This window comes from Tamandua tetradactyla, chromosome 7 (genome assembly GCF_023851605.1).
Source record: "Tamandua tetradactyla isolate mTamTet1 chromosome 7, mTamTet1.pri, whole genome shotgun sequence".
Lineage (NCBI taxonomy): Eukaryota > Metazoa > Chordata > Mammalia > Pilosa > Myrmecophagidae > Tamandua > Tamandua tetradactyla.
The window spans coordinates 107,536,451-107,658,346 of NC_135333.1; the positions used below are offsets into that span (position 1 = coordinate 107,536,451).

At 38.4% G+C, this 121,896-nt stretch overlaps 1 protein-coding gene across 1 annotated transcript; it reads right to left on the minus strand.

Annotated features, from left to right (window-relative positions):
- Positions 1-57,735: 57,735 nt before the first annotated feature.
- On the minus strand, positions 57,736-120,649 carry RPAP3 (RNA polymerase II associated protein 3). Its single transcript, XM_077170674.1, has 17 exons — positions 120,527-120,649; positions 117,666-117,849; positions 116,414-116,554; positions 112,918-113,040; positions 111,960-112,087; positions 99,804-99,925; positions 99,041-99,111; positions 97,914-98,039; positions 96,717-96,844; positions 90,451-90,572; positions 82,915-82,985; positions 82,413-82,514; positions 67,275-67,510; positions 66,052-66,235; positions 61,741-61,838; positions 61,158-61,258; positions 57,736-57,925 (listed from the first exon to the last, which is right to left on the minus strand). The coding sequence occupies exons 2-17, from the start codon at positions 117,816-117,818 to the stop codon at positions 57,840-57,842; spliced, it is 1,992 nt and encodes a 663-aa protein (XP_077026789.1). The 5' UTR covers positions 117,819-117,849; positions 120,527-120,649; the 3' UTR covers positions 57,736-57,839.
- Positions 120,650-121,896: the final 1,247 nt, after the last annotated feature.

Genomic DNA, 121,896 nt, shown 5'->3' on the forward strand with positions numbered 1-121,896 from the left:
GTGCTCATAGTAAATGACCAGATTTTTAAAATTGAATTCATTGTACTGATTTAAAAGGAATGCAGGAATGTGGATTCTTTATAATTGGTTGTGCATTTTTGCTAATTTTAAATTTATTTCATGCAGTTTTTATGATATTTTCTCACAATAGTGGCCAAATTCTGATTTGCTTACATGACCGGGCCCAGTTGGGTCCTCTGGGAACTGGCTAGGGACCAAGAGGAGCTTCCTGGGACCTAGATATTTTTATTAAAGTACACCTCCTTCTGGGGGGATAGCCAGTCCTCCCAGCTAGAGTGTACATTTTAACTATTTTTTGCCAAGGTCATATGATAGCAATATCAGTTGCATGTAATGGCAACATCAGGTGAACAAAAAAGACTCCACAAGTATATTTTTTCCTTGCATTCAACCCTCAAATCTGATCTGCTTCCAATACAAGCCATGGTTATTTTAGGATAAATTTAGCTTATACATATGTAGTTTATAAAAGATTGGACAAAGCCTTAAGATATTTTGGCTTAAAGGAATATAGGTTTTTATATGATTTGAATATGATTCAGCTAGTAATAGATTCATTTATAGTAATAGTACTTAGATTAATAGATTAAGCCACCTGGTTTAGGGCAAGAAAAGAGGCACTTTTTGCCAGTATAATGATACCCAGGAGAAAATCAGTATTTTTTATACAGATAACAACATGATAAAAGTTAACATAAATTATTTTGATAAAACACAGACTCTTTGCTTTTTAACTAATTATTTAGAATCTTTTTATATCTTTTCATTAGAACAAGCTAAAAGTTCAAGAAAACATTGTCATTTTAGACTCATTAAATCTTTCTTGATTTTAACCATAATTTCTATTTTTACAAACCGTCAGCACTTATTATATTAGTTTAGACTTTATTCCATATTTTATTATTCAAAATTAATGCGTAGGGGGCAATTTTTTGAATAATGACCCGATTTGTTACAATTAAAACAGATCTTTCCCGACTGCAAGGAGTTTCCCTGATTATCCCATCTAGATCTACACTCACTACTCCAATGATTTCCCTTCTTACAGCGCGGGCACAGCCCTGGCGCCTGTCCTTCCCTGATTTTTTGTTGTCCTCCCCTAATTTGGCCCTTGTCAGGGCAATCCCTTCTGACGTGTCCCATTTGTCCACACTGAAAACAGCCTTTGGAGCAAGCGCCTATCCCTGGTCCGGAGGCTTGTAAGCCCCGAGCAATGGCCGCTGCCATGACCTGTCCCTGAATATGATTGCCATCAATGTCCTTACAAATCCTAATCATTTCATTAAGACTTTTATTCTTATGAGCCCTAAGCGCTTTCTTGCAGTATTTGTTAGCATTTTCAAAAGCCAATTGTTTTACTAGGGGCATGGCCTGGGTGGCGGACAGCTGCAAAAGCTTAGAGGCAAATTCTGCGTAAGGCTCAGAGGGTCCCTGAATAATCTGGGAAACCTGCTGTTCTCCTCCCTTTGTTGGGAGGGTTTTCCAGGCCTTAGTGGCCGCAGTGGCGATTTGTGTGTAGGTGCTGCGGACTATCTCAGCACAACGTTCCTGGAATTCACCTCGCCACAAAAGGAAATCTCCCCCACTCAAGGCGGCCCTGCACAATTGCTGCCAGTCACTAGGTGTTAGCCAAGTTTCTTGATACGATTCCACAATGGCCACCGTGAAGGGAGCCTGTGAACCATAATTGGTAACTGCCTCTTTTAATTGTTTCATCTCTTTGAACGTAAGTGGATCATGCTGTCTCGCAGGTGGGCCCTGACCTTGGGCAGGAGGGACCTCTCGAACTAAGTAGGTCATTGGACTCAGAGGCACGACCCCGCAGCCGCGCGGGGTTTCGTCAGCCTCATCTCTCCGAGACATATATTCATAGTTGTATGGGGGCGGCGGTGGTGCTGAAGGGAAACTATTCTTCGTCTCGGGATTCCTGATGCTAATTGAAGGGTCTATCACTTTTCCCAAATCTAGAGACCTCAACCTCTTTTCTAATTTTTGATATCCTTTTTTAGTTCTTTAGATCCGAAATCATCCTCCGAACCACTTTCATTTTCAGACTCAGAGGCGGAGGATGTCACGGACTCCTTCCTCCCTCGCCCCCTTTTAATTTGGACCTCCTCTATTTCACTAAGATTATCCCCCTGGAGGGATCTATTTGTCTCTTCCTCTTGTATTTCTCCAAAAGTTTTAACTGTTCTTTAATTATAACATAACTTGTGAGGAGAGCATCTTTCACAAGCCTCCAAAGGGAGAAGGTTGCGATGGGGACTTCGTTGGGACCTCGCTCCCTGAGAGCCTTTTGTAATTCAATTTTAATCTGTTCCCAATCTGTGATGTTAAAATTTTTCCCTGTCAGGAACCAGGGACTAACATCTCCTATGATTTTAATAAAATCGAGTGCGGTACTTGACTTAATTGCAGTTCCCTGTTTTCTTAATGTTTCCTTCAGTTCCTTCAGTTCCTTCAGTTCGGAAGCCAGCAGAACTCGTGAGCCCATTATTTTTATTTAACTTCCTTTAACTTCCTTTTGAGACTATCAGGCGCGCCTACCCGGGACTCTTTCCCGATCCTCCCCCGGTCCTTACCGTGGAGCCTCGTCCGATGACCCCTCGTTCCCGATCTCGGTGGGACCTCTAGTTGCCGCGTCCGGCTCTTGAAGCCGAGTCAGGAGAGGGGCGTCGAGGTTGATTTAAGAAATCAGCACTCAGGAGACAAGTATGGTTCCATCACTCAGGGCTCCCTGCTTCTTGGGAGTGAGCTCTCTTTATTATTTCTTTCTTAGTAGTTCCCCATCTTAGTAGTAGTAGTCTTATGTTTTCTTGCCTCCCTATTATATCCTCAGAACTTCCCTTATAGGAGGGAGTTCCCGCCGGCGGGAAGGTCCCGGTGGGAACCTTGTAGTACTATCTCTAGCGGGTCATCTCCCCCAGGTCACACCTGCTTCTTCTCTACCCCCCTTACAGGGGGCATTGTTTTCAGAAACTTCTGCATGCAATGATCCAGGAAGTTCTACTCCCTCGGACCGAGGGTAAATAATTGTAAATCAACTGGGACATCTGTTAGCTGCTTGCTCAACAGAGCTTGTAAAAGAGCTTGCCCAATATTAACCTCATAAATGCCTGCAACTTCTCACTGATAGGGGAAATAGGGGAATTACTTTATTCCCAGGCACAGATGTCCCTCTGGCCAGGAGGCAACACTGGGTCACCAGAGAATCCCAATAAATGTGTTAGCTATATACATAAAGTACTTACTTTAGTTACCAATAATGGGAAATACACAAATAAACTACTTAAGAGGCTCATTCTAATTTCACTTGAAGAAAGAGAATTTAATGATGGTGTCAAAATGACTTCCTCACATTTGCAAGGCAGGGGAAGACATTTCTGCATGTCATTTTCTTTGAGAATTGCTAATATATTACACAGCTAGTTGAGAAAAGATGGGTCTTGTTTTTGTTTGTTTTCCCCAAAGCAGAGAGTGCTTAGGAAATAATTCTGCTGTCTTCTGAGACTCTAAATTCCCTGGGGCAGAAGGGAGTTGAAAGACCTTGCACTTTTCAACACATGTGACATTCCAAGAAATTTTACAATGGAAGAGGAAGCAATTAATCCATAAAAAAGATATTTCACCAACAGTAAAGTACTTTTTCTTTTCTCAGGGAAAGAAAAATAAGATGTCAGATTCAACATTAAGTGCTCTGGGGTGAGTACGCGGGAGCAGGGTGGAAGAGGAAGTGTGGGGGACTGTGGGCAGGAGTGAGAGGAGGGTGCTGAGGCCCTGAAGGAAGAGCCTGAGAGAGCACAGCTGCAGCCAATCCCACGTCCCTCCGGGAAGGAACTGAGTGATGATAACGTCAATAAACAGAATACCTCCCAGGTGTAGCATTTCAGCAGTGCCCTTCGGAGATAACGACTGATGACAGAACTTTAGGCCAGAGAGCAAAAGAGATATTGAGGGGAGAAGAGGGGCTGTGGTCCCTCCAGCCTTCTACTCAAATGCGGCGATGAGAAGAAACAAAATTTAGACAGAATTCAAATTGAGAATACGATCAGATGGCTTTTGATACAATAGGTTCTTTAGGACACCTCAGGAGAGAATCAGGCTATGGCGTGAACCCCTCCGAGAAGAGGCGCCTGCACAGTGCCTCCTGGACCAAGGAGCTGACTCTGAAAACTCCAGAGCCAAAGCCAAACCCAACTGCTTCATTCCATTTTAAGTTGACAGCTTTTATTCAAAATCCAGCCCAAGACTGGCAACATGATACACTTTTATTTTTCCTTCAGAAAGCAAATAAATGTAAGGCTTTGCACAGGACCCCAAAAAGGAAAAGAAAAAAGGGCCAAATGTAGCTATTATTAGTCATTAAAATTAAAGTGTCAAGCTCCACCTCTAGCCCAGCTCCAGTAAGGCGCTCAGAGCAGTAACTGCAGAACATGGAGGGACTAGAGAAAGGCAGTGATGGAGAGAAAGGGAACGATGATACGATTACGTGTGCCCCCATCTATCGCTGCTATTTACAGTCTTGCTGTGGGGAATTTGAGCTGCTGCATGAGTTTCTATCACATGCCTTAAGTCCTACTTGCCATCTTTCAGCCTCAGCTGCTGCCTCCGGAAAGATGGGGCAGTCCTCCTGGCACTGCAGCAGCTGCCAGCCTGGCAGCTCCAAGACCTTCTGTAACATTCCAGACTCATCGCCACTAATAACAACAGAATGCATTATCTCATTTAATCCTCATTCCAACCCAATGGAAGGGTACTATTTTTTTTAATGTAGTTCATTGTCATAAGATATATATATAGCATACAAATAATTTTGGCCATTTTAAGAGACTAATTTTTTGACATTAAGTACATTGACAATATTGGGTAACTTTCACCCAAACCAAAACTCGTACTCATTTAGCAATAATGTGCCTCCCCCCGAATTCCTTAGTAACTGTTATTCTGATTTCTGTCTCAATGAATTGGCTTAGTCTCTTTTACTCCTTATTTTACACATGAGGAGATTAAGAAACTTCAAAGAGATTAATACTAATAGGTGGGAAGAATACTAATAGGGTGAAGTCATGGGACAGGATGCCTCCTATCTTGGGGTTCGGGTGAGAGGTGAAACGCCCCCTTGTAAAAAGTTTCCTATTTGCCCATGAGTAAAATGCAGAGGGCAGGTATGTTGGAACTAATCCAGGAGGGAATGGATTAGGAGGCGCAGTGGCTCACAGTAGGCGCTAGGTCAGGGTGGGTATCCCCATTAATTCTCGCAGCCTCCCTGGGAGAAAGTCGTTCTCTTCCCCCCATTTTGCACGTAAAGATGCTGAGGCTTCAGCCAGAGGAGATGTGCCCCAGGCCATCTGGCTGGGCAGTGGAATTGCAGGAAGGGGAATTTGATTATCTCCCAGACCAGAGCCTTAGCTTCTCACCTCACCTGCTCCCCAAACTTCCTGCACTGCTGCAGTGCACCCCACACTACACTGAGTGGTTACGATTTTATTTAATGCACATAGCAGCCTGGTGAAGATGGTAAGATGGCATTATACATTCAGCACTCCCTAATAATAGAGCTTTAGGACTCCCAAATGAAATACAGGTGTCTTGACTGTTCAACGCTCATGTCGTTACCAAGACTTGGGCTCTCTGGGAACAGTTAGGCAGAGAACATTTTGTCCATTTTTACGATATTTCAGCTCTGAGTCTGGAAAGACCTAAATTAGAGAAAGAAAAAAATATACAAAACGGTAGAAGATTAAAAGTTCCCTGAGTGTTATGTTTTGCTTTGTTTTTTTTTTTAAAGAAGGGGGAAAGCTATTTCTCATATGATTCAACCAGCCCAGGTGACAAGCAGTGCTTCAGGCCACCCCCAGGCCACTTTTCACATCCTATAAGGTAATGGAGACTCTACAGGCTGTCTCTCAGGACCCTAACTTTATTCATTTGAGGTTGACACTGAGGTTATTTTAAGTAATGTTTTAATTTCTTCATCCCACCAAGATAGAATTATATGTCTGACGTTCCTTTATGACATTATATGCTCTGTGAATCAGAAATGAAACTGCCCCAAAGCCAGACCATTTATTTGATTACATAAAAGGAAAATTGCATTGCTAATACTGCAAATGCCATGCTAAAAAGCAAATGCCAGGCCAACTCAATTTAGTAATACTTTAAGAATGACAACCTTTTGAACCAAGGAAAGAAGGGGGAAAAAATCTCACTTTGGAGAGGGTGGACTATATACTCAGAAGAATTTTAAGGGCAGAGTTCTAAACTTTGTCAATGATATCACAACAGCATTCTACAAGGCATACGAGTCTGCAGAGTGGTTCCTCATGGTGGGAGAAGGGGGATGTGATTGGGAGGGGCTCGTGGAAGAGTCCCTGCAGACTGACAGGGTCCTGATAAAGAAAAGGGTTCCCAGGGGCCGGAGTGGGGGCCACAGGGAAGTGCCCTCGAACAAGTCATTAAACCGTCCATCTGCTCTATGTGGCTTTCTGTATTTGTGTTACACTTAGCAGTATTTTTAAGTGTGTTTGTTTTTTAAGAGGCCTACTATGGGCAAGACAGGATGCCAAGCCCCATGGGTTTAAGATCTCTTGAGGACAGAGATTTTGTATCTATTTTGCTCCCTGTTGAATCCTCAACACCTAGAAAAATACTTGGCACATAGCAGACACCCAATAAATGTTTGTTGAATAAGATTACACAGATGAGAAATACATTATTTCATTTGCTCATTCATTGCAAAGCATTTATTGGGAATTGATTGTGTGCGAGGCAACGCTTACACATTGGATTACAAGAGCGATTTAGCTAGATACAAACACCATGCTCTTAGAACTCACATTCTAGGTGATGAAACAAACTTTGGACAACTCATTGTGCCATTAATTATTGTAATTGTGGTAAGTGCTTTAAATAAGTACAGTTGCTATGAGAGCATGTATTTGGGCCACCTGGACTTCAGCCTTCCTTAAGTAAGGGATAAATAGAATTTAATTCAATCAAAAGGGCCGGGGTGGGGTCAGGAGGAGAGCATGCCAGGCAGAGAAAACAGGAGGAGGGGAAGAGGGATTCAAGAATGGTGTGCAGACAGTGCAAGAAGGAATGAGAGTATGTTTAAGGGTTATTCCACCACATGCCATTTCCTACTCTCAAGTTCAAGCAAGATTTCAGTACTACAGGCATACCTCGGAGATTCAGGTTTGTTCCACCTCCATGAAGCAAATAGCATGGTAAAGCAAGTCACATGAATTTTTTGGTTTCCTAGTGCATAGAAAAGTTATGCTCACACTATACTATAGTCTATTGTGTCTAAAAATCATTGTATCTAAAAAAATATGATGTACCTACCCTGATTTAAAAATATATTACTTCTAAAAAATGCCAGCCATCATCTGAACCTTCAACACTTTGCAGTCTCTTTGCTGGTGGAGTGCCTTGCCTCAATGTTGATGGCTGCTGATTGTTCAGGGTGGTAGTTGCTGAAGTTTTTGCGGTGGCTATGGCAATTTCTTAAAACAAGACAACAATGAAGTTTGCTGCATCCATTGACCCTTCCTTTCACGAAAGATTTCTCTGTAGTATATAGTACTGTTTGATTACATTTTACCTGTAGAAAAACCTCTTTCAAAATTGAAGCCAATCCTCTCAAACCCTTTAGCAGCTAAGTTGATGTAATATTCTAAATCCTTTGTTGTCATTTCAACAATGTTCAGAGCATCTTCACCAGGAATAGATTCCACCTCAAGAAACCACTTTCTTTGCTCTTCAGTAAGAAGCAACTCCTCATCTGTTCAAATTTTAACATGAGATTGTGAATTCAGTCTCAACTTCAGGCTCCAATTCTAATTCTAGCTCTCTTGCTATCTCCACCCCATCTGCAGTTACTTTATCTACTGAAATCTTGAACCCCTCAAAGTCATCGTGTAGGGTTGGAGTCAACTTCTTCCAAACTCCTTTTCATGTTGGCATTTTGACCTCCTCCCATGAATCATGAATGTTCTTAATGGCATCTGGAATGGTGATTCCTTTCCAGAAGGTTTTCAATTGGATCTCATCAGAGGACTCACTATCTATGGCAAGTATAGCCATAGGAAATATATTTCTTCAATAATAAGAATTGAAAGTTGAATTGACTCCTTAATCCATGAGCTGCAGGATGGAGTTTGCAGGCATAAAAACAACATGACTCTCATTGTGTATCTCCCCCAGAGCTCTTCAGTGGTCAGGTACATTGTCAGTGAGGAGTTATATTTTGAAAGAAATCTTTTTTTCCCTTGGACTTAAAATATTTAGTTGTAAAAAGATGTGCTGTCAACCTGGCTCTGTTGTTCCATTTATAGAGCATGGGCAGAGTAGATTTAGCATAATTCATAAGGGCGCTATGATTTTAAGGATAGTAAGTGAACATTGGCTTTAACAACACTTAAAGACATCAGCTGCATTAGGCCTTTATAAAAAGAATCAGCCTACTCTGGAAGTTGCTCTTACGCAAACTTCTGGTAGACCTTGCTACCTGTCATAACCTGCCAACCCCCAACTAGGACTCTTCCAGCCAATCCTAAAGAACACCGAGAGCAATATATGAGTCCACAAGGGTTCCAGGCACTAGAGTAACTTTCCAGAAACCTACAACCTCTAGATGGGTCCCTGGTCCAGATAAGTCCTGAAACCTAGATGGCCCAGCCTCTCCAGAACATCAGATAGCTCCATCTCCCTACCCCATATCAGTGACAGACCCTTCCAATATGAAAAATTTAGAATGGCCATAGCCCAAACAACCTTAAAGAAAGGTACGGAAAAATCAAAGGTGATGGTGAAATTATACATAGAAGATAGGCCTTAACAAATGAATATAAATGCTGAATCATTAAATCAATAACTCTTTTAGTCTCCAGTATTTTAGAGCAACTAGAAGTAAAAGCTAAAATTGGGAAATTGTATCCCATGTCAAGTCTGAAATATGTTCTATAACTAATTGTGGTGCTGTGCTTTGAAATTTATAGCTTTTTTGTATATATGTTATCGTTCACAAAAAAAAGAAGGAAAAAAGTCAATTGTGATGATAAAAAAAGTAGTTGAGCCCTCTAGCTTCCTATATGCTGGAGCAGCTAGAAGCAAAAGTATGAGAAGATCATATGGTAGCCCATGACAAACTCTGGGATCTGTCCTGTAACCACTGCTGAAGAGTGCTTTGAAAACTATTGCTTTTTTTATTTCTTTACTTTGTATATATGTTATACCATACAGTAAAAAAAGTTTAAAAAAAAAAAAAAGAATGAGGCTGTTCTTTGAAACTTTAAAGCTCTGCATTGACTCTTCCTCTCTAGCTATGAAAGTCCTAGGTGGTACCTTCTTCCACCATAACGCTGCCTTGTCTACATTAAAAATAAGTTGTTTGACATAACTACCATCATCAGCGATCTTAGCCTGAGCTTCTGGATAACTTGCTGCAGCTTCCACATCAACACTTGCTGCCTCAGCCTGTACTTTTATGGTATGCAGATGGCTTCTTTCTTTAAACCTCATGAACCAAACTCTGCTCTCTTCAGACTTTTCTTCTGTTGCTTCCTCACTTCTCTCAGCCCTCTTAGAATTGAAGAGAGTTATGGCCTTGCTCTATGCTAGGCTTTGGCTTGAGGAAATGTGGCTGCTTTAGTTTGCTATCCAGACCAGTAAAAATTTCTCCATATTAGTAATAAGGTTGTTTCACATATTTGTCATGTGTTTACTGGAGTAGCACTTTTAATTTCCTTCAAGAACATTCCTTTGCATTCACAATCTCGCTAAATGATTGGCACAAGAGGCCTAGCTTTCAGCTTATCTTGGCTTTCAACATGCTTTCCTCACTAAGCTTAATCATTTCTAGCTTTTGATTTAAAGTTAGAAACATGTATCTCTTCCATTCATTTGGACACTTAAAAGCAAGCCATTGTGGGGTTATTAATTGGCCTGATTTCACTATTGTTGTGTCTCAGGGAAGAGAGAGGCCGGAGGACAGGGAGAGAGATGGGGAACAGAATACTCAGAACTGAATCGATACAATATTATCGATTAAGTTTACCATCTTATATGGGAAAAATTTGTGATGCCACAGAAGTAGTACAATAGTAACATCAAAGGTTGCTGATTACAGATCACAGTAACAGATATAATAATAATGAAACAGTTTGAAATATTGATGGAGTTGCCAAATGTGATATGGAGACACAAAATGAGCACGTGCTTCTGGGAAAGCGGTGCCAACAGATTTGCTCCACACAGGGTTGCCACAAACCTTCAATTTCTAAAAACTGCAACATCTGGAAAACGCAATAAAGCAAAGTCAGTAAAACAAGATATGGGTCACGGTGGCTCAGCAGGCAAGAATGCTTGCCTGCCATTCCAGAGGACCCGGGTCCGTTTCCTGGTGCCTGCCCATGTAAAAAAAAAAAAAAGATTAAAAAAAATAATAATAAAACAAGATATGCCTATATATAAGTATTTTAAATCTTGGTTAGAAATTTTCTGGAATAGCATTTGACATGTTTCTCCCTTTCTTTCTCCTAAATGTCCTTTTAAGCTTCCTGGTAAATATATCTACTTGAGAAAGTCTTTTATTTATTTGTTTAGGTTTTTTCTCATTTAACACCCAAAAATTCTTATTAAATTCGTTATTTAAATTATTATTTTGGACCCATTTGCTTGAAGGTCACCTTTAATATGCCCAGAATTGCCCTTTGTATAGTGAAGACTATATGTGACCCTAACCAATTTTCTTAAGTATCATTCTGAAGATTTATATACTAGCAGTCTTATATGGGACTATATTCAAAATGTCCTTTGCACTGGAGATAAAGGTTCCAACCTGATTTCATGATTCAATCTTTCATTCAAATACTTCGCATGTTCCTACAATGCATTATGTAATTATATTCTAAGTTCTAGAGATACACTGCTGAATAAGACAGGTTCTTGCCTTCATCATATTTATATTCCATTGGGGACAGAAAATGGGTATGTAAATAAATGAAGAAATAAGTTGGTGTCAGTGATTCCCAAAGGCCAAGTCCATGAACTGGTTTGAGGAATAGGTAAGCTCTGCAAGAAAAGTAAAACAGGGTAATGAAACAAAGAGGAATTGGAGGTTTGGGGTGGGGTGGGGGAGAGGATAGGGTGGCCAAGAAAGGCCTCTGAGAAGGGAACTTCTGACTAGAGACCTAAAAAGCGAGAGGAAGGCAATCATGTGGATTTTTGAGGGAAGATGCCCCAGGCAGAAAGATTCTAAAATGAGAATTAGCTTGCATTTAAAGGATTAGAAAAAAAAGTTGTGTGTCTGTAGCATAATGAATAAGGGGAAACATGGTACAAAATGAGGTCCAGAAAGAAGGCTGACCCGGATTATGGGGAGTCTTTTAAGTGATATTATAATTACTAAGTAAAAAGAGGAAGAAAGGAACAATAAAAGTAAAGAGGTAAGGAGTCTCACCAAAAAATGGTGCCATGGAGTTTATGAAAGTTATTACTTAATATTTCAAATTATAAAAATTTCATGAAGGAATGGCCCCCACTACTAATAAAAAAGCAAGAACTACAGGAGCTCAGGAGGTGAATGTAAGTGAGCAAAGCTCAGCAAAGAAGTAGAAGGAAGGAAAAAAAATTATTGCAGAAAGCCAAGTGGGAACAGATACTGCTGAAAACATAGTGAGGGCATAGAAGACAGAAATGAGAAAAAAACAAAATGGAAATGAAACAAATAAAATGAAAAGAAAATAAACTTTTTAAATTAAGAAGTATTCATAGATATAGAAGACAAGCAGATGAAATGCATAATGAGGTGAGACAATTAACATGCAAAGATACCATTCAAGAAAATATTCGAAGAATAAAAGAAAACTTGAATCTTCTAGTTGAAAGAGTACACCATGCCTCAGGCAAAAGTGACCCATTATGATCAATACTGAGAATAAATTAGTAAAATTACTTGACTTTAAAGAAAATTTTGGATCATACAAGATGTCAAATCATCGTATGGTTTGAGTTACATCACTGAGAATATAAGTAATTTGTGTTCAGTAGAGACATTAAAATGAGAACATAAACTTCTCTGAAAAAGGAAACAATATCATTTCATGAGAGTGAGGCAGTACACGTTGCAGAATGCAATCCTTTTTTCCTTTAATTTCCATAAGAACATTTCTCTTCTTCCATTCCACTAATTTTTTAATCACCCCTTAACCCTTGGTTTCTCTCCCCCTAGGTCTGCTACTTCCATGATTTTTATTCAATAGATCACCAAGACCTATTCTTTCTCTGCAAATCCCTTCATTTCCATTTGTACTTCTTTCTTATCACCTTAGCAGGCAGCACCATGCTCATGATGCAGGAAGCAGTTCACAGTACAACTTTGTGGTGGTTAGATTCAGGTGTCACTTGGCTAAGTGCAGGTGCTTAGTTCTATTGTTGTGGACATGAGCCAATGGTATGTGAACCTCATCTGTTGCTGATTACATCTGCTGTCGGCTAGGAGGCGTGCCTGCTGCAATCAATGATGTTTGATTTAATTGGCTGGTGCTTAAATGAGAGACTCAACATAGCACAGCCAAAGCAGCTCAGCATACCTCATCTCAGCACTCTCAGCTCAGCCCAGGCCTTTGGAGATGCAGAAAGAAATCACCTCGGGGAAAGTTTTAGGAACCCAGAGACTTGGAGAGAATGCCAACAGAGACCATTCTGTGCCTTCCCACATAACAAAGAACCTGAGATGAAAGTTAGCTGCCTTTCCTCTGGAGAACTAATGAAATAAATCCCCTTTTATTAAAAGCCAATCTGTCTCTGGTGTGTTGCATTCCGGCATCTAGCAAACTAGAACAAAACGTCATCCATCGCATTAAATTAATATTGTTAATCTGAAATGCATGAAAGAACCTTAGTAAACCTTTGCTGCATAATCTGGAAGAGTGGATGATGAATTATATTCTGCTAAAACAAATTACACAATCACTGCCAGTCCTTTGAATGACACGAATCACATCAAAGTATAAGCATGAGCCACTTTAGAGGAGACTTGGAATGTTGCATTTATTTCTGGAAACTACACTGCAGAGAAGAAGGGTATGGGCGAATTGGTGAGCATTTGGAACGCATACCTGCATATCAGGTAGGGAATGGGGAATTCATCTGGGAATGCTTCCTGGGCATGGACCATTCTCTCCCAGAACTCGTCATGGCTTAACTCCCAGATCCTTCAGGACTTTCCTCAAGTGTCACCTTCTCATTCTAATTTTATTTTGCATTTAATGTATTTTAATAGCAAACTGACAGGAAAAGCACAGAAGCCAGACAACATTAAAAACGTGTACTTGCACATAGGACAACTCAGTTGGAAAAGCATAGTGAACGGATGGAATCTACTGTATGGTAAAAATGCTACAAGCGCCATTTAGTTGCCATCAATAAGAAATTTATTTGTTTTAAAAAAAATCCAAATGCTGCTGTTCTCTAGAAAAATTTAACAGGTTTATTTATAATTTATAAAGTTGAACTGTTGAAACTTGTTCACTGAAACATATTGACTTACATAAATGTTTTATGTCCCTGCATTTATATTAAAAACACACACAAATGAAAATGGAAAAATTGCTAATAGCGGATTTCTGTCCCTTATTTTTCCATTCACAGTCATATACTTAGGTGCCTTTTGACCCCACGGAAAAAAATATCTAATGTTCAGACCTACCAATAGCAGAAAGAAGAGGGGGGAAAAGAAAAACCTTTTTTTTTTTTTTGAGAATGAAATGTTTTCTGTCAACGTGCTTTTTTTTTTTTTTTAACATGGGAAGGCACCGGGAATTGAACCGGGGCCCTCTGGCATGGCAGGAAACCATTCTTGCCTGCTGAGCCACTGTGGCCCACCCGTCAATGTGAATTCTTGAGCATGTTCTCCACGGATTCGGCGTGCTAGCTGGATGTCTTTGGGCGCAGTTGTAACCTGTATGGCACGGATAGCACACAAGTTGGCGTCTTCATAAAGGCCAGCCAGATAGGCCTCATTTGCTTCCTATAAAGCACCAGTAGTTGCACTTTGAAAGTGCAGATCTGTTTTGAAGTCCTGAGCAATTTCTCATACCAGACACTGCAAGTGACGTTTGCCAATCAGAAGTTCAGTGGACTTCTTCTAATAACCTAATTTCAACGAGCGCTCAGTACTGAGCCTGTAACGATGAGGTTTCTTCATCCCCCCAGTAGAGGGCGCACTCTTGCAAGTGGCTTTTGTAGCCCGTTGCTTCCAGTGGGTTTGCAGGCATTCTGCTTTGTACCAGCTGTTGTATAGAGACCTCCTTACTCGAGCCCCCTCTCCTTGGGCTGGATCTCCCCGAGCTAGAGGCAGGGCTGGCGTTGGAGAGCCAAGCCAGGTGGCGGAGGTTACGAATACAATTTCAATTTAATTTTTATCCTCTACTTCCCAGCAGTGCCTTACCCATCCTTTCTTTTTATTGTCCATCGTCGTTTTTGTCCACTTATATATTATTAGAATATATAAGCTCCATAAAAGCAGGTGCTGTTGTCTTCTTTGTTCACTGCTGCACCCCCAATGCCTAGAAAACAGGTCTAACCCATAATAAGTTGAATGATACAAATACATATTTGCTGAATGAGTCCTAGAAAAAAAAAAAAAAGAATTGGGAAAAGGAGGAAACCTGACATGGGACCTTTCTTCGTAAATTTATGATCTACCATGAGGGTCAGAATGAAATTCTCTTTGTTCTGCATGTTGATGTAGAGACAAATTTCACCTCAGTGTAAAGAAGTAGTTTCCACGTTAGAGGTATCCAAGGCCAAATGTTCTATCTTAGAATGCAGTATATTACCTAAAATAAGAACTATACAAGCAAATACTACATGATCACTTGGAAGTTACATTTAGTGGAATTTGAGAACAAATGGCCATCACAGACTACTTTAATCATCATTATTACTGACAAAGAACAGAGTGCTGGGGCCACAGAAAATGGCCAAATTCTGATATTCATCTATGCATGGGTAGACACACTTGTACTTTGCTTCAGGGCAAGATTAATCTTGGGAAAAAAAGGAAATTCTTAGAATTAGGTGTTCTATATAATTCCAAATGAGAGAATCTGTACAGGAAAAATTTCAAGATTCTGAGAAACTCTTTCTATATTTAGGAAAGTACGCACCAAAGTATGTGCGTAACCAGTTCACAAAGAAAAGACATAAACAATAAGCCACCCTAGGAAAAATGGTCAACTTGCACTAATAATGAAGCAACACAAACTATAAGAATCATGAAATTACAAAAACAAACAAAAGCAATAAATCCCATAGTAGCTAAGTCTCCAAAGTCAACTCTCGGTGACCCACACTCCTTGGTCGGTATTCAGGGCTTTGAGGACGTGAGTTGGCTCTGTGACTTGCTTTAACCAGTAGAATATGGTGAAAGTGACACCATGTGGAAGTTTGAGGTCTGAACTTTGAGGAAGCTTGGCAGCTTCTGCTTCTGAGCTTTTCTGGAGCCCTGAGTCAAATGTTAAGAAGTCTGACTACCTACTGGATAGACTCTGCTTATCTGTGTTAACCATCTGTGGGTTCATCATTCACCATCTGTGGGCCTCAGTTTTCTTATCAGCAAAATGAGGAGACTGAACTAGAAAATCTCTAAGTTCCATACAGCAGATATCTATTATCCTTAAGGAATTCGGCAATGCCACTTCTAACATGATAATACCAGAAGCAACAAATGGAAACAGTTAAGCCAATGAACTGAAATGCATAAAGTAATATTAAGGTAAAATAACATGTTGTACATACTACTTAACAGTAAAAAGATGCAAAGTAGAATTTTAGGGTTTTTTAGATCTTTTTTCTGTGAAGTTGTATAAATAAACAACACTTTCTTTTTTTAATAAAAGTGTACACAGAATAAAATAATTGGACTCAACTCAAGGAAACACACAACACCCATTTTCTGCCAGAAACCTGAGGCTGGGGCTTATCCTTGCCCTCTCTTTCCCTTATCTTTGGGAGGTGCTGCCTAGACCTGTACGTTGTAACTCCTTCATCTCTCTCCATTCCATCCCCTCTTCCACAACGCCTCATCATTTCATACTTAAATTATTTCAACAGCCTTATCATTGGTGTTCCTGTAGCCACTCCCACACCTCTTAAATTGACACAGGCCAGGGGCCTTTCTAAAGCTGCGCCCATATCCTTCTCCTGAAGCAGCTCAATGAGTGAAAAGGTCTTTTCCAGCCGGCTTCTGCTACCTTTTCTAGTTTCATCATTTCTCACTTCCTCCACCTCCACTCCCAACGTTCACCCTTTGCTTCCAGCTTACTTAAAGACATGTAGTTTCATCATATACAATATGCTAATTGTTTTTCTTTTGTTGAAGCTGTATAATTTATTCACTTGCTTTTAGTGGTCTGTTTCTCCTGATTAGAATATAGGCAATGAGAGTAGGAAGCTTCTCTGTCTTATATATACAGTGGTATTCCCAGCATTTAAAATGGTTCCTGGTACCTGAAAAGCACTTCTGTTTTGTTGAGCCAATGAAAGAAAACCCCAGTACCTTTGCACATGCTATTCCCTCTATTTAAAGTGCCATTTTGGGTGGGCCACGGTGGCTCAGCAAGCAGAGTTCTCACCTGCCATGCCAGAGACCCAGGTTTGTTCCCAGTGCCTGCCCATGCAAAAATAAATAAATAAAAATAAATAAAGTGCCCTTTTCACTGCCATTTATCACTCAACTACTATTTCTCCTCTAAAACTCACTTTAAATAATCTTCTGGGAAGTTTTTTTTTAAATTTTTTTATTAATTTATCAATTTTTTTAAAAATTACAGGAAAGAAACACAAACATTCTTAATATGTGATCATTCCATTCTACATATATAATCAGTAATTCACAACGTCATCACAAAGTTGCATATTCATCATCATGATCATTTCTTAGAACATTTGCATCAATTCAGAAAAAGAAATAAAAAGACAACAGAAAAATAAAATGAAAACAGAAGAAAAAATTATACATACTGTGGTAGTTAGATTCAGTTGTCAACCTGGCCAGGTGAGGGCACCTAGTTCTGTTGCTGTGGCCATGAGCCAATGGTACGTGAACCTCATCTGTTTACATCTGCAGTCGGCTAGGAGGCATGCCTGCTGCAATGAAGGACGTTTGACTTAATTGGCTGGTGCTTAAATGAGAGACTGCAACATAGCACAGCCCAAGCAGCTCAGCATTCCTCATCTCAGCACTCACAGCTCAGCCCAGGCCTTTGGAGATGCAGAAAGAAATCACCCAGGGGAAAGTTGTTGGAACCCAGAGGCCTGGAGAGAAGGCCAGAAGAGATCACCCTGTGCCTTCCCACGTAAGAAAGAACTTTCTTTTCTTTCCTCTGAAGAACTAACAAAATAAATCCCCTTTTATTAAAAGCCAATCCATCTCTGGTGTGTTGCATTCCAGCAGCTAGCAAACTAGAACACATACCATACCCCTTACCCCTCCCTTTCATTGATCACTAGCATTCCAAACTAAATTTATTTTAACATTTGTTCCCCCTATTATTTATTTTTATTCCATATGTTCTACTCATCTGTTGACAAGGTAGATAAAAGGAACATCAGACACAAGGTTTTCACAATCACACAGTCACATTGTGAAAGCTATATCATTATACAATCATCATCAAGAAACATGACTACTGAAACACAGCTTACATTTTCAGGCAGTTCCCTCCAGCCTCTCCATTTCCTCTTGGATAACAAGGTGATATTTACTTAATGCATAAGAATAACCTCCAGGATAACCTCTCGACTCTGTTTGGAATCTCTCAGCCATTGACACTTTGTCTCATTTCACTCTTCCCCCTTTTGGTTGAGAGGGTTTTCTCAATCCCTTGATATTGGGTCTCAGCTCATTCTAGGGTTTTTCTCAATCCCTTGATGCTGAGTCTCAGCTCATTCTAGGATTTCTGTCCCACATTGCCAGGAAGTTCCACACCCCTGGGAGTCATGTTCCACGTAGACAGGGGGAGGGTGGTGAGTTTGCTTGTTGTGTTGGCTGGAGAGAGAACCACACCTGAGCAACAAAAGAGGTTCTCTTGGGGGTGACTCTTAGGCCTAATTTTAAGTAGGCTTGACCTATCCTTTGTGGGATTAAGTTTCATATGACAAACCCCAAGACCGAGGCCTCAGCCTATAGCTTTGGTTGTCCACACTGCTTATGAGAATATCAAGAATTCAACTTGGGGAGGTTGAATTTTCCCCCGTTCTCACCATTCCCCAAAGGGGTCTTTGCAAATACTTTTCCGCTCACTGATCAGATCACTCTGGGATTCATTGGAGCATCACTCTGGACAAACCAACAAAATCTCATGTCCTACCCAAGGTTCCATGTACTTATGTTGTTCAACCAAGCTATCTACATAAGTTATATTAGGAAACGCACTAGTCAAAATATAAATTTGGTATCAAATAAACATTTTTTGCTTTAGTCTCACACATAAGTTGAAATTTCAAAATATTAATTACCATCTATTTTCAGCACCCTGCAGTAAAGACATTCCTTTGTTCTTCCTCATGCAAAAACATTTTTTAAATCTGTACATTTAGTCACTGTCATTATACACTCTAGGCAATCCTAGATTATACCATCTCAATCTTTATCATCTATCTTTCTTTCTGATTTCATTTGTGCCCCCAGCCCTCCTCCCTCTATCATTCTCACATTTAGCTTCATTCAGTGTTTTAACATAATTGTATTCCAGTTAGGTAGTATTGTGCTGTCCATTTCTGAGTTTTTGCAATCAGTCCTGTTGCACAATCTGTATCCCTTCAGCTCCAATTACCCAATATCTTACCCTATTTCTATCTCCTGATGGTCTTTGTTACCAAGAAAGTTGTCCAAGTTTATTCACTAATGTCAGTTCATATCAGTGAGACCATACAGTATTTGTCCTTTTGTTTCTGGCTAATCTCACTCGGCATAATGTCCTTAAGGTCCATCCATGTTGTTACATACTTCATAACTTTATTCTATCTTACAGCTGCATAATATTCCATCGTATGTATATACCACAGGTTGGTTAGCCACCCATCTGTTGATGGACATTTTGGCTGTTTCCATCTCTTGGTAATTGTAAATAATGCTGCTATAAACACTGGTGTGCAAATGTCCATTTGTGTACTTGCCCTCATGTCCTTTGAGTAGAGACAGCATAGAGATGGGTCCCATTCCCTAATCCATTCTGCCAGTCCATGTCCCCTGATTGGAAGCTTAATTCATCAACATTCAGTGTTATTACTGCACGGACAGTACCCTCCTCTACCATTTTGCCTTTTGGCTTTTTTATGTCCTTCTAATTTTCCTTCTTTTTACCTTTACTCATAGTCTTCCTTTCTACATTTTCCTCCATACCTCTCTCTTCTGCCTTCGTATCTGTCTCTAGTGCTCCCTTTAGTATTTCTTGTAGAGCTTGTCTCTTGGTCACAAATTCTCTCAGTGATTTTTTGTCTGAAAATGTTTTAATTTCTCCCTCATTTTTGAAGGACAATTTTGCTGGATACAGAATTCTTGGTTGGCAGCTTTTCTCTTTTAGTAATTTAAATATATCATCCCACTGTCTTCTTGCCTACATGGTTTCTGCTGAGAAATCTATACATAGTCTTATTGGGCGTCCCTTGTATGTGATGGATTGCTTTTCTCTTGTTGCTTTCAAGATTCTCTCTTTCTCTTTGACCTCTGACATTCTGATTAGTAAATGTCTTGGTGTACGTCTATTTGGATCTATTCTCTTTGGGGTACGCTGCACTTCTTGGATCTATAATTTTAAGTCTTTCATAAGAGTTGGGAAATTTTCAGTGATAATTTCCTTCATTAGTTTTTCTCCTCCTTTTCCCTTCTTTTCTCCTTCTGGGACACCCACAACACGTATATTCGTGTGCTTCATATTGTCCTTCAATTCCCTGAGTCCCTGCTCATATTTTTCCATTTTTTCCCTATATTTTCTTTTTCTTGTCAGATTTCAGATGTTCCATCCTCCAGTTCACTAATCCTATCTTCTGCCTCTTGAAATCTACCACTGTAGGTTTCCATTGTTTTTTTCATCTCTTTTACTGTGCCTTTCATTCCCATAAGTTCTGTAATTTGTTTTTCAGACTTTCGATTTCTTCTTTTTGTTCATTCCTTGCCTTCTTTATATCCTCCTTCAATTCATTGATTTGGTTTTTGATGAGGTTTTCCATGTCTGTTCATATATTCTGAATTAATTGTTTCAGGCCCTGTATCTCATTTGAATTGTTGGTTTGTTCCTTTAACTGGGCCATATCTTCAATTTTCCTAGTGTGATTTGTTATTTTTTTGCTGGCATCTAGGCATTTAATTACCTTAATTAGTTTATTCTGGAGATTGCGTTCACTTCTTTTACTTAGGGTTTTCTTGCTGGATGAATTCATTGTCTCTCTGTTCTTTGACATTCAGTTCAGCTTTTTCTGGACCTCTAGTTTAGGTTTTGTTTAACAGAGGAGAATTTTTCAGTTCTCGTTTTCTTGTTTCTTGCCTGACTTGTATGGTGCCTTTCTCCCTCTACCCTTAGGAGGGTCTATGTAGGTATTATAGACCCCAGCCGGATTTTCCCAGACCAAACTGGCCTCCTATCAGAGCTTGTTTCTGCCTATGCCTGGGGCAGTTGCAGCCTGAGAAGCCCTGCCACAGTATCCAAAGGCAGTCAAGCCTTTGTAGACACAGCCACAAAAACCTCTGCTTCCTTTTTTTTTTTTTCTTTTTCTGTCAGCCCTGCCCCCTTGGTGCTGGTGCAAAGATGAGCGACCCCTGCTTTGACCAGGTGCACCTGAGCTGGGGGCCTATTTTTGGTAGTCAGAATTTGTTAACTAATTCCACAATTGGCATTTGGTTGGGCTCAGCCCCTGCTGCTGGTAAAGTCTCTTTCCTTTCCCCTCTGGGAAGCAGCCTGGGGGGGAGCAGTGCTGGCCACCACGGCTTGGGGACCTCACGATTCTGGGGGCGCTTGCAGCTGGTCCAGACTGGGGTACGCTGTGTGTCTGGTCACTGATGTGGCTCCAGGAGCTGTTCTGTATTGTTTCTGGTTCTGGGAAGTTTTCGCCATTATTTCCCATCCCTGCCCCACTACACCACCAGTGGAAATGCGTACACACACACACACACACACACACACACACACGACTGAGTTTCTCTCCCCTGAGCTCTCCTTTCCCCTGTCCCATGCATCAGCAGCAGAGATAGCCAGCTCTTCACTAAAGAGTAATGCTCTCCTTCCAGTGTAGAATGTTTTCCCAGCTGGGCTTGTGCCTATGTGGGGTTATGTGACTGAGGCCTGGCATAAAGCATGCAGGCCCTACTTCCAACACCTCCCCCCCCAAATCCTCCCATGGTAGACTCCAGTTTCCCTTTTCCTCCGTCTGCAGGTGGGATACGGAGGAACCAGAAGAGAACTCGCAGGCTATGGAGATTGTTGGAGCCCCAAGATGGAAGAAGCCGCGGTCCCTAAATCCCTCTGTGAGGACTGCCTGCCAAACACTCACACTGCTCTGAAATAAGCATCTATTACGTTACGTCATGGGGTTCGGGGGGGCTGTTCGTTGCAGCGGTTAGCCTACTTGAACTTATACAGCGTCCTTTCCCACAGCTCCTGGTACTGTTACTATCTGTGTTTCTGTCTCCTTCCCAGGGCCTGCTGCAGGCCTGGCTCATCACCGTGTACAGTAGATATGTCTTGCCACTGGCTCATGACCTTGGGAAAAAAAATAGATACAGCCGATCACTGGTTTCCTCCCTAACGAGTTTTTTCCCTCGCACATCTCTCAGCTATTTCCACTATAGGAAATTTCTCAGATATGAAGTTTTTCTGTAAGCATGATTTGGCCCTCCTCCTCTCTTGCAAGAGGCCTTGCACATCTTCCCCAGGCCTCTGCCCTGTGGGTTTTCCTACCAGGCATTTAGCTCTCAACCTCTACCCAAGGCGCCCATTGAGAATTACTTCTGAAAAATTAGGCTTTACCTCGGATTCATTCTACCCTTCCCTGGAATGTTTTGTTTCATTCGTTTGTTTGTTTTTGTTGTCAATAGGGTTTTCTTCCTCCTGTTAAACTTGAAATCGACTGTGCCTAATTTCTCTTCTTTCCAACCTAAGCTGATCATTACTGTTTCTGAGTTAGGTGAATTTATTCTGGTGAGTCCTACATTTAATTGAGACCCAGAAAAACCTGGGTGGGAGTGCATTCCATTTCCAAAACAAAACATAAAACCTAAAGAGATTCTGAAATGTAAAACTGAAATGGGCCTTTCCAGTCTAAGCTCACGTGTCAGACTCAAGGCATCCAGTGAAACACTGAGATCAGCTGTGAGCATAATTTCAGATCATTAGTAATAATAACAAAAGGTGTCATCTTGAGCATCTGTGTATAGACACTATGCTGGACACACAAAATGCCACCCTCACAGCAGCAGCGGGAGGTGGGAGCTATCATCTTTGTTCTTAGGGTCACCATATAATCTACTGGGGGCACTTGACCCAGTGAGAGGAGGTGCTGTTAATAAGGATGCCAGGACACAAAGCATCAACCGGGACTGGCCCAGGCACGGCAGGACAGATGACCACCCAGTTCTTTTTCAGTTAAGGAAAGCCTGGCCTAGAGTGCTGGGTCCTTCCCAGGGTCACACGGCTCATGAAGTGGCAGAATTCGAACACAGGTCTGACTCCAAATGTCACGTTCTTTCTACTGCTTGGTCTAAAATACTGGAGGTGGCAGGGCAGGGGGGTGAGGGCAGGAGTGATTGGGTGGGGGGTGTGGTGAAGGTGGGGGCAGGAATGATGGGTAAGGGGTGAGGGAGCTGGAGGGGGGCGCCTGGGAGTGTGACCGATCGGGTTCCATCGACCACCCACTCATCGTCAGTCCCGGTTGCTCGGGCTTGGCTTCCACGCCCGGTTAGCACATCCCCAAACTCCAGACCCCGCAGAGCCGATGGCATCACCCGGGAGCTGTGGGCTGTTACGGTAATTCAGCTCAATATTAACTAATAATGAATTCCCCAACATAATTTTTCTGCGAGAGAAAAAAAAAAGGAGAAAAGGACTAATTCAAAGAGAATTTGAAACAGAAAGAGCAATCTAAAGAGGCTCATTGGACAAACCTAACAAATTAATGCAACCCGCCCCCCCACCCACCCCCCACACACAGAAGTACAGTGGTAGTTCGAGTCCCGGCTCATGCACCCCAAAATTAAAACAAACAAACAAACAAAACAGAAAAGGCTGGATTTTGAGCTAAAGGAACCATAAGTAAGAAAGGAGGAAAATGTGTTTTTTTAGCTGAAAGCATAATTTCTTTTTCAACAGATCGAACTATTTCATAAGCCAACCGATGGTAACAAAGGGTTGTTTACCATTGCGTATGCAGATGGGAGTACATACTAAGGCGTCTACAGTAGTGAATGTTTGTCACAGATTAAGGAAATATATCTGATTTCTGTGGGTGGCATCAATGCAGTTGCTTTTTAAAGAAATGTTTTGATTCATGCATTTTAAATTCACCAACATGCCCTAATTGCATCTGAAGAAATATGAAAGGAAAGGTAATGACAGGCTCTTCAACAGAAAAAAAGAAAACAAAATCTACCACTCCCAAAGGCCATCCTTCACGTTGGTTCAGACTACGCAGCTTGATTGATGTAAATCTGTTTATCGCCTTACAAGTGCTATAAGCAGATACTCGCTTCTCTACTCCACTCCACTGTCACATTAGCTCAGGGAAAGGCATAATTATTTCAGCAATTAAACCTACCAAATATTAAAGTGACTTACAAGGCAGCAATATGAAAATTGGATTTTGAAAGCTGTAGGAAGGAAACACTTGGTAAAGAAAATGCCAAAGAGAAAGATGGAAAGAGAGAAAGGGAAAAAAAAAGGGAGCAACATAAAGAAATTTGCAACCTAGTCGAGGTAGGTGCCAGCAGTTGGGTACAGGGACCAGAGTGATGGGGTGGAGGGGGAGCGGCGGTGTGTGGAGAAGTCTTGGTTTTCTGTCTGTCTGATGGCTGGAGGGTCCAATGGTTTCTTCACTTGCTTATTCACTTTTTAAAAAATTTTTTATTGTACAGTATAACATATATACAAAGCAAAGAAATAAGAAAGCAACAGTTTTCAAAGCACTCTTTAGCAAGTGGTTACAGGACAGATCCCAGAGTTTGTCATGGCTACCATACTATCCTCTCATATTTTTCCTTCTAGCTGCTCCAGCATATAGGAAGCTAGAGGGCTTAAATACATTTTTTTTTGTGTGCGTGGGCAGGCACCAGGGATCAAACCTCGGTCTTGGGAATGGTAGGCGAGAACTCTACTTGCTGAGCCACTGTGGCCCGCCTGGTTTAAATCCTTTTTATCATCACAATCGATTTTTTTTACTTCTGTTTTTTTTTTGTGAACAATAACATATATACAAAAAAAAAAGCTATGAATTTCAAAGCACAGCACCACAATTAGTTATAAAATATATTTCAGACTTTAACATGGGTTACAATTTCCCACTTTTAGGTTTTACTTCTAGATGCTCTAAAATACTGGAGACTAAAAGAGATTTCAATTTAATGATTCGGCATTCATATTCATTTGTTAAGTCCTATCTTCTATGTATAATTCCACCATCACCTTTGATCTTTCCATACCTCTCTTTGGGGTTGTTTGGGCTATGGCCATTCTAAATTTTTTATATTGGAAGGGTCTGTCACTAATATGGGGTAGGGAAATGGAACTAACTGATGTTCTGGAGAGGCTGGGCTAGGTTTCAGGTCTTACTTGGACCAGGGACCCAACTGGAGGTTGTAGGTTTCGGGAAAGTTACTCTAGTGCCTGGAACCCTTGTAGAATCTTATATATTGCCCTAGGATTGGCTGGAAGGGTCCTGGTTGGGGGTTGGCAGGTTATGATAGGTAGCAAGGTCTACCTGAAGTTTGTGTAAAAACAACCTCCAGAATAGCCTCTCGACTCTATTTGATCTCTCTCTGCCACTGATACTTTATTAATTATACTTCTTTTCCACCTGTTGGTCAGAATGGAATTGTTGATCCCACGGTGCCAGGTCTGGATTCATCCCTGGGAGTCATCTCCCATGTCACCAGGGAGACATTCACCCCTGGATGCCATGTCCCACTTAGGGGAGAGGGCAATGATTTCACTTGCAGAGCTGGGCTTAGAGAGACTGAGAGCACATCTGAGCAACAACAGAGGTCCTCCAGAAGTAATTTTTAGGCATGCCAATAGGTAGTCTAAGCTTCTATGCTACCTACATAAGCTTCACAAGAGTAAGTCTCATGATCGAAGGCATGGCCTATTGATTTGGGTGTCCCTAAAGTTTGACACAGTATCAGGGGATTCCCTGATGGTAGGGTTTAATAGTTCCATAGTCTTTCTCCTCTCCCTCAGGGGACTTTGCCAATACTTTTTTATTATCTGCTTAATATACTCTAGAATGTTTCCAGGCATTACAATAATCTATACAGGATTTAAGGACCTCTTTCTTATTCTGTGCTTCCTGTGTTTCAGTTGTTCAAATGAGCTATACAGATAGGTTGAATTAGATTATGCACTACAGAAAATGTCAATTCCAGATCAAATAAACCTTTCTTCTATTGGTCTCAAAGAGCATTTGTGGTTCTAAAATATAGACAGTGTCTTCCGTACCCCTATGTTCTGAATTACTTTATCCCCGACATATTTGCCTTTGTTTTTATCTCTAAATATCAGGTTATATGTATAAAACAGTCTCTCAAAATCCAGAAATAATAACCCCCACTCCGGACTTAATGTGTCTGCTCTAAAAACTTACAATCTAGTCCCCTGTTTTCCTATAAGCATTTTCTAAAGGTGACCATACCATTGTTTTTTTGCTTCTAGCTTATTCTGTCTCACCAAATGTCCCACATGTTCATTCATATCATTGCATGCCTCACGACTTTGTTCCTTTTTGTAGCAGCACAACCTTAGTTCATAAGTATACACCATTGTTCACCAATCTACTTCTCTGTCAGTGCATCCTTCAGCCACCTGCATTCATCAGGCATCATGTAAAGGGCCCAAAGTCCACAGTCCATCAATATTCTCAACTTTAGATAATTTCATTGTTCCCAAAAGACAGAAAACCAATAAACACACCCTCACCACATAGGAAATTTAAACCTCCTCTTAGCTCTTGTCCCTCACCCTGTTATCAACTCTGCTGTTGCTGTGGTCGTGCTGGTGGTTTCCTTTTGAACACAGCTCATAGCATGCAGTTTTCCCCCTGTACCCTAGGCTTAAACACTCTTTATACAAGAATCATACCTTTGAAGTAATTCTTGCAAGAACTCATTCCTTTTTCTAGTGTGAGTCAGTGGGACATGTAGTTCTATACAACTCCTTTCAATCTTGTTCATCTTCAATATGGAAATATTTCTTCTAGACCCAATAGAGAATCACCTTCACGTCTATCTACTCCCTTACATTGGAGTTCAACCTCATTAGCTAACGGCTCACCCATCTCTAGCTTCTGTGTATCTCTAAGTGCCCTATATTCTGTATTATAAGTTTCTGATTATACCTTTATGCTGATCATAAAAGTGGAATCATACAGAATCTATCCTTTTGTGTCTGGCTAATTTTGCTCATCATTATGTCCTCAAGGGTCATCCATCTTGTCATGTGCTTCAGGACGTCATTTTGTCTTACTGCTGCATAATATTCCATCATATATATATACCACATGTTGTTGATCCACTCGTCTGTTGATGGGCAATCTATTTGTATCCTTGTGTCTAAAATGAGTCTCTTGTAAGCAGCATATAGCTAGATTATGTTTCTTAATCCATTCTGCCAATCTGTATCTTTTAATTGGTAAATTTAGTCCATTAACATTCAAAGTTATTACTGAAAAGTCATTTCTTGATTGTACCACTTATCTTTTTAATTTTATTTGTCAGATCTATATATTCTTTTCCCACTTTCTCTTTGTATTATTTAAATTACCCTTAGTGGTACTCTTCAGTTCTGTGCCCTCCTCCAGACCTCCCTCTCCTGTCTTTTTTTTTCAGCCGGCAGAACTTCTTTTAGTATTTCTTATAGGACCAGTCTCTTGTTGACAAATTCTTTCAGGACTTCTTTGGCTGTGAAAACTTTACTCTCTCCCTCAATTTTGAAGGACAATTTGTCTGGGTACAGAATTCTTGGCTGGAAGTCTTTCTCTTTCAGAATCTTCAATGTATCATACCACTGCCTTCTCGCCTCCAGGGTGCTAGTTGAGTTGTCTGAATTCAGTCTTATTTGATTTCCCTTGTATGTAGTAGATTGTTTTTCTCTTGCTGCTTTCAGGATTTTCTGCTTCTCTTCAACATTTGACAGACTGATTAGTATGTGCCTTGGGGAAGGCCTATTTGAATTTATTCTGGTTGGAGTTCTTTGGCTTCTTTGACTTGTATATTTATGTCCTTTATAAGGGTTGGGAAGTTTTCCCTCTTATATACTCAACTACTCTTCCTTTACTCCTCTCTTCTCCTTCTGGGACAACAATGATTCTTATATTTGTGTGCTTTGTTTTGTCTATCATTTCCCTGAGGTCCCATTCAATTTTTTCCATGTTTTTTGCCATTTGCTCTTTTGGGTCTTTGAAGACAATTATCGTGCCTCTATATTATTCTGTCTTCTATCTCTTCAAATCTGGTACTGTGTGCCTCTAGTATTTTTTTTTTTTAATTTGGTCAACAGAGTCTTTAATCTGTGATTTCTGTTATTTTTCTATTTATTCTTTCAAATTCCTCTTTGTGCTCTTCTACTGTCTTCTTGATCTTCTTTCTGTCATTTGCTGTCCTACTTATTTTATTAAGTAGAGTTGTATGAGCATCTTTAACTAATTGTTCTAATGTCTGTCTTCTCTGGTGTTTTAATTTGGTCATTAGACAAGGCTATATCTGTCTGCATTGTGACATGCTTAGGGACCTTCTGCTGTCTTCGTCACATGTAAATATCTTGATTGATTTACATTGGGAGTTGATTTCTTTCAGTAGTCTAAGGTCTTGTGTTTGCAGGATGGTTGTACAGTAGGGAGCAGGGCACAGGGTGGAGAACTCAGTATGGTGATTTGTTTCAGGGCAGGTATGGGCACAGGTTGGAGATGTTATGCTGATGCTTGTGAATGTGGGCGCCTAGTGACCAGGGAGGATGTAGCTGTGTGGGTGCACCAGTCTGGGGGGCATAACCCTGGTATGCGCTGCTCTAAGGCATGGGGCTCTTTGTGCGCATAAGTAGAGTTGTGGCAGCAGGTTGGTGTTACACCTTTGTGAATTGAGGGCAGATGTGACCATGTGACCTGGCTGTGCAGGTCAGCACTTTCTCAGAGCTGGGAAGTGAGGCTGAGGGCTGTGTGCATGCACAGTTCTAGGACTGCTGTAAAATGCGGTTCTTAGAGCTGAATGATGTGATTGGGGGCTATGTGCATGCGTGGGCCTGGGAGTGCCATAAATGGATGCACTGAGCTCAGGGAGGGCAGGGTGAGGTTGTGAAACACTATGGGTGGAGGGTGAGGGTAGTCTAGATATGGAGGTTAGTGCCCGCAACCTTTATGGGCTGACAACAGCCTTCAGGGAACAGGGAGGGGGAGATAGTGCTCAGTAGGGGTGCAGGAGAGGTGGATTGGGCTGCATTTCAGGCGGGGGTGTAGGGTAGGTACGTGCACTGGGGCCTGGTGGGTGGTGGCACCTGAAGTGTGGGGAATGGGAGCTGGTGACGGGTTCAGGTGCATGGAGAGTGAGGTGAGTCACCAGTCATGGGGCTGCACTGGTGAGGGTAGTAAGCCCAAGGAACACGGTCTGGCTTACTTCCTAGTCCTGTGCTCCCGTCTGTGCACTCCCGCGGGCTCCCGGCCTCTGTGCCAGGCTCCAGCTTTCTGCCTCTCAGTTCCTCAGCCTCTGCAACCAGGGCTGCCGCATGTGATGCAGAAGGCTTTCCCAGGTCAGTCGCACTCCTGAATTGCCGCCTCAGTCACCCTCCTGTCCCTTCTCTAACTTTTCCATGAAGTAGGGCTAATCTTGAGCTACTCTAGTCAGCCATCTTCCCAGAAGTCACTTATTCACTTTTCAATAAGTTTTTGTGGTCCCTGAAAAGTCAAGACTGAGTGTACGTGAGATGCAGTTAAACAAATAATCATATTTTTGAAATAGGCTCTAAAGTTGTATAAAATTGAGGCTGCCACCACTAATATCTAGCCTTTATTTGTACCTTTCTGTGTGGTTACAGCTTAATGGTTTCCTATTTTAAATGTCTCAGAGCCTTCCTATAACTCCCCTGACAGGCTATGCTTGATTAATTCTATTTTTCTCCCTCTGTGCTTGGGAACTCTGGCAAGGCCAGTTTACCATTTGCTAATGCTGTGACCCAGATTGGATGTGTTTTATTTAATAAACAGGAAGAGTCTTAGCCTTGGGCTATCAATACATCTAAGGCTGCAGTGGACCTCCAGCTGGTTTATGAGAGATGTGTCTGCCTGGGGTAAAATGTAGGCATCAGCTGGTGATTTCTTTTGAGTTTGTAGAATGGGCTGAGATTCAAACAAAAATTTTAAAGACTGTTTTCAAAAATGCGCGTGAATGGGATCTCTCTGTCCCTTAGCAAACCCAGGAAAATTTGTGAATTTCTTCCCCACATAAGAATATTCGGCCTATTTTATGGAAGAGGAAACAGGATTACAAGGCTAAGTAATTTGCCCAAGAATACACATCTACTAAGTAGAATTAAAACCGAAGTTGACTCCCTCCACGCAGACTTAATTATTACAAAAGTATTATAAGACTGCATGGGACTACGGGTTCTAAGTCATTTTAGCCACTGCCATCTCATTTGATCTTAAGCACAGCACTGTAAAGTGAGTATCGTTATGTCTGTGTTTCAGATGAGGAAATTTAGGCTCCAAGAATTTAAATGACTCACCCAAAGTAGGGTTACCAGATTTATTAAAAAAAAAAAAAGAAATTTTTTTTCAGGACACCCAGCTAAATTTGAATTTCAAGTAACAAATAATTTTTCAATATATGTCCCAAATATTACATTTGTTGTTTACCTGAAATTCAAATGTAACTGGGCATCCTTATTTAAATTTTAATTGGCAACTTTAGCTCAATTACACTATAGTGTGAGGCAACCTGGGGACTGCAAGATAGCTCTTCTCCTCCAAGCCCCAGGCTCTTTCCACTGCACTCCCTGCCTGTGTCTGCAAATGGGCATCATAGAAAACTGCCTCTAATCAGACACTCAAACAACCATGTTAACTAATATTTTTCTCAGGTATGACTCTCAGTCCATACATGCTTTTGTGTCAAAAACTATATCTTTATTTTCTGTAACTCTGCTTAGCTTCTATGGTAAATCCTCCATCTTCTGGAATAGTGGAAAAATTTAATTCAGGGTTTTCAGGAGACTACTCCTGACCCCCTCCCTGGGATGTTCTATTATTCTGGAATCCTACCTGGTGCCAGAAGCTGTGGGGACGGGATCCCTCTACTCATCATGTCATCTGCCCAGGTGGGTTGCTGCCCACGAAGCTCTTCCAGACCCGTGACCCTCACATTGGCCCCAGGCCTTTGGGGAGCTGCTGAAGATCCCATCTTCCTCACGCAGAGCCTTGGGGGGCTTGCTGCCTCTTTGGGGCTCTGACCGGGAAGCCGGGTACAGATTCTCTCTGCTCTCATGACCTCTCATTCCCTCCCCAACCCTGGAACAAGACAGATTTATTTTTTCCTAGTCTTTGAGAAATCACACTTGCCTTCAGTACCTGCTCAGGATCTTTTATCTATTCTACAGAATCTTTTCCATGTTTCATGGATTTTGGGCTTTTGAAAAGAAAATCCAGCAAGATACACAGGTATCTTCTCTGAGGCAGGGGACACAGGACCAGCCAGCTAGCTACTTGAATAGGGGAAGAGAAAGAATGAAATTCAGGGAAGAAAAAAATCCATTCGTATCTTAAAATATTCTCTTGGAACAACTAAATGTAAGAGCAGTGATTCTGTAAATAAAATATTTATGTTATGGTTTCTCCATTTAAAATACCACTGTCTACACTCTGCAATTAAAAGTAATACAATCCTCCTACATGTTGCAGCCAGACCAATTTCCTAAAGGCAGTTTCATCAGATTACTTCTTAGCTCAAATCTCTCTAAAGGTTCCCCCTTGTCTCCAGAATATAGATCAGCCTTCTCAGCCTTGACATTTGAGAATATCCACAATCTGTCCCACGCTGGGTTTCCCAGTCCACCTTCCAGAACTCCTTGGCATGGATAGTCATAGCTCCAAACATCGCCCTGACTGCAGAGCCCCTCTGCCTCTCCACAGCACCAGACCTAACTGCTGAGTTCACGTCCACCCTTCCCACAATTATGTGGGTCTATATTAACCTGTGTCATGTCACACTAACCAACACCTCACCCAGCCACCTTGGTGGGTGCTCCTCAGACTTCTAAGGAGGCCACGTTGCTATTTTAAACATTAAAAAAGGCACATTTCCCACTGGCAGGACCACATAAATAAACTAACATGTCCAAGTTTCTTTGCTTTGCACCAGAATTGTACCTCAGTGTAGTAGTAACACTGGCTATACCATGATGATGAATGGCTGACCAGGTCCTGGGCCAAGAAAAAGTGAGAAAATGCTTTCTTAAATGATGTTTGTCTGGTAGAAAAATAAGAGGCTTGATGAAGAAAAGATATACAAGTTATATCTTTTCACTTTAAGAGTGAAAAAGTGGAAACCACCCAGTCCGTACATCCCCATTTTATAGTTGAGGAAACGCCACACTGTACTTCTCTCCAGAAAGGAAATGTTCCTCTTGCCTCAACGAGAGATGATACTATTCACACTCTAGTCAGTGTCAAAAAACTACTGGCTGAGATGTATAAAAGCTTACAGGCAGAGTCAGTGACAGTCAGTAAGTGCATTAAATGTTATGTGACGAATGATACAAAAAAGAGAGTCTCTGAGAAAAGTATTGAAGAAGAGAGAAAGGTTTCCAGACAATGTCTTTTTAGGGCTTCACTGTTTAAATTTACTACACTGGAGCACTGTCCATCCATGAATTCCTCTGTAAAATTGCAAGTGGGTGGTTCTTGAAGGGACGTTCTAATTCATTATTTCCTCTTGGATGTGTTGAGAACAAAACTGCTTTCTCCAAGTAGAAAAAGGGGTCTCACCTGCAATGCACCATTTTCTTAGATATATGGGAAGAGATGCATCTTCAGACCAGAACTGTGAACTGAATGGAAAGTCCTGAGATGAGAGGGTGAATTCATATTTTTCCTTGCCCTTCAGCTTGAAGAACTGAAAGTGTCAGGGAAACCAGGTCAGGACATTTGGGAAACTAGATTCTGGCATCTGGGAAGAAAGAGGCCTCCATGTGGAAGCAAGAGAGAAGTGTCCACCTGGAGGCAATCTAGGAACCAAGAGGAGGGGACCCAGGAGTACCCGGCAGAAGGGTGCAGGCCTGGGAATCCTGGAGAGAGCTACCCAGACTGGGATAAGAGACCTGGACTGTGTAAACTGAACTTTCTATGACTCTAATAGCTTCTTCATTTATAGTCTACACTGGCTCTTAGAATTTGGTAAAGTCCTCTTGAAAATGTCAGCTTGTCCAAACTCTGCTGAGGAAAACCAAAACAAGGGGTTTGGTTTTTACTCGTGAGCCTGAGTTTTCAAAGTTTAACTGCCCTATCCTGGAAGCCAGGATGTTTAGGGGGATCAGAGTTCCAAGGGAGAACCACGGCACAGCCCCTTGGCTCTATCATGCTTCCCCATCTGGAGAATCCTTTCAGCCATACAAGAGCTCTCCACATACTTGGCCCACAGGAGGGTCATCTGTCCTGGTCCCCCCCACCCCCACCCCTCCTTGCCCACCCCCAGTTCTCCCAGCAGTGTTTTGCTGTTACTGAAATTAGCAGCAGGGGTCATGACTGCTAACAGCTGGCCTTTCACAACATTCTCAATCAAGTACATGAATCTAAGCTTCCAGGTTCACTTCTTCCCCCTTGCAGATCTTTAGCTTACTGTTCCATGTCATTCTTTGTTGAGAGCCTATCAACCCATCCTCAAGAAAGAATTTGACAAGCGTGAAAGGCAGAACCTCCACTCTGTCCTTGGGATTCTAGCTTCAGAGCCTGCAGTGGGTGGGTGGGTGGATGGGTGTGCATCCTGGTTTTATGGGTAGAACAAGGGCTTGGCTTCAAGGCTCCCCTGGCGGTGCCCTGTTCTTGGCTGAACAATTTCCCACTGGCAGAAACAAGTAGAAACACTAATGCTCAGAGCCACTGAGGTCTGGCGGAGTGGGCAGGGCAGGCAGAGTCTCAGGGAGCCAACGCAGCAGAATCCCTGGGGCCTCCTTTTCTGGAGGTCGAAGTCTTGACAACTATTCCAAAAATAGGAACTAAAAGCCAGAAGGCTCCCAAGCAGAGAGGAGATTTAATTTAGATAGAACGTGCAGGAGGAAGCGTGAAATCTGAATGGACAGCAGATAAAGGGCTAGTATGTTTCCTCCTGGCTGTGACAGACTTTAAATGAGAAAATTGATCTCTACCACATCAGACTATTAAAGCCACTCATCGGCAGCCCTAACCACAATGTGCTTCGTTGTGAGGAAGAGCCTGATTCCCGGGAGGTAGGTAAGTGGAGAAGAGTTACTAGGGTGCAAGCGGGTGTGATCCTTCAGGTATGACGATGCCAACAAGGGAGGGCCCTCGCTGCTGATGGCCCTCCTTGAAATGGGTTTCTTGGTTTCTGTCATAGGTGCAGCTGGATGCATATGGGGCCTTAACGAAACGTCTCTGCCTAAATCACCTTAGATGTCACTTCATTTGGGGCGGCCTGCATTCCACTTCTCTCATTCCACTATTGCATTTTATTGCAATTACCTGTACTCTTATTAGTTTCTCCCAGTCATCATAATAGATTATCTAAAGTGGCAAGCACTTTAGATAGCCTATTTCATTTAATCTTCACATCATTCTTGGAGGTAGGTGCTATCATTATCACCTCTTTGGAGACTCAGTGATTAGCCCCAGAGCTGGATTCAAGCCCCTCGTTACTTGGTCCCACGTTCCGATGCCATGCCGCCTCTCTAGACTGGAAGCACAAGGCAGGAACTGTATTGTTCCCTCATACATTCAACAAATATTTATTGAGCAACTGCTACAGGTATACTCTAAGCTATTCTAGGTTCAAGAAGTACAATAAATAGGCAGGGTTCTTATTTGCAAGAAGCTAACATACTAGAGATGGGAAAATAGACAAGAAACAAGTAGCCCAATAAATTAAAAAATAAAGTCAGATAGTGTTGCAAGCTAAGACTGCGATATAACAAGGGGCTGTGCAGCCTAGATATTGATGTGGTGCAGGTGTGTGGCTGGGAGGGCGAGTGTAACTTCAGTCTGAGTGATTGAGTTAGAGGTAACATTTGACCTGAGACCTGCAAGACTTGAAGGAGGGAATACATGAAGATGCCTGGTAAGAGTGTCCCAGGTAAAGGCTGTAACTCATGTGTTTGAGAAATAGAAAAGAAACTAGCGTGGCTGGAGCTACATGAACAACAAGAAGGCTTCTACCTCGTGCTGGTGGTGAATTTTATTTTCAGTGCAATAGTGTGCCAAGGTTGTCTCTTCTACCCGTGAATCTACAGCACTTTGTGATGTGCTCAAGGTACATGTAGGAATCACTGAAGTCCTTGTTGCATAAGGAACTAAAGAGTGAACAACACCCAGCTTCCAGCTCTAAGAAAGGAAAAGGATACAGAACTGTGTAACCTCTAGTGAACTGAGACCCTGTGGAACACCTGATATTGAGTCCAAGACTACAGAGTGGGTCCTAACTTCCACCTCCACTGCACACTGTGAGAGCCTGACTGGGGGGCCAGGAACCCCAGAGAGGATGCGGAACTGAGACCTGCAAACCAAAGGCCTTTCTCATTTTGTTGAGCGCTTACAACAAATAGAGCAGGAGATGGGCATGCTGGGGTTGTGTGTGTGTGTGTGTGTGTGGTGCCCTGGTCCTAATCTGTACAGTAGCTTCCTGGCTTAGTGAGGGAATGACCCTCTTCAATCTTGGAGGACAAATCCCCTATCACTCAACTGGCAGAAGTCGCTTTCCCCGTGGACTGTAATCCTCATTCTGGAGTGACAGATGTTGATGATCCATGCTGCTGCTTCCGAGGGACCCATGTACAGGCAATAAGGAAACTTGACAAAAAATCCCACCAGCCTTCCCTAGCATGGAGGAAGATGGGCGTGAGCCAGTCTGTGTCTGACACTGTTTGCCTGAATCACGTTTCCTCCTTCATGCTGATTTTTCTCTTCTGTGATAGACCATCTGACAAAAAAAAAATAAGATTTTCTGAATATCCCCAAGCCACAGAGTCACCTTTGGAAGCAAGCACACAGGCCAATTTACCAGCAACCTGGCATATTCTTATTTTGCCAAGAATTGTGTCAGCCTACCTAGATAATGCTTTTGCCCATCTATGATAACATAGGTCAAAGAGTCACATGTGCCCATGTGACTGTGAACTGGGTAAGCTTTGACCTTTATGCCTATGTCTTCTCTGTTTTTTTCCCTACCGTGCTACCACCACCCCCATCACCCCCAAGTGGTGCAAGAGACAGGTATAGACAGGCAGTGTGGCTTTGGAAGCAGATCTAGGTTTGAATTCCAGTTTTACTACCAAAGCAAGCAAACCAAGACTACCCAAGAGCATACTATGCCCTTCACTGCTTCTACAGGGGCTCCCATAATTCATTCAAATAGAATGAGCTAATTGAGGAAAGACTGCACAAAGTTTTGGAAGTGATCATCTTAGGCAAAGCAAGCGTTTATTGACTCTGGAGCTAAGTAAAAAAAATGCATTAACTCAGATAAGAATGAAAGTTTATTCATGCAGTTCTTCAGGCCAGATCCACTTGAATGCCTATTTTAATGAGCACTGGGCACGTCCAGCCTGTGCTCAAACAGCTGTCTAGCTGGGATGCAGGCTCTTTCATCCCTCTGTGCTTTCATATGCCCTCTTGTCTCCACTGCAAAGCTCTTATCACTCCTTCTGCACCTGGCAAAATCCTGTTCATCTTTGGAGGCCTTGTTCAAATGTCATCTCCTCTGTATAGCTTTTTAAAATCTTCACCCAACCATCTAGCAAAATTAGTCACAGTTAGCATTTTATTTTTTTTCCTTTGGAGTAGAGCTTACCACAGTTCCTTCATGCATCACAATGCATTGCCATCAGCTTTCTCTGCTCTGTCCCCCTCACTAGACTATGGGCAATTGGAGGGCAAGATCTCTGCTGTACTAGTGTTTGTATTCCTGAGATTCTGCTCTGTGCCTGGCACATAGTGTACTCAGTAAAATGTTGATGAGATTGAACTGATTAACTTTGAGAAAGGTACTGAATCTGCCCAAGCCTCCGTTTCCTCCTCTATAAAAGGTGGTAAAGAGTCCTTTTCACCCCCTCCTACCAAGGTAGCTATATGACTGCTGTGTAGTTTCTTTATGGCTTACCTTTTTTATAACTCTTTCATTCTGTCAACCATGGAAACCTTTTCGTGACTCCTCAGAGGATGTTGAAAGTCCTACCTTTTCATTCTGCTGAACCCATCCCCACTTACCACCCATGTTTTCAAATTTGATAACATTTACATTCCATTCTAGAACCACAATTAAATCTTCCATGCTTTGGCTATAGATTTATTCTAAAATTTTAAAATCATTGAATAGTATTTACTTATTACAACTATGTAAATATTCCCTGCAGAGTGTAGTAGTATATTTTGATTACATCTTTCTTATTCAGCCTTTTGTTTTTTCCTGGAGTTTTGAACTGCCCTTTTCCCTTTTATTAGTTGCCTTCCTCATAGCCTCAATTTGTTTTCACCTTTTCCATCACATCATTCATTCTATTGAATTCTCTTTTTTCCTGGAAGTATTTCTCATGTAACCAGCAGCTCCACTCCACTTGCTCTATAGCTTATTCAGAAATGTCTTCTTGGGACTTCCTCCATTGCCTCTTGGATTGAATACAGTGCTTTCCAGATCCTATTCATTTTTACCTGCATCTCATAGGACATAGTAATAATAACTGCTTTAAAGTCTTTGTCTGATCTGTCCGATATCAGGGTCATCGTGGGGTAGGTATCTGTGATTTTTTTTTTCCCTTAAAAATTGGTCATGTTTTCCTAGTATTTTATGTCAAATAATTTTGGATTTTGTCCTGGACATATTGAATTTCATGTTGTGAAACTCTCAATTCTGTTAAAATTCTCTGGAGAATGTTGATTTGATTTGTTTTATTTGTTTTAGCAGGCAATCACCCCAGGCGGGTTCAGACCACAAGGTCTGTCCCACCTTATGTGGGTCGTGGTTTCATTATCAGTTCCATTATTCAAAGCCTTTGTTATTTTGTTTGGGTCTGCCCCATGCCTGCACCACTCAGAGGTTAGTCTGGGACTTGGGTGACGGTTTAAATGGTATTCAGTTAAAAGCCTTTACTAAAGTTTTTTGGGTCTTTTCCACACATGTGCAGCTTGTGGAACCTGAGACCTGTGTCAATTCATAAACAAAAATTCGTAAACAAAATTAGGACAACCCCTATTCCACCTCCCTCCTCTCTTGGATTTCTCCATACTTTCCAGTTCCCTGTGGCTCTTTCCCCAGTTCCACTAGCCAAAAAGATGAGTGTCTCTTAGACTGTTCGTCTTCCATTTTGTGGCACAGTCCTACACACCTGGGACTGGCCTCAGGGTGAAGTAGCAAGAGAAAAGAAAGAAAGAACAGAATCCTCCCCCTATACTCTTCTGCCCACAGGGTCCATTCTCCTGGTTCCTTGGACCAAAGCCACAGGTTTTCTTTGGGAGCTTTAGGTGGCCACAACCCCACTGCCACTGCAGGAGCTGTGCAGCTCCATAGATGAAACTGGCCATAGGGCAGGGCTGGAAAAGGAAAAAGGAGAAAAACACAGTTTCTGGCTCATAGGAAGGCCTTGGCCAGAAGAAGGGGTTTTTCTTGAAATTTGCTCCTGTGCACACTGAGCAGGTCTGCAACTTTCCACCAAAGACAAAAAACAAAACAAAATAAAAAACAGGAAAGTACACTGCCAGGGTACTTCTTTTCCTGACTTCTCTTCCCTAGCTGCCTTCTATGATTTACTTTTCAGTCCTCAGGCAGCTGCTTTTGCATTCTGTCCAGGATTGTAATCAGTGGGAGAAATAGGTTGTGATGGGCTTACTCCATCTTGGCAAACAAATTCTACTACTTTTTTCCCACCCATTTATCAGCATTCTCTTTAGGAACTCTTACTCGTCAGATGTTCAATTTCCTGGAAGTCTCCTCCAAGTCCTTTATCTTTTCTGTCCTATGTTCCTTTTTGTCTTTTTTTCTTATTTTCTAATAGGTTGTCTTGACATAATTTTCCCACTGTTGTTGCAATTTTGTTTTTTACCATTACATATTTTATTTCAAAATGCATATCTCTTATCTCTGACTGTTTTTCAGAGTATCCTCTTCTTAGATTGTGGATACAATAATCTCTCAAATCTCTCTGAGGCCAACAATTAGAAGGCTTATGTTTTTTGTTTGTTTGGTTTTTAATTATTTTCCCTTATATCTCTGTTGCTTCTGAAATCATTTTTTACCCAAATGATTGGGTCTGAAGATCCTTGATAATCCATAATTTTTTCCAAGTGTCTGTGGGTCCTTGGTTGTCCATTCATAATATGAGCTAATTAAAATTCATGATAGGGCTCCCTGCTCCTCCCCATGTAACAGACACCTGCATTTTTCCTACTGTGCCAGCTGCACCCCTGAAACGCAATGGTGAAGATCAGAATAAATGATTTGGCTGTATTGGGTGCCTGGACCCCAGGGCTTCTATGAACTCCATCAAGTGCCAGTTGTTGCCCTCAATGACCCCTTCATTGACTTCAACCACACGGTCTACACGTTCCAATGTGATTCCACGCATGCCAATTTCAAAGGCCACGTCAAGGCTGAGAATGGAAAACTTGTCATCAGTGGGAATCCCATCATTATCTTCCAGATTCCACCAGCATCAAATGGGATGATACTAGTGCTAAGTATGTGGTGGAGTCCACTCATGCCTTCATTACCCTGGAGAAGCCTGGGACTCACTTGAAGAGTGGCATCAAGAGATTCATCATCTCTGCCACTTCCACTGATGCTCCCATGTTTGTGATGGGCATGAACCATAGAATTATGAAACTTCCTGAAGATGGTCAGCAATGCTTCCTGCACCACCAACTGTCTGGCCCCCTGCCCAAAGACATTCATGACAACTTGGCATCGTGGAAGGACTCATGACCACAGTCCACTCCATGACTGCCATCCAGAAGACTGTGGATGGCCCTTCCAGGAAAATGTGGCATGATGGCCTTGGGGCTGTTCAGAACATCATCCCTGCATTTACCAGTGCTGCCAAGGTAGTGGGCAAGGTCATCCCAGAGCTAAATGGGAAGGTACCGGCATGGCCTTCTATGACCATACCCCGAAAGTGTCCTTTGTGAATCTGACCTGCCACTTGGAAAAAGCAGCCAAATACTGTAACATCAAAAAGGTGGTGAAGGAGGTGTCAGAAGGCCACCTAAAGGGCAGCCTGGGCTACACTGAGGATTAGATTGTCTCCTGCAATTTTAGCAGTGACACACACTCTTCCACTTTCAATGCTGGGGCTGGCATTGCCCTCAACAACCACTTTGTCAAGCTCATTTCCTCATATGCAAATGAGTTTGGCTACAGTGACAGAGCAGTGGACCTTATGGTCTACATGTCATCCAATAAGCAAAAGCCCCAGAACCACCAGATCCAACAACAGCAGGAAACGAAGAGAGGCCATCAGCTGCTGAGGAGTCCTGGCCCCAACCTGATCCCCCAACACTAAGAATTACCCATCCTCCATAGCTTCGTCCAGATCCCCTGACAAAGGAGAGGGGCTCAGAGCTCTATCTTGTCATGTCCCATCAGCAAAGGACACTGTACCTTGCCAAAAAACAAACCCAAAAGCTCTTGATGGAATTTGCTGGCTACTTTTAGAAGTAGTGAATAGGGTGTCAGCTATTACACTTTGCAACCTTTAAATACCAGAATATAAGAATCTTGCTTTTGATGGACAGCACAATAAAAAAAAAAAAAAAAGAATCTTGCTTTTGGATGCCAATGCCAACATGTATAGTCCTATTTCTTCCCAGATAACTTGTTTAGGTTCTTCAGAGAAAAGTTTCCATGGTTTATTTTTTGGTTGTTTTCCTGATTATAATGCCAGTCAGGCAAGTACTCTTCACCTGGGGAGGATGAGGGTGGTAAGCTGAACTCTACATAAACTTTCACCTAATCACCCTGCTCTCAGCCCCACATTTCACTCCTGCCTTCGGCTGTACCTGGTGTTCCCTAATCTGGAGCTTCTCAAGGGTCCTGGAATGGAGAGTATCTTCCTCAGTCCTCCACGCAAATTCCTTCAACAGCTTCCTCCCCCTTCATCTTTCCAAAGCTATTGCTAGCTCTCATTTTCTAATGTCCTGCTCCCTCACTCTTTGATGTTTATGATTTATTCATTTGTAATCCTTTACTATTATTTTAGTAGGAACCAAGGAGAGAGGGAGAAAAATGAATGTGCTTAATCCACCATCTTTATCCAGAAACCCCTACCCCTCCTTTTCAATGCCACCTCCCTCCAAGAAGTCCTCTTGCAAATCTCAGACACAGAAATTTCACCTTCTTCTAACCTCTAATTCATTTAACACATCTTTGTCCTCTATTTCATTTCTATTAGTTTTGGGAGTCCACATCTAGTCTCAGCTTTAAACTTCTTAAAGCAATGATGGATTTTTATATTCTTGTTCTACCCCTTGAATATCTAGTTCTAAGTGCTTACTATTTGATTGAAAAACTGGTAGATTAAAAATAAGTAGATTAATGTTATAAATTTATAATATGACCCCAATTCCTATAATTCAGATTCAAATTTTCATTAATGTTTTTAATGCAGGGGATCAGCGAGCACATTACATAATTAGTTTCAAAATGCACCGCGCTTTTATAACATGATGGCTTATGATGTGGCGGTCGGGCAGGAGGGACTGTTAAATTTCATTTGGGACTGTTGAAGTCCCAAAATGAAAAACACAATGTCATCTCCTGGATCAAAACTAGTAAAACAGCTCTTAAAAACACCAGTAATACAGCTCCAAGTTAAATAAAAAACCAGTTTCAGATCTATGGATGGTAATTTGACATTAAAATGAGACTCATTGCTTTCTTTCTCTGATTGGTAAGGGCAGTGTGATATGTAATTAAAATCAACATCAAGCCCTTATGGTGGTGAAAAATCTCAATCCCAAATTCAAACATTTACAATCAGTTAAGTTGACCCATTAATAGGTTCCTCCAAGTTTATCTAAGGAGGCTCATTCCCTTGAGGATGTTTCTCTGTTTCTGAATTTCCACCAGGCCTGAATAATACGGGCTCTTTATCTCAAAATTCCCTGTTGGGTTAATGTTGTCATGTGGCTGGTTGGTGATAACACCTTTGTTCTGCTTTGCTTCCTCAACAGCAATGACAAATCAAGTGAGATGTAAGAGTAGATGGTGAACATGCAGGGCAGACTGCATGTTTTTGTAACATTTCAGACACAGGTTCTGAAGTTGACTCAACAGACTACACTTCCAGTTTGACCGTTTTGTCTAACTTACTCTTTTTGTCCAAATCAGGCTTTTTTAGATGGAAGGGAAGGTGATAGGGTGAGTGAAAAGGTCAAAAACAAATCCCAGGCACCCTATTAATAGAGACCTTCTATTAAAAAATAAAGAACTTTCTAAAGTTTTGGGGGAATCTGTGTGTTTGGTAGATTTTCTTTTTCCTTTGGGAGGATTTTTCCCTTGTTCTGAGAAACAATTTGTGAGCCCTCTTGATCAAGCAGATCTAAGGTACATGCCTACTCACACAGGAAAGTCCTCCAAGTAGGGAGGAATACAAGTGCAAATGCTTCGTTTTGAGGTGCTGAGCCTTCCCACGTAAAACCTGGCTCCACCGAGAGCAGAGGGAACTTCTGCAGGGACCGTGACAGGATGTTAAGTAGTTGGTGCTTCATCTGGCCCCTGCCAGCTAGCCGAGGATTCTGGACTTGAGGAGGGGTCCCCGTGCAAAGAAACCCAACCCCTGGACTCCAGGAGCAACGATGCTGGTGTTAAAGTTATCTGTTATAATGCCCTGTAATGCTCCGATGGCATCTCAAGTCTTCAATAGTTTGGTTAAACTCTGCCTTCTAGGATGAGCTGTGTGGGGGAGATTAGCAAGGGGACCTGTCCATGTTGGGCACTAAGCAGGCTTGGGAAGGAACAGAAGGCTGGAGAAGAGGCTACAGGATGACCGCAGCAGGGAAGCCTAGGGCAGTTATTTGGAGAAGAGCTGAAAAGGAACACCCTGGGGTGGCTGGCATCCCTCCCCCCCAAAACACTGATGTCTTCCAGTGACATGAGAAGGAGGCTCAGGCTATGTTTGAGGGCACCAAAGGGAAAGGATGACCCCCCTAAAGCTGGGTCTTTGAGGATATACTGGTTACAATTATTTCAGTCCATTTGAATCCCACACTTTCTCTGGATTCTGCTTCTGCCTTTCCAGTGTATTGGGGGCTTCAGGTGGCCCTGCTATTTCTCTGGCAGTAGGGACTGGAAGACTGCTGGGGACTGCCTCACAGCTTCCTATTAATCCTTATCCTCAACTAACCTCATTCTAGTCATTACTGAGTCAACAGTAACTGGTGCTATCAGTTATAAGTATCTAGGACTGAACCAACCCATCCTGGAGACCCACAGATCTCTATGTCAAGGATATGATTAAGGTCTGGAGACCTCGGTCTCTCCAGAGCCCACTCAGGCAAAACCCAACAAACTTTAAGACAGGCAGGCTGTGTCTACCTTCCTCTCCTCCTTCTCCATTTCCCCAGTTAAATTACTGTGTCAGTTTGCAAGCCGTTGGAATGTGATATATCAGAACTGAAATGACTTTTAAAAGGGGAATGTAATAAATTACAAATTTACAGTTCTAAGCCTATACAAATGTCCAGGATTAAAACATGGCTTTTCTGGGGTACATAATACATTCAAATTGGCACAATCACCTTTTTCACTTCTGTAATAATCTAAAGTTCACCTGGCCTTTGGTCTCCCAGGTCCTGCCCGCTCACAGCCAACCCATTACCTGATCTTTCTCTGGCTCCTCCTTTCCGATGAAACTTAACTGTCTGGGTCCCCTTCCACCAGAATCCTCCTCTTCAAGGAATGAGCATGGTATGGGTTTTAATTAGAAAATATATTCTCTGCTAATGGCCCGATTAGCTAATATGCTGCGCCTTTCAAATTAGAATAGTACCCAGGATCAGTTTTAAAAGTTTGTGTCTACAGGAGATCTAGAAGAGGATTTTCAGGCAGGTTGGTGGGGACCTGCATCTGGCAAGGGGCCCACTGGCACTTCCTAAAGGCTGCCTAACTCAGGGACAGACTAACCACATGATCAAGCCTACAACCAAGCAGAGCTTCCACCACTGCCAGATTCCAGGGATCACACTGTCTTGGGTCTTGAATTTCAGGCAATTAAGGTTAAAATATGGTCAGTAGCAACCTTAGCAAGCTTCCTCTTGGGCTAGAGAAACAGAATGGTCCCTCGGTCATCTCTGGGTTGCTTGGCTGAATTGTGAATTGTGAATCCTTTCCTTTGGTTCTTTTACCACCCTAATAAGCTAATAGCTGCCCAGCGAGCAGTAACTGATCACAGAGAATTCAAGGATATTTGGCACTCACCAAAGGCTTGGACCAAAGAGCAGGAAAAAGAGGATTGAACATGATTTAATCTTTGGGAAATCAGTACTACATTAACAAACCAATGACCACAAAACTATAATTTCTTGGTCTCTACGTGGTTTTTCACCAATGCTAATGTACTACTTTGCCATAATTCAGGTTCTGCCTTGACTTAATAGTTAATTCTAGTTTTTGCTCCAATACTACAGAGCATGCATATTCAATTAGCCCAGTAAGAATAAATATCAAAATCTGCCATATTTTATGACTTAAACAGACCCCATAAAGTAAGCATCAAAACAATTAATCAATGTTGGGAACTGAGAAGCATGGGACTTAGAGGAGAAACACATATCTCTGTAAACTTGAAGCTTAAAACAGACAGACGGACAGACAGACAGACAGACAGACACACACACACACACACACACCTCCCCTCTCTGTACTAAGGAAAACGGCCCTTTCTCTACCCTCTTTTCTGACTGCATATTCACACAACTTTTCCTCTTCAAATACTGGTCTGGTATTTATTCTAAATCCAATTTCCGTACCTAAACCACTGAGGGAAGGAAAAATGCCCCAGATATGATTCACTCCCCCCTAACCCCCACCATCCTTCAAATCCCAAGAGACTCCTGGTGCTGCATTAGGAAAGGGGGCTTCCCTTGGTTTAGGAAGATGAAGCTACAGACCCATCCTTGGTGAAGCACTCCCTTGGAGGCCTGCTGCCCATTTGGACACTGAAGCAACCACCTCACAGCCCTCTATGCAATAGTGGCCAAGGGATGTTGGGTTACTATGGCCATATCAGAGTGACTCCAATGTCCTATTACAAGGCCCAAATCAACATTGATATCCTTACTTGCAGCTGTCTTCCCAAGACAACCACCTTAGAGATTTGTACAGATGAGGTCTCCAGGACCTGTCTGTTGATTGAATGAATGGACTAAAGAACTAGTGAACAACCAGCCTTATACAAACTTTGTCTGCCACAATCCCTTTTCTATCACATCCTCCTTCCAGGTACTGGACAACCTCTCAGGTACTGGACAACATAAATCAAAGATTAGTCTTGGCATCACCTGACTGGGGCCCACTGGAAGATCTAAGTTTGAATCTCAGCCTCCACTTGGGCTGTGTGTGTGTGTAGTGAGGAGACCAGGATAGGGAAGGTCCCAACACAGCCCTCCTTTCCTCATCTGAACCACAGGTATCATGAGAGATGCAACGAGATAAGAGTAAAACACTCCACCTGAAGTGAGGGTGGGGAGGGAGGAGGCAGCTGCCCACACAGGTCTTGCTGTTTGCCTTGAAAGCAAAGAAGATCAGGAGGTCCCTGAGGCCCACTGTCTGTCGGAGCAGTAGGATGCCCAGCAACCACGGCTGCCTGCAGCTTCCTGGCCCCTGATCCTTCCAGTGGTCAGCCATGGGCACAGGAAAATAGTGGTAAAAGAGGTGGCTTTTGTTTCTCCAGCTAGCTTTGTGGACTTGGGCCTTTTGGGGCCAGTGTGGAACCTGCGAGATTCCAATGGGAAGGAAGATGGGAGCACTGAGGACACCTAGCTGGAGTTCCTGGCCCTCCTCTGCATGTTATTGAGGATGACAACTGCAATTATTGAGTGCCTACTGCACGCCAGTCATGCATTCATCATGACCTGAAGTGGCAGAGGCCATCATTAGCCCCAACCAGGGAAACTTAAGCTGTGAGCTTGAATGGTAGACTGTGGGCAAGGCCTGGTTATAACTCAGGCTTTGTGTTAGGGGTCTTGTGTTGGGTTTTGTGTTGTGGTGACCCAGCACCCCTTCTCCCAACGAGGGCCATGGGGAGTCACTGGGAGCCATAGGGTGCCACCGGGAGCCATGGGGTCAGGAAGAAAGGGATATGAGCCTGCTTGGGTGAGGCCAAGTGGCACAGGCTGCAGACCCTCTTTCGTCCATGAGGGGCTGCTCCAGCCCACAAATGAGGTTGCCCAGTTCCCCTGGTCCTGAGGGAGAGGGGAGACTCTTACTTTCAGAATCTGCTCCTGTGACTTCAGTATGCCAAGTAAACCTTCTGAGCCTTGTTTTCGCCATCGGTAAAGTGGGGCGATCACTGGGAGGGGCCAGTAAGGAGATGCAAGTAAAGTGCTTCGATCTCTAATAGGTACTCAATGGATTTGCCAATCACCTGCCCAGCCTGTGGCCCTGAGATGAATGAAGCTGAGACAGGGCCACAGGGCAAGGAGCATGTTTTGGAAAAAGATATTCAGGTCCATTTGGGACACACTGAACCAAAAGTGCCCGGGGACATCCAGGGGAGTAAGGGCTGATGACTCAGGCCACACTGCCCTCCTATCAAGGTGGTTAAGGGAACCAGGGCTTCCCGTGGAAAACTGGCCCAATTTTATGCTCCTGTCTGCCTGGTAAGATGGACTGTAGGAGTGAGCTTCCCATGGCCAGGGACATGCAAGCAGACAAGGGCTTTTCAACAATGGCCTGGCCAGAGTATCTCTGAGGATGCAGCATGGTGGGTCAGCCACCTGAAAATGGGTTTCCCCAGACAAGTTCCAAGAGCCTATAGGAAAGTCGCTTCCTCCTGGTGAAACATAAATTGGTCCTGGCCCTGTGGGCTGTGTGTTTTTTCCAGTGGCTTCTTTAGCCACCACCCAACTACCACCCAGATTCCATAGGGTCATCCATTTCTGAGTGTTTGTGTTTGGCTGGGTCAGAAGATGGGTGGGGGCCAAGGCCAAGGGCTAAGTCTTCCCCAAAAGCCTGGTGAAGCACCCCCAAGTGCCCAGTGAGTATCCCTCTTCTTACAAGTCTCCCATTAAAGCCACTCAATGACCAAATAGCAAGGAATGGGATGATCTTGCTGAAAAAGCCCAGGGGGAGCTTGTGTGTTCCACGAGGGGTCCCTCCCCACCAGGACCTCAGATGTAAAAGACATGACCCTTTGGCAAAGGTGACTTATTGGTGCTGCAAAGTCTGACCTTCAAACTGTAGGTTCAATGTGGGACCAGGACAGCAGCCACAGTTATGGGTCAGAGGTCAGGGTAGTATGCAGACAGTACTGCATCCCTGTGGGACCCGTGCTGGCAACTTGCTTCTCTCACCCCCAGTTTCCCCATCGGCAGAAGGGGGATAATAATAGAACCTGCCTTAAAGGGCTGTTGAAACACATCCAACCTAACACACAGACTTCAGGTTTTCTGTCCTCCTTGGCCTCACTCACCTTGCCCTAATCCTAGCCTTACTCAAACTCTGTCTTAATTTAATTTTTTTTCCCTATTTTTCTCATTGTAGGGTTATTTTTTTTCTTAGCCTTTTTACAATGTTTTTTTTTAAGTAGACTTTATTTTTTAGAGCAGTTTTAGGTTTACAGATAGAATGAGCAGAAAGTGCAGAGTTCCCATTTATCCCCCAGCCCACCACCTCACAGCTTCCTCTGTAATTGCCATCTTGCATTAGTGTGGTACGTTTGTTACAGTGGCTGAACCAATTCTGTTACATTATATTTACTGGAGTGTATGGTTTACATGATCATGTATGCCATTTATACAGAGTCAATTATGTATTAAACAGTTCTGAGTTTTGACAAACGTGTCTGTTACGTGTACACCAGTACAGTGTCACATAAAATACTTTCAATGTCTTAAAAATCCCGAGTGCACCACCTATTCATCCTTCCGCTCCTCTCCCTGAACCCTAGCAACCACTGATCTCTTACCTGTCTATAGTTTTGCCTTTTCCAGAATGTCATATAGTTGGAATCATACAGGTTGCAGTTTTTAAGTCTGGCTTCTTTCACTTAGCAATATTCATTCAATGTTTTTCCCATCTTTCCATAGCTCAGTAGTTCATTTCTTTTTCTTGTTGAATAATAATTAGTCCCTTCTATAGATGTGTCCATTTAGTTATCCATTCACCTATTGAGGGGCATCTTGACTGCTTACAATTGGAGGCAATTATGAATAAACCTGCTATAAACAAAAAGAGATTAGTCTTTATTTTTTTGCTATATGCACTGGAAGGAGACTTCTGCAGATACTGAAGAACCAACCCCTTGCTAAGAACTCAAAATTTACTTTCATTTTCTGATTCCTTTCAGATTGCCATGTACATGCTGCTATATTCTGAAGATCCAGGAGGTGGCAGTAACACCAAAGAAATGCCAGCTACTATCCAGCCTTCTCCACTGTTCCCTGGTGCTTTTGTGTTGTGAAGGTTATTCAGTGGTCACTGTAGCATAAAGGGAAGAGCTTGAGTGTCTGAGTCAGACAACCTCTGCTTGTTCCTCAGCTTCACTGGATAATCCATCTCCCTGAGTCTGTTTCTAGGACTAAGTGAGAGAATATATGCAAAGCCCTTGTTGCAATGCCCAGCACTCAGTAAGGTACACATAATTGTAAATAGCATTATCATTAAGTCCATTTGAGCTTCTATGACCAGTAAGAGAGGGCTGCACACGGGAAACTGAACATAGAAGAACACTATTTCTTTCCACGTTCATTCAATAGTCAAAAAATACTTGGGGGCAGGAGCACTCTGAACTCAATTCTATTAAACAGAATTAAAGTAATCCACCCCATTGATGACAGAAACGTTTATTGTTTAGGCAAGTGCTTTCAGCCAAACTTAAGAGGCTCTTTGTCTGGTTACATCATTCTCATCCCATAGTGCTTGGATTCATTTATTCAGCAAATATTTATTATTCATGTTCTGTGCCAAGTACTGTGCTTTGGAACACATCTCTTAAAAAGACAATGCATGTTCAAAATTCACTGACATGCAGACAAATTTTGGTTTTCACTAAAAGGTGATGCCGCAAAGTTGTCCACATCATTACTGGAGGATACTTCCATGAGAAGGTATCTGATAGAGGTTTATAGAACCAGCTCAGAGTGCTGAATTACTTCACTGTTTGGGACGACTTTCAACAAGTAATTTAACCTTCCCAGATCTCCGATTTTCAATCAGAGTAATATCTACCCTTAATATCCCTCTAGTTACAAGAATCAAATAAGATAAACTAAGTGAAAGTTTTTTTCTTAGTTCCCCTTTTTGAAAATCAAATTAATTTAGAATCACTTTTGCTTGGTTGGAGCATACACAACATCTCCAGCTTTAGTCATGGTTCATTCATGTGAATATTTACCTAGCTCTGTGCTCTGCCTTTTGCAAATCACTACCTCATCCAGAGGTAGGAAGGAATTGCAGTGAGGAGTTCATGATGGAAAGAAACTCAGACCTAGGGTCAGAAGAGCATTTGATACATTTCAATAACTTATTAGTGGCTGTCCGTCTCAGGAGTAAGGAAGTCTATGCCTTCCTTACTAAGCTTAATCATTTCCAGCTTTGATTTAAAATGAGAGGCATCTTCCTTTTACTTGGACACTTAGAAGCCATTTTAGGGTTATTAGTTGGTCTAATTTCAATATTGTTGTGGCTTACGAGAAAGAAAGAAACTGAAACAGAACACACACATTTGTGGATTAAGTTTGCCATCTTATATAGGCATGGATCGTGGCACCCCAAAACAAAACAGAAACATGGAAAGATCACCATAGCAGATATAAATAATAATTAAAAAATTAGAAGTATTGTGAAAATTACCAAAATGTGACACAGAGACAAAAAGTGAGCACGTGTTGGAAAAATGGTACTCATAAACTTGCTTAAGGCAGAATTGCCACAAACCTTCAATTTGTAAAACATGCACATACCGTGAAGCACAATAAAGTGAATCACAGTAAAACGAGGTATGTCTGTATGCTCTATTAGTAACTATGCTTTTCTTTCTTATCAATTGTCACAGTTATAATTGAATAATTGTTTAATAGATTGCTTGATATTTGTTGCTTCCATAAACCTTCATTACCTTGCTCACTGTTGTATCTACAGCAAGCTTTGTATACAGTAGGTACTCACTAAATATTTATTCAAAGTGTCAATGAGTTTGTTTTACTGGGCCTTTGTTTCTCGAAATCAAACATGTTCTGGCGTTTGTTTTCCCTTTCTCTTCAAACGGCTCCTGTTTAGTTTGCTAAGCTGCTCAAAGCAGATACATTGAAATGTGTTAGTTTTAACGGGAATTTATTGGCTTATGAGCTTACAGGGTTTTTTTTTTTAACTTTTTTTATTAATTAAAAAAATTAACAAACAAAACATTTAGATATCATTCCATTCTACATATACAATCAGTAATTCTTAATATCATCACATAGTTGCATATTCATCATTTCTTAGTACATTTGCATCGATTTAGAAAAAGAAATAAAAAGACAACAGAAAAAGAAATAAAATGATAATAGAGAAAAAAAAAAAAGACTATACATACCATACCCCTTACCCCTCGCTTTCATTTACCACTAGCATTTCAAACTGAATTTATTTTAACATTTGTTCCCCCTATTATTTATTTTTATTCCATATGTTCTACTCTTCTGTTGATACAGTAGCTAAAAGGAGTATCAGACATAAGGTTTTCACATTCACAGAGTCTCATTGTGAGAGCTATATCATTGTTCAATCATCATCAAGAAACATGGCTACTGGAACACAGCACTACATTTTCAGGCAATTCCCTCCAGCCTTTCCACTACATCTTGAACAACAAGGTGATATCTACTTAATGCGTAAGAATAACCTCCAGGATAACCTCTCGACTCTGTTTGGAATCTCTCAGCCATTGACACTTTGTCTCATTTTACTCTTCCCCCTTTTGGTGGAGAAGGTTCTCTCAATCCCTTGCTGTTAATTCTCAGCTCATTCTAGGGTTTTCCCCAGTCCCTTGATGCTGAGACTCAGCTCATTCCAGGATCTCTGTCCCACGTTGCCAGGAAGGTCCACACCCCTGGGAGTCATGTCCCACGCAGAGAGGGGGAGGGTGGTGAGACTGCTCGTCGTGTTGGCTGGAGAGAAGGGCCACATCTGAGTGAGCTTACAGTTTTGAAGCTGAGAAAATGACCAAATCAAGGCATCATCAGGCAATGCCTTCTTCCTGAAGACCGGCTGCCAGTGATGCTGGACTCCTTTGCCACTGGCAGCATCTGCTTGTCCTCCTGGGTTTCCTTACTTTCAGCTTCTTGCTTCAGTGGCTTTCTCTCTTTGTCTGAGTTTCATTCTCTTATAAAGGATTCCAATAAGTGGATTAAGACACATCCTGAATAAGGTGGTTCATACCTTAACAGAAGTAGTCTTATCAAAAGAGCCTACTTACATGGGTGCACACCCAGAGAAATGGATAACTTTAAAAACATGCTTTTCTGGGGTACATACAGTTACAAACTACCACATAACCAAGAAATTAAGAATTAACAAATAATTATGATTACTGAATCATTAGATAGATGCTTTTATTCCTTTCTAGTAAATTAGAATAGCTAGAAGGAAGTACCTAAAATTACTGAACTGTATGTAATCCAGCTGCCTCGATCTTTGATAATGCGTGTATATAGCCTTTATCGTGTGATCATAAAAACCTTGTGACTGGCCCCATTTGGACCCCCTTATCCTATTGTTCAACTATAGTTTTGGACTCAAAAGACAGCTCCTAATGTTTGTTAATAAAAGAACTTAAGTCAGCACAGAACTAACCCACCTCAGTTCCTAAACTATCTTACTAGATGAAGTTGTATCTAACCAAAATTGGCCTGCTTGACATGCACAGCAACTTAAACTTTAACCTAAATTACTCATGACTCATAATGCTAAAAATCATGCCCATCATATTAAGACCACCATTTTCTTACATACATTCTGTTACTAAGCACGTAATCAATCTGTACACGCACAATAATTAGTTCTCTCACTTCATTATCTTTAGCCATTGGACTTATTATCCTAAAACCTGCCCATCTTTTTGATACCATAAAACTGTCAGATTATTGCACTTCAGTGAGAAAGACTTTTAGGCCAGCTGATCTCCTACTTGACACCTAGCAATAAACTCTCTCTCTCTCTTTGGAACCGTTTGTCTCAGGAATGGGTTATGTGAGTACATTATGCAGAGGCTCTTCCACCTTGGTAACAATCACACTCCACCCCCTCTAGATGCCCAAAAAGCATGTTCTTTCCATATGCAAAATATAATCATTCCATAACAATATCCCAAAACCCTTAAATCATTTCAGTAACAATTTTAAGTACAAAGTCTCATCAAAATCAGTTATAGGTGGGGGGTACAAGGGAATTTCAGTGGTAGAATTCTTGCCTGCCATGTTGGAGACCAGGTTCGATTCCCGGTCCATGCACTTCCCAAAAAACAAACAAGCAAAACAAACAAATAAAGATTCAACAAATGGTGTCACAAGAATGGAATACTCACATGGAAAAATTATGAAATGTAACCCCGCCATACAGCATACAAGAAAAAAATTGGTTATAGGTGTTCTGCTCTGGGGCACAATTCCTCTCACTCTGTAGAGTTGTGAAACCTAGAGAACAAGTTATGTGCTTCCAATATACAACAGAGGGACAGTCATAGGATAAACATACCCATTCCCACAGGGAGAAATTAGGAGGGAAATAGGGGTAACAGGGCCCAAACAATTCCAAAACCCAGCAGGGCATACTAAATTAGATTTCAAGGTCCGAGAGTCATCTATGGAATGATGTTTCCTCCTCCAGGCCTGATGGAGTGGCAGCTCTACCCTTTGCAAGTGCTCTCCCAGTGGCCATGCTCTCTCCAAATACTCGGGTGAAGGCTCCAACCTCTTCTAGCATTGGGATGGTGGCTATCCTCAGAGAATAGAGTTCATCCTCCCAGAACACTGGGGTGATGTCTAGACTCTCTGCAATGTCCAGGGCATAGGCTCCACCCTCTGAGAAAACTGGAGTGGTGGCCAGATCTGCCAGGAAATATGCTCAACCCTCTCTGAAGGCTGGGGCAGTAGCACTCTTTCTGAACAACTCTTCAAGTGCCAGGGCATACTTTCCATACACTTGGCTGGGCTCACTCTTTTGGCCCAAAAGATGTCTTTGGTCCAGACCTCAGCTTTCATGGTTCTGCCTTTGAAGTCATTTTTCCTTCAACTCCACTATTTTTTTACCCTTCTAGTTCAGGTTACAGGGGTTCCTTTCACAAAACCTCAAAAAACTTGGTTTCATGTGTATTATATGTCCCAACCATCAAACAAAAGAACTTCCCATAAATCCACCCTGTTTTCCAATCCTGGCTTGCACTGACATGGCTGGCTGGTTCTGTGTTTTGTTAAACCCTTACAAGGAACACTATTCTCTGGGGACTCATTTTCTAGAAGCTCAGAATTTTCCAAGCCAACAATTTCTGGTTTCGTTGTGTTCAGAAGTTTAGTTCTTAGTTTATCACTTTCCTCTCACATTGTACTATAAACTGCAAGGAGAAACCAGGCAGTACTTTCTACATTTAGTTTGGAAATCTCAGCTAAATATCCAAGCTCATCACTTTCCATCTGACATCAGGGCTCAATTTTGTCAAGTTCTCTACCACTTTAAAACAAGGGTCACCTTTATTCCAGTTTGCAATAACATATTCATCATTATGTCTAAGTCCTCATAAGAAGTATCTTTAGCATCCATATTTCTACCAACAGTCTCTTCAAAGCAATCTACGTCTTTTCTACCAAGCACCTCACAATTCTTCCCACCTCTACTCGTTACTCAATTACAAAGCCCTTTTAACATTTTTGGTATTTGCAATAGCAGCACCCTGCTCCTGGTACCAGGATTTATTTTAGTTTGCTAAGCTGCTCAAAGCAGATATCATGAAATGTTGACTTTAACAATGGGAATTTATTAGCTTATAAGCTTACAGTTTTGAGGCTAAGAAAAATGTCCAAATCAAGGCATCATCATGCAATGCTTTCTTCCTGAAGACAGGCTGCCAGCAATCTGTCATATGGCAAAGCACATGGCATCTGCTTGTCTCTCCCTTAGCTTCAGATTTCTTTACTTTCAGCTTCTTGCTTCCAGTGGTTTTCTGCGTCTGAATTTCACTCTCATGAAAGACTCCAGTAAAAGGATTAAAGCCCCATCCAGAATGAGGTGGGTCACACCTTAACTGAAGTAGCCTTATCAAAAGATCCTACTTAAAATGGGACCACACCCACAGGAATGGATTAACTTTAAGAACATGCTGTTCTGGTGTACATATAGTTCAAATCACCACAGCTTCAAAACCGACAAATTTTAAAGCTTCAATTCTCTAAGGAGTTCTATACTTACCTGCTTACCAGGAAACAAAGGCTAGGATGCACTTAATTACAAGACATGGATTTACCTAACTGGTTGGATATACAAGTACAAGCATAGACACAAGCAAATAAATGTTTGCACATGATTAAAAAGGATCTAATTTGTTTTCATATATTGTATTTTAGTCTGTGCCAAAGCTGCCAGAATGCAACACACCAGAGACGGATTGGTTTTTAATAAAAGAGGATTTATTTAGTTAAAAATGTTCAGTTCTTCAGAGGAAGGCAGCTAACTTTCAACTGAGGTTCTTTCTTACACAGGAACACACAGGGCGATCTCTGCTCACCTTCTCTCCAGGCCTCTGGGTTCCAATGTTCCCTGGGGTGATACCCCTCTGCATCTCCAAAGGCCTGGGCTGAGCTGCGAGTGCTGAGATGAGGTATGCTGAGCTGCTTGGGCTGTGCCATGTTGAGCTGTCATTTAAGCATCCAGTCAATTAAATCAAACAACATTCATTGCATCAGGCATGCCTCCTAGCCAACTGCAGATGTAATTAGCGACAGATGAGGTTCACATGCCATTGGCTCATGTCCACAGCAACAGAACTAGGCACGTTCACCTGGCCAAGTTGACTCCTGACTTTAGGCTATTGCATTTCCATCTCAATTCAGCTCTTAATTTTGGTCTTCTCTCTCCTTTTATTTCCATCCTCTTAATTTTCCATGCAACGTTTACACATATGCATCTATTCAGATCACTGGACTCAAATAGAAAGTGATTTGCCTTATGAAAAGATTCACTTGTAGAGCATGCCTCTTTCTGTACATTTAATGATTTTATTGACAAAGACTTAGAACTTCTCAAAAAGAGATGTTTCATTGTCAGGTACATCTTCCAAGTGAAGTAGTTTATCATTTTGATTTTTAAATTAACCAGTTTCAAAGAACATGGTGTTAACAATACAGGACTGATTTTTTCAGAGCACAGAATTGAATGCCAGAAAATGGAAACTTAATCTCCATTCACTTTGCTTGAAGCTTGGATTTTTTCCCCCTAGTTGTTATGACATTTAAAATAATGGAACCTTTTAGGAATGTCAGAAAATGTCTCAAAAATCCATTAAGGCAGTGCTGTTAAAACCACCAAGTGTGATCTATTAATGGATCACAAAATTAGTTTAAGTGGGTGTAAGCAGTACTTTTTTAAAAAATGAAAGAAACGGAAAATATCCAGAGTTCACCTGGCATATTTCCTTAATTTTTCCTTTCAGGAATGTGTGTAACTGAGATAGTAAAAACTAACAAATGATTATGATTACTGAATCATTATATAGATGTTTTTCTTTCTATATTGTGGAATAGGCAGAAGTTAATACATGGTAATTACTGAAACAAATAGTCTCACCCTGTTTAGTTACCTCACCCTTGTTTATATTTACTATTATAATGGTCATTCTAGCCTAGTCTCAGCCCTGTGTGTACTTACTACTGCAATGGTAACAACTCTATCCTCCCTTATTTGAATCCATAAAGACACTGAATTCCTTAGACTGAGGGAAGACAGATTTTTGGGCTGATAGGTCATCTGATTTCCTGCTTGGCACATAAGTATTAAACTCTTTCTCTCTTTGAAATACTGGTGTCATGGACTGGCTATTATGCACATACAGCAGAGAACCAACTGCTTTTGTTCGGTAACATATATGTGGGGGAGTGTTGATCATACTGTGAAATTAATTTCTTGCTGTGCACCACAGTTAAAAATCTGAAAGCCACTGACACAAAAGGCTGATGTCCGTGTCCTGCTATGAGCCAGGAAATACCCTGGGTGTGTGTGGGGGGGGGGGGGGGGGGGGGGGGGGGGGGGGGGGGGGGGGGGGGGGGGGGGGGGGGGGGGGGGGGGGGGGGGGGGGGGGGGGGGGGGGGGGGGGGGGGGGGGGGGGGGGGGGGGGGGGGAGCATTCTACTGGTTCACAGCTCCTGTAAGTGTCCACCTGGAAATGAAGAGACAAGAGGGTTGGGTGCAAGGAGAGAGTAGACTTGAGGGTTTCTCTTCTTAGAAATTCCCCAAACACAATTTGGGGATTGATTGAATCATGTGCCTCACAAAAGACATGTTCAAGCCTTAATCTGCATTCCTATGGGGATGAGCCCATTTGTAAATAGGACTTCTGAAGATGTTACTATTAGTTAAGGTGTGGCCAAACTGTATCAGGATAAGCCTCAATCCACATGAATGGAGGTTTATAAAGAGGAAATTCAGACACAATCAGCAGATGTCAGAAGTCAAAAGAAGCCAGAAAGAAGACAGAGATCACCCTGTGAGGGAGAGGGTGATCATCACTAGAATGCTGCCTACTCTGGGACAAAGAATGGCCTTGCCAACATCTTGATTTTGGACTTCTAGCCTCCAAACTGTAAGCTGACAAATTTTTGTTGTTCAAACCAACCAACCATGTGGTATTTATCATTGCAATACTGGAAGACTATAAGTTACACACCTTCCACAGCAGATACTAAAGATAAAAGTAATCCCCCCACCCCCACCTGCTGTGAACAACCCCAATCGGTGATGACAGACCCTTTCACAGCAGTTGTCCAAATTTTTGAGAGTTGTATTACTACTAAAGGAATGACAAACTATCCTAAGTATACTATAAAAGACTGACAGCCACAGCAATTGTGATCTCAATAATAATCTTATCCAAAACATGCATACTACGAACTGGGAAATTATGTAAGCAGATTATGATTATTCTTCAAGCAATTTGTAAGCATAGTAATATGTGTTATGGCAATAAAAATTACCAATATATAAACAAGGTCTTAAATTTGACTGTCTTAATGATACTGAGAACAGCTATGTGACCTCAATTTTAGAACTATCAAGCTAACACTTACAGGATACCTACAATTTGCTAGGTTGCTACTCTGAGCATTTACTCAATGATTCCTGCTGTCAAATTCAATTAAATTTTGTAAATATCAATTATTCACCTATGTGCAAAGGACTATGTAAATATACTATGTAAAATACAAAGATGGGTAGGATTTTCTGTTTTCAAAAAGCTAGAGGAAGGTACCACACTCACATACAATACATACACACAAGCCATATGCTAATTGCTACTTGTGAACATTTCTAATACTTTATATTTACACTTTGTTTTAGGTTATCTACCTTGTTGACATATAATGTGGATATCACGAGGAAAAAACCCTGCAGTGTTAAAATTTAAGGAAGCTATCACTCTCAATTGACCTATTAAAGAGTTTAATTCAAGGTCTATTCAACACAAGTGCTAAAAGTACATATCCTGAAACTAAATAATTTTATGTTGGTGAACCGGTACAATGATATTAAAAAATGTCACAAAGAAACAATTTGATTATGTTCTTAACATCTCTCCATAAAAATAACCTTTTCATATGTTAGTGAAGGAGCTTTTTCAGGAGATTACAAAAACTCATGAAAATATAAAAATAATATTACGTGCAAGGTGCAATGAAGAACATATATAAATTTTAACATTTAAAATTACATGTAAAATAAAATGCTGATCCTTACAAATAAACCTCATTTCTATTTTTATTTTCACAAAAAGCTTTATAAATATTTTACTTGAACACACTTCTCACTCATTAATCAGAATTCATCATGTAGTTATGTACAAAGATAGTCTTTTCCTGTATTTTATTTTTAAAGCAAAACAAAACACTTTATTTCCAGTAGAAAAATTTAAATATAAAAGTCAAAAACCACAATTTCAGTAAAAATGGAAATCAACCACCATATCTTTTCTTGAGCTCTTCAAGAGAATTATCCTTCCATCCTGATTTGTCTATGTGATTGAATAATACATGTGCAACTGAAAAAGAAAACAAAAACAATTCTTGATTTTAATCTCCAATTTTTAAGCTTAAGTTTAAATTAAAGGGAGTATATGATCTGCCAAATAAAAATGTCTTAAATTTTAAAGCAATAATCATTATTTAAAACTCTCTTCAAATATTTATAATGCCAACACTAGAATAGAATAATACACAGCAATCCAATATTTCCTCTCAGAATATCTTGCTTTGACAACATAAAATTTCCCCTACATCCTTAATAATATTAATTTTGAACTCATCTTGTACTATCTGCAAATTTTTTTACCTATCTGTGTAACAAGTATACTTATTTACTGAACCTTTTTTATTTCAAGTAACCATGTTTTAAGCTTTTATCATTTTATTTTGAAAGAATATTTGTATCATTATTAGAAGTGAAAATGAGTAACACTATCTACGAAGTAATATTTGATGGCCTAGTTTATATACTTTTATAATATGTAGTACAATAAAAAAAGTAAAGTTAAAAAAGATATATCTATGAATCATGTAAAATCATCTTTCATACCACCAAATGGTCCACATTCACTTTGGAAAACCCTGTCATAGTTCATGTTTCTCAACATTAAAACTAGCTAAGAATTTTTAATAACAACGTAAGTAATAAAAGATAACAATAGTTAATATATATCGAATGCTTAGTTACATGCCAGGAAACCATTCAAAGTGCTTTCCATATTTACCATACTTGACAGTGGTGATCCAACCAAAAAAGTACTATTGGGTAGGCCAGTGTGAAAAACCAACTCATTATTTTAGTATACTCTGAGCTTATCACGATATGGCAGGAAGAAAGAGCTTATTAGATACAAAGCACCGTTCTAAGCTTGAGGACATGCAAGTGAACAAAATGGTTCCTGCTCTCATGGTGCTGGCACTCTATTAGGGAGAGAGAAATGCATGAAACTTTGTCAACTAGTTAAGTGCTGTGAAGAAAAATAAAGCAGGATAAGAAAACAGGATGACCCGGGACAGGAGGCAGCTATTTTAACGAGAGTGATAAGAAAGACTTCTGAGGTGACCGACCATTAAGTGAAACAGAAAGAAGGAAGCAAGCAAAGTGAAGGTATGTGGAAAGAAATTATGGACTGAGGAATAATAAATGCAAAACCCCTGAAGCCAAAGTAGTTTGGCATATTAAAAAAAAATGGAGGGCGAGCCAGGTGGCTCAGCAGGGAGAGTTCACACCTGCCATGCCAGAGACCCGGTTTGATTTCCAATGCCTGCCCATACGAAAAAAAAAAAAGCAAAAAAATGGAGACCAATGTGGTAGGTCAGAGTGACCAAAAAAAGTGGCAGAAGAGTAATAAAAAAATAGTAATTTTTTTAGGGAATTGCAAAGAATGTTCTTGGTTAACTAACATAAAGCAGAAATGTGTTTAGGTTTAAACACTATTAAATAAATCTCTAAGGAAACTGTAGAGCTGTGTTCCAGTAGCCATGTTTCTTGAAGATGAAAGTGTAATGATATAGCTTTTGCAATGTGACTGTGTGATTGTGAAACCTTGTGCCTGATGTTCCTTTTGTCTACGGTATGGACAGATAAGTTAAAAATACGGATTAAAAATAAATAATAGGGAGAACAAATGTTAAAACAAATTGAGTAGACTGAAATACTAGTGATCAATGAAAGAGTGTGGTTAAGGCGTATAGAAAAATAGGGGGAACAAAGGTTAAAATATATTGGGCAAAAAATAAAAAATATATTAAATACTAGCAGTCAAAGAGAGGGAGGGATAAGGAGTATGGTATATATGAGTTGTTTCTTTTTGTTTTTCTGGAGTGATGCAAATGTTCTAAAAAATGATCATGGTAATGAATACACTACCATGTGATGATATTCTGAGCCACTGATTGTACACCATGTATGGAATGTTTGTACGTTAAGAATGTTTGTGTTTTTTATGTTGTTTTTTTATTTGTCAATTAAAAAAAAAATATCTCTAAGGGGTGCATGAGTAGTTCAGTGGTAGAATTCTTGCTTGGTATGTGGGAGATCCAGGATCCATTCCTGACCCATGCACTCTAAAAAATAAAATAATTCAACAAACGGTGCTGTGGTAATGGGATATTCACAGAGAAAAGAATGAAAAGTGACCATCACCCAGCAGCATATCAAAAATTTTTTAAAAAATTCTCTCCAAATTATATGTCCACTTTCTCAAGTACAATGTAAAGAGAATTATTAATGACTCAGAATCATCAGTGTCATTGCTTAAAACATAGATAACAAAGAAATAAGAAAAGGAGTTCAAAGTATGTTTATCTCAGGAGGTATATGAAAATGGTGCACTGAGTTTTACTGTTTTTAAAGCTAAAAAGCTGGTTCTATTTAATTGATTTTTTTGGGGGGTCAGGGGGTGCATAATCCAGGAATCAAACCTGGGTCTCCACATGAAAGGCAAGCATTCTACCAAAGAACCACCTGTGTACCCCATTAGTTGATCTTTTAATGATTTTCTCTAAACTACAGTACATATTCCAAGACTGAGTAATCGAAGTTTTCGCATAGTTTGGCTTTGCTTAAATTAGGATTTTCCAAAGTGACTCTTTGTTCCAAAGACTAAAATGAGGAAATAAAAATTTTCTTCAGCTCATCAGCTGTCACTCCTTCCTCCCAAACTCTACAACCCAGCCACAGTGCACGTCTTTTAATTTATGAACTCTATTTGCTCACAACTGTGGCACAAGTCACACCCTAAATTTCAAACACTCTTTCCCACCCCTTCATCTAAATAATTGCTGCTCTTCTTTGAGGTTTAGCTCAAATCAAATTAATTTGAGGAAATGAACTCTGATCTCTCAGAATGGGTTAGACCTCCCCCACAATCCTGCCCTGTTACTTGTTCCCGTGGCAGGGACCCATTATATGTTGTATTACATGTTCCAACATATCCGTTAAGCTATTATTGCATCTCCAATTAGAAGATCCCAAGCTATGGAGCTGGATAGCCTGGGCTCAAATCCCAGGTCTGACCTGCTAACTATATGATATTAGGGAAGTTAAAGTTAAAAAGCTTTTCTGCGCCTTAGTCTCCTCATATGTAAAACTGGAATGATAATGCTATTGTTGAGATTAAAAAAAAATAATTTTAATTAGAACAGCTTATACATAGTAAACATTCAATAAAACTTTTGAATTTATTGACTGAATAAAGGAATGCAAGAATAAAAAGATTTGGAAAGGTTTTCTTTCTTAGAACTTACTCTTTTTTTCAGGTTCTGACATAAACATCACTGCCATATCAAACCTCTTTAGTTCAGAAAGTCTTTGTAAGATTTCAAAAATGAGTGATGGTTTTTCTTTCCTGAAATAATCCAAATATAAAAAAAAATCACCAACTAAAAGTCACTCATTTAATTCTGTTTACCAACAGAATATTAAATAATATTTCTAAGTACATATAATGTTTTCATCTATCTTTTTTCCTCTTATAATGTCCATATTTTAACTGTCCAAATGAAGAGACCCATTATATCAAGTTAACAAAGAAAGTATGTTTTTGAACGAGAGTTTAGCAAAGAAGCTATTAATCTGTTAAAACACTTGTCATTTCCATGCCCACCTTTCCTTACAAAAAATTTGTCTTTTTGTCTCCTACTTAAACATTTCTCTTTTTGTTATTTGCATGTATTATTTTTTTGCAATTTCTACAACAAAACTGACTTGAAAGCTAAGTTTATTACATACAAGATAATATATTAAAGGAAAAGAATTTCCCAAATTACTGGAAATAGCATAGCATTACAATATAGGAGCAGAGTGTATAATCTGTAATATTCAACTTACTCAATGTAAAAGTCATGTAGAATTTTAATAATTTGGTTGAACACATCTGGATCTAGATTTTTCTGAAACAACTTAGGATACAAGGATGGCTCAATTTGCTTGGAAAAAATACAAAGAGTAAGGAAATCAAATTATGGCAACATTCATAGGTAACAAATTAATCATATACTCTAGCAATTGCTTAAGTAAAAACAGTGAAGAATAACTATTATGCATTAGTAGTTATGAGTAATATGGAGTCACATTAAGATGTAAGCATGCAAGTATAGAATTGCCATATGATCTACCAATCTCTTTACTAGGTATATATTTACAGGACTTGAGGGCAAGGACACAAATGGACATTTGCCACCAATGTTTACAGCAGCATTATTTACCATTGCCAAGAGATGAAAACAGTTCAAATGTCCATCAACAGATGTGTGGCTAAAAAAGCTATGGTATATATATATATATATATATATATATATATATATATATATATATATATATGATATTCCATCATATATAGATGATGGAATATTACGCAGCTTTATTGTGTAAGACACAATAAAGTTATGAAGCATGTAACAACATGGATGAACCTTAAGGACATAATGCTGAGTGAACTTAGCCAGAAACAAAGGGACAAATGTATGGTTTAACTAGTGTGAACTAATATTAATGACCGAACTGTGAGAATTAAAGTTAAGAACACTGATTAACAGGAGATAGAAATAGGGTATAGATTGGGCAACTGGTACTGAAGGAATGCAGATTTTGCAACAGGAGTGACTGTAAAAATACAGAAATGAATAGAACAATACTACCAGATTACAGCACAATAATATAAGTACACTGAATGAAGGTGAATGTGAGTAGGAAGGAGAAGGGCTGGGGCATGTAAGAAACCAGAAGGAAAGATATAGGATAATTTAGGAATGACTAGAGGACAATGATGGTGATTAAATATCCAAATAAAAAACCATCTTTGCATGAGGCAGAACAAATGAACATCAATATTGCAGTACACTGAAAATAGAAGGTATACCGGGAAAAGCACAATCAATGTTAGCTAGGATCTGTAGTCAACAGCAACATTGTAATATGCCTCCACTGAATATAACAAAGGCATATGCCAAAACTAAATGGCAATGGGGGTGGGGTGGGGAGGAGGGATATGGATTCTTTGTGGGAAAAAAAGGAAATGTCTTCATATAGATTATGGTGGCAAAGGCATGTCTATACACTTAGGATGGATTTTATGATATGTGAATAAAACTGCTTAAAAATGAATAGAGAGAAACAAGTGCTAGAGAAAGAGATGTACCTATTCACTGTCAGGAGGGAAACTGAGAGGTGCAGCCCCTTGGAGGGCAGTGTGGTGGTTCCACAGGAGGCTAGAGGTGGAGTTGTCATATGATCCTGCAACCCCATTGCTCAGTATATATACCTGGAGGAACTGAGTGTGGGGACTCTAATGAACATTTGCAGACTGGTGTATACGGCTTATGGCAGCAATCCACAATGGATGGAGGTGGCCTAAGGAATGGAAGGGGGAACTGTGATGTATACATACAATAGACTACTAAGCAGTAGCAAGAAGGAATGAAGTTGTGAGGCATGCAGCTAGATGTATGAACCTTAAGGACTTTATGTTGAATGAAGTGTCAGGAACAAAAAAATAAATATTATCATGCCTCAATCATTTGGACTAACCATTATATAAAAACTCAGTGAACTGAAGTCAAGAACATGGGTTATCAGACCCTGGGTTAAGGACCCTATTGTAAAGGGTCCTAGACTGTAAGCTTTTACAGCAGTTACATATATTCAGGAGGTGTAGCCGTTACTTCTAAATTCTGAGATACTGAGCTCTATGTTTATAATCTGGTTGTTTCCAGAAACTTTGGGTATTTATGTGACATCTAAGACTCAAAGTCAGAGCACTGAAGCTATGAAAGTCAACAGTACCCCACACAGGAACTGTTTAAAATGTTGAAAAAACGATCAGATTCTGAGTAGAGATATGAATGAAGCTGCTCTGGATAGGACTAAGGTTTGTCAGAAGGCTGGGTAAAGGGTGATATCCGTATTTTAAAACTTCAACTTCTATGTGAGACCAAAGGAAGAAATATTTGGTGCAAAATTTATATTTTGGGCAGTGCATTTCTTAGTTTAATTCGTTTGGTCAGTTTAGTTGAATACCATAAGTGCATGGAATCCCAAATAGGGTGTGAGATTTTGTTGGTTTGTCCAGGTTAATGTGATGTCCCAATATATCCTAGAGTGATTTGGGCAGTGAATAAAGAAGTATTTACAAAGTCCCCCTGGGGCAATATGAAGAAAGGAGGAAATATTTAACTTCCCCATTTGGAGATTTCTGATATTCTCTCAAGTAGTGGGGACAACCAAATCAATAGGCCAAGCCCTTGACCTTAGGCTTCATCCCTATGAAACTTATTCCTGCAAAGGATAGCCCAAACCTACTTAAAACTAGGCCCAAGAGTCATTCCCAAAGAACCTCTTTTATTGCTCAGATGTGGCCTCTCTCTCTAAGCCAACTCAGCAGATGAACTCACTGCCCTCCCTCTAACATGGGACATGATGTCCAGGGGTGTAAATTTCCCTGGCAGCATGGGACAGAAATTCCAGCATCAAGGGACTAAGAAACTCTTCTTGACCAAAAAGGGGAAGAGAGAAATGAGACAAAGTTTCAGTGGCTGAAAGATTTCAAACAGAGTTGAGAGGTTGTCCTGGAGGTTATTTTTATGCATTATATAAATATCCCTTTTTAGTTTATGGTGTATTTGGAATGGGTGGAGGGAAATACAAGGATACTGTGTTCCAGTAGCCTTGATTCTTGAAGATGACTGTATAATGACATTGCTTTAACAATGTGACTGTGTGATTGTGAAAACCTTGTCTGGTGTTCCTTTTATCCAGGCTATGAACAGATGAGTAAAAATGTATGGATAAAAAAATAAACAAACAGGGGGGACAAAGGGTAAAATAAATTGGGCAGATGGAAATACTAGTGGTCAATGAGGGAGGGGTAAGGTATATGGTATGTATGAGTTTTTTCTTTTTTTTTTAAATTTCTTTCTTTGGAGTAATGCAAATGTTCTAAATTATCATGGTGATGAATACACAACTATGAGATGATATCGTGAGCCACTGATTGTATACCACATATAGAATATGGGTGAAGATTTCTCAATAAAAAAAAAATTCATGAACAGAAGAGATGTACCTACACCACCCTAGGAGACAGAACACTCGAGAAAGCACCAAGCAGCAAAAAAAACTAAAGAATTAACAGTATACTGCATAACTACAAGAGAACTTACTATTGTTATATTATAACACTGCTAATCCATTATTTACTAAATTTCATATGATTTGATTTTCTTCTTAGAGCAAATAAAATATTTTCAGAATGATTACCTCAATATTGTAAGAACTGCTTGGCACATAGAAAGCACTCAATATATTTTAACTTCTTCCAACTTCAGGGATGAAGGATTAAAGTTATATTAGGATATGTCAAGTTAGGGTAAATTATTTTAGACACAATTTAACATAGAATATATTCCCAAAGGAGACCATTAAGTCCTTGGTTACAGATATTTAAAAATGGTCTGGCCATTTCAAACAGAATTGAGAGGTTATCTTGGAGGTTATTCTTACACATTATATAGATATCCCTTTTTTAGTTTACGGTGTAATGGAGTGGCTACAGGGAAATACCTGAATCTATAGAGCTGTGTTCTAATAGCTATGTTTCTTGAAGATGATTGTATAACGATACAGCTTTTGCAATGTGACTGTGTGATTGTGAAAACCTTGTGTCTGATGCTTTTTTAATCTACAGTATGTACAGATGAGTAAAAAATATGGATAAGAAATAAATAAAAAATGGGGGGAACCGAAGTTAAAATAAATTGAGTAGACTGAAATACTACTGGTCAGTGAGAGAGAGGGGTAAGGGGTATGGCATGTACGAGTTTTTCTTTTTTAAGTCTTCTGCTGGAGTGATGCAAATGTTCAAACAAATGATCATGGTGATGAATATACAACTACGTGATGATATTGTGAGCCACTGATCGTAACCATGTCAAGAATGTTTGTATGTTTGTTTGTTGCTCACAATAAAAATAAAAATTAAAAAAAAAAGGTCTGGCCAGAGTGATGTAAGTATCAGACAAGGGATTAAAAACATTTCTATAAGCATATTATATAAGAGCAAATATAGCACTATTATTACATAGTGACAAAAGAAGTTCATTGATATTTTATTTATAATAGGCCTACTAGCTTCCTCTCTATTACCTTTAAATACCGATACAACATGTCTGGAGAACTTTTCAGTTGTCTGAAATCAGATTCAAGCTGAAATGAGTTTGCAGGAACTGAAGGAAGAGCAGTTGTGATAAACTGAGCTGGTTTTTCTATTTCTATGGAAATCTTCTCATTGAAAGACTGACAAACATCCTGTTTCAAACTGCCTTGAGGTCTGAAAATATTTCAGAGACATTATCAGTCAACAATTAAAAAAGAACCACAAATAGTCAAAACTCATAAAAGGAAACATCAGTAGAGATTTTAAAACTTCTAATTTTATTAATATTGTGATAACTATTTATATTCTACAAGTAGTAAATTTTTTCAGCTAATAATATATCTATACTTTTGGCAAAACAAATTGAACACTTGCAGATTTTCACATGCTGGGGATGTACTGATTATCATTATCTCCTGGGCTCCTTGGCCAATTTTGGAGCATATCATTTCTATAAACTCCAATACCACAACATATACACTCACAACTTAGCCTTTCAGAAATGTGAACTATTTGTTTCAAAAAAGTCATTCCAAGAAAGAAGAAATGTTTCTCCCTTCAAACAACTTTCTATTTAGCGTTTTCCCACAATCCATATTATTACTTTAATTTGAACTACTAATAAAGTTCAAAGTTAAAAAAAAGAAACTTTAATGGATTTTACTTAATTGCAAGGCACAATTAATAGGTGTGTTGAGAAGCAATACAAGGAAATACAGTGTCAACACTCCAAACTAAACCTAATTCATCTATATTCTCATCAACTAAGGAAACACATGTGACTACTTAAAAAAATTCCAAACAAAATGCAAAAGCCCACAAATAATTTTAAATATCAATGACTGGAATAATAAAACGTTTAAATTTTACATTTGATGAAATTTCCTTTTAAAAATTAAAAAAAACTTGCTGAATTAAAAAATGAAACATATTATTTAACTTCTAGAAAAGAAAAGCAAAACAATGTGCTGAGGATACATTCCTATAATTTCTAAATACTCTACTATTATAAAGGAATAGATAGGTCCGATCTATCCTTAAGCAAAATCTTTTACAGCACTTCAAATAAAAAATAATATCTAAAACCTGAACTTGGGCAGTTTTTTAAAAACAGTATGGTGATGCACACTAACCAGAATTATTAATATCAATTTTCTAATGGAATTATCACCATTCTAGATAATTATCAAATCATAAGAGTATTTCTACTCACGGCAAGGCTGAATTATTACTGATTTCTTCTATTTTCAACACTTTTGCTCTTGGGATATCATTTGTGGGCAAAAGGTCATCTTGGCTTGAATTCTTCTTACTTGTAGTGCTGGTTGCTATTACATTTGCTAGATTAATAGGACTATTCTCTGGAACAGTAGCAGTAGGGATATCTGGCACATCAATAGTCTGTATCAAGTTACCAGTTTCTTCAATAATAACCTTCTTCAGTGGTTTCTAAAAGAATCAAAATCAATTCTTTAACTCAATATTTTAAAGGTTTCCTATTTTAGGGTCACAAGTTGAAAGGCTGTGGTGTTTTTATACCAATAGCACAGTTACAAGCAAACTTTATTTGGTGACTAGAGAGACTGAGGCATCATACTTTGTCTGAGTATACAAAGAATAAAAACCCGTCAAGAACCTAGATGGGCAAGAGATATGTATATATAATTACAAGGCAATGGGATATATACTATAGAACATAAAAGCACAAAATGCTAAGAGAGCACAGAGAAAGGAAGATAAACAATGGTATCAGGGAAGCTGTCGCAAAAAATTACAAAGGAATGACAAACACTGAAAGGTACAGCATAGATAGCAGATAGGTGAGAAGTCCAATGGGGCTGGCGCAAAGGGAAGAGTGGTGGGAGACGAAGCCTGAGAGACTACTTAAAGACAGATTATAAAGGTTTTGCATGCCATGTCAAGGAGTTTGGACTTTTATCATAGAGATAATAAAACAGAGAAAAAAATATAACCAAATTAACAGTAGTAGGAGGGGCCAACTGGAGGCAAACAGAACAAGCCTAGGCAATAAACTGCCTTGATATGACATAGACTACCTAAGCACATTCTCTAAATATGTAGCAGATGGATAAAGCCAGCCCAGGATTACAGATTTGTCAAATAAAAAATCTGCAAGATTGGAAAACGATAACCATGATGTTTTTCAAGTTAATAAAATAAATGGCAGTCACTATGGTGTGGCTCAGAGCGATGTACCCCAGGAAAACATCCTCTTAATCTTCCACTCCTGTGGATATGAACCCTTGATAGGACCTTTTGATGAAATTACTTCAATTAAGGTGTGGCCCAGCTGAATCAGGATGGGTCTTAATTCTATTAAAACCTTATAGGGAAGGCCACCGACAGAAAGCCACAGCCAGTAGCCAGAAGCTGGAAGTTAAGGGAACCCAGAACAACCAGGAGGGGCTGCCATGCGCATTGCCATGTGATGGAAAAGCTAAAGACCTAGGATCATCAGCACTCAGCCCCAGAACACCACAGTCTCCTAGGAGAAAGTATCGCTTGATAATGTTTGATTTTAGGCTTCTCCTAGCCTCAAAACAGTGGGCCAATAAATCCCTATTGTTTAAGCCAACCCACTGCATGATATTTGTTTTAATATCAATATCAATATTTAATATCAGCCAGACTACTGAAACACTGTTTATTTCAATCATTACAACTGTCAAATGTTTTCAAATACCTCATTAAGTTTATATACAGTACTCTTTTTTAAAAGTGTAATTTTTCACTATATTATTACACCAGACAAAAAGAAATTGTTCTAGTTTGCTAGCTGCCGGAATGCAACACACCAGAGATGGATTGGCTTTTAATAAAAGGGGATTTATTTTGTTGGTTCTTCAGAGGAAAGGCAGCTAACTTTCCACTGAGGTTCTTTCTTACGTGGAAGGCACAGGATGGTCCTCTGCTGGTCTTCTCTCCAGGCCCCTGGGTTCTGACAACTTTCCCCGGGGTGACTTCTTTCTGCATCTCCAAAGGCCTGGACAGAGCTGCAAGTGCTGAGATGAGGAATGCCGAGCTGCTAGGCTGTGCTACATTGCGTTCTCTCATTTAAGCACCAGCCAATTAAGTCAAACGTCACTCATGACAGCAGACACGCCTCCTAGCTGACTGCAGATGTAATTGGCAACAGATGAGGTTCACGTACCGCTGGCTTATGTCCGCAGCAACAAGACTAGGTATGCTCACCTGGCCAAGTTGACAACTGAATCTAACTAACACAGAAATATACACAGAAAGTATATTCACTGAGCTTCATGGCAGAAATGGTGGGAAAGTGTGCTGGTTTGAGTGTTATACACTCTAGAAAAGCCTTTTTTTTTTTTAATTCTAATCCAATCTGCGAGGAAAGCCATGTTTGTTTAATCTTGATCCAATATTGTAGGGTGACATCTCTTGATTAGGTTAATTTCCATGGAGATGTGACCCACCCAATTATGGCTGTGACCTTAGATTGTATGGAGATGTGGAACTTCACCCATCCAAGATGGGTCTTAATTAATTTACTGGAGTCTGTAAGAGAGCTCATGGAGAGAGAAACTGTTCAGAGCTGACTCAGACGCAGACATTTGGAGATTGAGACAGAAGTGCTAGGCAAGGATTCACAAAAATAGCCAGAACCTGAAGAGGAATCTCCAGTTCTAGGAGATGCTAAGCTAAGAGATGAAACCCAGACTTTTGTCCCAGAGCGGCTAGTGAAGGTGATAGATGCTTAGAGAAGAAGCCACTGGAATCAGAAGCTAGAAACAATGTACAGGGAACAAGAACCAGAAGATGCCAACACATGCCTTTTCATGTGACAAATATTGGCCTTTCTTCAGAATCAAGGTATCTTTCTCTGGATGCCTTAATTTGGATACTTTTAAGGCCTTAGAACTGTAAACATGTAGTTTAATAAATCCCTTTTATAAAAGCTGATCCATTTTGGTATATTGCATTCTGACAGCTTTAGCAAACTGAAACAGAGGGGTATGCAGGTAACCAAAGTAAAATACAAAAGATAGCATCACTAAAAAATGATTTAAGAAAATAAAAAAGATTCAATTCACCCCCTTTTTAAAATTAAGACTTAGAAGCATAGAATATTGTGTAGCTTCATATATAGCCATTTCAAAAGAAAAAGAGAACAATTATATTAAACAAAAATGAAGAGAGAAAAGGAGAGCAACCAAGTAGAATGAAGTTTTAACGTGGGGAGACATTAAAATAAACAAAATAATAAAACAAAACAAGGAAAAATTTTCATTTACCACCATCCCATCCAAGAATTCCAGACCCCATTCAACCTGTATCTCTACTCTTATATCTCCACCAAATAACTCTGTATAGAGGCTTGCCTAAAGTATCCCCAGGATGCCATCTCCTGAAAGACAAACTACAGTCTAGCCTCACACTTGAATAAAGTAACCCTAAACTTCTCTACCCACTTCCTGTGGCCTTTCTTTCTTTCCTGGCGAAACATTTTCCCCAGTGAGCAGAAGGTCTCAAAAAATGTGACTGGGACTTCGGGAGAAGATGGCGGCTTAGTAAGACACGCGAATCTTAGTTCCTCCTCCAGAACAGCTACTAGGGAAGTAGAAACGATACAGAACAGCTCCTGGAGCCACGACAGAAATCAAAAAGACAGCACACCCCATCCTGGAACAGCTGACTGGCTGAGAGAACCTGCTCCGGTGAGATCGCCGAGGGGTGTGGGCTTCCCGGGCGGGGCAGCAAGCGGCTGGAGTCCCTCCCTTCCTCCTTCCCGGGCCAGCTGGCAGAATTGGGCAGGAGGTCCCCTCAAGCCACGGCGGCTGGCACCCGCACCATGCATGGCCCCCCGGACCAACTGAGAGAATTGGATCGGAAATCCCCAGGCCATGGAGAACGGTGACCGGGGGAGTCCCTTCCAAACACGTGACTCCCCGGTCCGGCTGGGAATGGTGCACTTTCCCAGGCCGCAACGGCTGGTGCCCTCCCGCCACGCTTGGCGCCCCGGGCCGACTAGGAAATTCGGACGGGCGCTCTCATGGGCTGCAGCGGCCGGCGACCCTCCCCGCGTTCGGACCCCCGGGCCGGCTGGCCCCCTTCCAAGCCTCTTCGGCTGGCGAACCTGCCCCACGCAAGAGTTTTCGAAAGTTAAAGGACCCACAGCACCTTTACTGGTGGGACTCGCAGACAAATGTGTGCCACGAGCACCACCTACTGGGCAGGATAAGAAAAACAGAACCCAGAGATTTCACAGAAAAATCTTCAACCTGTTGGGTCCAACACCCAGGGAAATCTGACTAAATGCACTGACACCAGCAGAAGATAACGGATCACGCTCAGAAAATTGAAAATATGGCCCAGTCAAAGGAACAAATCAATAGTTCCAATGAGATACAGGAGCTGAGACAACTAATGCTGAATATACGAACAGAAATGGAAAACCTCTTCAAAAAACGAAATCGATAAATTGAAGAGGACATGAAGAAGACATGGGGTGAACAAAAATAAGAAGTAGAAAAACTAAAAAAAACAAATCACAGAACTTATGGAAGTGAAGGATAAAGTAGAAAAGATGGAAAAAACAATGGATACCTACAATGATAGATTTAAAGAGACAGAAGATAGAATTAGTGATTTGGAGGATGGAACATCTGAATTCCAAAAAGAAACAGAAACTATCGGGGAAAGAATGGAAAAATTTGAACAGGGTATCAGGGAACTCAAGACAACATGAACCGCACAAATATACGTGTTGTGGGTGTCCCAGAAGGAGAAGAGAAGGGAAAAGGAGGAGAAAAACTAATGGAAGAAATTATCACTGAAAATTTCCCAACTCTTATGAAAGACCTAAAATTACAGATCCAAGAAGTGCAGCGCACCCCAAAGAGATTAGACCCAAATAGGCGCTCTCCAAGACACTTACTAGTTAGAATGTCAGAGGTCAAAGAGAAAGAGAGGATCTTGAAAGCAGCAAGAGAAAAACAATCCATCACATACAAGGGAAACCCAATAAGACTATGTGTAGATTTCTCAGCAGAAACCATGGAAGCTAGAAGACAGTGGGATGATATATTTAAATTACTAAAAGAGAAAAACTGCCAACCAAGACTCCTATATCCAGCAAAATTTATCCTTCAAAAATGAGGGAGAAATTAAAACATTCTCAGACAAAAAGTCACTGAGAGAATTTGTGACCAAGAGACCAGCTCTGCAAGAAATACTAAAGGGAGCACTAGAGTCAGATACGAAAAGACAGAAGAGAGAGGTATGGAGAAGAGTGTAGAAAGAAGGAAAGTCAGATATGATATATATAATACAAAGGCAAAATGTTAGAGGAAAATATTATCCAAACAGTAACAACACTAAATGTTTATGGACTGAATTCCCCAATCAAAAGACATAGACTGGCAGAATGGATTAAAAAACAGGATCCTTCCATATGCTGTCTACAGGAAACACATCTTAGACCCAAAGATAAACATAGGTTGAAAGTGAAAGGTTGGGAAAAGATATTCATGCAAATAACAACCAGAAAAGAGCAGGAGCGGCTATACTAATATCCAACAAATTAGACTTCAAATGTAAAACAGTTAAAAGAGACAAAGAAGGACACTATCTACTAATAAAAGGAACAATTAAACAAGAAGATATAACAATCATAAATATTTACGCACCGAACCAGAATGCCCCAAAATACGTGAGGAATACACTGCAAACACTGAAAAGGGAAATAAACACATGTTCCATAATAGTTGGAGACTTCAATTCCCCACTCTCATCAATGGACAGAACATCTAGACAGAGGATCAATAAAGAAATAGAGAATCTGAATATTACTATAAATGAGCTAGACTTAACAGACATTTATAGGACATTACATCCCACAACAGCAGGATACACCTTTTTCTCAAGTGCTCATGGATCATTCTCAAAGATAGACCATATGCTGGGTCACAAAGCAAGTCTTAACACATTTAAAAAGATTGAAATCATACACAACACTTTCTCGGATCATAAAGGAATGAAGTTGGAAATCAATAATAGGCAGAGTGCCAGAAAATTCACAAATACCTGGAGGCTCAACAACACACTCTTAAACAACGAGTGGGTCAAGGAAGAAATTGCAAGAGAAATTAGTAAATATCTCAAGGCGAAGGAAAATGAAAACACAAATATCAAAACTTATGGGACGCAGCAAAGGCAGTGCTAAGAGGGAAATTTATTGCCCTAAATGCCTTTATCAGAAAAGAAGAAAAGGCAAAAATGCAGGAATTAACTGTCCACTTGGAAGAACTGGAGAAAGAACAGCAAACGAATCCCAAAGCAAGCAAAAGGAAAGAAATAACAAAGATTAGAGCAGAAATAAATGAAATTGAAAACATGAAAACAATAGAGAAAATCAATAAGACCAGAAGTTGGTTCTATGAGAAAATCAATAAGATTGATGGGTCCTTATCAAGATTGACAAAAAGAAGAAGAGAGAGGATGCAAATAAATAAGATCAGAAATGGAAGAGGAGACATGACTACTGACCTCACAGAAATAAAGGAGGTAACAGGATACTATGAACAACTTTATGCTAATAAATACAACAATTTAGATGAAATGGACGGGTTCCTGGAAAGACATGAACAACCAACTTTGACTCAAGAAGAAATAGATGACCTCACAAACCAATCACAAGTAAAGAAATTGAATTAGTTATTCAAAAGCTTCCTAAAAAGAAAAGTCCAGGATCAGACGGCTTCACATGTGAATTCTATCAAACATTCCAGAAAGAATTAGTACCAACTCTCCTCAAACTCTTCAAAAAATTGAAGTGGAGGGAAAACTACCTAATTCATTCTATGAAGCCAACATCACCCTCACACCAAAACCAGGCAAAGATATTACAAAAAAAGAAAACTACAGACCAATCTCTCTAATGAATATAGATGCAAAATCCTCAATAAAATTCTAGCAATTCATATCCAACAACACATTAAAAGAATTATACATCATGACCAAGTAGGATTTATCCCAGGTATGCAAGGATGGTTCAACATAAGAAAATCAATTAATGTAATACACCGTATCAACAAATCAAAGCAGAAAAATCACATGATCATCAATTGATGCAGAGAAGGCATTTGACAAGATTCAACATCCTTTCCTGTTGAAAACACTCCAAAAGATAGGAATACAAGGGAACTTCCTTAAAATGATAGAGGGAATATATGAAAAACCCACAGCTAATATCATCCTCAATGGGGAAAAATTGAAAACTTTCCCCCTAAGATCAGGAACAAGACAAGGATGCTCATTATCACCACTATTATTCAACATTGTGTTGGAGGTTCTAGCCAGAGCAATTAGACAAGAAAAAGAAATACAAGGCATCAAAATTGGAAAGGAAGAATTAAAACTATCACTGTTTGCAGACGATATGATACTATATGTCAATAACCCGGAAAAATCCACAACAAAACTACTAGAGCTAATAAATGAGTACAGCAAAGTAGCAGGTTACAAGATCAACATTCAAAAATCTGTAGCATTTCTATACACTAGTAATGAACAAGCTGAGGGGGAAATCAAGAAACGAATCCTATTTACAATTGCAACTAAAAGAATAAAATACCTAGGAATAAATTTAACTAAAGAGACAAAAAACCTATATAAAGAAAACTACAAAAAACTGTTAAAAGAAATCACAGAAGACCTAAATAGATGGAAGGGCATACCGTGTTCATGGATTGGAAGACTAAATACAGTTAAGATGTCAATCCTACCTAAATTGATTTACAGATTCAATGCAATACCAATCAAAATCCCCAAAACTTATTTTTCAGAAATAGAAAAACCAATAAGCAAATTTATCTGAAAGGGCAGGGTACCCCGAATTGCTAAAAACATCTGGAGGAAAAAAAACGAAGCTGGAGGTCTCGCGCTGCCTGACTTTAAGGCATATTATGAAGCCACAGTGGTCAAAACAGCATGGTATTGGCATAAAGATAGATATATCGACCAATGGAATCAAATAGAGTGCTCAGATATAGACCCTCTCATCTATAGACATTTGATCTTTGATAAGGCAATCAAGCCAACTCACCAGATATAGACCCTCTCATCTATAGACATTTGATCTTTGATAAGGCAATCAAGCCAACTCACCTGGGACAGAACAGTCTCAATAAATGGTGCCTAGAGAACTGGATATCCATATGCAAAAGAATGAAAGAAGACCCATATCTCACACCCTATACAAAAGTTAACTCAAAATGGATCAAAGATCTAAACATTAGGTCTAAGACCATAAAACAGTTAGAGGAAAATGTTGGGAGATATCTTATGAAACTTACAATTGGAGGCGGTTTTATGGACCTTAAACCTAAAGCAAGAGCACTGAAGAAGGAAATAAATAAATGGGAGCTCCTCAAAATTAAACACTTTTGTGCATCAAAGAACTTCATCAAGAAAGTAGAAAGACAGCCTTCACAATGGGAGACAATATTTGGAAATGACATATCAGATAAAGGTCTAGTATCCAGAATTTATAAAGAGATTGTCCAACTCAACAACAAAAAGACAGCCAACCCAATTACAAAATGGGAAAAAGACTTGAACAGACACCTATCAGAAGAGGAAATACAAATGGCCAAAAGGCACACAAAGAGATGCTCAATGTCCCTGGCCATTAGAGAAATGCAAATCAAAACCACAATGAGATATCATCTCACACCCACCAGAATGGCCATTATCAACAAAACAGAAAATGACAAGTGCTGGAGAGGATGCGGAGAAAGAGGCACACTTATCCACTGTTGGTGGGAATGTCAAAGGGTGCAACCACTGTGGAAGGCATTTTGGCGGTTCCTCAAAAAGCTGAATATAGAATTGCCATACGACCCAGCAATACCATTGCTGGGTATCTACTCAAAGGACTTAAGGGCAAAGACACAAACGGACATTTGCACACCAATGTTTATAGCAGCGTTATTTACAATTGCAAAGAGATGGAAACAGCCAAAATGTCCATCAACAGACGAGTGGCTAAACAAACTGTGGTATATACATACGATGGAATATTATGCAGCTTTAAGACAGAATAAACTTATGAAGCATGTAATAACATGGATGGACCTAGAGAACATTATGCTGAGTGAGTCTAGCCAAAAGCTAAAAGACAAATAGTGTATGGTCCCACTGATGTGAATCGACATTCGAGAATAAACTTGGAATATGTCATTGGTAACAGAGTCCAGCAGGAGTTAGAAACAGGGTAAGATAATGGGTAATTGGAGCTGAAGGGATACAGACTGTGCAACAGGACTAGATACAAAAACTCAAAAATGGACAGCACAATAATATCTAATTGTAAAGTAATCATGTTAAAACACTGAATGAAGCTGCATCCGAGCTATAGGTTATTGTTTTGTTTTGTTTTGTTTTTACTATTATTACTTTTATTTTTTTCTCTATATTAACATTCTATATCTTTTTTGGTTGTGTTGCTAGTTCTTCTAAACCGATGCAAATGTACTAAGAAACGATGATCATGCATCTATGTGATGATGTTAAGAATTACTGATTGCATATGTAGAATGGTATGATTTCTAAATGTTGGGTTAATTTCTTTTTTTCCGTTAATTAATTAAAAAAAAGAGAAAACCTTCTCAACTGAAAGAGGGAAGAGAGAAATGAGACAAAATAAAGTGTCAGTGGCTGAAAGATTTCAAACAGAGTCAAGAGGTTATCCTGGAGATTATTCTTACGCATTATATAGATATTCCCTTTTTAGTTTAAGGCATGTCAGAGAGGCCAGAGGGAAGTACCTGAAACTTTAGAGCTGTGTTCTAGTAGCCATGTTTCTTGAAGATGGTTGTATAATGATATAGCTTTTGCAATGTGACTGTGTGACTGTGAAAACCTTGTGTCTGATGCTCCTTTTATCTACGGTATGGACAGATGAGTAAGACATATGGATTAAAACCAAAAAATAGGGGGAACAAATGTTAAATTGAGTAGCTTGAAATACTAGTGACAGATAAAAGAGAGTGGTAAGGGGTATAGGAAAAAAACAGGGGGAACAAAGGTTAAAATAGATTGGGTAGAGGGAAACAGCAGTCAATGAAAGGGAGATATAAGGGGTATGGTATGTATGAGTTTTTTGTTCTTTTTTACTTCTTTTTCTGGAGTGATGCAAATGTTCTAAGAAATGATCATGGTGATGAATATGCAACTATGTAATGATATTGTGAGTCACTGATTATATACCAAGAATGGAATGCTTATATGTTAAGAATGTTCGTGCTTGTATGTTGTTATATTTTGACAATGAAAATATTTTTTAAATTTTTAATAAAAGAAAGAAAAAGGGGTGAAAAAATTGGGAAGATTGCAATACTAGTGGTCATTCAGAGAGGGGTAATGGGTATGAGAGGTATGAGTTTTTTCTTTTTTCTTGTTATTTCTTTTTCTGGAGTGGTGCAGATGTTTTAAAAACGATCATGGTGATGAATACACAACTATGTGATGATATCGTGAAACTATTTTGTGAGCCATTGATTGTACACTTTGGATGGGCTATATGTGCATGAAAACATCTCAATAAAAATATATTTTTTAAAGTAGCTGCTTGTATGAATTAGGTATATTTAGCTACGTGTAACAGAATTCACAAACAACCATTGCTAACACAATAAAAACAGTTTTAGTTTTCTCAAAAAACACACTGCTTGTGATTGTGAAAACCTTGTGCCTGATGCTCCTTTTATCTACCATATCAACAGACAAGTAGAACATATGTAATAAAAATAAGGAATGGGGGATCAAATGTTAAAATAAATTTAGTTTGAAATGCTAGTGATACAGGAAAGTGAGGGGTAAGGGGTATGGTATGTATAATCTTTTTTTTCTGTTATTGTTTTATTTCTTTCTCGGTTGTCTTTTTATTTCTTTTTCTAAATTGATGCAAATGTTCTAAGAAATGCTGAATTTGCAACTATGTGATGATATTGAGAATTGCTGATTATATACGTAGAATGGAATGATACATTAATGTTTTTGTTTGTTCTTAATTTTTAAATTAATAAATAAATTAAAAAGAAAAAAAAGGACTTAAGGGCAAAGACACAAACGGACATTTGCACACCAATGTTTATAGCAGCGTTATTTACAATTGCAAAGAGATGGAAACAGCCAAAATGTCCATCAACAGATGAGTGGCTAAACAAACTGTGGTATATATATACGATGGAATATTATGCAGCTTTAAGACAGGATAAACTTATGAAGCATGTAATAACATGGATGGACCTAGAAAACATTATGCTGAGTGAGTCTAGCCAAAAACTAAAGGACAAATACTGTATGGTCCTACTGATGTGAACCGACATTCGAGAATAAACTTGGAATATGTCATTGGTAACAGAGTCCAGCAGGAGTTAGAAACAGGGTAAGATAATGGGTAATTGGAGCTGAAGGGATACAGACTGTGCAACAGGACTAGATACAAAAACTCAAAAATGGACAGCACAATAATACCTAATTTTAAAGTAACCATGTTAAAACACTGAATGAAGCTGCATCTGAGCTATAGGTTTTTTTGTTTGTTTGTTTGTTTGTTTTTTACTATTATTATTACTTTTATTTCTTTTCTCTATATTAACATTCTATATTTTTTTCTGTTGTGTTGCTAGTTCTTCTAAACCGATGCAAATGTACTAAGAAACGATAATCATGCATCTATGTGATGATGTTAAGAATTACTGATTGCATATGTAGAATGGTACGATTTCTAAATGTTGGGTTAATTTCTTTTTTTCCGTTAATTAATAAAAAAAAAAAAGTGACTGGTCAGAAAACTAGCATTTGTTTCATTTGAACTGCTTTAGCACTTACGAACATTACTTCCTTTGATCCAAACCAACCTGCGAGTTATTCTCCACTTAAACAGAAAAGGTGAGGATCACATGGGAGTTAGGTAACTTGCCCAAGATTTTAAAGCTTATAAAATGGCAGAGATGGGACTCAAATCAAGTCTCTAAAGTAGTCTACCAAACTGCCTACCTTCCTTTTTTAAAATAACGTTCACATATTTTCAAGGAGACAGCAGTTTTGACTTTTCCCCTTCATACTAGGATACTGATTTTATTTATATTGGATCATATTACAGAATGGTTATTCCCAGATAAGTGCTCCCATTTTATAAAGGTGTTATGTTTTGAGATACTACCACAAGAGATTTAAATTCATGCCACATTTCACAACTATTAATTTAAATTGCTTTTTAAAGTGAGGGAAAAGAAAACCCAACAAACTTAATAAAAGCTGCATAGGGTACATTTACAGATACTTGATTTACGATATGGCAATGTCTTTATAATTACAGAAAACAGAATTTAACAAAGGTTTTTTTTTAATTTTTGAATTAATTTTTGTGAAAAAGTCTTTAAAAGATATAAACATTTAAACCACATTTAACTAAATCACTTTATTGAAAAGAACAGAATAAATAGTAACTGAATGCAATGTATGAAAATGAGTACAATGTATGGAAAGCAACTAGAATTATGCCTGGCACATGAAACCAATATTGTTCCAGAAAATGCAAGAATAAGGTCACAATGAGAACACCTGTCTAATTATTAAATCAGACAAGAAAACAGAATCCTACCTACTACTTAGTGCCAACATCAACTTTGCAAAACACAAGCTTTATTTGCCTCCCTTTCGCCCTTTGTAAAAGGATAAAAATACCTGCTCTGAATTCCTTATAGTTATTTCTATCAAAGTAGCATACAAGCATACAAACCAGCTCAAGGGGGTAGGGAGAGAGTCAAAATCAATGAGAGGCACACAGGGATATTTGAAGAGAATGATATTCAATTTTCTGAATTAACTGGTGGTTTCAGAGGTATCTGCTTTATAATATTTCTTTACAAACATTAAAAATTACAGTTATACTATAACTATAGTAGACATATATAAGGCATTCATATATATACATTCATTTATATTCCTTAAATGTATTCAAATGTAAAGGTACAGCAAAAGACAAATGGTTCAGTAACAACATGGATGGACCTAGAGAACATTATGCTGAGTGAGACTAGCCAAAAACTAAAGGACAAATACTGTATGGTCTCACTGATATGAACCGACATTAGTGAATAAACTTGGAATATGTTGTTGGCAACAGAGACCATCAGGAGATAGAAACAGGGTAAGATAGTGGGTAATTGGAGCTGAAGGGATACAGATTGTGCAACAGGACTGGACACAAAAACTCAGAAATGGACAGCACAATACTACCTAACTGTAATGTAACTATGTTAAAATACTGAATGAAGCTGCATGTGAGAATGATAGAGGGAGGAGGGCTGGGGACATAAATAAAATCAGAAAGAAAGATAGATGTTAAAGATCGAGATGGTATAATCTAGGAATGCCTAGAGTATATAATAATAGTGAAATGTACAACGTACAAATTTTAAAAATGTTTTGGCATGAGGAAGAACAAAGGAATGTCATTGCAGGATGCTGGAAATAGATGATAATCAATACTTTAAAATGTCACCCTTGTGTGAGACTAAAGCAAAAAAATGTATTATAAAATTTAGATTTTGACTAGAGCATTTCCTAATATAACTCATGTAGATAGTTTGATTGACTGTCATAAGTACTTGGAATCTCATGAGATTTTGTTGGTTTGTCCAGAGTGATCCCCCAATGAATCCCAGAATGATTTGATCAGTGACTGGAAAAGTATTTGCAAGCCCCCTTCGGGGAGTGGTGGGAGTGGGGAGAAATTCAACTTCCCCAAGTTGAATTCTTGATATTCTCACAAGCAGTGTGGACAACCAAAGCTATAGGCTGAGCCCCCAGTCTTGGGGTTTGTTCACATGAAACTTAACCCCACTAAGGATAGGTCAAGTCTACTTAAAATTTAGGCCTAAGAGTCACCCCCAAGAGAGCCTCTTTTGTTGCTCAGATGTGGGCTCTCTCTCCAGCCAACATGACGAGCTGTCTCACCACCCTCCCCCTCTCTGCGTGGGACATGACTCCCAGGGGTGTGGACCTTCCTGGCAACGTGGGACAAAGATCCTGGAATGAGCTGAGACTCAGCATCAAAGAACTGAGGAAAACCCTAGAATGAGCTGAGAATTAACATCAAGGGATTGAGAGAACCTTCTCGACCAAAAGGGGGAAGAGTAAAATGAGACAAAGTGTTAATGGCTGAGAGATTCCAAACGCAGTCGAGAGGTTATCCTGGAGGTTATTCTTACACATTAAGTAGATACCACCTTGTTGTTCAAGATGTAGCAGAGAGGTTGGAGGGAATTGCCTGAAAATGTAGTGCTGTGTTCCAGTAGCCATGTTTCTTGATGATGATTGAACAATGACATAGCTTTCACAATGAGACTCTGTGAATGTGAAAACCTTATGTCTGATGCTCCTTTTAGCTACTATATCAACAGAAGAGTAGAACATATGGAATAAAAATAAATAATAGGGGGGACAAATGTTAAAATAAATTCAGTCTGAAATGTTAGTGGTAAATGAAAGCAAGGGGTAAGGGGTATGGTACATAGTTTTTTTTTCTCTATTATCATTTTATTTCTTTTTCTGTTGTCCTTTTATTTCTTTTTCTAAATCGGTGCAAATGTACTAAGAAATGATGAATATGCAACTATGTGTGATGATATTAACAATTACTGATTGTATATGTAGAATGGAATGATATCTAAATGTTTTGTTTGTTAATTTTTTTTCTTAATTAATAAAAAAAAAGTTTAAAAAAAAAAAAAAAGACAAATGGTTCAGACCATGTCAACTATTCTTTCTTTTCCTATTTGGCTTTGTGGAACTTAATAAGAAATAATACAGTATACCCAAAATAATGTGCACAGCATATTTTTAAGAGTAATCTTGCCTATATTAGATTTTTGACCAAGTGCTTATTTTAAATCTAACTCCTCACAAAATGCAAGGCTATTATAATAAAAACCCAAACTCAGAAAAGAATGGTAATAATGGTAATAAAGACTTAAATACTTAAAGTATTACAAAATGTAAAAAATGCTTCAAATTCTTTAGTATCAGAAAAATATGCAGAAACTTTTAAATTTATACTGTTAAACTAAAACAGTCCCTTAAAATGCTACCCCAGAATTCTTAAATCAGCTGAATCTTTCCCTATGTTATTATTTCAATAATCTTAGGAACTACTTTTAAAGATTCTAAAAATGGCCCCAGAAAGAGCTTTCAACTTTCCTTTTAAAAATTTATTAATTCAACAGTTTGTCCCATATCTTATTAATACAACACTGATATTTAAATGGGAGGAAAAATGAAAGAACAGTGCTATACTTACAGTTGATCCAAGATGAGGTGGCTTATCAATAGGTTTTATAGCATTCTGCCTTTGTGTAGAATCAAGAAAGACATCATCCCAGTAGCCTTTCTCAATTAATTCCTTGAAAGTAAAGTATTTGTATTCATAACTATCAAAATAATCTCAAGTTAATGAAAATATTCTAAAATTGGTCATGGGATATATGCACAACTATGTGATATGGTGAACCACTGAGGGTATACTTCAGATGGTTTACATGGTGTGTGAATATATATCATTAAAATTCCATTAAAAATAATAAGGGTAGGCAACAGTGGCTCAGTGGCAGAGTTCTTGCCTGCCACGCCGGAGATCTGGGTTCAATTCCTGGTGCCTGCCCATGTAAAAAATAAACAAATAAATAAATAAATAAATAAAAATAAACTCTCAAGTTAATTATGTAACATAAATGTGCTTATATTTCAGAAAATAAGACAATATTTTGTGAAAAGAATATATTACCTTTTTTTTAATACATTACCTTTTTAATTTTGGAAAGTTCAGTTACTGCTTGCTTATTTCCAGGCTCCAGAAGTAAAACAGTTTCAAAATCTAAAGGGAATTTTGAAAAAAATATAATAAAATAGTAAAAATACTTTACAGAGTTCAAGATATGATATATTCAGTTAGAAACCCCATGTTTATTTCAAGAAGTTTTATTCAAGATGCTCAGAAACAAGTGAGCAATAATGAAAACTAACATTTATTGAGTGCTTACTATTCTAGCTGTTCTATATGAATTCACATGTAACCCTTGCTACAACTCCACTTTATAGACAATTCAACTGAGGCCTAGAGATTATACAACTTAGCAAAGCTTATACTCATAACAAACGACAAAATAATTTACCAAATGTAAGATAGACTCTAAGAGAATAATAGATTAGTTCATGCTAGATGTACACAGTGGGGGTCAAGATGGCGGCTTAACAATGTGCGCATTTTAGTTCATCCTCCAAAACAACTACTAAATAACCAGAAACAGTACAGAACAGTTCCTGGGGCCACGTCAGTGACCAGACACACAGCATACCCCAGATTGGACCAGCTGGACCCGCTGCAAGCCCGCACAGAAGCGTGAGTTCCCCAAGCCACGGCGGCTGGCACCCCTCCCCCACAGGCTGTTTCCCAGAGGGGAAGGAAAGAGATTTTACCAGCAGCAGGGACTGAGCATAATCAAACGCCAATTGTGGAATTAATTAACAAATTCTGACTACTAAAAATAGGCCCCCAGCCCAGGGGATCCTGGTCAAAGCGGAGATTGCTCATTTTTGCCCTGGTGCCAAGGGGGCAGGGCTGACGGAAAAAGGGGGGAAAAAAAAGAAGGAAACAGGTTTTTGTGGCTGTGTTTCTACAAAGGCTTGACTGCCTCTGCATACAGCCGCAGGACTTCTCAGGCTGCAAGGGCCCCAGGCATAGGCAGAAGTGAGCTCTTTTGGGGGCTTGTCTGGAGCTTGTGCTTTCCCCAGGGGAGGGGTGAAGCCCAACTCAGGTGGAATCCCTCCCTCAAGGAATTCAGACACCAGGGCTTGGTAATTCGAAGCTATTAAAACCAGCCTACAACCTCTCCTCTGTCTCCACCAAGCCCCCAACAGGGAGACTCTTCCAAAGTTAAAGGTACCGCATCATCTTACACTGGTGGGACCTGCAGGCAGACGAGCACCACATACTGGGCAGGATAAGAAAAACAGAGTCCAGAGACTTCACAGGAAAGGCTTTCAACCTGCTGAGTCTCACCCTTAAGGAAAACCAATGCAGGTGACTCTTTCCGCCTGATAGGAGGCCAGTTTGGTCTGGGAAAACCCGGCTGAGGTCTATAATATCTAAATAGACCCTCCTAAGGGTGGGGGGGGAGGGGAAAGGCACCATACAAGCAGGGCAAGAAACAAAACAAGGACTGAAAAATTCTCCTCTGTTAAACAAAACTTAAACTAGAGGTCCAGATAAAGATGAACTGAATGTCAAAGAACAGATAGACAACTAATTTATCCAGCAAGAAAACCCTAGGTAAAAGAAGTGCAAGCAATCTCCAGAATAAACTAATTAAGGTAATTAGATGTACACAGTGCACAGAGATGCCAGAAATCTAGATGTCATTCTTGTCATTTCTAACCTCACCAACCCACCTCTTTATCCAGCAGTGTGTCCTGGTAAATGTTTAATTCTCTAGTTCTCTGGGGAAAACTTTTACCAGCTCTTAGGAAAAAAAGCCCTGCTGTGTAGTGTTTCCTGATTTCCACAGTATAAACACTATAATGGCTGATTTTAAGTTACTAATATGATGTCACTGAATGCCCAGTTTGGAAGAGATATGCACAACTGGCTTTCCCAAGTTGGTGTGAGCCAACTCCAGATACAACTAAAATATCTCTAAAATATATCTTTAAATTCACCCACTTTTCTTCATCTTTATTATAATGACTCTGGTTCAAACACATAACCTTTCATCTGGTTACTGCAATTAGTTCTAACTGGTTCCCTATCCTGACCATTCTCCATATGATATGCCCCCCCAAAACCATTCTCAACACTGCAGCCAAGATGATCTCTGAGCTGTTTATATATAACCTGGTCATTTCCAGAAACTTTATTTATGTGACATCTGAGACTCAAGAGTTACAACTCAGAAGCTATGAAAGTCAGAAGTATCCCCTAGAGATATGACTAAAGCTGATCTGGGGAGGACTGGGATAGATCAGAATACAGGACAATATTTTAAAACTTCAACTTCTGTGTAAGACCAAAAGAAGAGATATTTATTTGGTACAAAATTTATATTTTGGGTAGCGTATTTCCTAACTTAACTTGTATGGTCAGTTTAGTTGAACACCATAAATACATGGAATATATCTAATAGGGCATGAGATCTTGATGGTTTGTTCAGGTTAGTGTAATATCCACACATATCCCAAAATAATTTGGGTAGTGAATAAAGAAGTATTTGCAAAATACTCTAGGGGGATTGGGGAGAAAAGAAGAAATATACAACTTTCCCATTTGAAGAATTTCTGACATTCTCACAAGCAGTGGGGACAACCAAATCAATAGGCTGAGACCTATCTTGGGGTTCACCCCTATGAAGCTTAATCCTGCAAAGGACAGGCTATGCCTACTTAAAAACAGTCCTAAAAGTTCCCCCCAGAAAATCTCTTTCGTCCTCAGACATGGCCTCTCTCTCTATAAACCAACACAGCAAGTGAACTCACTGTTCTCCCCTGCTATGTGGGACATGACTCCCAGGGGTATAAATCTCTCTAACAACTGGGACAGGAATCCTACGATGAGCCAGAACCCAGCATCAAAGGATTGAGAAAACCTTCTCGACCAAAAGAGGGAAGAGAAAAATGAAACAAAATAAAGTTTCAATGGCTGAAAGATTTCAAACAGAGTAGAGAGGTTATCCTGGAGGTTATTCTTATGCATTGTACAGATATTCCCTTTTTAGTTTATGGTGTATTGGAGTGGCTAGAGGAAAGTACCTGAAACTGTAGAGCTGTGTTCCAGGAGCCTTGTTTCTTGAAGATGACTGTATAATGACATAGCTTTTACAATGTGACTGTGTGATTGTGAAAACTATGTGTCTGATGCTCCTTTTAACTATGGTATGGAAAGAGGAGTAAAAAATATGGATAAAAATAAATAATAGGGGGAACAAAGGTTGAAAGAAATTGAGTACATTGAAATACGAGCAGTCAATGAGATGGAGAGGTAAGGTGTATGGTATGTATGAGATTTTTTTTTTCTTTTGCTAGAGTGATGCAAATGTTTAAAAAAAGATCATGGTTATGAATACACAACTATGTGATGATATTGTGAGCCACTGATTGTATACCATGTATTGAATGTCTATATATCAAGAAGGATTGTATGTTAAGTTTTTACAATAAAAATATTTTAAAAGAATGCAAGAAAGGAGAAAAAAGGTAATATAGAACAGACGAGATAAATAAAAAACAACAGGTACTAGATTTAAACTGAAATAAAACAAATAACGTAAAATGAAAAGGACCTATTTATTCCAGTTAAAAGGCAACTTTCCACTATGAACTCTTTATAAAAGACACACCTAAAATATAAATATATAGTATGGTTGAAAATAAAAGTGATAAAAGCTTAATATCAGACCATGTAGACATTATGGTAAAGAATACTATTAAGGATACTGAAGAACATTTCATAATGATAAAAGAGCCAATCCATCAGGAAGATATAACAATTCGAGATTTGAAAGCACCTCACAGCAGAGCCTCCAAATATAAAAAGGAAGAAATGAAAGAATTAGAAGAAAAAACTGACAAACTCCAAATAACAACATGAGCTATTAACAAACATCCTTCATTAACTGGCAGAAAAAGCAGATCAGGAAAATCAGTAAGGATACTGATGATCTGAACAGCCTGAAAAACTGGCATGAATATTGCACCCAATAACTGCAGAATACACATTTTTGGAACATTTACTGAAAAACATAAATTAGCCCATGAAGCAAGTCTTAAGAAATTCAAGGGACTGAAATCCTACTACTACATACTACTAATTACTGAAGCTAGAAATCAGGAACAAAAATAACCAGAAAATACCTGAGTAACTGGAATTAAATGATACATTTCTAAATATCTCATAGGCCAAAGAAAAAAATTCATAATGGAAATTATAAAATAATATGACACTGAATGAAGATGCATCTGAGCTATAGGTTTTTTTTTTTTTTGTCTGTCTTTTTTTTTTCTTTTTCCTTTCCTTTTTTTTTTTTACTATTATCATTATTTTTATTTTTTTCTCTATATTAACATTCTATATCTTTTTCTGTTGTTCTGCTAGTTCTTTTCCTAAATCGATGCAAATGTACTAAGAAATGATGATCATGCATCTATGTGATGATGTTAAGAATTACTGATTGCATATGTAGAATGGAATGATTTCTAAATGTTGGGTTAATTTCTTTTTTTTCCTTTAATTAATTAAAAAAAAAAAAAACTAGACAAGCTGATACTATATAGCCCAGCAAATGTACTTCTAGACATTTATTCCAGAGAAATAAAAACTTATGTTAATACAAAAAAATAAATAAATAATATGAACTGACTAGTAATAAAAATAAACCTATCAAAACTCATGGCAGCTAACCTTAGAGAAAAACTACAGAACTTAATCACATACATCAAAAAAGAAGGTAGAAAATTAATGATATAAGTACTGATCTCAAGAAGTTAGAAAAAGATTTATAAATTAAGCCCAAAGAAAGTTAAAGGAAAGAAATAAAGAGCAGAAATAAATGAAATAGAAAGTACACATAAAAAAATCAAGTTGAAAAGATTAATAAAATTAACAATCCCTAAAAGGCAAATCAAGGAAAATAAAGAGAACAAACAAATAACTAGTATCAAGAACAAAAAGGATTGGTTATCAGGTTAGGGCTTATTGTAAAGGATCCCAGATTTTAAGCTCTTACAGCAGTCATATACATCTAGGAGATGTACCTGCTAATTCTAAATTCTGAGATACTGGGCTGTTTGTATATAACATGGTTTTTCCCAGAAAATTTGGGTATATACGTGACATCTGAGACTCAGAGTTAGAGCTCTGAAGCTACGAAAGTCAACAGTACCCCATACAGGAACTGTTTAAAAAGTTGAAAAAGTGATCAGACATTGAGTAGAGATATGAATGAAGCTGATCTGGATAAGACTAAGGTATATCAGAAAACTGGATAAAGGATAATATCGTCCACATTTTAAAACTTCAACTTCTGTGTGAGACTAAAAGGAGAGATGTTTACTTGGTGCAAAATTTATATTTTGGGTAGTGCATTTCCTAACTTAACCTGTATGGTCAGTTTAACTGAATACCACAAGTACATGGAATCTTGAATAGGGCATAAGATTTTGCTGTTTTGTCCAGGTTAGTGTGATGCCCCAATGAATTCTAGAGTGATTTGGGCAGTGAATAAAGAAGTACTTGCAAAGACCCCTCAGGAGAATGGGGAGAAAGGAAGAAATATTCAACATCCCTATTTGAAGAATTTCTGATATTCTCGCAAGCAATGGGGACAACCAAATCAATAGGCAGAGACTTCGATCTTGGGGTTCAACCCCTATGAAACTTCACCCTGGAAAGGATAGCCTAAGCCTACTTAAAATCAGGCCTAACAGTCACTCCTAGAGTACCTTTTTTGTTCTCAGACGTGGCCTCTCTCTCTAAGCCAACTCAGCAGGAGATCACACTGCCCTCCCTCCTATGCGGGACATGACTCCCAGGGGTGAAAATCTCCTGACAACATGGAGATAAGCCCGGGATAAGCCAGGACCCAGCATCAAGAGATTGAGAAAACCTTCTTGACCAAAAGGGGGAGGGGAAAAACGAGATACAATAAAAGTTTCAGTGGCCAAGAGATTTCAAACAGAGAAAGAGGTTATCTTGGAGGTTATTCTTATGCATTATATAGATATCCTTTTTTAGTTTATGGTCTATTGGAGTAGCTAGAAGGAAGTACCTGAAACTGCTGAGCTGTGTTCCAGTAGCCTAGATTCTTTTTTTTTTGTTTAATTTTTATTAATAAAACCAATCAACATACAACATGAACATTCTTAAGGTATGAACATTCCATACTTGGTGTGCAATCAATGGCTCACAGTATCATCACATAGTTGTATATTCATCACCATGATCATTTCTCAGAACATTTATATCACTCCAGAAGAAGAAATAAAAAGAAAAAAGTAAAAACTTATATAATACCCCTTCCCCTCCCTCTCATTGACCACTAGTAGTTTCCTCTACCCAATTTATTTTAACATTTGTTCCCCCGTTATTTATTTATTTTTACTCCATATTTTTTTACTCATCTGTCCATACCGTAGATAAAAGGAGCATCAGAACAAGGTTTTCACAATCACACAGTCACTCTGCGAAAACTATAGCATTATACAATCTTAAAGAAACATGGCTACTGGAACACAGCTCTATAGTTTCAGGTACATTCCTCTAGCATCTCTAATACATCTTAAACTAAAAAGGGGTTATCTATATAATGTGTAAGAATAACCTCCAGGATAACCTCTCGACTCTACTTGAAATCTCTCAGCCACTGACACTTTACTTGGTCTCATTTCTCTCTTCTCTTTCAGTTGAGAAGATTTTCTCAATCCCTTGATGTTGAGTCCCAGCTCATTCTAGGATTTCTGTCCCATGTTGCCAGGGAGGTTTACACCCCTGGAAGTCATGTCCCATATAGAGAGGGGGAGGGCAGTGAGTTTGCTTGCCATGTTGGCTGAGAGATACCAGTAGCCTAGATTCTTGGAGACGATTATATAAAGATGTAACATTTACAATGTGACTGGGTGATTGTAAAAACCTTGTTCCTGATGCGCCTCATATCCAGAGCATGGGCAGATGAGTAAAAAATATGGAAAACAAATAAACAATCAGGGAAGCAAAGGGTAAAATAAATTGGGTAAATGGAAACACTAGTGGTCAATCAAAAGGGAGAGGTAAGGTGTATGAGTTTTTTCTTTTTTTCTTTTTATTTCTTTCTCTGGAGTGATGCAAATGTTCTAAAAAACGATCATGGCAATGAATACAGAACTATATGATGATATTGTGAGCCACTGATTGCACATCAGGTATAGAATGTATGTGTGTGAAGATTTCTCAGTTAAAAACACAAAGAACAAAAAAGGGCATCACTACCATCTTACTTTATCCTCAATCCCCAAAACACTAATTCCACTCCTATTTTTTTTTTTTTTTTTTTTTGGTCTTTCTCTTACTTGCTTTTCCCCCCTTTTTACCTATAACTCAAATTTTTCATTAATTCTGATTGGCAATTAGCCAGATTGTACTGTGTTCTATTAAAGTAAAGGATAATCAGATATATTATGGAGGATGTACTCCTCCAAATGCATAAATCTACTCAAGATCTGAATAGAAAGAAAATGTAATTCCCTAAATTCTTACCCTTGAACCATGGTAAAGCTATACCTTCTATGACATGGGAGTCTCATACAAATATTCTTACCTTGTTTGGCTTCATTCAGCTTTCCCAAAAATGTTCTTGCAGTTCCTCTTCTGGCAAATGCTTTAGAATATGATCCATCTAATAAAATTGCTTCTGTGCAGTCTTTTTCAGCTTCTTCATATCTATCGAACATGTTAAAATTACCAAATGGAAGAGTGCAACTTACACAAAAACTTCATATAAACCCGATTTTTAATATTAGAACATACATATAATTTTAATCACTAACTCCTAAGTCTTTGTTTTAGGACTATTTTTTATTTTTCATTCTCACTTAAATCTTGGAATCATCTGGTAAAGAGGGAAAAGGTACCAAACTGAGGAAAGTCAGTAAAGAGTCTGTTGGAAGGATGGAATCAACGATGATAATATATAGGTAGAGTAGATATAACAATACCACTACTGGCAACTTAGCTTTCCTCCAACCCTCGATTTGCAGAGATGCTACATTAACAATTAAACTGACATTAATTTTCTAATAAAATTTCATTAATATTTATCCAGTGTATATCCTAAGGAAAAACAAGCACCACAAAATTTAGGTGAACTCACTATGTATGTGATCACATATCATGTGGCACTTTTCATAAATTCTACTCAGCCATGTAGTTTACAATAAATTCAGTCTTAGTGGGAACTGTTCTATGATAACAAACAGCAAAGAGCTAAAAATAAACAAAAAAACCACTTGGGACCATTCCATATACTAACATGACACTGAAGAATTATTAACTTATTAGGAGTGATAATGGTATTGTGATTATGTATAAAAATAGTCTTCTCTGTTACAAAGCCTGTGATTTGCTTTAAAATAACTCAGAATGGAAAAAAAGCTGAAACAAATGACAAAAAAAAGGTACATCTGGCTTATTGTACTACTTTTATGAAAGTTTAAAAAGTTCCATAAGGATTTTATAAGAAAAGAATTTCCATGATTACATTCTCCCCAGTGCCTAAATGAACACCATTCTACCCTCAAAAAAAGACCTCATATGAAAAAAATCAGAATTTCTAGTGAATTTAAACATCCCTGATTTAATTTTTCAGCAAGAGAGAAAGAAGAATATGTATGTATGCACGAGTGTACATGTACATGACCCTACCAATATGTTTTCTACTTGACTGATTATATCATTCTTCCATTCAAATTACTTGCATGTCCCCCACAATCTTCAGAATAAAAGTCAAATTTCTTTGCAGGACACAAAGCCAGGGTCTTGTCTAACTGCAGCTTTATCTCTGCCACATTGATCCCCACATAACAGCTATAATTTGAACCAGCTGTACTTGGAGACACCATGAACATTCTCAATCCAGGTCTTTGAATTTCCACTGGAATGCCCAACCAGTTTTCTAATCTCATTAACTGATACTACTCTTTTAGATCTCAGTTTGGTTTGGACTGTTTAAAGATGCCTTCCATGAATTCCCCAACCTAGATTCAGTCTGTATCAGTTTTCTTCCCATCCTGTACTTTCAAAGGATATGTCACTTAAAGCATATTATCACGGTGTATTTTAATAATCATGGGTCTCTCTCTGTCTCTAATCTTCAAGTTCCTTAGAACAGCACTGTATATTTAATATTTGTAAAGTTAATCCTTGCCATGACTACTAAAGCAAGTGACACACTTTAGACTTAATAAATATTTGCTAGTAGGTAAATCAGAAAACTTCCAAACATGCTAATTAAAAGAAAATTTAGATGATAAAATGTTTAGAGAGAAAATTTTAATTGCATATTCAAGAAAGTATGCTCTATGTGTGAGACAAGCAAAAAATGTTCATTTGGTACAAAATTTATACTTTGAATAGTACATTTCCTAATATAACTTATATGCACAGCTTAATCGAATACCATAGTACTCGGAACCTTGCATAGGGCATGAGATTTTGTAGCTTTCTCCAGAGTGATGCCCTGATAAATCCCAGAGTGATTTGAACAGTGAATAGGGAAATATTTGCAGAATTCCCTAAGGGGAATGGTGAGAAAGGGGGAAAATTCAACTTCCCCAAGTGGAGAATTCTTCATATTCTCACAGGCAGTGGGGACAGCCAAAGCAATAGGCCGAGACTCCAATCTTGGGGTCTTAATCCCGCAAAGGATAGGCTAAGCCTACTTAAAATTAGGCCTAAGAGTCACCCCCAAGAGAACCTCTTCTGTTGCTCAGATGTGGCCTTTCTCTCTCTGCCCACACAGCAAGCAAACTCATTGCCCTCTCCCTCTCTACATGGGACATGACTCCCAGGGGTGTGGACCTTCCTGGCAACATGGGACGAAATCCTAGAATGAGCTGGAACTCATCATCAAGGGATTGAGAAAATCTTCTCGACCAAAAAAGGGGAAGAGTGAAATGAGACAAAATAAGGTGTCGATGGCTAAGAAATTCCAAACAGAGTCGAGGGGTTATCCTGGAGGTTATTCTTATGCATTGAATAGATATCACCTGTTTAACCAAGGTATAATGGAGAGGTTGGAGGGAACTGCCTAAAAATGTGGAGCTGTGCTCCGGTGGCGTTTCTTGAAGATAACTGTATGACATGGCTGTAGCAGCGCGACTGTGTGATTGTGAGAGCCTTGTGTCTGATGCTCCTTTTGTTTACCTTATCGACAGACAAGTAAAACAAATGGATTAAAAATAAATAACAGGGGAACAAATGTCAAAATAAATGTAGTAGATTGAAATGCCGGTGATCAGTGAAGGGGAGGGGTAAGGGGTTAAAAAAAAATCTGGCCAGGAAAAGGGACAGTCTGAATTCCTTCCACAGGTTTACCAGTGTGGAACACCTACTATTGGAGAATATTAAAACGTGGGTAAATATTCATGGCATACTTTTAAGTGGCAAAAACAAACGAGAAAAACATAAGTAGAAGATTTCCATTTTTAAAAAATGTATTTGTGTACTTAGATATACACCTTTTCTGTCTGTTCATCTGCCTGTCTTCTCTATCTAGAAGGATATTTGTCAAAACAATAGCAAAAACATAGCCCTAAGCGCCCAGGATTGTTTTAAGTACTTTACATACATTAACTCATCTACTCCTTAGAGCAATAATAGATATTACTCTCTCCATTTTACAGATGATAAAGCTGAGGGAGAGAGTGGTTAAGTAAACTTGCTCAAGATCATACAGTTGGAAAGCAGAGGAGGTGTGAGTCAAGCTCAGACGGTAGAGTCTGAACTCATAAGTGCTATGCTATCATATCACCAAGGTACTAGGACTTGTCTCTGAGATTTTGCATGGGTGATTTTTATTTTCTTTGTTTTTTGGTGGTTAAATGTTTTCTATAATGAGCATAGTATTTCAGAAATAAAGTGCAATGTTTTATTAAAAATGAACACATATTGCCTAGGTATGTGTTCCTTTTGGCTTCTCCAGTTACTGTACTCTACTAATAAAACTTAATTTGTCTGACTTGGTGGTGGAAATCTTGGGTCCTAAAAAAAAAAAAGAAAGTATGTTCTATGCACATTTGAAGAAAATCCAGTAATTGTACTAAAAATCTGAACTTTTCTGAACAGATAAAAGATGGTTATTCTTTGACAGTGAACTCAGCCAGAGTCCGTTAAAATTATAAATGTCCCATGCACATCAATTATAAACTGGTTTAGAAAAATTCTATTTATAAACACCTTTCAGATGACAGAAATAAACAATTAAATCAGGAATAGAAATAATTAAGACGGTTAGTATAGATAACAGTATAAATAACAGGTAAATACTACTTAGCTCCTTAACCCTTGCTTTCAATTAGGCCCACTTGCCCTAGTTCTACTCTAGTACTAGTGTCAAGCCCATTCTTACCCAAATTAGGTGAACCCTCTGCTCATTTAAGTTTAATTCTGGTTTTAGTTCTATCAACTGTGACTCTACATTTATTATGTGAGCACTTCTGTTTCCCAGAGCTATTATCTAATAATATTTGGTCTTTTTCTTGTAATCCCTAAATCCTTGCTTTATTCCCTCGAAGAATGAGACCCAGGATTGTTTTTTACTAATTCTAATTCACTTCAAGGGCTAGTGTCCTACCCCAAACTTCCAGTCCCATTTCTGATATCTTATTACCTGGTTCAGACATCCTGAATCTAACCAACTACCAACCTACATTTCCACAGTTTAACAGCTCACAGACATTCTATCACAGTAACTCAGGCACATATTGTTGATCTCCCTGATGCAAACACCATCCCGGATTATCACTTCTAGAAACCATGTTTTCTAGATATTTTGCTTGGCCTAAGTAGGTAAATTTTTGCTTACTCCCTACTGCTACCCCACCCTGGAGAGGGGACTGTTTTGCTAGTTCTCACTGCCAACCAATCTCTTCAGCCCTAATTTGATACACAGTTTGTAAGAACTCAAGCTACAGGATGGTTACCTAAACTAAGACCTTATTCAAATTAGAAAAGTTGCTCCTTTTTGTTCCTCCTCTAGCCTGTGATATATGACAACCCTCTCCGTGTTGTAGGAAAAATTTAAGGGCCAATCTAAGACACACTAGGAAGATACAAACAAGAGTCATATATTTCTTTAAATTTAAACTATACTCTACCAACTTTGCTATAATATACTCGACAACTTAATTATCAACCAATGCAACAAAACCAATCCAATAAATTAAAGCTCTCATAATGTAGATATAGTCTCTTACTTATTAGAAGGTACTATTCTTGGCATTAGTTCAACCTAAAAACCCAGGCCTTGCAATTCTGAAACAATGCACAATCCCTGAACAAGTAAAACTCATGATTTTCATAAGTTAGCAAGAGATATGAAGCTCTTTTCTCTGACTAAATGAACAAAATAATCTCGCTTATCTATTAGCCTAAATGAGGTTAAATACACACACAGAATTTACTTCTATATTCTTCACCACGGGCCCCTCAGAGACTCAAAACTTGATAGGAAAAAATTACATCCTTATTCTCACAAACCTTTAAAAGAAATTTAGCTTTCTTTCAATAACACAGGCAAGTAGTAAAAGAAGTACTATGACTTCATCAACAATAAAAATCACAGACATTTTCATATCACATTGCACTGTTGCAGATACCACACAATTTTATTTTTGTTCAAACTGGTTTGGAATTACAGCGCAATTTAGCCTACCATTATTGATAGATGCTCCTGTGACATAGGTGGTCAACTACTGGGAAACTGCCCTTAGTTGTCATTCAAAAATGAAAAAATGAAGTCACATGTTATCAAACTGGTAACCTAGCCATTTATGTTGCTTTCAGGTATTCTCTATCCACATTTGGGCTTTGAGGAATATAGGGAAAGGGATGTATCACAGATGATCCCAGAGTCTAACGTACTTATGCAACCCCTCACATTAATACGTCTTCAAAAATTTTTTAGCTTCAACTTGCCTGTATTGTAAATGTATTTTTTATTTTATTGTGTTCATAAAAAATTACATATACAATTATTTTACAAATGTCAATTCTTTCGTAACTATATTTCAGTATAACTGGTTTCCTTTGTAATACTAGATGTATAATAATGCATTTCAAAACATTATTTTGAGAAGGTGTCACGGGCTTCACTATACTGCCAAAGGGATTGATGACACCAAAAAAGTTAAGGACCCCTATCAATCAGTAAGTTTTTTTTCTTTATTCAGTACTAGCATGTAAGATTTTATTCACAAGAGTTACAAAAAAGAATAAGATACATTTTCCACCATCAGACATTATCTTACTGATTGTTCAACTTGGAGACAAACAGTAACAGCTGGTTAATACCATAGGACCAAGTTTTAATTGTATATTTAATCAATCAACAGCTTCAAGAACAGTAATTCCCTTTTGTTTTATGTATTTTCTATTTTCTTAATATATACAATGTATGTTTATATATATACATATATATATGAGCAGGTAAGTGTTCATATGTATATATATATGATCATGTGTGTGTGTGTGTACGAAACTTCCAGATAAAGCTTTGCTCAAAGGATTCTGAGGTTAAAAATACTTTTTAAATCTCTGATCCAGATTAACACATAAGAAGCAATTACACAAGTGTTAAACTGTATGATGCCAAACTATTAAAAATGGGAAAATATTATTAACAAGGGCTAACATTTACTGAATATACACCGTGTGCCTAGTACTATGCTACACACACACAATCTTACTTAACCTTAATTTAATGTGCAAAAGTAAATAAATTAAATTTTAATTTATTTAGGTAATGTACCAACTAATGGTAGATTACATTTTCAGCCTGCAATGCATTAAAATGTAACCAATGCTCACTTCTGAGTCTTCAGATAGGCCATTGCTCTGTTTGCTGGAAGAAGGGCATTAGCGCCATCTGCTGCTATCCCTCGAGTATAGCATTCAATTGCTCTTTCATATTTCCCCTCTTTGAAAAATGCATTCCCCTATCATTTTGGAGAGAAATATGGAAAAGAATAAAAAAAAATTTACTAAATTCAAATTTTAAGAAACATTACAAGGATACTCATAATACTATATCAGTAATAAAAATATATTTTAATTGTTAAAAATCTAGTCCTTGAGACATGTTTGAGAATCTGTTTGGGTTAACTTATTTTCTAATGGTATTACTCTTCAGTACTTTTAAAAAGGAAAAAAAATACATACACAATATTAATTTGTAGCATCAACTCTAATTTACTAATGAAATATTATAAAAAGCTTAGATTTAAAAACTCACTTTAATACACATACACCTAAATATACTAAGTTCTAGTTAATTTAGAAACTGAACAAAAAAATACACAAATCAAATAATTTTTGTGAAAGAAGACAGTACCAGAATTTCACAGCCCACACTTCAGTAATATTAATGGCCTAAACACAGGATAAATTAAACTTTGTTGGAATGTGTATACCAGATTTCATGGTAACATGGCTCATAATAAAGTCAGATATATTACAGTTAATAATCATTCCATACATTATTAGAATCTCTGTAGTCCATGAAAGGCTAAAATCATCTTTAATTGAACCTGCTCAACAAGGATTTATAGAGGAATTTCAATCAGAAATAGTCCAGTGTGAATTACTGAAAAAAATATAAATAAGAATCAACTGTAATTTACTTCTCTGTTAAATTTATAGCTAGCTATATGTAAATATATGTTAAAACATTAAAAAAGTTTGTTCCCTAAACTTAAATGTTTCTATAATTATATTCTTAAAATTTACATATTACATCATTCAATACTCAAATTTTGAATTAGTAGGCTCCAGAGTTTTCAGTATATTTCATTTCCAGTTACTATTTATCTGGAGACTCAAGAAGACCAGCAATCAAACCTGGGTCTAGAGTATGGCAGGCGAGAACTCTGCCTGCTGAGCCACCCTGGCTGGCCCCCAAGAAGAATTTTAATGTAATAATAGAGACAGGAGAAATTTAGCTGATATACAAGAAACTAAGTACACACTCAACAAAGAATATACATTATATATTGGAATTTGGATTACCAAATCTTTCTCTGAAATGGCCTGCTGCTTATGCTGTTGTTCTTCAATCTGTGTTTTCTCTCCTTCAGATGACTTAATCACTGTATCAGCTTCCTTTGGATATGCATTTTCTTTGGATGCTAAAGCCTAGGAGAGACAGAAGTCAACTAAAATAAACCAGGTAACACAAGATGTATACAAATATGACTTTAGAATACTAAATTATACTCATTAGCATTTCAACCATATTTCAAATTGATAATAGAAATAATATTTTCTACTCTAATTTAAAGTCTGCTCATTGAAGTAAAAACCAAAAAAGTATATAACAAACTTAATGTGCATTTTATTCCAATTAAAATAAGTAGAGTCCAATACAGGTAGCTTTTATTTATTCAACATATTTATTTAATTCCTACACAGGCCAAGCACTGTTGAGTTGTTTTCAAATGTAAAACAGGTCATTAAGACCGTATCACCAAATTCCTCAATAATTCAGTCATCATTTGACCTAAGACAATATATAAACTTATACAAGAAAATACAGCTCACAATTCTAAATTAAACTGATAGTATTTACCTACAGATTTTATTGTGTAATAAGTAATAATATTTAAAAGAATATTTTCTCTAATCACTATCACGTTTTTCTCAATGTTTCAAAGGATGGCAAAATGATTATAACTAATGTAAAGTCAATACAAAAGAAATATTAACTATGCAGTATTATTTAGCAATCAATTTTACATTTAATAAATATGTCCTCATTGCTAAAAAAATTAGCATTGTTTTTGCTAAGATACAAACAATAAAGATGGAGCAATTTTAAAATTACAAAACCAAAGAAATATACAAAAGTTCAGTACAGAAATCAAAACACAACCTATAAAAGAAAAATCAATGGGATAAAAAAATAATTCTGTCATCTGAAAACAAAAGCAATTTAAGGGTCTCAGATTTTAATGATACTGTTCAACTAAGGATCTTCACACAACCCGAGCCTGCAAATTCATTTAGTAAAATTCTACAGCACAAAGAATTAAAAGAGAAAATCTTCATATTAAGTAATCTATGGTACAAAGTCTATGTAAAAAGCTTTATTTCTCCAAATAAAGGTCATAAGTAATGCATTTAATTTAAATAACTACCTGATTTATTTTCCTGAGTTCATTTGTTGCTTCAAAGTTACTTGGCTCCAGTTCTAATACTTTCTCATAATCTGAGTAAAACAGAAGATAAAGATTGTTAGAAAGATATGACATTTTAAAATCTGTAAAAGTGTTTGCTTATATATTTTTAAACTGTATAAAACAAAAAAAACTTGCTATATGTGACAAACGGTCAACTGTTTTATAGCAAAATGGAGAGCTAAGAAATAGTAACATTAGGTACTGGATTGCTCCTTTCTCCCCCAGGACAGAATCCTACTACAAACCATCCTTTCTTCATTAGCTCCAAGAATCACACTTGCTTTCATAAACTGGGTATTATAAAACAAACAGCAGAGTCCTATTAGATATCTGCTTTATTCATATTGTTTAATTTATAGTATATAAACCTATTTTCCAGGATAACAAAATTCTGAGAATTGACAAATAATAGGAACTCACAATAGCCAATGTTTTAATCCCTATTTTATAGATGAGAAGCTGAAAATCAGAAAAGGTACATAATCTTCCCCTGGTCACACTGTTAGTACATGATAGAATGAGACTGAATCAAGGTCTGATTAGTGCCAAATATACATTCTTCCCAAAATATCAAGATGTCTTTTAAACTGCACAAATGAGTTTTGTTTAAATATAGACAGCTCTCTAAAGGTAGTAACTGTTTACCTAGGATTCAGAGCTAGTTATCTGTTAAACAGTTAAAGAATTTTTTAGGTAATGATAACCTTAAAAACAGTAATACCTCTTTTGGCATCCTCTAATTTTTGCAATGCAAATCGAGCAGCCCCTCGTCTGGTATAAGCTTTTGTATAACTCCTATTCAAGGCAATTGCTAAATTACAATCAGACTCAGCAACAGCAAATCTGCAATTAAAAAAAAAAACGAAGTTAATAAAAATCATTCACTAAATCAAAACTTCAAAATTCATTTCTGAAATTCCTGAAAAAGGGATTTACTTACCAACTGAAACTGTTTCCCACCCCCTTTTGTTTATTAAACCCACTAAAAACACTAATTTGTACTTTTGAAAAATAAAGTATATTTGACTTAATCTTTTGTTGTATTTAATCCAATTCTAACTTCTAAACCAAAACATGCCATTTTTTTAACAGATTTCATTTTTTAAAATTGTAGTAGCATATATACAACATAAAACTTCCCACCTCAGAATGGTAGCCCACGACAAACTCTGCGATCTGTTCTGAAACTACTTGTTGAAGTGTGCTTTGAAAATTATTGCTTTTTTCTTTCTTTGCTTTGTATGTATGCTATAGTTTACAATAAAAATTTTTTTAAATTTTCCCATCTTAACCACTTTTAAGCATAGGATTCAGTACTGTTAATTATATTCAGTGTCGTGCTACCATTACCACCATCCATTACCAAAACTTTCTATCACCGCCAAAGAGAAATCCTATACCCATTTTGTATTAACTCCCTATTCCCAGCCCCTGATAACCTGTAATACTTTCTGGCTCTATTAATTTGCATATTCTAGTTATTTTGTATAAGTGGAATCATACAAAAGCTGTCCTTTGGTATCTGGTTTATCTCACTCAACACATTAATAGACTTTACTTTTTAGAGCAATTTTAGGTTTACAGAAAAATTGGACAGACAGTACAGAGTTCCCATATATCTTCTCCCACTCCAAACTATTTCCCCTATTTTATTTTGTCTTCTTCCCTATTATTAACATTTTGTATTACTGTGGTACATTTGTAACAACTGATCAACCAACACTGATCAATAGTGGGGTCAATTCTTTGTGTTGTAGTTCTATGGGTTTTACAAATGCATGTCATATATCCACCATTACAGTATCATACATAAGAGGGTTTTTTTGGGGGGGGAGGAAGGGTGGTGGCATAGGTCTCCCACAGGGAGGTGGGCATTCTACCACTGAAGCACCCATGCACCCCTGTACATAAGAGTTTAACCACCCCAAACATTCCCTGTGCTCCACCTATTCATCCTAACCCCTTCTAACCCGACCCTGACCCAGAAGTCTTGGCAATCACTAATATTTTTATGATCTCTATAGCTTTGCCTTTTCCAAAACATCACGTAATTGGAATAATACATTTATAGCTTTCTCAGGTTGGCATCTTTCAACTTAGCAATATGCATTTTAGATTCCTCCATGTCGTTTAAAAGCTTGATAGTTCATTTCCTTTTATCACTGAATAATATTTCATTGTATGGATATATCACAGTTCATTTATCCATTCACATATTGAAGGATATCTTGGTTGTTTCCAATTTTTGACAGTTACGAGTAAAACTGCTACAACATTTGTGTGTAGGATTTTTATGTACATAAGTTCTCAACTAATCCGGGTATATACCTTGGAGCATGATTGCTGGATCATATGGTAAGACCATGTTTAGCTTTGTAAGGAACTATCCAACTGTCATCCAAAGCGTCTATACAATTTTACATTCCTACCAGAAATGCATGAGACTTTCTCACCAGTATTTGGTATTATCAGTTTTGGAATTCAGCCATTCTAATAGTATGTAGGAGTACTGTATTGTTTTAATTTTCAATTTCCTAATGACCCACAATGTTGAGCATATTTTCATATGCTTATTTGCCGTCTATATATCTTCTTTGGCGAGGTGTCTGTTCATTTCTTATGTGCTGAGTTTGAAGAGTTCTTTGAATATTGTGGATACAAGTCTTTTATCAGATATGAGTTTTGCAAATGTTTTTCCCCGGTCTGTGACTTATTTTTAAATTCTCTTAACAGCGTATCTTACAGAGCTGAAATTTTTTATTTTAATGAAGTACAACTTATCAATTCTTTCTTTCATGGATTGTGCTTTTGGTATTACAACTAAAAAGTCACCTAGATTTTCTCTTGTATTATCTTCTAGTAGGTGTACAGTTCTCCATTTTACATTTAGGTCTATAGTCCATTTTGAGTTATATTTGTGAAATGTATAAAGTCCAAGGTCCATGTCTAGATTCTTTTTTTTTCTTCATGTAGAAGTCCAATTGTTCCAGCACCAATTGTTAAAAGACAGTCCTTTCTCCATTTAATTGCCTTTGTTCCTTTGTCAAATATCAGGTGATTATGTTTGTGTGGGTCTATTTCTGGGCTCACTATTCTGTTCCATATTCTTTTCCTTTTTAATTGAAATTTTTACTGAAATAATTTTAGATTCATAGAAGTTTAAAAAATAATAGAGATCCTGGGTACACTTTACCCAGTTTCCTCCAATGAAAAAATTTTGAAAAATTATAGTATATCACAACCAAGATATTGTCATTGATACAAACCACGAATCTTACTCATATTTCCCCAGTTTTTCTTGTACTCATTTGTGAGCATATTTAGCTCTATATAATTTTATCATGCGTCGGTTCAAGTATTTACCACCAGTCAAGCTACTGAACTGTTCTATCTCAAGCATTCCTTACATTGCTCTTTCATAAATACCCCCACTTCCCTCCCAGCCTCATCTCTGACTCTTGGGCAACCACTAATCTGGTCTCCATTCCTAAAATGTCATGGAACCATATGATATGTAACCTTTTGGGATTGACTTTTTTTACACTGAGCATAATTCCTTAGGGATTCATCCAAGTGATTCATGCCATCAATAGTTCATTATTTTTTATTGTTGAGTAGTATTCCATGATGTGTTTATTTGCCTAATGAATGATATCTGTGCTGTTTCCAGTTTCTAGCAAGTAAGAATAAAGCGGTAAGAAATGAACATTCATGTACAAGTTTTTTTGGGAACAGAATTTTTCATCTCTCTGGAACATATGCCTAAGAGTACAATTGTTAGGTTATATAACTGCATGTTCAGTTTTCTAGGAAACTGCCAAACTGTTTTCCCAAATGTCTCTATCACTTTACATTTCCCCTTGTAATGTATGAGTAATTCAGTTTCTCTGTATTCTTTCCAGCATTTGGTGTGTCACTATGTTTTTATTTTAGCCATTCTGACAGAGTGCTATCTCATGTGGCTTTATTACGTTTCTCCCTGATTACTAGTAATGTTGAACATCTTTTCACGTGCTTATTTGTCATGTTCATATCATCTTTAGTGAAATGTCTGTTCATGTTCATTTTCTAATTGGAAGATTTGTTTTCTCACTGAATTTTAGTGTTCTTTATATATTCAAGACACCAGCTATTTGTCAGATATGTGGTTTTCTCCCACATTTTCTCCTAGATGCCAGTTTGTCTTTTCATCCTCTCCACAGGCTTCCAGAAGCAAAAGTTTTAATTTTCACCTCATCCAATTTATTAATTTTTCCTTCTATGGATCATGATTGCCTTTGCTTAGTCTAAGAGCTCAAAGATTTTCTCCTATTTTTTAATGGTTTTATAGCTTTTACATTTTATATTTAAATCCAAGATCCATTGTTAGTTAATTTTAATATAAAATGTGAGGTTTAGATTGAGATTCATTTTTTTTTGCCTTTGGAGGTGCAATTTTCCAGTACCATATGTTAGATTTTCTTTACCCCACTGAATTCCTTTTGTACCTCTGTCAAAAATCAACTGGGCATATTTCTGCAGGTCTATTTCTGGGTTTTCTGTTCCACTGATCTACGTTTCTCTCTCTCCACTAATATCACACTGTCTTGATTACTGTAGTAAGTTTTACTACTGGGTATAGCAGCTCCTCCCACGTTATTCTTCTTTTTGAAGATTACTTTTATTATCCTAGGGTCTGTGTCTTCCCACATAAATTCTAGAATAATTTTCTAAGAATACTAAAATACTAAAATTTCCTGGGATTTTGACAGGAATTACCCCAAGCCTATACATCAATTTGGGAAGAATCCACATCTTTACTATGTTGAGTCTTTCAAACCACAAACGTGGTATGTCTCTTCCTTTATTTAGTCTTCTTTGATTTTTTTCAATGCTAATTTGTAATTTTCAGCATGTGGGTACTATAAATGTTTTATCAAGTATACATCTGTTCTAGTTTGCTAGCTGCCGGAATGCAACATAGCAGAAATGGAATGACTTTTAAAAACGGGAATTTAATAAGTTGCAAGTTTATAGTTCTAAGACCAATTCTATAGACTAAAGAAAGTCTAGAGAAATGTCCAATCTAAGGCATTCAAGGAAAGATACCTTGATTCGAGAAGGCTGTTGATGTTCAGGGTTTCTCTCTCAGCTAGCTGGAAGGGCATATGGCGATATCTGGTAGCTTTTTCTTCTGGCTTCTTGTTTCATGAAGCTCCCCAGGAGGTGTTCTCATTCTTCATCTCCAAAGGGTGCTGACTGGTGGACTCTGTGGTTCTCTTGTGCTTCTGTCATGGTTCTGCGGCTCTTTACTCATTCTCAAAAGGAATTCTCTTCAAAATGTCTCCTCTTTTATAGGATACCAGTAAACCAATCAAGCCTCACATAAAATGGATGGAGATATGCCTCCCTCTAATCAAGCTTAATACCCACAAATGATTGAGTCACATCTCCATGGAGATAACCTTATCAAGTTTCCAACCTATAGTACTGAATAGGGATTAGAAGAAACCATTGCTACCACAAGATCGGTTAGGATTAAAACATGGCTTTTCTAGGGTACATAAGTATTTCAAACCAGCACAACATCTAATATTCCATTTTCTTTTGAGCAACCATAAATGGTGTTGTGCTTTTTTTCCCACAGGTTCAGTACTAGTATAGAAAAATGTGGTTCGTTTTTGTTTGCTGATCTTTTTTGGAAGTTTTTTTCTGCATGGGCAGGCAGCAGGAATCGAAACTGGGTCTCCAGCATGGCAAGCGAGAACTCTGCCTGTTGAGCCACCACGGCCCGCCCTGGAAGCTTTTTAATTACGAATTAATGGTTATAGAACGACTCAGATTACCTATTTCATCTTAGTTGAATTTTGGTAGTTTTCGTTCTCAAAGAATTGGTCCATGTGCTGGTTTGAAAGGAAATATGCCCCCTAAGGAAAGCCATGTTTTAATATAAATCCCATTTCATAAAGGTAGAATAATCTCTATTCAATACTGTATGTTTGAAACTGTAATGAGATTATCTCCCTGGATGATGTGATTTAGTTAAGAATGGTTGTTAAACTGGATTAGGGGATGACATGTCTCCACCCATTTGAGTGGGTCTTGATTAGTTTCTGAAGTCCTATAAAAGAGGAAACATTTTGGAGATTCAGAGAGACTCAGAGAGAGAGCAACACTACAAAGCAGAGAGTCCACCAGCCAGTGACCTTTGGAGATGAAGAAGGAAGACGCCTCCCGGGGAGCTTCATGAAATAGGAAGCCAGGAGAGAAAGCTAGCAGATGACGCTGTATTTGCCATGTGCCCTTCCAGCTGAGAGAGAAGCCCTGACTGTGTTCGCCTTGTGCCGTCTCACTTGAGAGAGAGACCCTGAACTTCATCGGCCTTCTTGAACCAAGGTATCTTTTCCCTGGATGCCTTTGATTGGACATTTCTATAGACTTGTTTTAATTGGGACATTTTCTTGGCCTTAGAACTGTAAACTAGCAACTCATTAAATTCCCCTTTTTAAAAGCCATTCCGTTTCTAGTATATTGCATTCCAGCAGCTAGCAAACTAGAACAGTCCATTTCTTCCAAGTTGTCAAATTTATGTGTATAAAGTTGTTTGTATAATTATTTTATCTTTTTTTAATGTGTTTTGTTAGTTTCCTGATTCTAGTTCCTATTTTTCTTACTTTTCTGTGGGTCACTTGAACATTTTTTAGGATTCCATCTTGACTTATTTATGATATTTGTTAGTGTTTCTATTTGTATAGTTTTCATAGTGGTTTCTCCAGGTATTAGTCTACATTTGTGACTTATCACAACTTACAGATATTAATATTTTACCACTTCAAAGGGAAGTGTGGAAACTTAACTTCATTTAGGTTTCCTTATTTTCTCCACTTTTGAGTATCATTGTCTTGAGTATCAGATGGTGTTAAGACTTACTTCAAATTGATTTATAAAACTAATGAGGAAAAGAATGTCTAGTCTTTTCATTATTCTTTCTTCCTTACAGATGATCCAAGATTCTTTTTTTTCAATCATTTATTTTGTTTGAAGAAATTCATTTAGCCAATCTTTAAGGGAAGGCGTTTTAGTTTCCCAACTGTTTAAACAAACAACATGCAATGTGTTGGCTTAAACGATGGAATTTACTGACTCACTGTTTTGAAGCTAGAAGTCCAAAAATCAAGGTGTTGGCAAAGTGATGCTTTCTCCCGAAGGCAGTGGCATTCTGGAGCTTGTTGCTAGCGATACTTGGCCCTCAGCTTTTCCATCACATGGCAATGTACATGGCACTATCTTCTCCTTTCACCTGTGGGTACTACTGACTTCTGGCCTCTTCCCGTGGCTTTCTTCTTTCCTCTGCAATAATTTAATTCAGCTTCTGAAGGACTCCCGTAATCCATACAAAAGTCCAACCTGATTCAGATGGGCCACACCTTAACACAAGTAATATCTTCAGGAGATCCTATTTACAGTGGGTCCACACCCACAGGACCAGGGGTTGAGACCTGGACATGCCTCTTATGAGGGGCATGATTCAATCCGCAACACTGATTTAAAAATTTCTGTTAGTTTTTCTTTGACAAAGTTTCTTATTTCTCCTTCATTCCTTAAGGATAGTTTCTCCTTTAGAAACAGATTAGGAAAAGATAGTTTCACTTTTTTTAGTTTTCAAAAAGTACTTTCTTCTTTTCATAAAGAGAACCCCAACCCAGCCGGCCTCTTAGGCAACTTCTCCAAAGTCTTTAAGGAAGAGATATTCTATTCTTATGCAAACACTTTCAAAAAGGAGAAAAGGCAATACTCCTCAAATCTTTCAGAGAAGCCAGCATAACTTTGATACCAACATCAGACAGGGACTGTATAACCATGGAGAATTAAAAGGCAATCTGACTAGTAACAAAGATGTAAAAATACTATACAAAAATATTGGCAGTCAGTCTTCACTTTGCACAATAATGCAGCACTGCAGCAATGATCTTAATAGGTGAAATCATGCAAAGCAATCTTAATGATCAATTATGTGATCTTTAAAACTTTTATCAAAACATTAAAAACTCTTATTGTTGGTCAAAATTGCTTACAGAAATGAAAACAACAGTAAAATTAATATGTATTTAATACAGTAGTTTAATGCTTTGTTAAAAAAATGTGTCAAGAGTAGTTTGAACAATGTTTGCCTTCTTCTTCTTACTTACAGTAAGGAGCAAGCATCATTTCTATGCCTTGGCAACAGTCACACTCCTTTCTAAGTTTGGATCAGCTGCCAGCATTTTATCTTCTGCACTTTTAACATTGAGAAATATCTCCGAAATTTCCTTTAATGGGGAGTTTTTTTTGCTGGTGTCACTTCCTCATCTTGTCACATCTTTCTGCACCTATGTCAATTAAGTTAGTCTTCACTAAATTCCTATCGTGTGTATCTAGAGTATATCTAAGAGTGGCAGTATCAACATTATGACAGTCAGCTATTTCTTCTATCATTCCATTTATGTTAGATTTAAATATCACTTCTGGCATTGTCACTTTTCATTTTCATGCTGCACATTTCCCCTTGTTGGCCTATTCTCTTTTCATTATCCATTTTTTTGGTAAAATGTCACGTGGATCTATCACTGGTGAACAAGAAGGTAACATAACCATACGCTTTGCTGTCTGTGAGCAAACTGAATAACAGATGTGTGGTGACCAAGTGACAGATTTTGAAAGAAGCAACATGATTGGTCATGATCATATGCACATCTATTATTTACATAACAATTTGTGGACTGAAAAGCTAGTAACGAAGTTTGTACTCTATGCTATTACTCACAGTTAATACCTGCCGTAACTAAAATTTGAACTGTGTTTGTTAGGAGATTTGGTTTTATTCAAATAAACCAGGGTAAATGAAATTCATACATATTTATACAAAGCAAGAACTGGTTTTATTAGCAAATTAATGTAGCCATAGAGGAAAAAAGATGATATCAAGATAAATTAATCCCAGGAAAGGAAAGGAGGTTTAACATGAGAAAAATTTATGTTATTTACACCTTCAAAGAGGAAAACAACATAAGAGAAACATATGATCATTTCAACAGATCCATTCAGTGACTAAAAAGAAAAAAATACTCTCAGCAAGATATGCCTATCATTTGCCTGTTTGCTCTCAGATTCAGACTTGTATTATAAAACTCTGCTCTCCCAATATATAGAATGGTATATGTTCCCAGATTCCTTTGGTTAGAGTTAGGTTTGGCCAATGGGTGGCACTAACAGGAGATTAGAAGGCAGGAGAGGAGAGATCATTATACTTTCTCTCTCTGCTTCTGCCAAGGTCTCCAGGAGTAACAGATGGCTATGGGCTTCTGCAGTCCTTGGCAGTTCAAGCAGCAGTATCAATGGTTTCAGTAGAAGTCTCAAAACTGGCAGCAGAGAATACACTCCTGGGCTCTGATAATACCACTTATTCTCTTGTTCCTTGTCCTCTTATTCCTAGAAGGAGTAGTAGCTTTTTATAGTTATTAGTTTAAGAGTTACTTTATCCTCTCTGCTTTAATATTTTAGCCTTTTCAACTTTGAAATCCCCATATTAAAAACCCCATTTGAAATATTTAGGACTGTTTCTGTTTTCCTGTCTGGACCCCCGTCTGTTACACCAAGGATACAGGAGACTTTCTTAATTTGATGACAGATATATACAAAAACAACAACAGCATATTTCAGTTTTACTGGTGAAATGTCATAACATTTCCTTTAAGGTAAGGTACAAGAAATCTCATTATCACTGGCCAATGGACTTCTACAAGAAAAAGAAATGCAAAGTAAAGGATTGGAAAGGAAGAAGCAAACTGGACATTATTTTCAGATGATATGACTGCCTACATAAAAAACTCAAAACCATCTATAAAGATTAAAAATGATAAAATAATGAAAGTTGAGCTATATGGCTACTTTACTATATGCCAGCAACAAATACTAGAAATAAATATAACAAAAGATGTGCAAGACCCAATGTAGAAAACTATGTTGTCTCAAAGACATGAAAGATTTAACTTTTTTAAGTCTTTCACATTTCACATCACTTATAAAAAGGCACAAAACATAACAATATAATTCTCTACAAATTGATCTATAAATCTTATTCATATCAGAATCCCAATAGCATTTCTCAAGGAATGTGGAAGGATGATTCCAAAATGTACAGGCATAGCGTGGTGATATTGTGGATTTGGTTCCAAACCACCACAATAAAGCAAATATCGCAATAAAGCAAGTTATACAAAATTTGTGGTTTCCCAGTGCATATAAAAGTTATGTTTACACTATACTGTAATCTATTATGTCTACAAAAAAGTCTTTTAAAACATTAGTCTGAGAAAACAATGTAATTTTAAAATGCTAACCACATCTGAGCTTTTGCTGTTTCATAATCTTTTTACTAGTGGAGTGTCTTGCCTTGATGTTGATGCTGCTGACTGATCAGGGTGGTGGATGCTGAAGGCTGAGTGTAGCTGTGGCAATTTCTTTAAATAAGACAACAAAAGAAGTATGCTACATCGATTGTCTCTTCCTTTCACAAAAGATTTCTCTTGTAGCAATGCTGTTTGATAGCATTTTACCCACAGTAGAACTTATTTCAAAATTGAAGTCAATCCTCTCAAACCTTGCTGTTTTATCAACTAAGATTATGTAATATTCTAAATTCACCGTTATTTAAACAACGTTCACAGCATCTTCACCAGGAGTAGATCCCACCTCAAGAAACCACTTTCTCTGTTCATCTATAAGAAGCAACTCCTCATCCAGTCAAGTTTTATCATGAGATTGCCACAATTCAATCACATCTTCAGGCTCCTTCTAGTTCTTCCACTATTTCCACCATACGCATTTACCTCCTCCACCATGAAGAGGTGGAATCATCCATGAGAGGTGGAATCAACTTCTTCCAAATGCCTGTTAATGTTGGTATTTTAACTTCCTCTCATGAATCATTAATGCTCTTAATGACATCTAGAATGGTGACTCCTTCTCAGAAGGTTTACAATTGACTTTGCCCAGATACATCAGAGGAATCACTATCTATGGCAGCTGGCTTAGTAAGACTTGAAAATCGAAATGACCCCTTGATTCATGACTAGAAAATCGATGTCTGTTAGCAGGCATGAAAACATGAATCTCATAGTGCATCTCCTTCAGAGCTCTTAAATGACCAGGCGCACTGTCAGTAATATTCGGAAAGGAATCTTTTTCTTCGGGCTTAAAATATTCAGTAAGCCACATTGTAAATAGATGTCCTGTCATACAGCCTTTGCTGCTCTATTTATAAAAAGCACAGGCAGAATAGATTCAGCATAATTCTTAAGGGCCCTACAATTTTGGGGATGGTAAATGAATTGTGGCTTCAATTTCAAGTCACTAGCTGCATTAGCCCCTAAAAAGGAGTCAGCCTGTCCTTTGAAGCCAGACACTTTTTCTCTCTAGCTATGAAAGTCCTAAATGGCATCTTCTTCCAATAGATGGTTGTTTTGTCCACACTGAACATCTGTTGCTTCGGTAGCCACCTTCATCAATGATCTCAGTAGATCTAGATAACCTGTCTATATCAGTACTTGCTGCTTGACCTTCCAAATTTATGTTACGGAAATGGATTCTTTCCTTAAACTTCATGAACCAACTTCTGCTAGCTTCAAACTTTTTTTCTGCAGCTTCCTCACCTCCTTCAGCCTTCTCAAATTTGAAAAGAGTTAGAGCCTTGCTGTGGATTAGGCTTTGGCTTGAGGGAATGTTGTCGCTGGTTTGATCTATTCAAACCACTAAAACTGTCTCCATATCAATAAGGCTGTTTCACTTCTTTTTTTTCGCCTGGGCAGGCACCGAGAATCGAACCCAGATCTCTGGCATAACAGAACTCTGCCACTGAGCCACTGTTGCCCACTGCACTTTTTTACTATTCATGTGTTCACTGGAAAAGCACTTCTAATTTCCTTCAAGAACTTTTCCTTTGTACTCACAAGTTAGCTGTCTGGCACAAGAGGCCAGCTCTCAGACTATCTCAGCTTTCAACATGCCTTCCTCGCTAAGTTCAATCACTTCTAATTCAAAGTGAGAGACATAAAACTCTTCCTTTCATTTGGACACGTAGAGGCCATTGTAGTGTTATTAATTGGCCCAATTTCAATTATTGTTGTGTCTTGGGGCATAGGGAGAAAGACAGGGAATGGCCTGTCAGTCCATTCATCAATTAACAAGATCTATCAATTAAGTCAGCATTCTTATATGGGCATGGTTTGTGACACCCCAAACCAATCACAACAGTAATATCAAAGATCACTCATCACAGATCACCATAACAGATATAAAAATAATGAAAAAGTTTGAAATACTGCTAGAATTACTATAATGTGACAATAACATGAAATGAGCATGTGCTGTTGGAAAAATGAGGCCAACAAACTTGCTCAATGCAGGATTTCCTCAAACTCTCAATCTGTTAAAAACACAGTATCTGCAAAGTACAGTAAAACGAGGTATGCTTATACATAATTTTTTTCAAAGTAATCAGAAATTAATACCTAAAAATTTTTATCCAACCTAGCTTTTTTTTTCTTTTGTGAATTAAGTAAAGAACATCATTATTCAATTTTTAAAAGAATACCTCAGTAAAACGAATTACGGGAGTAATTATAAGGTTTGAGAATGCTAATGCTCAAAACTGTAAGGTCTGAGAATGCTAATGCTTAAAATTTAAAATGGCTAAAATAAAACAACTTGATAAAAGGGAATAAGCAATAAGAATTTACAGTTGAAAAAAAGTATTACATTTTTAAACTTTTCCACACACTTCATCAACAAAACTTTGTTTTTTTAAAATCAGTTTTCATGTACACATAAATCAATCGCACACATTATGGAAATTCCTTACTTTTTCAATCTGAAGTATGCTGATGCTCTGTTTGTTGGCAACACAGGATTGTATGGATCAGCATCCATGCCTTTGGAGTAACAATCGATTGCTTCATCATATCTTCCTTGTTTAAAGTATTTATTGCCCTGAAAAAGCATGAGTCAGTTATATTCTGGCACAGAATTCCAGACCATTTTCTTTCACTATTATGCATCTCTTTCTAGCTCATTAGCTGTATGATCAAAGCTAACAAAAAAGAAAAGAGAATTAAGCAAAATAGTCTTTCTAGAAGTGCTTAAATTTACTATATAGTCATGATATTGGCACAACCAGAGAGCCCTGGCAGAGAAAATGAGTAAAATAACTAGTATTATACTTTTATTTACAATATTAAGCTACAGAAATCCAACGAAAGGAAAGCATCAAGATGAAATGTAATCTGAAAAGAGCTTCACTTCTATGAAAATCAATATAGCTGGTTTTACAATAATGAAGCAACCCTAACAGAGATGCTGAAATTGCAGCTAATAACCAAAGATGGTCTATGATATGAAGAAATAGAAGTATGATATGCATGCCAACAATCCGTTGCTGATTTCAGGTTACTTCAGTCCACTACTAAAAATCCTGGAACAATTCCAGGTACAGTCCAAGCAATTTACATAAAATATAATTAATTTAATACTCATAACAACCCACTGAGGTTTTGTATTCTACATAATCATCTCATTTTTGAACAGAAAAAAAAAACTGCAACACAGGCAGTCTAAGAACTTGTCCAAGGTCACAGGATTTGAATTCAGGCAACCTGGTTTCATAGCATATACTCCTAATCACTATGCTTTACTGCCTACCAAGAGGGATGTAGCCAACAACATTTTTTAACACTCCCTAAACTATGTTGAAGAAATCTTAGGAACCACAATCTTTTTCTACATATCCTGCTTACCCGAAGAAACCTAAAGCTAAAGAGTACCTTTTCTTTTAGAGCAAGAGCCTTCTGTGTGTCTACATGAATCCCATCTTCTTCTGATTCTGATTCTTGAGACACGGAATCATGGATACTGTCTTCTTTGTCAAGCTCATCAAGGATACTGTCCTGAAATCAAAAGTTGATGAGCAGTATTCATAATTTAAAAGCCATGCTCAAAAAAAGTATGCTCAAATAAGTATAATTTGTCATATACAACCTAAAGACCTAAATGCCTATAAAAAGCAATCTAAACAACCTATCATTGTTAAGATTATAAACAGAAAAAAAATGCTCTTGTTTAGAAAGCTGAAACTGACCACTTAAAGAATCTGACCTTGAACTTATCAACAAGTTATCATAGGATCCATAAATCACTCCTAAATCACAAACTATTAACAATGAAGTATTAAGAAACTCATTAGAAGTTTGCAAACAACCCTAAACTAATGTAATTAACACCTAAAAGAAGAGAAAGGGTTTTTTCTAAAACATTCTTTCTTTCTTACTTTAAAACAACAAAAACTGCCTATAGAACATTATTAACTCCTGATCTGCACAAGAATTTATGAAGGAGATATAATTAGTAAATGTTTTTCATTTAAGGGAACCAAAACAGAGGTCTGTTAACTCATTTAGAGATACTCAGCTTGTAGGTAGCCAAATCTAGACTTGAGTCCAGGCAGTCTGGCTCCTCCAGGGAGATCTCAATCACATATATTCCAAAATATAGCTGACTCCACCAAAGAAAAAAATATAACAAGCAGTCCAGCAATTCCTAATCTCTTTTGACTCACACATTCTTTTCATGGTAATAAATGTCAGGGACCTTACCAGAATTTTTAAAAATCTTGTCATTATTTTAGTACATAGGATAAAAGAACGTTTTTTTTAAGGACTGAGAAGTTCATTAAAGCACAAATAAAATATTTTACTATTATATACACAAAATCCATTTTGCATTTAACAAATGTCGCACTATTTTTAATTATTTATATAAGAAAAAGGAAAATGCTTATAAATTAAAAAATAAAATGAAATTCATGTTTAGTTTCATTGAATGAACATTAAAATATAGACTGAAATTTAGCTCTGTGTTTTAGCATGAATACCCTAGGAACATCACCAGCCTACCAACACTGAGGCCAAGGCAGTACAAACTCTACTCTGCTGCAATGTGTAGAAAACCATTGGCAGCAGGACACCAAAGTAGTTGCTTCCATCTGAACTAAAATGGAATAGTAAATAAACACCTGTGTCTTATACAGATACACTAAAATGACAATGTCCAGCAGTGTAGTACAATCATGATGCCAGTGTCCATACAAAGCTGGAATTCAATAAATAACTGCTAAATGAGTAAATACTGTAGGAATTATCTATATATGAAATCAGCTGAGCAATGACTTTTAGGAACGAGCATATAAGAAGATGAAGAGATACAAAAAGGAATAGGCTACATAATAAAGAGCAAAGTTACAAAAATGAAGACAGGCTATATAGTACGCAGTGGAGAAGGAATAACTTGTATGCTCCCAAAGCAGCATTTTCAACATCAATAAATTCAAGACCCAAAATTATACTTCTCTTGCACTGGGACAATATTGAAGCAGATGGCAAACTATTTAAATAACAGTGTCAGCTCTCTTTTGAGTCACTTAGCCTTTGATTTCATAAAAAAAAACACGACTAATCTAGAATATTGTTTGGCAGTATCTTCTAAAGCAAATGTGTATGTATAAACTATGACCCAGCAATTCCCTTTCAAGGTCCTATGTCTTCCAAAAAATGCTTATAGCAGGTTTATTCATAATAACCCAAAACTGGAAGCAATCTAAATGCATGTCAATGGAATGGTTACAAAAATTGTGGTACATTCACACAATGGAATGGGCAATGGTGGCTCAGTGGCAGAATTCTAGCCTGCAATGCCGGAGACCTGGGTTTGATTCCTGGAGCCTGACCATGTAAAAAACATCTAAATAAAATAAATAAATAAATATTCACACAATGGAATTCTGGTCAGCAGTTAAAAAGAACAAACTACTGCTACGCACAGTATGGACCAATCTCATAAACATAATGTTAACAAAAGAAACCAAACCAGAGTACATACTATATAATCTGTTTATATGAAATTCCCAAACTGGCAAAACTGATCTACAGTATTAGAGGTCAGAAAATGGCTACCTTTGAGGGGGTTATCAACTGAATGGGATGCTGGAAATGTTCTATATCTTGATCTGGATGCTGGTTTCATACGTGTGTACATGAGTAGAACTTCATCAGGCTGTACATTTAAGATTTGTGGACTTTACTATATGTATGTTATACTGCAATAAAAATGTTATATAGAAAAATGTCAACAGTAAACATAAAAATCATAATAATAATTCACTCTGGAGATAGAGGGGGAAAGATGGGATAGGGAAGGAGCACACCTATAACTTCAACAATAATGGCAAAATTCTCTTGAATTTTGAGTTCATAAGTTCATTTTATTATTATGCTTTACAATATATATCTACATATTCTTCTGTGTGAACCAAATATTACATAATAAATACTTAAAAGAAAAAGAATAAAAAGGAATGCATATTTCAAATTTGATTATCACAACCCCTCACACCTAATTAAATCATCCACTGAAGTGGATCAAAGTCTAGAATAAGGATAGCCAATAGGTTCCTTTTCATAGGCTGACTTCTTTACAGTGGCTGCTTGGAACACTGAGTAGAGAGTTCTAAGGCAGAGTACTGGTAGAAATTAATTTGCAGATTACATTGCGTGTCGTGTGTGGGAGATGGGAGGCATGCACCACACATTTGCCATACCTAGTCTAGAAAAATGAAGCCTACCTTCCTGGGATCAAGACAAGGCTACTTTTATTCTCACAGAGACCCAGACCTAAACCTAAACAAAAATAAGTCTCTTTTAATAGTATTATACAGATCCTTCAGTCTATAAAAAAAGTAATATTCTGGGATTATTATTATCTTAGAATCTTGGCAGTTTAGGGATGGTAGAAGGGAGAGACGTGAGTGTAACTGTAAAGGAATAGCACGTGGGAGATCTTTGTAGTGATGCAATAGTTCTCTATCTTGATTGCAGTAATAAGTATCTAATCTACACATAGGACAAAATGCCATAGAATTATACACACATTGTTCTGATCTCAATTTCCTGGTTTTCATATTATACTATAGTTAAGTAAAATGTAACCACTGGAGCAAACTGGATGAGGAATACTACTGTACTATTTTTGCAAAGAAAGAAAAAAATAGAAAAAAAGAATCTGATTGTGTTAGCCATTTATCACTAAAAGAGGACTGCGGAAGAAAAAAAAATCCACATAATTTAAGAGTTAGGGAATTATTTTAATTCACATGAAGTAGTTTATAAAGAGAAAAAATAGGTTGAGAGAACTCTATTTTTCATTTATTGGATTACTTCAAGAAAATTTTATTTAAATATTAAGAAGCACATGACTAGATTAACTTACCACATCAAGTTTTGCCCATGCCTCATAATCATAAGATTTTATTCTGTTTTTTGTGTTTTCTTCTTTGGTTTTTTTAGAAGACTCTTTAGCTTTGCGTTTCTTCTTTTTCCTGAAATTCCCATTTCGAATTGGAGGTAAATTCTAAGGGGAAAAAAAACCCCACAAAGTTTTGAGCACTGCTGTACTCCTTTTTTGTATAATTAGTGATGTCTGAATTTCTCACTGAATTGTATTTCCAAGAACTTTGTAATTTTAAAATTTAATTTTGTGTTTAAAAATACTAATTTATCATCTTTATTGAGAATAATTTATGCCTGAAAAGTTTAATCATCCTTTGATGAATGCTGAACATTGTTCAGTCACAAGAAATGTATTACCTAAAAATTCTAATTATAAATTTAATTTGAAATCTTAAATTCAAATTTCACCAGCTACCTGAACTTTAGTCTTAGTACAATAAATTAGTAGTAGTACAAAGGCAAACTGAGTTCCTCACATCACGTATGTAAAAACCTATCCATGCAGGATTTAACAAATGAGCATGATTACTGAATCATCATACTGTCATTTCTTTCAGTTTCCAGTATCTTAGAGAAGCTAGAAGTAAAAACCTAAAATTGTGAAATTGTAACCCATACCAAACTCTGAAATCTGTTCTACAACTAATTGTTGTGATGTGCTTTGAAATTTATTGCTTTTTTGTATATACGTTATTTTTCACAAAAAAGAAAAAGTTGTGATGATAAAAAAAATATTCCTTCCAATGTTCTGGAGCAACTAGAAGGAAAAATCTGAAATGATGGAATGGCAGCCCATGACAAACTCTGGGATCTGTTCTGTAACTACTTGTAGAAGAGTGCTTTGAAAATTATGGCTGTTTTTCTTTCCTGGCTTTGTTTATATGTTACATCATGCAATTAAAAAAAAACTATCCATATTTAAATACAGTCTTAAGAAAAACATTTGACTGAGCCTTGGATCTATCTGCATTTTTACAACAATAGTGTACGTTAATATATCATTAAACAGATACCTACATATGATGCTATTTATTTACCTTTAAATACCAGTACATGGTCTTCTAATACAGCTAATAAAATCATTTAAAAAATTTTTAAAAAGCAGAATTTAAAAAAATGTTGACAGTAAATATCTCTTAAATTCCAGTATTTCCACAAAACATTTTTAAATATTTAATTTATTCTAAAATAAATAATTTCACCAAATGCTAAGTTCAGAATTTTTGCTTTACCTCTTCAGGAACACCATTCTGTCTCCTTAGTTCCATATCCTTTTGTTTAATATCTTTTTCCCAGTTTTCTAAATCTCTCATAAAGTCTTGTAGTTCTTCTGCATTTTGTTTCACTTGGAGTTGTAATTCAACTGATTTATTTGTTGAAGTCATTATGGTCTGCAGAGCTTTGAACACCCAATCTCTGATAAGAATTAAATACAATTATTTGGACTATTTTTCTGACATCTACCTAACGATTTTTTTCATCACTTCATAAATGGCTAAATATCATGGACACAAGAGCCTAAAGTGATGCTGAAAAAAGAAAACAGTAATTTTCAGAATGAGTCAATATTTTGCTGAATAAATGAATGAAAAATAGACAAGTGTGGAAATCCTAGCGATGCCACATGAATGAAAGTCAGTAAGACTGAAATTATTAAGAAGCCTATGGTAGAGACTGACATCTCTAGAGTTTATAAGGCTATCCCAATTACCTCCTTTACTCCTCTTTCAACATTTATTCAGCTTTTACTGTGTCAGAAGTCCTGTACCAAGAGTTAGAGATGCAAATAAGACAAAGTCCCTTGTCCAGTGAAGAAAACAAAATGACTGAAGTACTAAGCAGCAAGTATTACGGTAAGCAGAATTTCTCAATCTTGACTCTACTGACATTCTGGGTTGGATAATTCTTTGGGGGAGGAGGGGCTGTCCTGTGCATTAGGATGGTTAGCACCATACCTGGCCCCTACTTACTAGATTTCAGTATTATTCCCTGCCACCACCACCTCCACTGATTATGACAACCAAAAATGTCTCCAGACATTACCAAACATCCTGGAAGGTGAGGGAATAACCCATGGTTGAAAATCACTGTGTTAGAAATAAGTATGGATGCATGGGACTGATCACAAAGGATGGACTTAGATCAGTTCACAAAGGATGGACTTAGATCAGTAAAGTTTCGTTCCCAGAGGTTTGAAACTTTAGCTGAGTTTTAAAAGGGCCAGTCAAGTGACTAACAGGGAGGAGTGGGCAAACAGAGAAAGGGACTGTGAGAGAGCATGATGGATACCAGATGGATCTTTTCTTTTGGCATGGGCAGGAACCGGGAATCGAACCTGGGTCTCCAGCATGGCAGGTGAGAACTCTGCCTGCTGAGCCACTGTGGCTGGCCCACCAGATGGATCTTGACCCACCAGGCCATGAAGTCTAACACATACTCTGAAAGCTATGTAAAGGTATTAAGAGTAAAATAAAAAGAACTTTGGATGTCGAATTGAATTGAGGAACTGAGGAGCAGAAAACGACTCCAAACAGTACTTTAAATTTCTGGTTTGAGAACCTGGAAAGATTAGTGATGCCATTTTGAATCAAAAAATACAATTTAAAAAGGAAAAGAGATTTCAGGTTTGATGACAAATAGAAGATTATTTCTGTTTGGAACATACTGGATTTGAGTGCTTAGGTGACAGCAGGAAGTTGTTATACAGGGCTGGAGATGTGAACTTGGGTGGTCTCAGCATTAAGATGTCAGCTAAAATCATGGGTTTGGATATGTTCAACCAAAGTGAGTGACTACTGGGGGGTGGGGATAGGGACGTCTCTGGGGAACAGACAACAGAAGAGATGTCAACATAGAAAATTATAGCAAAAGCACTTCGAGAGCCATGAGGAAGACCTGGTGCGTAACGTCACAGAAAATCAGAGAAAATGAGTTCAAGAAAGTGTCAAACGCCACACAGCGCTCATGCAGGAGAAAAGAAAAGGCATTATTTCTAGTCCTGTAAAGATCACTGAGAGTTTTACTGGGAATTAAAGAGGGTGGAAACAAAATGAGCTAAGTAAATGATAGCACATGGGGATGAGAGTAAACTGTTTTTAATAATGTAAAAGATTTATTCATGAGTATGGGGGAGAGAGGAGACAAGCTGAGAGCAAATATAGTAAAGAGGATGAGTAATGGGACAAGGTCCCCAAGAAGAGGGGAAGAGATTCAAAACTAAAGGGGGGTGGGAAGAATAGAGCGGGAGAGAGGAAGAAGGGATTAGAAAAGGGATTAGTCTGGGACCGTTAAAAACACCTCACTGAGCGTTTTATCGCTCTAAGGAGAAAGAGGTGGTTGCAAGGTATCTAGGTCTTCTGACCTCAAGCCTTAACAACCACACCAAATTTAAGCTTCCTTCCAGCATGCTCATCTGGATCTTCTCTCATTAAAAAACAAAACTAGTGCAATGCTTTCCTGGGGTCTCTATGTATTATATATATATATATATATATATATATATATATATATATATATACACACACACACACACATATATATATATATACACACACACACACACACACACATATATATATATATACACACACATACACACATATGGGGAAAAAAAGCTAGGAAGCTACTGAGACGCGGTAGGGGTCGAAACCTTTTCCACTTCACCCACCACCTTTGTTACTCTCATGGAACCTGCGATAGGGCCCGGTAGGAGAAGGTAACGAGAAACTTCCAGTGGCTGGGGATGTATCACATTCACAACCCATAACCGGACAAACACTGCACACCACGCCAAGGAGGCAGGCCCAAGCTGGCCACCTCAGGACGAATGCCCAGAGGCAGGTAGGCAAGCGGGCCTTCCGCAATACAAAACTTTCAGGCCTGGGCCGCGCCGGGCGAGCCCCTGTCGTGATCTAGCGCCCCGGGACCCACAACCCTGGCTGCAACCGCGCCGCCCCCGACGCCACGCCTCCGTCGACCGCCCTCGCCCTCTCCGCCTGACCCGGAACCCCCAGCCGCGCTCCCCTCCTTCCACCAGGCGACACCAAGACCTCCTCGGATGCTGCAGCCGACAATAACGGTAAAGGCTGCTCACCTCACCAAACGGTTACCACACTCGCCACCTCTTTAGACCCGCATCCGTTCACGCCGGGCCCGCCTTCCTGGGCTCTCCCACAATTCCCCGCGTGCCCTCGCTCCGCCCCCTGGGCCCTGCGCTGGAGCGTGCGCGGAGGGTCAGATTACAGTGCGGCGCGTGACCCATCAGGGGAGGACCAATTTAATGCATTGGTGGGTGTGTGGAAGCGAAGTTTGACGGTTCGCCCTGCTTTCAATATGGCTAAAATTCACGAGACCACCCCAGAACGGCAGGGCCATCCTCTCTTTTTTTGATACACTAAATAATAAAGCCTTGACTATTTCCCTGGAAACAGTTTTATCCGTAGTTTGCCTTGCCGGTGTCTAAAGGACAGGTCGGGACATTTGTATGATGAAAGTGTCCGAAAGTTACTGCTTCTCTACCATGAAAGGACGAATATAAACTGGTAACTTTGGGACCGTGGCAGGTTTTTTTTTCTTTTAAGTATTTTTTTGGCGAGCCAGTCCTTCGTTTAACTCCTTCTCATCTTTTCTAAGTAAATTTCCTTTTTAAAGTATTATATCTCTGAGTCTTTCTTTGACGTGTCAGTTTTGTCTGTCTTTAAATGTGCCGTGGCTCATAGAGAAGAAATAATATTTCTTTTACCATTTTTTGACTCTCCTTCCTGTGAGAGGCTTCTTTCAGTGACATGACCGCTTTAAAATTGTAAAACAAAACAATTTTGAAAGCCCACTAAAACACAAACAAACCTTTTCATTCGAGATAGCTCTGTGATCTCAAACATTAGCCCCAAAACCCAGATCAGGCGTTCTTCCAGATTAGGGAAAATTTTTAAAATACCGATTTCTGGGTGATATCCTCAGAGATAATTTAATTGGTGTGGGGTGCTGCCGGAGCATTGGGATTTTTCAAAGCACAAGGTAGAGCCCAGTCAAGGCAGGGTACCGCTAATCCAGAAGCTGGTCATTAAAGATCCATTATGGAGTCTTCACTCAAAGGTCAGATAGCACTAATTTCCCACAGTTTAATTATTTGTTATCTTTACACTTTAAATTCATAACCAAACACTATGTGCATCATCAAAATATTTACTAATAGAATAATTCTTTTTAGTTGTGTTGGGGGGTATATCCTCACCTGGTTCTATTATTTCATTTTTCCATAGATGCATTTCTTTCTGATTTACCATCTGCTTTACTCACCTATTATCCTTACTGTGCATTTCTATTGACCCCTCTACCTCCTCGAGATTAGGGATCTTTGTGTTCTGTGATGGATCCTGTCACATAGGAAATGTTTAATATTTGTTGAATGAATATTTAATAAATGTAACAAAGTCAGTTATGCAAGTAAGGCATGTCATTCAC

Excerpts from the sequence above, each read along its gene's own strand:
- RPAP3 (XM_077170674.1), bottom strand. The coding sequence starts at position 117,818 with ATGACTTCAACAAATAAATCAGTTGAATTACAACTCCAAGTGAAACAA. Across the intron at positions 90,573-96,716 it reads GCCTATCTGAAGACTCAGAA|ATATGAAGAAGCTGAAAAAG; the intron begins GTGAGCATTGGT and ends CATGTTCGATAG. Across the intron at positions 61,259-61,740 it reads CTACATGACTTTTACATTGA|GAAAGAAAAACCATCACTCA; the intron begins GTAAGTTGAATA and ends GGATTATTTCAG.